The sequence below is a fragment of the Melanaphis sacchari genome, unplaced genomic scaffold (assembly GCF_002803265.2).
Source record: "Melanaphis sacchari strain LSU unplaced genomic scaffold, SCAv2.0 Contig28_pilon_pilon, whole genome shotgun sequence".
NCBI classification, from domain to species: domain Eukaryota; kingdom Metazoa; phylum Arthropoda; class Insecta; order Hemiptera; family Aphididae; genus Melanaphis; species Melanaphis sacchari.
The window spans coordinates 2,155,293-2,285,387 of NW_020271162.1; the positions used below are offsets into that span (position 1 = coordinate 2,155,293).

The window sequence follows — 130,095 nt, forward strand, 5'->3', positions numbered from 1 at the left end:
CTCTTGGTGATTCAATCCCATCATCAACAATAATTCTAAAAATAATTATTAATAACTAAATTTAGTATAGGATTATCTTAAACATTTTGGTTTTAACAATAATATAACAAACTTAAATTATAAAATAATAATAAATATTAAAATACCATATTGTCTGAAATTATAATATAAAATAATAAGATAGTAATTTATTATCCTTAAAATATATACAGTGTAATCTTGATTAACCATAATCTTTCTACCGTAAATTTAAAAATTCCCAAACAAGAAAATTTTGACTTTCATGGCATTATTACCTTAAGAAAAATAAGAAGTGAAGTAAGAAAAGTTATTACAAACCAACAAAAAAAAAAAAAAAACCAAGACAAATAACTTCATTTATCAAATCTTGATACATATATAAAATTATTTTATTTCTAATTTATTATATGTATATTGTAAAAAATTTCAAAAATGTATTATTAAAAAAAGTCCTGAACCATGGTTTCATTTGTCTGTGTTACTTCTCTACCCATATAATCGAAATTCTAATGTAATGTCCATTTATAATAATTATGTAAATAAAATAATTATAAAATGTGTTTGTGTACTAATACAAATTTTTAGAAAAAAATCTTAAATAGATATATGTTCATTAAAAAGTACAATAGAATCTTAAAATAAGCTCCCTATTATCAAAATGTTAATATACTTCAATTGATGTATCCTAAGCTCCTAACATATTGGCCAGTATACCAATTTTATTATTTTTGTCACTGTTTAATATTAAAAAAATATATATTGTAGTTAGTATATTACATAACACATTGCAAAATTAGACATATAATGTAAAAATAACGACATCTGCATGCAACTAGCATATTTACCATATTATTTATGAACATATATATTATATGTATCATACATCAACAATCTTTATTTTTCAATATATCTGGACAAAGTGTTTTCTATGCATTTTACTTTTCAGTAATTTTTTTTTATTTTCTACAGGATAAAAACTACATATGATAGAGGACATTAATTTAGCATGTTGTGTTATTTCTATTTTACAAACTCACAACATGAATAATTTTTTATATTTAACAATCCATTTAACTTTTTTTTTTTTTTTAATATAAAATATATTCATTTAAAGACTTAAGGTAAGTTAATAACATTGTAATAAAATGGATTATTCTGAACGTAATTTTGCTATTTTATGTATTAGATCGAGATGGAATATTGATATAAAATAAATTCTTGTTATTGCTGTTATAAATCTTCAATAGGAATTATTAGATTTATAGAATTATAAAAGAACTATTTGTTTTTAAAATAATTTATAAATAATACTCACTTTTCTTCAACTTTTTCTTCTGTATCTTCAGAATTAGAACTTTAAAAATAATAATTTAAACATTTTAATTTAAAAAAACCGAGTCAGTATAAAATCATATATAAAAATATACTAATATTTAAACTTAAATAAAGTACTTACTGCACTGATTCTTCAGAAATTTCAGAATTAGACCTAAAAAAAAAAAAAACAAAACAAAACAAAATCAATAAAATCATTGAACCTATAATAAATTTTTAATAGAACTCAAATCTTCAATTTTAACAAGAGAACCATACCTTAACATATTAATAAATATTGAATTATATTATTTGTAATTGTAATAGGGTCTTTAAATAAAAATGGAAATATTACACATAAAAATTATTGACCTATTTTAATTATTATTAAAATTACTTCAATTATTTATGATTTGACATTTAAAAAAAAAAAAAATTAATCGTACATAGGTGTACATAATCTATGCAGTTTTAAATTTTCAAATTAATAATTAATGATGCTGAAAATTATACTACTAAAACATTTCTGTTCATTTTTATAAGTCTTAGGACTTTCTGTCTTATCATATTCTGATTTCATAGACTGAAAAGTTTAATTAATTTTATTTTTTGGTGTATTCATTTGTTTGGAATGATATATAGATTATTTTCAGCCTGTTTTTTCAATAAGCTTCTCATAATTTATAAATGCTAATGAGATTATTTTATCTAAATATTAATCGTTGCAATATTCTGAACTATTAAATAAGTTGACAATTACAATTGTATAATGTAACCTACTTAAATGAAAGTTTCCATTTTTATTCATTACTCATAATTGCTAACTTTAAAACTAATCAATGTTATAAATTGTCCCTTTTTAGTGTTAAACATATAGTGTTCTTTGGTATTATTTTGAATTCAATGACTAAAATAAAATGTATATTATGAGATAGGGGTCAAAATTGTTATAAGACTTATCAATATCACTGAAAACTTTAATCAAAAATAGTGCAAGAAATATAGCTATAAAGATTAAAACCTGTCCTACACAACTCATGTTGATACACCTATTGAAAAGTTTAAGTGTACAAGTCCTCTTTCATGAGGTAAAGGCCTAATATAGTATTATAATGGTGTATAAATTAAAGCGACAGTCTGTATACTTAAAATTTGTTTTTACTACTCATCATTTTGTGCATTGAGTTGTTGTAAATTTTAGAAATATATCAATACGAGTGAGAACAAGTCTCCACCAATAAAATAAAAGGTTGTTTATAACTTACTCTTTATTTATAGCACTATTTACAATATTAGTGATAGCTCCATTTACTAATTTTTGTTCTGCATCTATATTATGTTCAAAAAAAGATTGACCATTATTTCTGTATAAAAAAAACATTAAATTATTAAAAAATACAAGAAATATTATTTTTAGAATAATTTTTTTTTTAAGTTTATCATGGAATTTTTTTTTAAATTTTAATCAGAAAAAATAATATTAGTCCTTATTTTAATTATAAACCATGTAAGCCAGATGACATCATGTATGAAATGTTCCCATAATAGGAATAAACACAAAGTGGGCAATTGAGTATCACTCTGCCAGACGCATATACAAAGGGGGGTTTTGGGGGATCAATCCCTAAACATTTGAACGTATTTAAAGAGTATCGAAACTTAAGTGGTTTCTGTCAATGAGGAAAATAAATAAAATGTTTCGTTATATTATTTGTATTAATATCATTATTGTAGTTTTTAATTCTATAGATTAAAATTTCTGCCATCTATTGAACGTTGGACAGTTAAAAAGTGCTCAAAAATATATTACAGGTGAAGTACCCTATACATTATATGTTTATTGCGCAGCGCATTCACTGAACTAACTACTTAGCTCTCGCCAAATTGGGTCTATAAGAAATTGTAACGGTACAGTGGCGTATTTCCCAATAAAGTAAGCACGTGTTTACAGCGGCAGTATCTTGAGGGGCGACAAATTTGCGTTGTGATGGTAGCTTTTCTTTTGGAGACATATTATACGAAATAAACCTTGCAAATTTTTAAATTGTCAGAACTTAGAACATAACAATTACCTATATAATAAGTTTTCAAAATAAAATTGTAGATAAAAATTACAAGAGCCTTTACAGTATCACCAACGTAGTTGCCGCTGGCTAGAATTATAGTATCTTTGTAATATTTAAACTAGATTTTTGTAATAAAGGTTAAGATAAATAATATATTTGAAACCATCTCCGCGGGAAACCACTTTGATTATTTTCTTAGTACCCATCTAATGAAATAATAATATTATTTTAAGTTATCTATCTTTTCTATATTAAAAAACGCATCAAGAATTATTTAAAACACTATTTAATTTCTAATAGATAGAAATCATTGAGTTTATTAACAATAAAGACAAAATTAATAAACATAATTAATTTTGATTATGTAGTTAACGATTTTACAGATAATAAATAACGCTGAAAACCATTGAGTATGTAGATTAAAAACAATTATTAATCTACATAATTAACATTCTTAAAAAAATGAATTATTCCACAGTATAGCTTTTACAAAATTATGGTGCCAGAGCTCTCAAAATAACATGCTAGCTAGTTCACCAGAACAATACCACAAACATACTATATTTTTGCCATTGTTTGGATCATTATATTAATCAACTAAATTAAAGGTTTTCTAAACATAATCATATAATGTCCACTTTCAATTATTAATTCCTAAGTATATTACTTAAGATACTATTTATTAAAAAAATTAAAGAATGTGCACTATTTTACAAACCTTTATTACCAAATTTCGATACATTTAACATTGAAATTAAAATCTGGCAAACACAATGAGAAAATGTATCTGATGATAATCACCCGGTGTTCATTAACTACTTTTAGTCAAATATCAAGTGATTTCTATCCAAGTACAAAACGTCTTTTAACAACATTAGCTACTCTTTCTATGATGACTGCAACTGAAGAGCGATATTTTTCAACATAATAGAGACTTCATACTTATTTAAGAAATAATATAAGACAAGCCGACTGACTGGATTAGCCCTTATGAATATTAATAGAAGTTATGACATTATTGTTGACGAAGTTATTAATATATTTGCAAGACTACCAGGAAAAATTAATTTTGTATTATAAAATATTAATTTTATTAATTTATAAATACTACGGTTCATTGTTATTTTTGATTTTCAGGAATTATATTCATTAATAAAATATTAGTGTAAATTGACGTAGGTAAAATTGAAAGTTTAAAAATATATATTGATGTTTTTAATAAAAATTAAATAACTCTACCATAAAAATTGTATTAACACTACTTATTATACAATTATAAAAGTGTATAACCTTAATCCCCCCCTGAAATATTAATTTGTGTACGTGCCTGCATTCTGCTATGAGGTAGATGGTGAATGGTTCATTTACAATGAATGTTTTAAATATGAATTTAATAGTATATAGTACATAAATGATGTATCTTAATGGATATAGTCTGTCAACCTAAGTCACTAGGTATATACATTTCATGGCATGTTTTTTGATATTACCTACTCTCAAAATTGTGGTAGGTTGATACAATTTTTTCCAAACATATTGTATTTATTATATAATTAGTATTTAACTATGATAAATATAAGATAAATAACAAATATAATTTATTATAAATTCTATACTATATTAAGGTTAATAACTTTTAAGTCAATATTACTTTACTGTAAAATTTTAAAATGGGCAATAACTTAAAATTAATCTATACATTTTGAAAATGTTAATAAGCAAAATAAAATTCATAATATACATAAAAGTTTTAAGCGCCAAAATAATATAATATTTTTGAATTAAAATAAAAAAATGAACATTAATATTAATCATTTAAACATGTAATTTAATCCAAATTTGAACTACAAATAAAATACTTGTATAAAAAAAATAATATATTTGTTTATTTTTTAGATTTTTTAGTTCCAGAATAATCTCTCAAGAAGAATATTATACATTGTTAACTACAAAATATTTGTAAATTATAATGATTTTGACAAATTTGATTTTTAAATGCATAAAAAAAATTGTGCCCAACTATTTTTAATATTTTTATACTATTTAGGATTTTAACTTAATGTAATATATTTTCAAGAATTTTGAACCAACAAATAATTTTTATTTAGAGTTGAGTATTATGAATGAAATAATGTGTATTAATTTATTTAAATATAACTTTATCATAGTAATTTTACTTTTTAAGGAAATTAAAATTGTATAGTTACTTAATAGTCACATTGTCAATTAATTCATTCATAACATCACCAATAATATTATTCACTTCTTTTCGTTCTTCATTTTTACCAATGTTGTTAGTATCAGAATTGGACCTTGAGGAAAAGACAAAATAAAATTATTTTATATAATCAACTTAAGTAACTTAAATTTTTAGAAAATTCAATAAAAAATATTTTATTGTTTTAAGCAATAATTCTATTGTCTAAAAAGTTGAAATATAATTAGTTGTTACTTACTCTTTGTCTATTAATTCATCAACAGTATTGATAATAATTTGTTTTTTCTCTTTTAGTTCTTCATCTTTGTCGGCATGATTAGAAAAACAATAAGTATCGCACCTTTAAGGAGATAAAAATATTGATATTAATTTACTACCTAAATAGTTAAATAATGAGACAAATCGTTTAAATCCCAGTATAAAAATCTGAACTGTTTAGATAGGTATTTTTAAGTAGGTAAAAAGAATTTTAGAAATTGAACTTATCTATTAAAAATAGTTTATCATAATATATTTAAAAATTAAATTTACTAGTACCTATCTTTAATAGTTTTCTCAGTTGTATCTTCTGCTTTTTCAATCATCTTAAGACCTTCAGATAAACTCTCAAATAATGAACTACACTTTCGCATCATATATGCCGCAATATACAACAAAATTCTTAGTACATTACAAATAATATACTTTACAATACTTAAATAAAAATTGATGGTTTTCCAGCGTTTTATTCCATCAGTTAATGTCCTAAATTTATAAAATAATCAATAAATAAATTAAAAATTAATGGTATTTAAAACATTTAAGACGCATAACATACTATATCATCTGTGAAACTAAGTTTACTTAAACAAAAAATTAAAAATTCACATAATATTTTGATTATATCTGTGTAAGACATATTATTATTAATAGAGGTCAGACTTTTATGATTTTACATATTTATCTCTAGTGTATGCAGTTAAATGGGAGTAAGATATCATTTCGATTCATAAAACATAGAATCGAGCATAGAATTCATATAAAAAAATTTATTTTATACGAAAAGCATATTTTAGGGGTTGGAGAATATTTAAGAATATTTTTATTTTCGTAATATCAGCATAATGAACATATTTCACATATATTGGCATTTTGCTAATATTGATTAATAAATGCAATATTCACTATACAAATTCTTTTAATATCCTCCTGGGTTCTAATTAAAACTAAAAATTAATTACCAGATATTTCTTATCTATGGCGGTAGTACATCGATTATTTTGTTAGCTATTACGACTATTATTGTCTGTTGCAATGTGTGTTAATATTTGAGTATGATATATATTATCGCTTATATTGTCTTTCCATTTGTATTACTACAACATACAAATATGCCAAAAACTTTTTTTTTTAAATATTGAAAGAATATTTTGGATTTTTAAGGACTTAAACATCATAATATATTTGGTATTTTAAAAGAATATTAAGAGAATATATTTCATATTTTAAATGATATGAAAAGATCATATTTTAAGATAATTTAAATTAAACTTTTATTTATTAGTATAAACAATTTTATCATTTATAAGATAATAAAAGAAGAATAATAAATTTCTAGATTGTTTTTACAGAATATTAGTATATTTCAATTTTTTTTAAATATAAAAATTCAAACACTAGTTTTCAATGTGAAACAAATTTTTACATGAGAAATCTGGAAACATTTAAAAATAATTAAGTTTTTATATGTATTAGTAATATGCTGTTATTTTTTTTAAATTAAAAATTTTCCATATTTAATAATAGTAAATCTATTATGTAGTAGTAAATTAATAAGTAGCTACGAAGAGTTTAATATCAATATATAAAATAGCTAAAATGTATTCAATTACATATTTCAATTTATTGGTAACATATAACTAATATTTGCACATAAAAAAAAATTGTAATTAGAGTAAAATTCTTCGTTGTTATATTTCATTAAATCTACCTTCTCAGTTTTTAGTTTGAAATATAGGTTTAAAAATTAAACTAATAGGTATTTAAATAATTTAATTACTCAGAATTCTTTTATTGCATTGTTTTCAATATTTTGTTCCTTGAATACCATCTGACATAAATCATACACAAATTATTCATAATTTTTACTAGCTACTGTAAAAAAAAAATTGAGCTGGTGCACTTTGATCTTGATCAGGGTTATTAGATTAAATTTTATGGAATCCAGTGCAAAAATTTAAAACTAGACTCAACTTTTATTTTAGCTTATCTTGCCATTGTAATATTGTATTAAATGCATAGGTATGTGATTCCTTTACTACTGAATAATTAAAGAACTATTGATAAGCATTTTAATTGATCAGAAATATAAAAAATCTATTGTAATCATGTCGTTTACCTCGTAGATGTCACAAAAATAAGTCGTGAGTTAAAAGCTGAAAATAGTCGAAAAATTTAATCCGACAACTAACTGCTGGTGGATCGTAAACGCGCCGAGGTTTTTCCAAAACCTCTTACGTCTCCCCACAACCACAGATTGACGATAAATTAGTCGGCCAACGGTAGTTACGTGCGCGTAAAATAACCACTTACTTGTGCGTCGCATCTGCCATCGTCAACGTGGATTCTCGTCACGACTCTGCCGCAATAACGTGGATTGAAATCGGATCGTTTCCGATCTCGGAAAAACGTAGCGAGTGAGGGACGAAAAACGACAATCGAAATATCTAGGAAGGCAAGAACGGACACACTCGAACGAAAAACAACGCGACACAAGGGTCTAGTAACTAGTTCGCTTACAACGACGCGGTAGAAAACGCTGGAACGCTGAAACGATATTTTTGTAGTGTGATCTGAGTATCTGACGACGTTCGGCGACTATAAAAATATTACGTCGCGAGATCAGTGCAACCACTATCTTAAACGTACATTAATAACATGTTACGTCATAATAATAAACAATATAAATATAATATTATGCCAGAAACGGCAGAGACAAATTATACCATATTTAGACATATAATATTTAAAGATGAGTGCGGTCAATTTCTGTTTTCGGATTTCGATATTAATTAATATGTTTTATAGATGTGTCTATATAGACATATAGTGCATACTGTATAGCAGTTAATGGTATTAATAGACTGCTGCACTGCATCAAAAATAATTGTGTATTTAAACGATAATATACCATTATACCAATAGGCAACAACACCTGGTATGGCTGTATCACGATTATTCGAAGTCATGACAATTTCCCTCCAAATATGACAGATGAGTTACAACTGATTATTTACCTAAAAAATATTAAAAAGACAAATCTAGACCATTTTTCTCTTTTATCAAAACGAAGAATCATCATTTTCTGTTCATGAATCTTGAGTGCTAATTCGGTATGCGCTCTACAGGTTTTGCCGTTCTACACTCGGTCTACGTTAAGTATGGGGATATTGGACAACTGTATAATATGAGTTATCTGCATCGTTTTTATAATATACAACATGTTGGATATTTATTTCGACTTTATTATCTAATCTTTGGTCATCTCTAATATTATCTTTACCTTGTATTAACTATTAAGTACTTACTACCTACTGTAGGTTTTATTACTATCAACTTTTCTGTTTTCAGTTACATAACGTTCACGGAAGTTGTTCATTACGAGTATTATATTTATTTATTTTTATATTTTTATACATCGCGTATTATTTATTAATTATGATGGCTGTGATGATGTTTCGTGAGTTTTATGTGTAGAATGCATACCGAATTAGCATCAAATTTTGTTCTATTTATTTTTATGAAAAGGTAAACAATTAAAATCAAACATAAAATATTAAATATCATTGTGATAAAATAGGTAAAGTAAAATTTTATTATTTTTTTTTTTATAATAATTTAAAATAAAAATAGAATCTATAAATTATAGTCAATATTTCAAGAATTTATATATATATATTAGAACTTAGGAGTGTTATACTGTTATATATTATTTATCTATTTCTGATTTTATACCTCAGAAATTTAAGTCTATGTTCATTTTCCAACTTTTCTGGAAAGCCAAACTTTATTAAAACTTATAAAAAATTTTTTCTTGGTAACTTTTGCGACATATTTTAAAAATTACATCCATATTTTTTTTATATATTATATAAATAAAAAAAAACAAAAAAAATATATCTTTTATTGTGAAAATTAAAATATGGATATAGTTTTTTTTGTCATAAAACATTTTTAAGGTTTGAAAATAATTTTAAAAACAATTTTAATTACGTCAAAAATAATTTTAATTATTGAAAAATTCAATAACTAAATAATTATTCCACACAATTAAAAACATAATAATCTTTTATTTCTTATAAATAATGTATTATTAACAGCGCCTTCAGGACATGTTGTAGATGTTAAAGAATGTGGTATAATATTTTTATATAACTGATAAATCTATAGATTTAAACTCATTTTTTTTTTTAAGTTACAATTTCTTTAGAAATTCTTTATCATAAAACCAGGTTTATGAAATGGTTCAGTAATTGTATTTTTTTTTTTTACGAATGGCGAAAAAAAACTTTTAAAAGGTTCATTAAAATTTTTTAAGTTTTTAACATTCATTTATTCTACTTTTGTAGTAAACTTATTAATTAAATTGAATAAGATTGAAGCACGAAATGGAGGCAACTTGAGAATGTGTGTAGTGTATGAAAATTGATAATTTAGTCAAGTTTTGCGCATTCGAGAAAAAGTATATTTTAAGTTTATCGACAAGGCACAACAACTGTGAAATACGATACGAATCGGTAATCGTTTGTCGTCATGACGTACACATTATTGTACATTACAAACATTTAAATATAATATGTATATAATTAAGATACTATAACTATAGTATGGACGTATGGCCTGTCGCCCGTCGATAACGATCTCAAATGGGAAAATCATTCGCATCGACGCAATTAGCGTATACAATATAAATATAATAATAAATAATAAATCAATATTAAAATCTAAAAGTTTAAAACTTCATAATAGTATTTCAATACTGCTACACTTTTATTGAATGTTTGGACTTCATGCTCTTATAAATTTTATTATTCTCAAACAAGTGATATTATATTAATAATTTTATAATTCATTTAGACTTCCATATTTCCATGTGCATGTATCATCTCAATTAATATTTATGATTTATTGTTTTGATATTGAGAAATTTTTGAATGAGCCAAAAATAAAATAAAATTTGTAAAATTCCTTTTTTGACAAAATTATCAGTCTAAATATTTATCTTTTTACTGAGCTTTTAGCAACTATTGGCATAGCGTTGTCAGCTCATTTCAGTATAGAAGAAATAACTTATTTGACATATCTCATGTTTTTAATAAATATAATATAGCATAATATTCTTAAAATATTATGACATCTTGATTTTAAAGTGAACATTGTGTATAAAAAAAATGCAATATCTTTAGTTTAATATATCTATTTAGAACATATAGACCATTGGTTCAAATATTTTAAATAATGTAACAATTACCAACTACTAAATAATTTATCATAAAACCACCAAAATAATGAAAAGTGGACATAATATAGACTTTTATGTTTCTGAGGCACAAACTTAAATAAGAGTAAATACAAATCAAATAATTATTTTTATGTCATAGTTTCATATATTATAGCCTATAGGTAATTAAAAAAAATAATTTTAATATTTAAAAATGACTAATGAGAAAAGTAGCTTAGCTTTACAGTAGGAGTTGCAGGAGGGTGGAAGGGTAAAGAGGTAGCTGCTCTGAGCGGTAAATTTTTTTGACGGTGTAAATATAAGTTTTAAAATTTTTAATTTATAGTTGAAAAATAGGAATAACAATTTTAACAAGTAATAATAGACATAAGTAATATTGTATTATATTAAATCGCAGAATTATTTCGTTAGTAAGGCGTTTAGTATATTAATGGTAAAACCATATTATTATTATTAGTTAGCGCTCGGATCCATGCATTTCTATTTTCTATTTTCGTTCGTAATATTTCCGAGTATAAATTGTATTTATAGTATTTATACAGACTACACACACTGATATAATATAATTGTGTTTGTTATATTTCTTATATGGCTTTATGTGTGTATTATAATAATTCATTATAACCATCAGATAATTAAATTTGGTATTAATAGTTTCAAATAATCTATGCGTACCTACACACTACACTACCAAGCAATTATTTTTAATGTTTTTGTTATACCTCTCGTTCGATTCACAATAGATTGAAAAACAAATGTGCTTAATGTTTTATTTTCAATCAATATGAGTAGAAAATTAATACAATTATGCGGTGCTGAATTCCATATACGAGCCAAGGAAAAAAAATTAAAAACATAAATTAATTATTTCTCAAACACCTAAAATTCAAAATTTTCTCAAAGAGGTAAAAACCAACATAACATAATATTTATTAAAATAACAAAATTAAAAGAATAAAATTAAGAGGACGCTCTACACAGGAATTCGTTGTCTACGTCTTACAATTTCCTAACATAGCTAATGAACACTAAGAAGATCAGGTTTGGCTTCGCTAGTTTAAAAATTAAAGTAAATCGACCTATAATAAAACTTGATAATAAGTACATTTGCTGTGTTTATATGTGGGTTTTTGCGAAAATTCAATTTTTTAAGTTTGTTATGAGCATTTTTAATTTATTATATTTTACGTACGTAAAATTCGTTAAAAAACTGAACTATCGTAAAACACCCATATACAAACACGGATAATCTTCTTGCCATCAAGTTTCATTATAGTTCTATTCACTCTAATTCACTCTTAACGAAGCTAAACCTAATTTGTTGAAAGTAAATTTGGGATGTTACGTACTTGTAAGACAGACAATAAATGTCTGTGAAGCGTCCTCTTAATAATTATATATATTATTTATATCGTATTATCAATAGTATTATTTAATAAACAATAACGAAAAATACAAAATATAAAGTCGTAATTCTTATTTATACTAAGATAGGTATTTAAAACTAATTGTAAATAACCTAATTTATAATAAATCAGACAATGATTTTATTCATTATATACACACACACACAAACATGAATCATTGTAAAATCTCACTCAGAATTTAAAATATAATAAATTTTTATAAATTATAATAAATTATAAAACATGTATAGCGCGTACCATGTATTTTTATGAGAATAATTTTGGTATAATAATATGAATTTATTGATGTCAGTATGTCACAATTTAAGTAAAACACCAATACATTATTCATTATTATACGAGAATTTTAAAATGAAATTTCATTCGAATGATGTATCAAATCGTTCAAGTTTTTCAAATATAATATACATTTTATTTATGTTCACCTGTTCACGTTTGCGTTTATTTTTCAACTACATATTATGATGTAACTATTTGTAACGTTTACATGTCGCTCGAAAAATATAAACTTAACTTGAACGTGATGAATGTGGCCATGTGCGTTTAAGAACAGGTTCTTTTCAAACACTAATATTTATATAATTATACATAATATACAGTATACAGTTAAACGCTATAAAAATAATATTTATATATTGTATATCAATAATAAGGTAATGACTAATGATTAACCGATTCCCTCACATACCTGCTTACGATTTATTATTTTTCGTTTGTAAACAATTATTGCAATGTGTTAATCATAAATTAAGATATTAAAAATAGATTTTATATCCAATAAATAATGATAAAATACTGAAATATGAAAAATTAATATTTGAAATACAATCAAGCATTTAAAATTTTTTACAAAAACGAATTATAAATAATACCACTAGGTATTTTAAATCAGTTTTAAAAACACCGTTAAAATACTCTTTAAAAAATTGTCATAGTTTAGCACCTTCACTTGAAGTCAAAGAATTCTTCGAAATAATTTTTCTCACAAAATAAACAATTTTGTAATTACACTGTAAACACATGTTGTGCAGTTAATTATCACATAAATAAATATATAGAACATAAAATTTTATATTTTATTTAACATTATTATGTAACGGATGCCATGAATACAATTTACAATTAGTATATTTACTATAAATAAAACATTTATTATAAATAAAAATTATTAAAACCTAACCTATTTTAAACTGAGGTAAGTTATTATTTTTTCCATATTAAATTTTAACTTAAATTTATAATTTTCTAACGGTTGACTTCTAACTTATCAATCTTGTGTTTTTTTGACTTAATTGAACTTGAATTATTTTCATTAACTTGCCCACTTTTAGACATAACTGACTAATGTATTTGGACTAAAAGAAAAAAATATGTTCATGCATAAAAATCTTAGTCCCAATCATATTTATTAATAAATTAAACTGTGGTTTAATTACATTAATCACAGTTTGATTAAATTTTAATTAAATTTAAAAAAGTCTGAGATTAAACTACTAAAAGGGCCAGTAGGTACTGGGTCGATTGTATGTGTACAATTACATTAGGTACATAAATATATGCAGTATGCACAGATTATTATTGAGATATTAATTAATAGTTAGAAAAACAAACAAAATAAGAAAATAAATAGATAATTGTACCTAGAAACCTAAAGTAACTAACACACTTATAACATTAGTTCAAATTTAAAAATCATTGTCTTTATCACTTTGTCAATGATTTGACATTTAAAGCTAATCGTTAGGTTAGACACTCGGTACAACTGAACATTACTAGGTAAATTAGTAATCGTCACATGATTGAAAACATGATTTTGAAAAAAAGCGCTTCAGCAAAATAACCCTGCAATACAATTACATAGCGAAAATATGTATAATTGGTTTTGAGGTCATTACACATTGTATTCGAATACACTGTGGCAGAATTAAGGGAAACTATATAGCATAATATTATAATATGATAGTGGCACGTAGCGCATTTATGGATGACGGGGTGCAGGTGGTGTGGCGTCCTGACAGCGGTCATTCTTTAGGTCATATCGCACAATTAAATCGTATATTATAATTTATAATAAACTATCATGCTATAAGAGCAGTTATTGCATGATTTTCGCCGCACAATAATTTTATTATAATAATAATTTCAAGTGTACATCATTAGTATCATATTGGGTAAGCTGCATAGAGCAGATTTTACATTTATCGTTCATTAAAAGTTACATTGTTTATTAGACATATACATATTATAATGGCCATACATGTTAGGTGTAAAGTATATATATGAAACATAGGTATTATAAAATATATTTTGCAACTCATACGAGATGCATACAAACAAATTCACGTACACGTGTGTACAAACAGGTAACTATATAATATACGTGTAATAAATGTATATTATAAACTTGCAGCTCCTTCGACTGCTGTATACAGGTGACTCGTATCTACAGGCCGCACCGCCGAGGCGGAGGTTCGTTGAACCGAACCCTGCGATTTGCGCGGAAGCGCTATCGTCATAGTAACAGCAAGGTCAACAAATACTGACCCGGTGAGTATGTTACCGTATAAACGCCTACCACTACTTATACCACTACCATTAATACCATTACCACTAATAGCACGGCTACTAATACGCTAACACAACAACGATTTAATATAATATTGTGTAGGTGGGTGTCTGGCGTGAAGAGTGTCGTCGTCGCGCGCGTGCAGTCAAGTCCATTGCAGATTGCCGGCGGTCTCCTACATGATATTGTCATAGTTTGCTGCAGTCGTTGCTTCAATCTATGGTTTTATATTTTTCTACACACGGTGTTTCCGTTGCATATCGCACCTTCGCGTACATTTGCAAACAATAATCTTCGTGTGTCGTTTATTGTTATCGTACAGATACTTCGCAGGGTAGATTTACCAAACAGTTTGGCTTTTCTCATCAAACATTACGTAACCAATATCATTCGTCCGCCCTTGGAGACGGAGAAAAAGTATTCAAAATTTCAATCAGGTAATGTAATACATCTATATTATGAATTAAAATTGTTGTTATAGTTTGAATGGATTTTTTTCTAAAGAATATCATGGTAATTTAATGAAAATAAGACACTACATGATACATGGTTATTTTGATGGAAATAAAATTTCTTAATGTAACATACACTGTTATCAAAATTAGTTTTTATAACCTTACAATGCCAATTGATTTAATATAAAAATAAATTTCAAAACCCGAGTAATACGAAAAAAATGTACAGTTCAATTGTATTTTAATATAACCGTTTTAAAATTTAGAAAAATAAGTCGCTTTTTCTAATGCTTTACGACTTTATGAGAGAGCAAGCGCAGCCACGATTCGACGGGTGATCAAATACAATTTTATTATTATAACTACAGTGTAGTGGTGTAACTCACTGGTCGCGCAATAATTGTTGCTATATGCACAATATATATATATAGTTTAAAGTTATGGAAGTTTATACTTAGTAGTTATTTTTCTAGTGGTTACAATTTTTTACTCACACATTTTGCCAGTTATAATTTGTAACATATAGTAGATATAATAACATACATTTTAGTATTTTACAATCATAAATATTTGTTATTATTTTAATTTACTACTTATTATGCATTTATGATCGAATATATTAGTTACTTATTAATTATGAGTAAATGCACTATCGCTTATGTATTTTTTGCTTTAATATTGTTCCAGCTACCATACAATTTTGAAAAATAGAGGTACTTTAGTACTTACCTATTAATTAAATAAATGCATTAATTTGTCACAATTTGTTTGTGATATTACATATGCATTATAATTTATTAGGGCCTAAACAATTCAAAAGTTTAGATTTTCATATATTAATTTTTTTTTAACTATGAATCAGTTATAAAAAATTATATTTTAGTATTTTCTTATAAGTATTGATAGGTACGTGGATCAAATAATCTACGTTGAAATATTTTAATATTTTGCTTCCTCGTAATTTCGCCAGCAACGAGCCAAACATGTTTAGTAGCCTAATCCAAAAATGTGTAATATAATTTAATAATGTATTATTTTCTAAGTGTAGTTTAAAAACAACGTTATTATATAGATATAGAACAATGTAATAGGCACCAACTACTTATAATTTTATAGATTTTATAATTATCAATAATAAGTTATCGCTATTGCCTGTAGGCTATTATGCACGAATATATTTGAATATTAAATTTCTTAGTAAATTATAATTATTTAATCAATCCAGATGCCTATCAATGCTGTAATACATTTTACATTGCACAGTTTAATCAATAGAATTTCTATTCTGATCAGTTATGAAATTGTGATAAATTTTTAGAGTATAGAATATAGTTGGGTAATATAATATATAATATATACATTTAATATTTATAGTTTTTATTTATTAATAATTTATATAATGTGATATGGATTATTTTATAATCCTACTATATATTATTATTGGATTCTATTATATGTCTTAGATTTTTATTGGAGAGAGAGAGAGAAACATAATATTTTATATATTTATCATTATTCATTTAATAAGTGGTAGATGTCAATATTTTTGGTAATCATAAAAATTTAAATGTAGATTGTATAACTAACTTAACTTTTATCAGTTTTAATTATATTTTATTTTATTTATGTTTTTAAAACTTTTAAGTAATGTTTTTTAATTAAATTTTAAATTTTAACAAAACGTTTAATTGAAAAAAACAGGACGTCAATCAACTTATTTACTATTTTAACATAAATATCTAAAACGTCAAATGACGTCTTAACTTTGAGAAAAATATCTGCAATATATTTAATAATTTAGTAAAATAGCATTAGCTCCAAATACATATATGAAAATTATATGTTAATAATATTAATAAAGTAGCTTAATAGCATGGATAAAAAAGCTAGGTATGTATTCGTAGATCTGTACCTACGTATATAAATGAAAAAATTTGTATTACCTTTGTCTAAGTTAAGAATTGTCACACTTAACTAAAATGCAATATCACTAAATAATAGTTTAAGACAAAGTATCTACTACCTACGTATAAAAATAATTTGTCAATTAAATTCTGATGTTAGGTACCTATTAAAAATGAATAGGAACTTTAAGACTTAAGTCAAAATATTTCTCTCATTAATTAATAATTGCGGCAATGGTCTGTTTAGTTGACGTATTGCATTCATATGTCATCTATTCATCTATATATTAGTATATAGATACGAGATAATAATATATTCAATTAGTAAATTTTGTCCCCACTAGGTTGATTCAAGAAAGATGATGTAGCTTTCATTTTTAGCTTTTAAGTAGGCAATTTATATATTCTCATAAATACTTATAAGTATGTGAATTTAATATAGATAAATAGGTAGGTAACTATAGCGTTGGAGATTGTTGTTAGTCGTTATATAAATATAATTTATAAGTTTATAACAATTATAACGAATATTCGTGTAGAATATAAATGAAGTATACCTATTTTATTACAGTTAGGTACTTGATTATTTTTAAACTTAAAATAAACTTAAACTGTATTTTCGTATTTAGACTATATTTAATTTTTATAATAATTATACATAGATATTAATCTGAATAATAATTATACTTATTTTATTTTATTTATGTGTGTATATAATGTATAATAGTTTAGTGTTAAAATACGTCTATAGTATACAAGTATTGAACACAGTAAGTAAAAAACATAAAAAATCATTGATGTGGAACTTAATATTTTAAAGTTCAATGGCCTTATAATGAATTAGTTTTATGCTTTGTATTTAACATTCATTGTAGAATTTTAAATACTAAGGTATTTAAATACTATACGATTTTACATATCAATATGTTTTATAATTAAACTATTTTTGGATTTTAAATGTTGCATTAAAAATTTTAAAATAATATCAATGGTTGATAGTAACTACATAATATGACTGCATCATTAACAAAGTATAAAGTGACATTTTTTTTTTTTGCTCGGGTTTTAGAATTTATGATTGAATTATTTAATTATTATAGTATGAGCCTGCCTAATTTATTTGTTACTTACTGCTAAGCATTATATAATTAGGTAAGAATATTTTATTTAAAGCATAATTCAATACGTATATAATATTTTAATTGTACCTATAATTAAAATACAAATTTACTATTAAATTATCTATAATCATGAACATCAAACATGTTTTATTGTTTGATTTCTAAAAGAATCTATAAAATTAAGTATATTTTTAATTTAAGTTTTTAATTTTTATATCAAAATTGGCACTTAATAGATATTTACTATATACTATATAGGTATAGTGTGGAAGTAATTTTTTTAAATGAGATTTGTGTTTAAAATGACATACTGGATTTGATAACCTAAAATTAAAAGTTCCGACAAAATTCCTATATTTTATAAGCTATTTTTTTAGGCCGATAATATAACTTTCTTATATAATACCATACGGATGTAATGAAGTTTATTTTTGTGAATTTAGAGAAATTGTTTATATATGATAACGATCACGTAATATGTAAATCATATTATTAACGATTTATGACAAGAATAAATATAAAAAAAGCGAAATATTAAACAGATGGCTATTTATAATATCAGGTATAAAACAGACGTAGAAAAAGTGAAAACAAAAATACAACAAAAAATGTTTCAAAAAACTATTTTAAAAATTGATCGTTTTTTAAATATATTTATTATCAATATTAATTTTATGTGATAAAAATACACTTAGCTTTTTTAATAATATGCATGATTAGAGCCATTATTTAGCAGCTTAAATATAATATATACTGTTTTGTAATAACTTTTTTTTTAAATTTTTTCTTTAGATATTATATTATGCTCTTAATTTCAATTTTAAAAATTAGTGATTTTGCAATTTTGTCTCTAACAAAAAAAAAAAAAATGTAAAAACACGTACGCTATATATAAATAAAAAATTATATAGATTTATTTATGAATAATACTAACAACAATTATTTATTAAAAAAAAATATATAATTCAATTTGTTTTAAAATGATAACTGATAAAATGTTTATCTTTTACTTAATTTTTGTTTGAAAATATTGGTTGATTCATTATACCTATATAAACATACTGTATGCTAAATTATAATTTTATTATTTTATACTGCATATAAAATATAAATCGTTGTCTTACTTCTTATCCATTGAATTTTATTTTAAATAAAATTTATATAATGATATATACATTTATTTTATAAATATTTGTGATTTACTATTTAGATAAAATCTAAAGAAATATTAATGTTTTACTTACATTAACTAGATATATATTTATAATACATAATTTTAAATAACTATTATAATAATTTTCTAGTATTATAAGTGTAGTGTGTACACATAAATAATGGTATGTCTGTATATATTTCATTGCACGCAAAGTTAATATTTTTAAAATGTCAAGACAAACCTTTTAACAAAGTAATGATTTTTCGTAAAACTATTTGAAAACCATGAAAAAAATAAATAGTTAAATTCCTACCTTATGCACATTGTATTTTATTATTACTATTATCTTATTTTTATATGGTTAGATGAATTTTATAATAAAATTTATATTATTTATATAAATTATAAATAATATCTGTATAAAAAAATTGTGTAAGAAGTTTATTTACTAATTTAAAATGAAAAAAATTAGTTTTACTCAGTTAAATGTAATTTAATCAAATAACTTTCACGCATAATAGTATCGCCGTACCTATAATATATTTTATTTTTAAAATATATATTGATTTATTTTAATATAAAAAATGTAAAAAAAAAATGTTTAAAAGTAAAATATTCTAGTATTGTTATTTTGTATCTACTTATCTCAGACTTATGCCACTTTTTATTTTATTTATAAAATAAAATTCCTTACCTAATTAAAAAGTACTGTGGCATTATTTTCATATACGTGAAAACTTAAATTTAAATATATAAATTGTTTTTATTCATGGTTTATCTTTTTAGAGTTTTATAGAATAAATCGCGTTGCATAAATATTAAATAATCGTCGTTCATTTATCGGTTTAAAAAAATTGTAAAACCTATGTGTAGAAATGAATGTTATGACTTGTAACCGTGCTATGGTCGTTAGTCTTTTATGAAACTATTATGTTACGTATGAGTGTATGACTGACAGTCATATATATTATAATATATAGGTTAGATATACGTATACCTATGTATAATATATTTAGTGTTAAAATAATAATTTATTAAATCTTTTAAGAAATGAAGCTAAATGCAATTTGTTGGCCTTGTATTATATATATTTGATAAATATATAAAAATAAGTTTGATTATATCTCTTAAATAATGGTAGGTACATCACAAAATGACAAGTAAAAAACGTAATTAATGATATTGCTAAGAAAGTAGGTCATACAATATTTATAAAAACTATGTTATTTTAACCAACTTGTATAGTTATATCGTTTATTATTGTAATCTCCATTAGTTGAAAGTTGTGTCAATTATAAAACAATTAGTGGCCGACGATGACCCAAACAATTTAACTCTTATAATATTAGTTAAAATTATACAATATATATTCAATACTTAAAAGTAATAAGTAAAAGTAAAAGTATAATTTTAGCCAGATACATCTTTAGAGCGTATAGGGTCATACATTACGTGAAATTACAAGATGGAAATCAAACAAAAATAATTTAGGAGACGACCAAGACAACAGTGGAACTTCTGAGAACGAGAATTGGAGAACAAACTGGCTAAAGACAATGAGGCCCAGAGAAGTGTTGTGGAATCAGCAATAATCTACATTTTATAAGACCCAAAATAAAAAAAAAAAAATAAAAAATACCTATAACTTTCATTAAATAATTAATAATACTATACAGACATTTAAATAAGCGGTATCCCAAACAAAAAGAAATAACATATTTTATATCTTTATAATATTATGATAAATACAAAAAGTTATAGTTAAATATTAAATTTATCGAAGAAGGTTGTTCCTCAACAATAAATTTCATAAGATAAGAAATTTAAAAATAGAAAATGAGTGAAAAACATAAAAATTAAATTTTTATTTAAACAGTTTTGTATAAATTAAAAATGTTTAAGATTGGAATATTTTATATACGTATTAAAGAAATAATAAATTGATCAATTAAAAAAAAATTTGTGTTAACCTAAAAGTTAAAAAAACATAATTTATTGATACATATAGGTCCCAGATTGTTTAGGTGTATTAGAAAATTTAGAAAAAATATATTTTGGTGAAGTCAAATCCTTAAATTAAAATTAATATTAAAGTTTCTAATAAAAACTTGTGATTTTTTATTAATCATATTTTTCATCGTGTTAAAATTAGTAAATACTCATAATATGCTGTTGATTTGTTTAAACAATTTTTTATTGCGTTTTAAACTATTAACAATAAATAAATCATGTTAAATTATTTTATACATGTTCATTGTTCATTTAAAAATCGTTATCTAACGTGCTAATAGTACTTATTTATACAGTTAGGTGTAAAATTAATACAAGTAAAACTATAATACAAAAAAATTATTCTCATTTAATTGTAATTTCAAGGACCACACTTCTAGGTTTTATTAAATTAAAAAAGTACACAAAGCAGTATTGTACATGTAATAAAATAAAACTTGTTTTGGCGGTTGCATCCTGAGTTCACAGAATTTTATTTCACGCTATTGACTTTTAGCTGAGTGGATTCGGTAATTATAGTCACTCATGGAACCTTGATCTTCACTGAACACTGGACAGTGTGAGTTTGACTAATTACTGGATACCTGTATTCGTTTTATAGAATAACTACCAATTTTGCTATCGCACTTGTGAGTTTTTGAATGCTATATAATCATGGAAATAAAATTACGGCCTTCGAATTCGACGTTGCAGACTTCGTGAGTATGTTTTAATAATAAACATTACACGATCCAAAATTATTCGCAAAAAAGGTCGAACAATTCTTTATTGCAAAATATTATGCTCAACTATACAGGTACATACAGTGGTTTCGATTTTAAAATGATTAAAAGAATTACGTGTCTATTATTGTTAAAAGTACTAAAAAAAGAGATGTAAACAAATGTATATGAAAACGAAAACATATTTATAATAAAACCGTGAACTATGTGATACGTATTTATAATGTAATCAAACGCACGTAATATAAATGATTTCACGGTTATCGAAAGCGTCGAGTAACGGTGAAAATTGTTCAGACACCTACCTACCAATGATCTAAATACGACTTATGTGTGAAAAGCGTATCAAAATTATACAGTAAAAAGTGAAAAATACAATTAAAAATTACATTTTTTTGAGATACAAAGACATGTTATGTATTATTATGTTATTAATTGTTTCGCTATAAAACTATAGTAAACCAATATAAAAATATTTTTAAATCTAAGATCGAATATCAACTGTGTAATAACTAATAAAAGAATTTGCCTACTGTACAGAGTTTTTCTTTATTAATTATATAGTAACTATTGTTATGTTCATTTAGAATTGTAGGTAAAAATAATGAATAGTTGATGAATCAATAAAACTAATATAACAATATTGACAATTATTTTTTTGGACAAGATTTAGTGTTCCATGAATGCATCATTCAATTATTTTAGTGAACAATTAATTTGATAAATTGTTATGATACTCATTAGAATAAGTGCATGTTATAATAAATTATTAAGCTTTTAAAATGTGTTGATAATAAAAATATAAATATTATTTGAGCAAGATGTATATTATTGAGCTAATTAATAAATATTAAAATAAAACAAAATTTAAGGGTAAATAATAAATAAAATAAGTAATATGAGCCAAGGGTACCTCGTTATCGAATAGGTCAATGTAATGAAAGTGTTAAATTTGAATTCAATGACAAATTATTAAATACAAAAAACGATACTGCATGAAGTCAGCCTATATTACATAGTATATTTTATTATATATTAATATTGTTATTATATTAATAGATTTAATTTTATAAATGGGCAATAGCTTAAAATGTATATAAATACTTCGAAAATGCCAAAAACATTATAAAATGCTTAAAATTAGTCAAAAAATGTTGATTAATAAAACAAATTGAATACCATTGAATTGTTTGAAGTTTTTACAAATAATACTATTTTAACTATTATAAAAAAAGAAAATAGTTTGATGAAAAATCGTGATTTTAAAATTAACTTTAGACGCTTCTAAAAGGTTAGGTTATATTAAACTAAACTAATTTTATTTGCTTTTTTGTGATACATTCAACTTTTATTTTAAAAATTTTTGATAGAAAAACTTAAATGGAACCTTGTATTCAATTTTTAAACCTTATACATGAATAAGTGTGTATTTAGTGGCGGACTCTGCAGGATTTAATTTGGGAGAGCATAGTCCAAAATGCAGTGACAATTTTAAGGAGTTATTTTCTTATTCATAGTTATAATTAGGGCTGGGATTTTAATGCCCTAAAAAATCTCTAAAATATCCTTAAAAAATGTAAAAATGACTTAAAAACTCATAAAAATGCATTTAAATTATATTTATTATAGCTTAAAAATTGAAAAAAAAATTTTAAATGATACTACAGTAGTGTATTTTTTTTTTTTTTTTTTATAGTATTATTTGTTGTTACTTGTTTATTTCTTTTGTACTTCTGTTTTCTTAATCATTCATTCCGAAATTGTAACTTAAAAAAAAAATTCATCGACGGTAATTTGTCGTGCTATGTAATTTATCATTCGTAACGTTGGCAGTTTACCGAAAGTCTCTTGTTAATTGCAACAATTTTTGTTTATTTTATGAACAAATTGTGAAAAATGTTCTAAAAACTAAGATAATGTAATAAAATTGTCAAAAAATACAAAAAAAATATTACTTTAAAATAATTAGTATTACCTAAAACACATTTTATATTTACGGACCAACGTTTTAAAACACCAGAAAAAAAGATGCCTTTGCTTCAAAATCCCAGCCCTAAATTATAATACTTGTTACTATTGAATTAATAAAACCTCACTAAGGTCAATGGGGGAGGGGAAGAGGAGAGGCTCCTCTTAAATCCACCACTGTATGTAGGTATTAGTATACAATATATACAATATAGTTTTGCAAATGTTCGTGGGTAGGTAGACGAATTTTATCAAAAGAACTCAATTTTTTTTTAAATAAATATTTATTTATTTTAAAGAAACTTTTGTTCAGTTTTCAAACTATATAGATTGTGAGAATAAAATTTTGATCGTGATTCATTTGATTTCAAATGCCTATATAAATAATAGCTCCAAGAAAATCAAAATATTTTAAGTCATATCGAATTATATAGTACAATTTTATCTATGAATTTTTGAATTAAATCAAATTAAGAAAATCAGTTTTGTCAAACATGATTTTGCGTAAAAATTAACGTTTTTCCATAATTTATTTTTATTGTTTCCAATTGTTAAGAAATTTATAGTCAGAAATATTTTACTTTTGAAACAATACATTTGATTTTAATTTTGTAATATATTATTTTTTAAATTAAATGAAAATAGCCAAGTTATTGTAATAGATACTTAAGTACATAAGTTGATCCAAAAATTAATTTTTTAAATAGATAATCTTTGCAAACTGTGTACTTGTATCAACTGAATTGTTCGAGATATTGTATAGAATTATCCATATATGGTTTTATTAACTGCACATGCCCGTACCTTATTATTTATAATTAAGACTTAATATTTATTAAATTCATACCTGACATAACTAATAACTATATTATTGTAATATTTAAAGAAAAAATAATAATTAAATTTAGTTTTTAATTGAAACTCGCTCTTATTTAATATCACGTTATGTTTTAATTACGCGTGTAGTAGTAGTATATAGTAAAGTTGATACATTAAGTAAAATAACAATATTTTCTGAACATCAAGAAAAGTAATAAACGACGGTGAGTAAGTTAAAATTTTGGCCAAAAGTAAAAGAATTTGAATATACCAAAATCATAAAGCTTATAATTTATAAATTTTTAATCATAAACAATGTAATATTATGTTATTTATTGAGTATGAATTTTATACAAAAATATAATACAAGTTTTTATACTTATGGTTTTAGGGAAACTAATTAAACGTTTAATTTATATAGTTTTTTATAAAAGGCTGTTTGATATAATTTTAGAAAAATATAAATAAAAATTAGGTCCAATATTGATGTTTAATTTTATAATTTATACTGATTTGAATAAATAAATAAATTTTATTCCAGGCAAAAATGAAATTATGGCTGATATTGTCAATGACAATTTATTCAATTCTAGAATGTTTACCTGGGTCTATAATAGAATTTTCCGACTTGGAAGTATCTGTAAGTATTTTTTAATTGCTTTGTTTTATTCTTTTAGCAATATTAAAAAGTAAAATGTATTTTCTAATGCCACATTATAATTTATTTTCCCAAAACTCAAAACAAAAGCACGATCATGACATAAGCAAATTAAACAATGCGCAGTAAAAATCATTGAAAATTAGTTACACTTTACGGTATACACTATACACTACACACATATGTTTTATTTTGGCAAAATATATTGGTATTTTTAACCAACAAGTAATATTATGTCATAATGAATACTGAAATTATTAATTCGTCATGTTAAATAAAATAAAATGAAGTCCTTACATATTATGATTTTTATTAGGAATTCATGTGTACAAAACTTTTACACGTATTATTTTTGTTTGTATTTAATCACAAAAAATATAAATGTACTTATATCTTTTATAGGTATCTATTTTTTAAAACAATAAAAACAAAACAAAATTTCTCTTGATTTTTAATTGTTTGAATTTGGTTGTTAAGTAAATATAGGAGCAAATCATAAATAATTTAAATAAAATATTATATAATAATTATACTTAGCCTTATACCTAGCCACCTAGATACATAAATAATAAAATACCTAAAAATAATAATTACAAATAATATTATGATTTATTATAATTTAATTTTAATTGTTTATGATGTGTTAAGTATCATTATTTTAAATATTTACAAATTATATTCTAATATAAGCTATTGGTAGTCACTGTAAAATATTCTTAAATTGTATACTTTTAAAATTATGAGAGTTCAATTAGACCTTAAATTTTTTAATCGGATTGAAGATTTACAATATTCTATGTTAATGCTGAGGGCAATGGTTTTTGGAACTATAAACATGTTATCTTTATTGGTTTTGAAATAAATATTTTATATTATTATTTATTTATATAATGTTCGATACACTTTTGTAGAAAAGTGAAATAAAGATATAATTTTTGATAAATTTGTAAATGTTTATTTAAATGAAGAGAAATATAAAATATATTAATGTATAAAATTAATATATTATTTATTGTAATTTCGTGATGATGTTTTTAGATCTGTTTTGGTAAAATTAATGACATAATTTAAATATTTTAAAAACCTTAAAAGTACTCAGTGTTCTCTGAATTACTATTATTTAATATGTTTACGATATAATGATATGAACTATATATCATAATATATAAGTAATTGTACATATATTTATTCTTAAAATAGATTTTTTTTTACAATCATTTTTGTGTATAAAGATAGTATTAGTAAAATAACTCATTTTTTTTTTTTTTGTAGATTCGGGAGAAAAGACAAGGAGCTGTAACAGGTAATATTACATTTTTAATTATTTATTTTCATAAATAATATAATACAAATTATTTAGTGATTAAAAATGAATACTTATAGATACCTGTGATTTTGGTGTTGATCCTGGATTATTGATATGTGACTGGAAAAATCGAAATGGATCTGCTTTAAAATGGGAACTTGGAGCTGGCACACTTTCAAATTGGTTAGGCGGGCCACCGTCAGATGCAGGACAAGGAGAAGATGCAGAAAAAGGTTAGTTAAGATAGTGTCACTTTAAATTGATATGTAAATCATTAAATATTTTGTTTTAGGAGGGTACATTTTTTTCGAAACATCTTTGTTAGCTGCACCAGTGGTGCGAGTTGATGAGATTACTATAAGAGAAGGTCAAAATGCTTTCATCGAAAGCCCAGTACTTGGAAGTACAGGAGCAGAAGGAAAATGCATTTCTTTTAGGTAAATATTTAATTAATTAATATATATAAATTATATTTAATTTTTATATATTTTTATTTAGCTTCAACATTGATGGATTGAGTGCAGCTGGACTTAGAGTTATTTTGCAACCTACAAACAAAGACGGTCGGCCAGATGGATTTTTTAGAGTATTATGGGGTACTAAAGATCCAACTAATAAAGTATGGATGAATTCAGAAGTACTTTATACATATAATAAAGAGCATCAAGTATAATTATTGATTAATCTTAATTTTAGACTTGTTTATATATACATGGTAATAAATGCTCTTATGTAATTATATAGGTGGTATTCGAAGGTGTTGCTAAAGACTTGCCAGACCCATTTAGAAAATTCCGTGGTTATGTCGCTATAGACAATATAGCAATAAAGCAGGGGCTAGATTGTAAGGGTCATTGTACATTTGAAGGTGGATTCTGTGGCTGGATTAATGACGAGGATGATGATTTCAACTGGTCATTGGTAAACAGTTTATTATATTAATATATTAGTTTATTAATAAATTCATCTAATTGGTAACCTATATACATATAAATAATCTTAATATAACTTTGCTAAGGTAGGTAAGGCAATATAATTAATTGTTCAATTAATTAATTAATATTAACAATATTAAACTGATTAATTTCTTTGTTTAGTCCATGTAATATAATATTGAAAAACTATAGATAATAAATTTAGAACAAATTGTAAAATAATTTTAAATAAAAACTAAGAAGTACATTCAGTACTTATACTTTTATTATGATTTAGGGGAGAGGAAGTAAAAATCCGTCTACTGGCCCGGCAACTGATCGATCAAGTTTTATTTATGGTGGAATGGAAGGAGGCTATGCATTTATTGATTCATCTTATCCGCGAAGGCCAGGTGATATGGCTCGTATGTCAAGCATGGAGTTTGATCCTACTGGTAAAAATATATGATGATTAACGCAGTGTTATAGTTATCACTATCTAATCAATAATAATCATTGAATGGGTTGCTTATTTTATAGGACCAGATACACCACTCTGTCTTCGATTTTGGACTCATATGTATGGCAATGGGATTGGAACTTTGACAATATCAATAAGTGATACTAGAGAAGGGGAAGATAGAGATATTTGGTCACTTACTGGTGAAGCTGGAAATTCTTGGTACCAAGCTGAAGTACCTGTGTCTTCAGCTAACCCGTTTAAAATAATTATTATTGCTAAAATCGGTAAAAATAATCTTGGAGATATTGCTGTAGACGATATTTCTTTGACACCTGGTAGTTGTCCTAGTATGTATATTTATAAAAATTTAATTATAAAATAATCTAATAAATCTACAACTATTTTCTATAATTTATTTTTAATCTAGCTGCTCCTCAAATTGCTGCAGCCACATCTGGTGATTGTACATTTGAAGTGGATGAATGCGGATGGAGTAATGTAGTATCCAGAGAACGTTTGGACGATATTGATTGGGAAAGAACTTCAGGGGCTGCACTGAGAAGTACAGCTCATGATCATACATTGGGCACAGAAAAGGGTAACAATTTTTTAATAAAACATTTTAGCTAAAATAATTTAAATGTACTATTAGCAAGATAGCTAGATGGGTAATCAATAATTAAAAGTTTAAAAAATGTAATTGGATTTTATTTATATTTAGGGTATGGATTTATATGTAAATGCATAATTTTATTAAAACAAGAAATTTAAGATTCGATAAGAAATTTTCACGATTTAAATAATTCTTATTAAAATTATGCCAATTTTATTTTACATATTTTTACATATTTCACTAATTTGTAAATATTTTTAAACGTATTTTATCATTTTCATCATTCATACGTTTTCAATCCATGTTGAAGTGAACAAAAACAGCCATTTATTGATATATTATCATATTATGTTGTCGAAAAAAAAATGCATGCTGTTTCAGAAAAAAATCCCGGTTATATGGATTTTAAAACAATCATTGACATAATGAGTTGCAGACACCCTTTTAAAAATTTGGAATTATCGCCTTCTGATATTATGCGTTTCAAATATACTTCAATTACATCGGTTGATGTAAAATGATCGTTTAGTCGTTTTAAAAATATTTTGAGATCTAATAGGTGACATTTAATATTTAACATTCAATAATTTAAAAGAAATTGTAATAATTCAATGTACCAAATTATTCTGATAATTTAATAATTATATTTAATGTATTTATTTTTTTTTTTGATTAATTTTTTCCCGCATATTCTGATGTTTTTAGCACATATTTTATAAATTATACTTCCATATTTATGTACATATTTCTGTATTTTTATTACATACGAGTATAAATCTGTTCCCTAATATGAATCATGTTAAATGTTTGAATCTAAAAATGTGCATAACTATATAAAAATATTTAATGTCCCAAAACATATTTACATAACTAATAAATCAATATACTTGGTTTATAAACAAAAGTTATTAAAAAAATAAAATATTAAATTACAGATACTTGTTCGTCTATTTAAAAAAAAATAATAATATTATTTTATTATAATTATTGTTTATATATCGAATGGTGTTAAATAATAATTAACATATAACTATTATAATTTATAAGTATGGATTATTTCGTAATTATGTAATAAATAATAATTTATAATGGTACTGCAGTCGACTGTTGTTCCGACATAGACATTTTTTAAACCTACTTCATAAATCTGTTAATTATAGTTTAGTTATTCAACTATAATTTTCCTTAATATGGTTTAATAATATAGTCTAGAACTAAATCAGATTTATTAAAAATCTACCACATGATGTATAACTAGCATGAAACATTAAATACATATATGAAATAATTAAAAACTTATTAAAAAAATGTTTTCAAAGTTCAACAAAAGATTTTTTTATTTTTTGAAATGTTAACTTTATTCATAATTTATATATTATATTATGTACAGGATATTTAATGACATTGGCACGTACAGCACTTCAACGTCCTGGAAGTCGTGCATGGTTTACATCAAGAGATTTTAAAACAACTTCTACTCCTCGTTGTTTATCATTCTGGTATGTTTAAGATACTAATTTAAATAATGATTTAAACTAAGTTATTAATATTTTTAAATAGTTTATCATTTAATAATGTTAATACTTCTGACACTTGGAAATTAATTAAAAATATAATTTAAAAATAGGTTTGTGATGAATGAACCTTTTATTGACACAACTGGCCCAAGTTTAGGTGCTTTGAGTATTTATCTGCGAAGTATTGATAACACTGGAGCTACTATAATGAAACCAATTTGGCGGTTGTATAATCACCAAGGTCCAGACTGGCAATATGCTCAAGCGCTCATTAAGGAGCCTAATGATGCTGTAAGTTTATTATCTATTTATAAATAAATAAAACAAGACAAATATTAATAGTTTAATTTCTTTCAGATTTTGATCGAAGGTAAGAATTAATATTAATAATATGTTTTGTTATACCTACATAATTTTAATGATAAGGTTTTTTGTATAATTAAGAAATATATCTAATTAAAAGTCTATCAAAATCTAAGTATAAACCTTATGCGAAGTACACAAATGTTTTTAAGGTATATGGGGTTCCAGTAGAGCAAATGGATTTATTGCATTCGATGATATAACGTTTTTCGGCGGTTCTTGTTCAAGTATGAGTATTACCTAATGTGATCGAATACATTTATTATATTGAATTGTTTTAATAATATGATATAATTGTAGTTATTCCGGCGGGTGCTAAAGTGCGACCAGGTGAATGTAGATTTGAACGTGATATGTGTGACTGGTCAAATGGAACAGACAAATCACCGGCTTCGTGGAGAATGGCTACGGTGAACAGAAGACCTTCCAATTTACCTGATAAGACTTTTGGGGCTCCAGGTTCGAAAGTATATTTTATTATGTGTTGTACCCATAAATAAACTCTAATTAACTTATTTGGAGAGGTCATGGGCATCCATTGTAGGGGGGAGCAAAATGAGGTACTTGCTCTCTAGAAAATAATAAAATGAGCTTATAATTTAATAAATATACTACCATGATATTATCTAATAATCTAGACAGCATAAGATAAAAATTATTTTCCTCAATCACCAAAACCTGAAAAAAGATAGTTTCTTTTAAAATGTCATTTATATGTTTGGAATGAAACACAGAAATTTATTATTTTAATTTTACGAAACTGAATAATAAATTTGAATATAATATTTGATTTTGATTTTTTTTTTTTATTAGTTCATGGAAAATGTATTGTACAAACATTTAACTTTTATTTAGCTAACACTTGAAAATTTTTTTATTTTGCTAAAATTTTACTTAGGTATAGGATGTTCATGGGAAGGACTAAATACTCGGTTTTATTTTTCATTATATAATATGAAAGGGAAATATAAAATTACTTACATCTATCTTAAAGTTAAGTTGAGAAAAATAATTTATATAATAAATCAACCGTGTAAAATTCTACTATTAGAACTGTATATTTTGCAGTAGTTGAATTTTTAATTATACACGGTAAAACTATAAAATTCATAGTGTAGGTACACTAGTAGTTATGGGGGGAGGTTTAGCCCCCCTCTCAGTTTATAAAATAGCCATCCCAATATTTAGACGAAGCCCTCTACGAATTGGTACATGTCTAGCCCTAAGAGGGCTACTATTCCTAACTTCCCTCCCTCCAAAAAAATTGACCACCCTACGTCTATGCTATAAACACAATAAGTGACTGTATAAATACAATGATAGGTACTAGAAGAGTTGATAACCTGGATTAGTGCGTCTTATTTTGTGTTTGGGAGGCCTAATGGACATTTAGAATCACCCTAGAATTAGATTTAAATTACAATCTTAATTAAAAATAAATAAATATTTGTGAACACTATACTTAGGTATAAACTAGTCACCTATGTTGACTTTCAAGTAAACTGTAGTATTTATTGTTGTATAATACTGTTATCTAGTCAAATATTTTCATTTCAGATGGTTATATATATTATGACTTATTTAATCAAATATTGGGATCAAATATGGTTCGGCTAATATCACCAGTCATACCAGTAACTGACGAGCCACAACTTTGCTTTTCATTTTGGTATGCTGCTTTTGGTGCTGGTGAGTCGGCATTATTGCAAATTATGAGACAAGACAATAGCTCAGGAGAAACACCAGCAGAAAAAGTAATATGTTACATTTTGTTGTTTGATTATCTAAAATGGTACAAATTGCTTAAATATTCATTTTTAGATTTGGAGTCTAGAAGCAAAGAATATGGATACCACAAGACCAGCATGGATGCCTGCACAAGTAACAGTTGAATCTAATAAACCTTTTCATATAATCATGGAAGGACAAGCAACAAACGGAGGATTTGCTGTAGATGATATAATATTTACTCCAGGATCTTGTCCAAGTAAAATATTAATACTATTGTTTAAATTCATAATTTTAACATTAGGTAGGAAGGTACTTTAAATATTTTGAGCTGCAACAATTTTCTTTGTAAAGCTATTAAATCCTAGCAAAAAGCAACTAAATTTTAATGGTAAAATGAATTAAAGCTTAAGAAATTTCATTACCTATATTATAACATACGAGTATCTTGCATAATTTATAAAATTTTAAAAACCATAACATTTATGATACAGAGTGGTGCATAATAGACTCCCACATTTCCGAAGTGAATTAAAAAAAAACAATGTAAGATAAAGAAAAAAAAATTTATTTTTAAAAACTATATTATATAAGGTTTTTTTAAAATTATTTTTTAAAAATTATATCGTCTAAATGATTATCTTAATGAGCAACGCACATATGGAGCCGTTCTCGAAAGTTTTCCATCACTTTCGCCAGCATATCGAGTGGAATCGCGGAGATTTCTTGACGGATGGCCTCTTTTAGTTCTTCAATAGTTCTTGGTCGATGTTTGAAAACTTCAGCTTTGAGGTATCCGCATAAGAAATAATCACATGGGCTCAAATCAGGGGAACGAGGAGGCCATGTAATGTTTTCCCTTAAGGAGATCAAGCGACCAGGAAACATTTTTTGCAATACAGCACGAGAACAACGGGCTGTATGAGCTGTGGCCCCATCCTGTTGAAACCAGAAAACATCATTATTTTCGTACTTTTCGATTTTCGGGCGTAAAAAGTTCTCTAACATTTCGCAGTACCGGTTGGAAGTCACAGTAAAATGTTTCCTGGTCGATTGATCTCCTTAAGGGAAAACATTACATGGCCTCCTCGTTCCCCTGATTTGAGCCCATGTGGTTATTTCTTATGCGGATACCTCAAAGCTGAAGTTTTCAAACATTGACCAATAACCATTGAAGAACTAAAAGAGGCCATCCGTCAAGAAATCTCCGCGATTCCACTCGATATGCTGGCGAAAGTGATGGAAAACTTTCGAGAACGGTTCCATATATGCGTTGCTCGTTAAGACTATCATTTAGACGATATAATTTTTAAAAAATAATTTTAAAAAAACCTTATATAATAATATAGTTTTTAAAAATAAAATTTTTTTTTTCTTTATCTTGCATTGTTTTTTTTTAATTCACTTCGAAAATGTGGGAGTCCATTATGCCGCACTCTGTATATATACTAATTAATATATAAATACATGTAGGAGGTAGGTATATTAGTATATTTAATATAATACCTAGGTAGGTACCTACTAGAGTACTAGCTGTTCAAGTAAGTATTCATAGTTAAATTTTCATTTATCAGAACTTTATCCAATATACATAAATATGTATCTATCTACCTACATAGCTGTATAGCTAATAGTAGATACTTATGTAACAATTATTTTAACTAGTATCTACATATTTTTAAATTTATTTATTTTTTTTAGATTTAAATACCTATTGTATTCAATCCAATATTTTAAATTTTAAATTTTTTGTATTCAATGATTTAGGCATTTAGTACAAAATTAAATTTTAACATAATATCTATTTATAGAGTAATATACTAAATTACAAGGTTTATCTATAGCTTACTATATAATAGTTTTTATATTATATTTGTAAGTGAAAATTATTATTCCTAGCAAAGTATGTAGATTCAAAAACTGATGAATCATTGAGCATGAGAATAAATACTGGGCTAGTTATAAGCCCATAATAAAATTTCCTATCAGTTTAAAGAACTATATCTATGCTGGATTAGGTAAATTAGGTTTACAAAACAAGGTATATTCATTTTTATTTTGTATTATTTTGTCTCTTAATACAAACATATAAAAACATTAATTGTTATTCTTATGTTAATTATGATTTTTAATACTACAGTGGAACCTCGATAACTCGAATCGGTTAGGGGCGAAAAAAAAATTCGAGTTATCAAAAGTTCGACTTACAGAGGTTACACATATTATGATATGTTATAAAGTAGGGGCCAAGTCATTCTTTCGGGTTATCGAAAATTCGAGTTATCAAGGTTCCACTATATTTACATAATTTTTTTTAATATCTTAGCTCAGGGCAATTATAATGTAGTCAATGTATTTCAAATCTTAAATAAAAATAAATATTATCAACATGAAAAAAATAATGCAAAAATTATCCAATATTTTGTAGACTTGGATATGTATAGTTTTGACTAAATATATTTTTTTTTATTAAATTGTAGGTATTTAATTTTTATAATTAGTTAAATATATTTTATTAATTATTAAAAAGTTCTTACAGTGTCATAAATATTCTTGTCTATTGTTGTAGCTCGTCCGGAAAAAGCTGCTCTGAAAAGTCAAAAACTGAAAGCAGCTTAATTGAAGCTAACATATTAACAGCATATGCCTGTGTTATTATTATCTAGTCAATTTAAAAATTAATACATTTTATTCATAATATGATCATGAACCTAGCATGTAATAATTATGTCATTACTTTTATAATTGCATGGACATGTGTTTTAATTTTTATTAGTTAAGTATAATATAATATATTTTTATCTGGAACTTAATCATGTAAATCAATAGAATAGTGTTTCTGTTTTTTTTTTTTTTTTTTTTTTGGTATATAAATATTTTTAACTATCTTCAACTAAAAACTAAAAAAACTGTCATAGGTTTTATGAAAATTGCCATAATGTGTTAATTTGTAATTTTAAAGACCGACAATAACAGTTGTAATATTGGTGGTATTAATTTAAATTTGCTTAAAATGTAAACATATTATACACACATATGTTTATTTATACCTGCCATTTGGCTCCAATATTATAACAGTATAGGTTGGAATTTTTATAAAACCTAGCTTATAATTATTTTTTACATAAATATTTCTATACATAATGCATGTGGGTACATAAGCAAAACTTCCATTTTAAACACATTTAATTAGTAATATAGGTAGGTATCATCATGATGGTTACTATCTAATTAATTAACTATTATTAATGAATGCAAATATTTTCTACTTACAAAAGTTTAATATTTTGTTACTTATGTTAATTTTGTGTAAAATAATTCCTATTATTTTAAATTCTTCCAGTTTAATTAATTTTTATTATGTAGAACAATAAAATAAAAACAATATTTATATTTTGATAATAGATTTATTGGAATTTATATTTAGTAATTTTTTATACTTTTTATACAAAACATTTATTTTTTTCACTATAACTTAAAGCAAATTATATATGCATACAATTTTTTAAACTAATTGATACTTACTGCTATGTGTGTTAAAATAATATTTATCTTTATAGTTAGTACAATTTTTTCATCTGATTCTATAGATTTAAAAAGTAGGTACTTAATGGCTAATATTAACAATTTATTTTACAAATATATATACAAAAAAAATAAATTTTATTTTGTAAAATATTAAAGCGAATAGTGTTAAATTTCTAACTAAAGAATTATTTAATTATTATAAAAATAAGTAAAATTATTGTATCCATGTTTTAAATAAAGTTAATTAGTATTTTTTCCTTCCATTACTTCTTTGTGTAATGACTTTTTATTTTGTATAATAATATGTACATTAGTTATCTATGTATATTATTCATAAGTTTATTGAAGTGATGAACTTCAATTATTCTTAATACATTTCTTAGTGATTAAATGCAATTAGCTATAAGATTGGAATTAGATCTATACTTTTTATATATTAAAATATGGCCATGACCATGACCATGGCTTGCCATTCGTTCCGGTTATAACAACATTTCCCGGTGTCCCAGCCGGTCATTAATTTTGTCCTGATTAATGGAAGCCGAGCTAAAATAACTTTAACATTATATTATTTAATACCAAAATATGGAATAATATTGTACATAATATCATTACATGATTACATGATTATCGTATTATGTTATCTTTTTATTATTCCCATATAATTATACTAACATACTAAAAAAAAACCTTACTTACCTAACCTATTTTAATATGATGTCCCGGTTTGATGATTTTAAAATCTGGCAAGCCTAACCAATGACTATACAAAATATGAAATCCCTACAAAATTGATACCTACTATGGGACGTATTATTAGGCCAAAAAAATACTAAATATTTGGTCATTGAATAATTGAGTAGGGAAAATATTAACTAAATACAAATAGAATTATATTTTTTCATACAATTACTCACACACTAACTAGAACCTAATTTTGATTATACCCAGCGGAAAATCTACATTTTTTAAAAATATCACATTAATATTTATTTTAAGTAAACAAATATTTTTTTTCAGATCAGCTTTAAGTAATGGGAACAATACATAAATATAAGCTTTTAGCTGTTGATTTTGTTGAGGTTAACGTACTTATATAATTTATCATCCTTATTATTGAATTAAGTAGATAGTGGTGAATTTATTTTATATATCATTGGAAACTACCAGTTCTCATTATAGCTTGATGATTAATGATATTAAGGATCTACAAGAAAAATAAATAAGTATTATCATATAAAATGTATTGTATTATTTATTTTAAACTAAGCTAGAAAATCTAGGATATTATCCTGAAACTTCTAAAACAAACTTAGCCTTTAACCTTCAGCACATTGTACCTATAACACCACTAAAGCCAATGCGTATGAAACATCTTCATAAATGAATGTATATTTTTTGCATGCTTAACATGTCCAGTGACATGACAAAAGGCCTCTGAATTATTTTAAAGCTGTTGGGAGGATAATAATAATGATAATATTTTAATATTATAATTAGTATTTTAGTATTTACTACAATATATAGTTGAAAACATGACAGTAAATGCCTTTATTAAGTTTTAGGTGGGTGAGATATTTAGAACAAAAATACCTACCTACTCTGAACAAGAACCTATCAAAGATTGAATTTAATATAATTTTAGTATAATATTAAAGATAATTTTCTAATTTTTATCATTAACCATCTTGTGGAAAACATTTTGTAAATCATTATTACCATTTAAATTGATAATCACTTTTTATATGATCATAGGTTTAATGATTTTTTTAGACGTTTGTTTTAAGATTTGGTGATTATAGTTAGTGAACAAAAATGATATGATAAATAATCAGATTTCAACTTCATCTAATCTCTGAGATTGGATTATTAAATCATAGAGTGAGCAAATACTTAACAGTAAATTATGCATAATATATTTTTTAGTCTAAATTATTGATGAAACCAATTCTGCTAGTACCTAGGTCATGAAACATGTTTTTACTACTTACATTACTTAATTTTGTGTATGAACTGTATCAAAGGAAAACATCAAACATCATGTTCTAAGTAAAAGTTTATTACAGCAATCAATAGACATTATTCATTGTGCTGTAATGACAATTTCCATTATTTAATTTAAATTAATAATAGTTAATAGTTTAATAAATTATGATATATCATATAAGATAGATAGATACTTACTTTTTGATAGAATCATATTTATTAAAAGTGTGATTTATATTAGATATATGATTTGTAATTAAGATAAGTCCATTAAATATTAACCAATAAAATTATATTGTGTTTTTACAGTTCAATTAATTCACAAATACTTTATATTCAAATAATTCTGAAATATCATTATAATGTTTCTAAGTTATACAACGTTTACATTGTTTATGCCACATTTAATGAATTTATGAAATTTCAGCATTATATATTTGTATGAAATTTAAATTTAATTGAAAATAAAGAACATTTATCGATTAAGTATTATCTAAAAAAAACCCAAAATTGTATAGAAACTTTTCTCCAATTTTAAAATTAACAACTTTTTGAGTTTCTGGTTCTTTGTAATGTAACAAAACAACTAATGGCTAAATTAAGTTTATGTTTTAAAAGTCTTAAAGAGTTCACATATATACGAGTAATTAGGGAATAAAAAGGATAAAATAATTAATAGCGTAAATCATAAGAATTAATAATAGTAACTTTAATTTAAATTAATATAGAAATTGTTGACGCTGAGTAATCTAAGCATTAAGTTTATGATTTTACAATGAAGTGGTTGTTCCTTTTTTTTAATGTGTTATTAAAAATTTCAGTATTGTTATTGGTGTAAATTTAAAACTTATTTGCATTTTTTTTTATCTAATCAGCAGTTTAAGAAATAAAAATAGATTAACATTTTATAAAAAGTAAAACTAAATTAGGTTAGGTAATAGGACAAAATGACAATTTAGCACACATCATAGTTGAACTTCTTGATTATTCCTATTAATATAATATTTACTTATTTTCTTCTTACATTAATTCATCTAAAAGTTGCAAGAACTAATCATTAAAGGTTTAACTATACTCTGTTTTACTTATATCTAAGTATTTAGTATTATACTTAAAATAACATGGAATATAAGGTTTTAAAATTTTAATAAATTAAAACATTAGTTATAAAAGCTTTATTTAAATACAAAATTATTTTTTAACTGAGATATAACAATTACATTTTGAATATAAATAATCTCTTTATTTATATTTTTTGTTTATACTTCAGAATAACTTATAACCTATATTTTATTTTTAATATATAAGTAATAAAATAAAAAGATTTTGGAGACAAACCATTACTTTTTAGTTTAACATTTTTATTTTATTTTTTTTTAAAGTAAAATACATTTAATATTACTTAGTTTTTCAAACACTATGGTATTACTTAAAATTAAATGCATAAATACACAAATAAGTATTTTTATTATGTTTTAGTATAATAAATGAATATAGTTATACTATTACATGATTTTATGCTGCAATAGAAAAATTATGAACACAAAATTGTTACATAAAATGGAATTGTACCTTAAAAATAAGAAAACATATTTTAATTATAAATAAATAAGAATAATCTACTATTATGAATACAAAAATTATTAAAATTAAAATAATCCTTGACAATAATTACATTGTTGAAGTCATAAAAAATAAAACAAAAATGTAGTTTAAACTCATTTTAACAAAAAATAATTAATAACTTAAAAGATATTAAACAATTACTGAGATTAAAAAAAAAAAAAATCAAATCATAATATTTGGTTTGATAAATTTTATTATACATTTTAAAGAAAATATCAAAATATATTGTTTAATATAGGAATTCACATAAACCTATATTATTAAATGAAATCACAAAATATGTTTTTTAAGATAACAATGATATTTTATGTTCAATATCTTGTTTAATTTCCTCATTTGGTATTTTAACATATCCTATACAACTATTTGTACTATTATGTACGTCTAGAACCAGTATTGACGCTGAAGTGAAAGTCATATAACCCAAGTCTAACAAGACATTAAAAAAATAATCTAGTGAACTTTTTGTAAAAGGGTTTTCAGATGTTTCAATAATTGGAGGGGGAGTCGGATGAGTTTTTGATTCAGTTGTATTGTATAACATAACTACAAAAGTTTCATTTACCAGTAATTTTTGCATTATTGTTTTAATACCTGGAATCGAAAAATTAAAAAAAAACTTTCCAAAATCTCGCCAATAGTTATCAAGCTTGTTACGTCTTAAAACATTTAAAATTGACCACATGCAATATATTTGCTTCTTTGTTTTTGTACTTAAATCGATTTTATTATACGCACCATAATAAGCTTTTACTTCTTCTATTGTTGTTGTTACAGATTTGAATTCTGGTTTTTTGAAAAGATATTCCAATTCATTTGTAGTAAATCCAAAGTAATCAGTAAACTCATGAAAGTTAGAAAATGGTAGTATTTGTATACATGATGGTACTATGCCATGAATAGAAGAAACAGATTTTCCAGTAATAAATGCTTGAAAAACGTATTTGTTATTTTTTAAAAATAATAAAAGTTGCTTCAAAAATATAAAGATGTTTTTATAATCTTGAACCAAATCATCTGTTATTGTTCCGGTTATTGTTAACGCGTCAAGTTCATCAATTAGTACAAAACATGGCTTATTATAATGTTTTGATAAGCATTTACACAATATTCTAAGACCAGTTGAAATTTCATCAAAAATAATCCTTTTATAACTAGAATCACTAGACCATAATTTACATAATTTTCTCTCTTCACTACTCAATTTTTTACTTTTTTGTAAATAATTATGTAATGAAAAGGAGTTATGAATTGATCCTTTACATTTTTCAGCAGCACTGCAATAAGAATTTGTAATATTTTCTGTTTTAAAATTTACATACAACACCGGATATTTTCCAAAATGCTCATTCATTATATTAACTTCCTTGCTTATCTTAAGGTTTTTAAATAGTTCGTAATTACTTGTATCTGTTATTGGTTTACCGGTGTTTGCCTTAGTAATTGGTTTTCCCAAAGAGTCTACCTGAATTTCTAAGAAGTATTTAAGCATACTTAAATTAGTTGATTTTCCATACTTGTGGGGAGCCGTGATTACTATTCCTTTGACTTCATTGTTTTGAAATACTTCTTTTATCATCAATGTTTTATCTACAAATGCTGTTGTTTGAAGAATTTTGGAAAAATCAGACGAGGACAAATTGAAAACTGCATCGTTTTTCTTTGAAATGATCTATAAACATAGAGATGTCATCAATTATTTATAATTTGTACTCAAATTTATATTTTCATGATTTATTTAATTGAAAACTTACCTCTATACTGCTAATAATACTCTTAATTGTTATACTGCAATTATTGCAGTTGGAACATTGGGATATTACCTGAAAATTAATAATTTTATATTATATGTACAATATTTACAATGGTTGTTAGATATTGAGTAAAAGTAGATCTTTAACTTAAAAATAATTTTTCTGAAATGTAATGTATGTACACTTAGTACAAAATCAAAACTATTTAACAAATCTTCAACATTTTAAAATTTTTTTTAAATTACATTATTAAACCAAATATAAATATATACATAAATATACTAAGAAATCATTTTTAAAAAGAAAGTTCATTTTGCAAATTATAAAAATAACCTCGTGAATACATTCTATTTAAAAAAATTTTTTTAATTGAAATTTGAGAAAATAATGTTGAAATATTTTTGTAGATCTTGTTTTTATGTTCGAGAACCTATTTAAGTTTTGATAGTATTAGTATTTAAATTAATTTCTTTGAAATTTTTATTCATACATAATTTTTAAAGCAAAGTAAAGCAATTTTTGATTAAAATAACTATAATATTTATTATTATTATTTATAATATATTTACTATTTATTATTTATTCATTAATGATGTATAAGTATTTTATTTCTACTTAAATAATTAAAGATACAATAAGTTTCAAACATTTAAACAATGAATTATCAAGACTAACATTGATATCTTATCCGTTAATATAATTTAGATGATTGAGCTTTCATGGCTAAATAATAACAAGAGACATAGCGGAAAGAAGGTATTTTTTTAGGAGTAAATATAATATTTTGTACAGTAAAAAGGATATTAATTTATGTTATGGTGCAGTGTTTTCTAAATTTTATCTTTGCCGAGCCTCTTAGAAATAGTAAAAATTATTGCGGACCCCCTTAATAAAAATAAAAATAAAAAACAAAAATACACAATATATTATAGTATTTCCTATTTACGTTCACAGACCCCTTTAAAAGTCCGTGGACCACAGTTTAGAAAACTCTGGTGTAGAGTGAAAGTTGGTGACCCCCTTAAAAACAATAATTACATATCAACATCATAAAGTAGAGGTATTAAAATTACATATACCTATTACCTACATATATATTAGATGATTGTTTTATTTATAATTAAAGCATTTTATACTTTAAAATGAACTTTTTGAGTCTTCATTTTAATATATAAAATTAATTTGTTAGTTTTTTTTTATGTCATGATATAAATACTGAGGGCTCTGTATGCTCTGGTTAAAATACAACACTGAACATAACTCATAAAGAAAGTTATGAAAGTAAAAATACTATGTGTATAAACATGAAAAGTTCAATAAGTAATAAAACAATATTGATTTAAATATTCAATAAGTACTTACGAAGTCATCTACTTCAACATCAAGAACTTCTGGTTCATGTTCACCTTCGACGTCGAACAGTAAATGAATATTATTCCACAAATCGTTGATCCGTTTGGTTAAAATTGAAATAACATTATTGATCACTTTACAGCATTGCATTTTATTCATTTTATCCTACATTTATAGAAAAATTTACATATTAATAAAGATGGTTTGGTTAGCAATAGGCACAAGCTTACTTCAATTCTCTTGAGTAAGGTATCAAATAAGTGCAATTCGTGTTTTAATTGATCCATAATTTCTCTTTTAGTTACTAATCCGACAGCAATTTTGCACTCAAGAGTTGTACGGTTTTCATTCATATCTCGTAAATGTCTAAAATTAATATTTACAATTATTATATTAATTAATGTTTAAAAGTAGCACCTATAATAGTATACTGAAACTTACAGTAGTGCAATAGAATTACAAGATTTAAAGGTCATCTTGAAGCATTCTTCAAAACCTTCAAATTTGCTCCCCATAATTGATGTTAATTATTCTATTTTATAAACAAATGGAATAGAATTTCAAAAGTTAAAATAAAATATATACAATATGTGAACCAACATAATATAGTTGTATACTTTATTATGTTGATTACATTTTTATTTTTTAATAATAAATCAGTGTGTATACTGTATAAGGTACCTAAGGTGTAGGCATGTTTATGGTGTTATTACACCAGCCACCAACTAATTCAATAGTTAGACCAATGTTAAATGTATGAACAACTTAAAGTACCTACAAAACGGTAGGTCGATTAAGATATCTACAATGTGTATGTGCATAAGTTTCAAAGCCCTTTTGCACACTGTACAACGGCTTTGTAACGCATATCTCAAACCAATTACGCATTGGATATTGTGCAACTGACTTAAAATTAAATTGAAAACAAATGCACGAGAACAGATTTCTAATCGGTCTTGTTTCAGTCGACATATGTGCGGCTACCAATTATTATACTGCCTATGCAAATTAACTAAATGATCGTTTGTACAACAACTAACAAATTTAAGATTATCGTTACAAAACAGTTGTACTGTGTGTATGTGTGTTCACTGTCAAGTGATAAGATAGCTGAACGTTTTAATAGAGGAATAGATAATATTATTATGTTACCTACTTAAAACCGTATAATATATAACATTAGTATAATACATAACATTCGTATAAAACCATTATCTCGATTATATCACATAAAATCTTTATCTGTTCATTGATAGAGATTGTACGTATCAAAATTATAATAATGGTAAACATAAATCCGAAATTCGAATTAACTTTATGAAAAATAAATAAATCATAAAATGTTATTACTATAAAAAAATTAGTATACAATAACTAATATTTCATTGAGTTAGAAATACATAATAATATTCAAAACAATCATGGAAATGAAAAGGAAAAAAATCATAAATTTAATGATATCTATGTTTTCTGTTATCTTTACATATTCCTACCATAAAAATCAAAGACAAAATAAAAACACACATGTGGTGCACCATTTACGCTACAGGTAGTTGATTTGGTCAACGATCATAAAATAAAAATAAATGCTGATAAAAACAGGTGTTCGCAAACTAAGTCTTAATTTTTTGATGAAATGCGTAATTATAAAAAAGATTTTCAATTTGGAAAAATTCATAAAAAATATTCCTCTATAATATTTAACATGGCCTACTTTACTACTATCTATAAAAATATCTATATTATATAGGTAGTATATAAAGTGTATTATTCAATATCTTTTAATGCCGAATGACATATTTTTGGAGTATTAGCTCTACTATCCAAAAAAAAGGGTCACAAATGAAATTGAAACGAGTAAATTTTTTAACATATTATCATGATTTGTGTTACGGATTAATTGTTCGAATTAATGTGGTTTTCAAAAATACCACGTGGTCAATCTAAATAATGGTGTTTAACACATTACGGTTATTGGATACAATTATGCGAATATTAAGCACTGAGGTTTATTAAGATCTATAATATTGTATTATATTTACAAAGATATACTTGTAACAGATTTATGACTTACCCTTGCGTTGAATGGTTAAGGAGAAACCGAGAAAATCAAACTATCACTACGGTGGTATTTGCGCCATCGTCAGTTCGATAAGAAGTTGTCGCCATAAATGAGGATATTGTCGCCAGTGAAGAATGGTGTCCTGTCTTGTGTGGCCAACAGAGCGCCTCTAACGGTGGAATTTCGAACAGTTTAATGTTAAGTAGGTACAGATATTTTCCCTGAAGACATTGGACGGTGGTCTGCAGGGGGTTATGGATAACATATTTTTTCGTGGAAACGGTGTAACATCTTTTGTCGAAGTGGCAATAGCAGGTAGTTGCAAACGCAAACGCACTGCAACTCCCTACGGCTACCACTCGCCGCTAGTCCATCCGCCATTATTTGGTTCTTTCGATGGGGTGGAATTCGGGCGGCTCCGTCTCAATACAAAAGATCGATTGTGCCCGAAAATAACCGGAATGCGAGTGCGAGTGTCCTTGATATATTGAAGTAATATGTAACTAAATGGCATTGTACCCCTGCACACTTGTACACTCATGGCAAAGGCAAACAAGCAGGTAAAATGAAACCAATATAATATTATGTTACCTCTAATATTACAAAATTATGTTATTCGAAAAAGTAATGTAGTATATGGTATAAAAATATTCGCTTTCACTTGTATAGTTACTGTATAGTATAGGTACTTACATTTTTTTTAGAGAGGGATTAATGTTCACGATGTTTCCTACACACCCTCTATGCAATGGTTAGGTTGAAATATTTTATATAATGCATCATATGTGTTAACGAGATATATCATGTGTATTATTTCATTCACATCTATGTAGTAAAATTTATCGATTTTTTGGCAATTCTTACATCTCTTTTTATTTATTGTTTTATCCATAAATAAATCATATTACTTTTATAATTATTACATATCGAATTATCTCCATTACCGGCGTTACCTATACATTAAATAGAAAAAATAATACCCAAAAATTAGAAACAGATTTCACAGATTAGTAGATCATTGAACTATAACTATTACTGTTATATTTTTATTTCATTTATTTAAATCTTTAAAATCAAAAATTTGAAAAAAAACTAGTATCAGTTAAAATGAAAAATGACCTAATCTAAACTAATTTTACAGCTCTTACTATTAGGTGTTAATCTTACAAATCATTAAAATACGCGAGTAATGACTAATGAATATACTAAATATTACAAGAGATTAAAATAAATATTTTTGGACAATTTTCATTTATTTATATAAATAATGATTTAATTTAACTAAGTGTGTATTATTATTATTATTTTTTTGTACTAAAAATTAAATTATATTCCATAGCTGTTATGCAGCATTATAATTATTAATTATAATAGGTTGTCTAATTCAGTTGCTTCCAAATAGTATGAAGCAATGGACATCTATCCTAAGTTCCTGGGACTCCTTTTTTTTGTATATCTTCCCGTTACCCGTGATATAATGCGTCAATTACATTGGATTTTGAAAAAATCGTTTTTAATAGTTCTGAGTGTTCTCGACTATTATAATAATTTAAAGGATTTTTTATGTTATATATTCCTTTGATAAAATTTAAACTTTTCATGTTAGATTTAGAAAATTAATTATGTAATTACGTTAGTGAAGTTGGCCCTCTTCCACTTAATCTCTTCTACCTAAAAATTTATCTCAAATTTTATCAAAAAAAAATTTACAATTAATTACCACACTGTCTCAACTTTTTTATTAAAAAGTTATTATCCTTTGATCTTTTTTATTCCGAAAACTCCTCCTAGACGCTTAAAGTGCAATTGGTGTTACGATCTTCAAAAATAACTAGAAATTAAAATAATTAAACTTAAAAGCTTATAAATAGAGAACGGATTTATATGTAAATGTATATTTTTATTACAACAAGATATTTAAGATTCAATAAGAAATGTTCACGATTTTAATAATTCTTATTAAAATTATGCTAATTTTATTTAACATATTTTTACATATTTTGGTATAATTATATATTTTTACATATTTCACTAATTTGTAAATATTTTTAAACATATTTTATCATTTCATCATTCATACGTTTTCAATCTATTTTGCAGTGAACAATAACAACCATTTATTGGTAAATTGTCATATTATATTGTTGAAAAATAAATTCACGTTGTATCAGAAAAAAATCCAGGCTATATTGATTTTAAGACAATCAATGACATAACGAGTGGCAGACACCTTTTTAAAAATTTGGAATTATTACTTTCTGATATTGTGCTTCAAATATGCTCCAATTACATCGGTTGATATGGAATAATCATTTGGCCGTTTTAAACATATTTTAAGACCTAATAGGCAACATTTAAAATTCAATAATTTAGAAGAAATTGTAATTATTCAACACAAAAAATCACCGACATCAAAAAAACAAATAAAAAACATATACGCAATAGAATGGGAACAATTATGGAAAAACAAAATCAAAAATTCAGTGAAATTAAAAGAACAACCCTCACACACCTATAGGAAAAACGAAACAGTATTAAACAGATTAGGAATAGGACACACAAAATTCACACACGGCTTCTTAATGGCCAAAGAAGAACCACCGATTTGTTCCACATACGGAACACGAATAACGGTAAAATACATATTAACTGAGTGTTTAAAATATAAAGAATCTAGGATAAAAACGATTTGCCCGAACAATTATCAGAAATCATAGGACCCAACAAAGAAACAAACTTAAAAGTAATAAACTTCCTAAAAATGTCTGAACTATTTAATTTAATTTAATTTACACAATAATATTTCAGTGAAAAAAAAAATTTAAAAATTTAAAATGTAATTTACACGCTAATAATCTTTATTGTTGAAGCGTTTTTTTTGTTTAATAATAAAAAAAAAATCATTTTGATATATTTAATGTATTTTTTTTAATTAATTTTTTTCTCGCATATTCTGATGTTTTTAGCACATATTTTATAAATTATGCTTCCATATAATGACGACAGGTATTGATATCATCCATATTACTTGAATAAATTTATAAATGTAACTAATTAGTTATTTTTACACAACTCTGGCTTGTCTACTAAGATGTAGGTACAGTTGTAGCGGTTGCATTTTATAAAATTTGTATGATATTGACGGCTATATTATACATAATTGTAATTTGTTTATTTTTACGTATATTATAATATAATATAATATATAATTTAAGTTGGAGCATTCATGCGTACCTTGCGAATAATTTGTTGAACGGAACGCTTTTTAACAACCATTAGAGGTAGGGGGACCTAGTCAATCTACGTTTTCCCATTTTAACCCCCGAGGTTAAGTTAGGAAATTTCGGGATAGGTTAATCTCTCAATTTACGGCTATACATCTATGAATGCATTACCAATATTTCCAATATTTTTCAGTCTAAGAATATTAATTTGACTGTAGCTATTAAAAGAGGTAAATGTAAAAAAAAAAAAAATAACTTCAAATAAGGGTAATTTTAATTACCATCTTATTTGAGAAATTTCGTGATTTTATTACGAATTTTGTCAACATTTGAATTTTTAATTGTTGTAAGAAAAAAAAACTTATAAGAAAATCTGTACCAAGTTTTCAAGGTTTTATTTTTTTTTATCCATAAACAAAAAATATGATGCGGAGACTATTCGCTAACAGCGAGGTCATGTTTGTGAATTGTGATGGATTTTCAGTATTCATAATCTATTCGTTGTTTGATAGATAAAAAATAAATGGTACGAATTTAGATGTATCATAACTCGTAATTAATAGGTAAAATCAAAAAAATTGAAAATATAGGAAAATCAATCTCAAGAAGACTTGACGCCAAATTTAAATCTGTTTTAAGAGTTCTTATCGTTTCATTATATCAATTGGTACTTTGGAAATATATAGAACACGTCTATAATTCTATATTGTGCGTGTATTAGACAAAAATAAAAATCACCGCTTCCAATTCCCTTAATTTAGAATTAAAATTGAAAAAAGCTGTTACCGACTTCTTCTTTGTGAAATTTAAAATCATTTTTTTTAGTTCTATCAGTAAATTTTTATTGGGATGTACTAAATTTTTGTTATTTGAGTTTTCGACACTTAGTTATTCCCTAAAGAAGATGATGATTTATGAACTGAAATACATTTATTAGGTACACTTCCAAAATGAAGTTTCCTTATTTAAGATATCCGACAACTCTTTAACTAATCCAAGAATACAGATATTATTCACTGATGATTTAAACAATTTTTAGTCTATTTTAAAACTCGTAAGTTGGCATTTAAATCTGATTTAAACATCATATCAAATATTGGTGTACTCTAAACTTTCTATCGTTAAATAATAATTGGAATTATATAATTATAGACGATGATGGTCAATGATTCATTAGCCTGCACTTGTGAATCTATCTCTTAACTAAATTAATTTTATTTAACTTGAAAATATAAAAAAGTTTAAATATTTATAGTTGTTATTTTCCATTATATAAGTCTAATTTTTAATATTTCTTTTATTAAAAGTAATGTGAACGTTAAGTTTTATTAGATATGCTTATAGCGAACTTAAAAACGCTGATGTTTTAGTTGATGCTTTTTTGTTTGATCAATTTTAGAATATTTTTAGTCTCCTCATCTTAAAGATTATAATATCTTGTTTGCAAGTGTACAAAATTTCTTCTCGTATTTTTTATGTAGTAAACGTGAAAGATAATCCCACTTTTATACGAACCATTCATTACATTGTTTTTTAAATCTTGTATCTTGTGAAAGACGAAATACTTATAAAATAATTATGAAGTAGAATTGAAAATTTATATCTAGTATTATATGAATATAATATGATTAGTTGATTTATACCGTTACTTTTAACTTAAAGTCTTATATCTAATTATTTTTAACTATTAATTTTCAGTATATTTATTTAGCTTTAAATAATTAACTTCTGCGAATTTGTATATAAAATATCGGACAGTTAAGGTGTTTATTTAAAAAATATTAACATTAAGATTAATCGTCGACAATATTATTTTGACATTTTTAGTGGTTGATTGAATCCGATTTCGATAACTATAAAAACACAAATTATAGTATTAAATAAGCTTAAGTTCAAAATAAAGTTTGACGAGTTTTAATAAAAACGTTTAAATAATATGAATTGATTTATATGTTACAATTTACAAATAACTTGTAGAGTTGTATAATGTATAATAGAATATTATAAATGGATTTAATACTAATTATGATATGAATAATTTATATTATACTATGTGTAGTAAGTACAGTGTATATTTTATATTTATATCCACTTAATGAAAATGAAACAGTTTTTAGCTAGGAGTCTGATTAAAATATAAAATTAAAATACTAAAATCATATAGATTGCACGAACGTACATTGTAGGTACGTATGTGTCACCTAATATTTATGTTTACCGTATCGTTTAATTGACCGGTATTCGTATTATCTTGGACCACCTGCATAAATGGTTTTTCTGGAATGATTGTTAAGAATTCACTTGCTCTATTAGAAACAACACATCCAAATTCGTATTCGTGTTGGTTAAGATAGTGATTCTTTTCTTCTACTTCATCTTTGGAAATAGACCAACACTTAACATAAAATTAATGTTAAATTTGTAATAATAAATAATTTGTAAACCATTAGATCTGTTACTTTATAACCTATTAATATAATTTTAAAAAGTTTTATCATGGTTTAGTTTTTATGCAGTCAAAAACTGACATAATTATTTATAAAAAGATAGAATAAAATAAACTTTTTAACCGTTCGTTGAATTAAATAAAGTAGGTAACCATTAATAAAATCACTTGTTTGGATGAATTGGAGGAAGTTCTTCTTGTGTTATTTGTATCTTTATTAATATGTCCGGAAAAACTTAATTCCGACAAAAAACAATCAGAATTGGACTGATCCAGTATACATGATTTCTGGAGTTGTTTCATGTGAGGAATTGATAAGTTAGAATCTGAGTAAGTTTCAGATCTGTCTCTGTTTTCATCTCTATCATAATTATTTTTATCGGAAGAATGGTCATCCATACATTCTATTTCTTCTTCTTTCATAAGTTTCTGTAAATAACTTTTTTTTGAGTCTTTGCGTTCAATTAATTTAGTTTTCTTGCTCTGAAATTATGTTTAATTTATAATTTAAAATGATTAGTTTTTTTTAAATTTTCTAAATTATATAGCCAAATACTAGTTAATAGGACATGGATATTAGTAATTCAAAGAGACTACTATAGACTACAGAATACTATTAATAATCGAGTTTTTTTTCTTTTCAATGGCTACAAAAAAAATGTATTTAAGAATAGAAATAATGTTAAATCAAGGTAAATAATAAGACAAAGCATAACGATTTTTTACTAAAATTAATATTGTAAATAACTTTTGAACGTACTTTTAACTTGTAAATATTTTAATTTTAAATGTCAAGTATCATGTTTTTTCATATACATACAATATATAGAACACATATTATAATATACATAATTTTAATAATTTCAGATATTTAAGTCTAATATTTTTAATAGGATAAAAAAGAAGATATTTTTCAAAATATAATTTATGTTACAATATAAAATTAGGTTTATTAAATTATTATAAGTATATCTCAGTAATTTAATTGTACTAAAAATAATGAAAGATGAATATCTGTGGAATCCATAAACATTAAAATATTTTAGAAATCTTATTTCCTAGGGCAGTTTTTTAACCTTTCGATAATTTAAATTTATATAATATGATAAGTATATTTTAGCATACGCTATATCTAATGCACTTCAGTACTTATACTACATATTATCAAAAGTAAAAATGTATACTCATTACTTCACTTTTAGATTTTAGTCGAATACAATTTATTACCTACAGTTTTTAAACCATTGTGTTAATACAGGGTACACCTACACAAATATATTATTACTGTTATTATTATTCCATAGATATAAGAGTACGATTACCTATACTTAACAAGCAAGGTGTCACACAAATATTCAATAAATTAAAACAAAATAATAATATAATAATTATCACACCATTTTAAATTATTGAATCAAAATGGAACTATCATTCGGTATATGAGTGAATATTAATTTAAATTTTACCTCCATAAACTTTAACACTATTTGCACTATGCTCCAAATTATGAAGATAGGTGAACTTATGACAATCATCATATTTAAATACTCCATGGTTTCTGAGAATATAACTACTGGCGTTTGAGGAAACATATTACATTTATTGGGAAATAGACAGCACATAATACTGTCATCCGCATACATTGTTTATTTATTGATATTACTTTATATTTATATTTGTATCTATTTAATTTAGCAATTACATACGTACTTTAAAAATGAAATATTTCATTTTGTTTACATAATAATGTCAACAAATTATACATATTACAACAAACTGATTTTTCTAGCCAGTTACCTACAATTATAATACTATGTATCGGAATATGAGATTCTTATTGTGATCATCTTAGGGGTCATGCTACTCATATTAAGCAATATTTATTGCCAAATCCAATATGATCAAATAATAAATTTGAAACATTTCCTTTTAAAGTATTTCAATATATTTAATGTTATTACTGCATAAACACTATAGTCTATGATAATTGCTGGTTAATTATTTATTGTTATAAAAATCAATGTTAGATTCTTACTAAATTAAAGCCTCGTATTAGTTATCTACGATGAGCCGACAGCGATAGTATGGTATAGACTATAGATATTAGATAAAAAATTATGTGTCAGATTAGGTAATTGCATATTAACATTAACATTTTAATTATACGTAATATAGTGTGACAACATGTAAGCTGTTTACGACGATATGGATAAAGAGTATTTTTAATTTTTAAATCGAATTTGTATTATATGGAAAAAGATTTGATCGTTTTAATAAGGATGATGAAACATTATAATATAATATTTATTTACGTATAGGTAATTTATAATTTATAAATAAATCAGTTCATCTATTGTATATTTTATCTTATACAATAGTACACGGGCTATAGTTAAATTAAATACTACTATTTTTAAATGACAAGTACAGCCTGTTTTGGTGTATACAAAACAGGATTAAATCATGGTAGATCGCTTATATCTTTCTACAAAATATTGTTGATTATTGTTATGCATACAGTTCAAGGAAATATCAGAAAATAAAACTAAAAATGTACTTAATATAATGAAAAATTACCAAATTTAACAATAAATTTATATTTTATAATAATATGATAATTTCAAATGCAATGTTTTTAGAAATGTTTTTATTTTATCTCCATTTTTATCATAAAAAATAATTTTTTTTACCTAGAAATAATAATAATAAAATAAACATTGTTTCCGCTCAGAATAGCTTTTCATATACAATGATGTTTAATTGAATTCAAATTTAACATATCCATCACAGTGGCCAACTAGAAATGTTACTATACAGTCGACTTTCTCACATTTTTTAACGTTGAATACCTAGAACTTGAAAATATGTTACAAAACTTCTTATAAGTTTTATTTAAGCAATTCGAAAGAATTAAAAATATATAGGATAATCACAGTTTTATTTTATAAAAGTTTGATTAAATATGATAGTTAGACAGAAAATATTGATTATTCCTCAAAAGATTTTAGTTAATTTTTTGCAATTCAAAAACTATAAATCAATATAATTATATGAATTACTATTTTCCATGCACATGAAATTTTTTTTAAATATGAGATAAACTTAATAGATAATTACAATACGGAAATTCAAAGGACAAAAAATAAAAAAAATAACAACGATAAGAGCTATAGTGATATTTAATTGGTAATTATTATTACTTGACAAAATACTTAAGTATATATTAATATTATCTGTATAACAAAATCATTTATAAATTTTATTTTTACTGTTCAAGCAATGTATATATTTAAATTATGTAAAATATTAAACTTTTAACTAATTTTAGTTTATACAATATAATTATGATTAACTGTTTAATAGATTTCTTAACTTTGATTGTTATAATAAATTGAGCATTTTAACAAGTGAAGTGTGTTCACTTGTTAAAAATACCTTAGTGTTTATACATGATTTTATGATAATTTAATGATAATCAAATACATAGCTGAATAAATATAAAAAGTATAACACGTAATATAAATTATAATAATGGTATTGTGAAAAAATTATTTTGTAAGCTTACGTTATAAAATACAGGAAATGCGTAAATTAACTAAAAAAAAAAAAAAAATTAACGATAAACATTTACTTTGTAAAGATAATTTTTTTTTTTTTTTGTTTTTAAAATTGAAATCCTGTACTCATAACTTATAAAATACATTTAATTATAAAAAAGAATGATTTTTAATATCTAATAATAATGATAGTATATAAAATATAATAATAATTCAAATAAAATAAAAAATAATTCGCATTGCAATAAGTATAGTAAATAAATAATACTCACAGTGTTCAAACACGTGAATAGCATATAATAATAATAGGTACAGAAGTGACGATAATTTAATTAATCTAGGCTACGGTTGTGGTTACAATAATTTGATTGGTAGAATAAAGCAAATATAGTAATAAGGTATAATGATAATAATAATTGTGTAAATTGGACGATGTATAAATAATATTATGATATAAGCTAAACAGTAATATAAATCAAATTTTAAATTTTTGGAAAAAACACATTATCAATAGACGTATAACATAATTTGAAAAAAAAATGTTGGTCCAAGTTAATAATTATTATTATTATTATCATCTGACACGGACGAGTAACGTTTACTAAGGGTCCATGGAAGATCGATTTTCAAAAACATCCGTTTAAAATATGACGATTGTGTTTGAAAATCAAAATCCCTCGGATTAACAGGTTGAAAGAGAACATTACTCGTACGCCAGTTATATAATATACAATTTTTTTTAAATATTAGTTGAATTGGAGTGTTTTGTGTTTAAAATAGGACGCGGAGGAGCACGACAAACAGCACCGTGCTCAAAAACGATTTCGAGTACGATATTATACTGTTGTCTATTTCTTTAATCTTCATCTCGTACTTGGACAACGGTTTTTCTGAGAATACTATTATACCTGCAAGTAAATATACGTATACATAAATTATGTTTTATTGTGAGTTATAACTAGGAATCCATAATTTAATGAATGTTATATAATGTTATAGCTAGCTGTTTTTGTTTTATGTCTATGGCTTGCAGCAGGGTACTTAATATACGAGGATTTTTTTAACTTTTTAATCTAAAGTTTACTGTTAATGTTTTAGGCTGGAAAATTCACGACGTTCTGAAACCTAATATTTGAAACTTAACGCAGATCTATAATTAAATAAGCTAAGTATGATGAAATTGATGGTAAATCATCTCTTTAAAAATCTAAAATTAATTTAAAAAAATATTTCGTGATAGCATTTTTAAGACATATCTTCTCTTGAGTGCTATATAGAAATTACACATTTGATTATTTAATTATTGTTTAACATATTTAATTAATTACAACGGTTCATATACATCCATACAATAATTAAAATGTTCAAATGTACAAATGATAGTATTCAAATTTATTGAACTGTGTTCCAATACTCAATCTTTGTGCTACGAAACCGCATCGCTGAACTATAATTTGTATAAAATAATCATTGAATTTAAAATGCTGAGGTATAATTGTGATGTACGTCATGTATGTAAAAGTAGTAACTAGTATGTTGGCAAGTTTCAGTTGAAGAGGTGTTAGATAGTGGTTCTTTATAACCAAATACTATATTACGCATTATAGATTAATAACTGACAAGCACGATGTTAGTAGTAGGAGAAATTGTGGTATAGTCTCCGAATAGCACTGAATGGACCAGAGCTCATAATACTTTATGCGTGTTTCTAAAATCGTTTTACAATATATTGTAATTTTTATTACGATTCATTGTCCATGGTAACTTTTATATTCATAAATAACTTACATAAAAAAGGTACATTCTTCGCAAATATAAAAAAAAACTATCTACATACAATAAATATGCATTATTGTCTACAGTTCTCAAAAGTGTCACGATATCAGAAAAAGAAAATAGTACTCAAACGTATTACGACCATGAGCCCATTAGCTTAGAATGATTATCAAAAAAATATTAATATGAGTTATACAAAAATAGTATGATAATTTATTGTTATCGTAATTTTTTTCTGTCGTTTAGACCACTACTCGGGCCGCAAAAACGAATTATGCGCAGGCACTTACTTCGATTGCTACAACCGCTGCATATTAATAACACAGAGAAAATGTACATATTATTTTTCTTACCCAAATTCGGTTGAACTGGACACTCTTCGTTGTCATTGAGCTGCGATCGCAGTGACGACGGCGGCGGGACAACTGTGATGACCATCGGCTTTGCGGCGTCAGCGGTCAAAGTCATCTGCAGTGGAAACTGTGTTAACAACGTGGGCGACGAAACGACTTCGCGGTAGCCCGCGCAGACTTCCACCGTCGCCGGGTGTTCGGCGTCCACTAGCTTCTCGGTGACGGCGAACGACGTCGTCGGTGGACTGGAGGCGGTCGACTCGCGGTCGCCTTCGACGATCTGTTGTGAGCGTTCGTCTGGCTGCTCGGCGACAGTGGACGGATTCGGTGGACGGGACGCGGACGAAACGTGGTCGCTTTCGTCCCGAAGCGCGTGTTCGATTGGCTCTTGTGCAGCAGTGGACGGAGTCGGTGGACGGGACGCGGACGAAACGCGGTCGCCTCCGTCCCGCAGCGCGTGTTTGATCGGCTGCTCGGCGTAAACGGTGGCCGGTTCTTTAATGTCTGTCGACGATCCGGAGTCGGCCGCGCACAGCATCAGTTGCTGCCGTTCCTGGTCGGCGACATCGACCGCTGCCCAGTTGCACTTCCACTTGTTTCTGTCACTGTTCTCGTCGCGGTCGTCGACGTCGACGTCGTCGTCGTTGTTGTTGTTGTTGCCCGTGACGTTTTTCTCGGCAGGCAGTTCCGAATTTACTGATTGGCTGCAGTTACACGGGCCGTTAGTCAACGGCGGTTCCGAAATCGTCTGCTCCATAACCTCCGCCGAACTGGATAGCTGTTCGTTGGCCGTTCGCTGCAGTTGTACTCCCGATCGGCGTTTGAGGGCCTTTGGCGAAGCCGGCGGCAGTGGTCGGGGCGGCGGAGACCGTGACGTCGTCGTCGCGGTCACAACGTTCTGCTTCTTTTTTTTGGTTGGCCTACGTGACTTGACCGGCCACGAGTTGAGGGTTCCTGTGAAACGATAACCGTAATAATTAAATAATGGTCATTATTTATCATAGTTTATAGGAATTGTATGCAGGTATTAACTCAGAAGAGGAGTATTTTAGCTCAATACGAATACAACATTTGATATTCTATATTATTATTATATTTAGAGTACTAAATTATGATAAGAACATTTATTTAGTATATTAAGTTAATGAGCAACTTACAAGTATTATAAAAGTTCTGAATGTTTAAGTAAAAAAAAAAAAAAAAAAATGACATCTAATTACATTCAAACATATTTTAAGACTAATTTTATTACGTATGTATTTATGGTAAATTTTACAAGAAAGATAGATATGCCTTATTATAAGAATGTAACTCTATGATTGAAATAAATCATAATCAGAATTCAGAACTTTCCTGTATACCAAAAACTTTTGATTATGTAGAGTATACAATTTAGTTTAAAAATTAGATTAAATTATTTAAATGAATTTCTTATTGTTGATTTACAAATGTGAATAACATTAAAAATTAATTACTTGTAAAATATTCGATGAAAATTATTCTTTATAGTTCAAAGTAATTCTTATTTAGTAAATAAAATTTTCAACATTTAATACAAATACACCATTTAGTTTTTACTAATTAGTAGCTAATGTTAAAATAAAGATGTTGAATTTTTTCTTAAATTTACTATCCAAAAAAATAACATTTTGAAGATAAAGTTATATTGAAACTCATTGTTGATGTGCTATCGTTGAAAAGCTCCTTCATCAAGCCCAAGTTTTATAAAATCAACAAACTATTTATATATCTTTTTAGCTTATTGTAACAAATAAATTATGTACAGATGTAACTGTACTGTAGGTACCTATAAAAATATAAATTGTAGTAAAAATTAAAGTAACGAAATAAGTTTTCAGAAGCAATAACATATAATTTAGAATTGGTTGCTTAAAATAGCAATTATTTGTCGTTATTGTACTATTGTGCACCAAATTGAAAAATATTCGTTTTTATAACAAAGAAATTTATACAAACGTAACTTCGAGTTTACAATAAGGTTTCGATCTTAGTTTCATAGTCGTTATATATATTTTATAATACAATGGAGTTATATTTACAGGGAACTGAAATTGAAATTAAATATAATTTGTACTCAACTACCAAATAATATTTACACAATAAGTTAATTATTGGCAACATGTAATGTCTTTAAGTAATTGGAAATTTATAAAAAATACTTTCACCTTTCAAAAAAGCCAGAAATAAAAATAACTTTTCTATTAATAACAAGGGAAATGTTTTCTTAGTTTCAAATTGAATTAAAAAAAAAGTATTCAATATCATTTAAAAATAAATATATTTTCATATTCAATTGAAAATTTTCAAATCAAATACTTATAAGTAGAGATATAATATTTTGAAGTTAGCATGTTTTTATTATTCTTTTTACAGTGATTTTAAAATATTTTGAATACGTTTATATTTATTAGTTACTGTGTATTGATACTAGAGCGCACTGCACTATTGTATTTTGTACGAATAAATACGACAAAATAATGCGCCGTGAACTGCTTACAAGCTCCAATCAATTACCAAGTTGTGAAAATAATTGGCAAATGCAACAAAACTGTAACGATGTTTTTATTTGCTAAAAATGTAGAATGAAAAAATTGTTGTAACCAATATATTCACGTATAAAAACTTTTTTAATAAACGTACTCAGTAGCTATATAATATGCAAAGTTCTGTAACTTGGCTCGGAGACAATTTATTCGAATATGCATTGTGTATATTCAGCTGTTATATTATATTGCAACAGTTTGTGAAACTATATTATGATTACTTAACTTTTTTTTCGGGTTTATTAATATTTACAGAGTATATAAATTATAATATCATAATAGTAAAATAATCAAGTAATTTGTTAACTATAAATTTTAAATATGCACATGTAATAAATACATTTATGTAAATAATAAAAAGAAGGTGGACAGTGGGTACGGTGTTTATTATTTGCGTCGATTTTTCTAGACTACCTTAAATATATACGTCTTTTGTGCCAGTGAATTTATCACCGTTCACCAGCTAATTAGGTACATATCGATTTCACTAGGGAAATATTACAACGAAAATATTAACTGTAATATTTTTAGATATTTTATTTTAATGAAGTGCATAAAAAAAAAAAAATAATAATAATAATATAATAAATAAAAAAATACAAATTCTTAAGTGAAAAATTTCTAAATTAAAGTAAATCGTTATTGGTTACAACTTATAAGTTATTACGTATGCGTTAACGTTAAGATTTTATATCAAAAGCGGTAGCATAACTTATTGAAACTTACACTTTATTAAAACTCAAAAATGATTAAATATACAAGGTGTTTTTGAAATAGATAAATCACTAGTACATGCGGACTCGCTGTGATGGTAACAAATCGATGTGTCACTTGACATTTTAGTTTTTTTTTTTAAATCTGCGATTTGAGCATGAAAAACGCGCGACAATTGCAAAAATGTTGCGACATCTTGATTCGTATGAGAATTTCGTAAAAAATATTATTAGATAGTTTATTTTTACATTTAAGATAATATTTTAAAATAAGTTTTAAAAAACCTAAATTTTGAAAATAGAAAAAAATTTTTAATTAGTCTTCATTGAGACATTACAGTCAGTACGTATATACTAGTGACCTCATCCATATCAGACACACTCTGTATAGATTAAATTATAGAAAAAAATTAAAATAGCATTTATAAAATAAATAATTTTTATAATTTAAAATAAAACTGCAATTTCTGGTACTATTAACGTATACTCTCAGTGGGTAGGTACCGTTCTGCTTTATAATAAGTGTCGAGTGGGTCTTCTTTGTGATGCATGTGTTAAAATTGAATTCAATGATAAATCATTGTATACGAAAAACGATTTTTAATGGAGATAGAGTATCAGTATATATTTTAAAGGGTATTTCATAATATATTTTTATTGAAATAAGTAATTTATTTCATAATAAGTATTACGACAAATGAATGAATAATGTTTTTAATTATTACAAAATAATGAACAAAGTAATTCATCGTTTAAATATGTAATTTTATCAAAATTAGAACTTAAAATGTATTTAAAAATTGTTTATGTATTTTTAATATTTTTATACATACCTATATAAAAATAACTCATATTGGATTCTCTATTAAATTTTCAAGAATTTTAATCTGGCAAATAATCTTTTATCGACATATTATAAAGGAAAAAAAATTAAAACATTCGAACATTTTTTGGCGTCGCGCCGAATCAACTTATTAGAGTTTTTAATTTTAATATAAACACTTTTAAAATATAGTTATATAAAATAAGTTTACTTAAATTATTTTATTATCAATATTAATAGTTATGAATTAATTACTAATAATTTATAATAATATAATAATACTCAGCCAGCCCGATTAAAATGTTTAACTTATTATCATTATTATCATTTTTATTACTACCTACGTATATGCCTATATAACATAATATGACAAACATGGAAATAAAAACAGAAATAGGTATTTATTTTTTGAAAAGTAAGTTTTTATACAAAATATAAAATAAAACTATGTAGAAAGTTATGAACAATAAAGTTTATACAATGAATAATGCACTAGAAAAAACACCGTAATTGTTATAATATAACAATGTATAATAACTGTATATTATACAGTAGTCACTCGATAATTCAAAATTCAGGGGACCGAGTTAAAAATTCGATTTATAGAGGTTTTCGATTTACCGAGTGTTTGAATAATTGAAGGAAAAAAAATTAACTCGAATTAAAGAGAGGTGAAAAATTATTGTATGTATGTACATATTACATTTATTTATTATACATACACACGTCACTCATATTATTATATTTTACAATTATTAATTTAAATTAATTTATTATATTATTATATTTTACATATTAAAGAAATCTGTTTTTTTTTTTTGTGATAAATTTCTGGTCACATTTTGGTTGTCTAACTTACTGATAGCATTAAAAATTGTACTGCATCTTTTTCCGTCCATTTTAGATTGCTCAAAAATTAACGTAATCCTGACAAAAGTTTAGATTAGGTAGTTAAGGTACAATAACGTTTATAGACTACGATAATATTTAACTACCGTCGTTATTAGTTTCATAACAAGTACTGGAGTACGTTAAATAGATTGTACATAATTTGTATGTGTTTGTACATTGTACATACGTATGAACTTACATATAAACGCGTTTAAGAAAATTCAAATTATAGAGTTCATGGAATAAAAATTCGAATTGTAGAGTGTGTTTTACCGACAGACATTTCGAATTATCGAGGGAACTGGAATACATGCATTTTCTTTTATATATAGAGCTTTTCTCGGGGGACTCAGCGTTTAGTTTTTTATTTATGGAGTTTTTCGAATTATCGAGATTCGAATTACGAGTGACTACTGTACTATTATAAGTTATTAGTAATTAATTCATAACTATTGATACTGATAATAAAATAATTTAGGTAAGAGATTGTTATATATTTATAAAATATATTACATTCGTTTTTAAAATGCTAATATTAAAACTACGAACTTTAAGTTGGTTCAACGCGACGCATGATTATACAACGATTTAGAACGAATTTAGATAGCTTAAAATGTCTCAAAATAAGTACCCCGATTGAGTCCAAACACACATTGGTTCACAAAATAAAATGTCAACGTATAAATAAAGTTAGTATAATAAACATAAAATTTCTTACAAATTAAATGTTATTTCATTTTTTTACACTTCATCACATGAGTATTAAATTTTAAATATAGTCAGTCCTAGTCTCTTATTATAATTCAGTTATAAAATATTATTCAAACTCAGTAAACTATCAATACAAGCATACAAATATATCATATTATTAATGATTACATGTAAAAAATTGAGATATATTTCATTTACATCTGTTTAGGTTTAATTAAACATTTTGTAGCATTATAAATATAATAGTACCTATTGTAGTGATATTGTAATAAAATAAAATTTATTTTTATTTTTGAAATGTAAACAGTTTACCTACTATTTATATATAATATAAATAGTAATAATATAATATATAATATAAATAGTAGGTATTATAATATATGTTTATTTAAATGATATATTATAGAGCTTTTATTCAATACTTTGTTATATATTAAGCTGATTGATTTATGTTAAATTTTTAATATTTATTATGAAATAATAAATAATAGCATTTTTTTACTGTATTAAATAGTTGTATTTTGAAAAGTATGAGGCTATAATAATATTATGTAAACGTAATTTATATTAAATTATTTTATTTTATCAATGTACGAATGAAGATAAGAATAATTTTAGATAAAAAAAAAAAAGTTTAGTTGGACTACGAATCTGTTTGACTATTAAAATAAATTTTTTTTTTTTTTTGACAAATCAAATGTTCTGTAAAATAAACGTAGAAGTAACTAGGGGTATATTTCAGCTCCATACTTTAAAGTTGGATAGCTTGCGGGAAGTCGAGCTTGTATACTTGGATTTGTATTAGCATAGATGAATAGAGTTAATCCAGTTTTGAAATTTAAATATAGGAAGGACTATCAAAAAAATGGAGCTCCAAATATGCCTAATATACTGATATGGTGTAATAATAAACTGCAATTTATCGTACTTGTGGTATCGTTGAACTGTGCTTCGACATCACTGCACGCTGAACTATCACACGAGACTTGTATTGTGTTAAGGTCTAAAAAATAATTAAAAGTGGGATTGAGTTTTTTCAGAAATTACTTAAAAGTTTACACGTGAATTAAGATAAAAGAGTCAGATGCTATTTATAATACATGACGTACCATATCGGTGGTGCGAATATCAGGAGAGGAGTTATACACCACTCTAACCCTACTTTATAAAAATTAAATAATTATGCGTTTTTTTTTTTATGAAACTAAAAATCATTATATTAGTTTTATTTTAAGACATTTAAGTGCAATAATATTATATAATGAAGATGTATATTAAGAACCCGGGGAACCTGAATTTTAATTAAATTTATTCAAACAAAAACATTATAAATAAAAAATAAAATAAAAAATAAATTAATAAATAAATATATAATATTTATATTAGAAATACTTTATTAATAGATTATTTAAGATAATTATAATATGTCGTATAAAATTTGCAGATTGTATATTTATATAAATAAATGGTACATGTTCATATATACATTAAAAAATATACTTGATAATAAGTAAATACTTAATACCTGGAATAAAATAAGGGGCTAAATTTTTTTTTTTATCAGATATTTATAGGTCACATTTATTATAGGATTGATTTTATAAGGTTAATAGTGTATTATATTAAATACTAAGTACCCAAGTTAGAAATTCATTAATAAAGAGAGCGAAATAATATCGAATATGAATAGAGCTCGTATGAGTGGCTTCATTCGAATACCGGGCTGACGATTGAGAGTGACAATGAAAAATTCAAAAATATTGAATTTCAGTAAAAATAAACGAGGATGTAGCAACTACATATTGTGCTGAATCCACCTTAGAAACGTACAACATACTAAATTTGCAAAATTAATTTTGTGTTTTAGTAGCATTATTAGTATTATTTATAGTAATATTATTTAAATTAACTTACTGTAAAAATTATTGGTTATATTATATATTTGATTTGGATTTGCACAAGGGAATTTTTTATGATACTTAAGTTTTTAAGAGAATTATGACTGTTATGAGTATGTATAATATTGCAATTTAAAAATGATAAGCTGGCTTAAAGGTTGAAATATTCTAATAAACTGATGTACACACACTGAATATGTTTCCTCTAAGTTTTATAACAGGTTAATTCACTCGTATTAAGCTTGTTACGCAGAATTGGGTCTGTTCAACTAAATGTGCTATGATACGTTTGTGAAACGAAGATAACATTACGTCTTCTTAAATATACGTTTATAAAACACAATAATTTACTATTGTTTTTAGAGTGTATATTTAAAATAAATAATAAAAACTGTTGCTCAATATTTATGTAAGAGATATATAGTAGATTTTGACTATGATAAGCTAAAATCGTTCATGGTTTTTTGACCTTCTATCAGCCACTATTTAAATCATGGAATTCAATTTTTAAATTTAACAGTACCTAAGTATTATTGTTATTATTAATACTGGAGTAAGAGTGATGATTTTTCTAAGATACTACGATAAAATTTTATTTCCTTTTTTATTATACCAAAACGAAGATTTGGAGATACGATTAAATCTTTAAATTTAGTAGGCGGCAGATAGATTAGAATATACTCGTAATATATATTAATATATTTTATAATATAATAAACAAACTAAAAAATCATAATCGATTTTTTTTATTAAAATTTGATGTTGACACTATGTACATATTACATAATATGTATTTGTACATGATATATAATTTATATAATCCGACATTTTTTATCGCAAGGGCCTAGGGATGAAAATATTTGGTCAATATGAGACACTTTATATTCTTTAGACACAACCACTGTAGTATCTATCAGTCTTTATTTTTAATACACCGAAACAAACAAATACTTTCAGAAATAAAAATAGAATTTTAAGATATTTTATAAAAAAATAAAAAACATAAACCAGGCATAATTATTTTGTCAAATTTTCAGATTTAATCTGTAAAAAACTTTACTAAATTCCATTTCCTAAGCATTTATTTATATAAAATAAACTAAGCGAGTTTGTTATTATATTTCATAAACTAATTTGTGTAACTTATAGAATTTAATTTGAATCCCTTATTCAGTTTATACATTTACTATATATTATTACCAAAAGACGTTACTTCCGTCATAATAAATAATTTATTTTTATTTAATGTCAGTATTAATACAAATATGAAATATTAGGTATAAATATAACGTTTTGAATCTTTTTTGTATAATATTTTTGTATTTTTTGAATAATATGTTTTATAATATAAATATGTGCCTTGGTATATAATAATACCTACAGCTTATAAACATATTTTGGCAATTTTAATTGCGTATTTTATGGATTTTTAGTATAATTAAAAATGTTTAACTAACCTAATCGTACCCTATACTTAAAGTTAATTACTAATGTGGGTTCGCATGTCAATTGCCAATAGCCAAGATAGGTATTTATAAAATGTATTCAAAAATAAAAACATCAAAATATTGATTGAATATAAATATTGAATATTGTATACCGTTATAATAATTAATAATAATCAATATATATATATGTGGTAAATTTATAGGATGGATGCTTATGAATATAATAAACATTTTCGAATTCTATTTTAAATTCAATTTTTTTTATGATTTCAAAATTGATTATCATATATTTTCTATAGTAAAATAAAATATTAATATTCATTATATTTTATTCATATATTTTTAACAAATTTATTTTATATTTAAATTTTAAATTTATCTTATGTAGACGGTTCTCACTTTACAGCTAGCATCTTATATATAACACAGATTTTTAAGTACATTGTTATCTTAGGACGTGATTTTATTTAAAAAATAAATAATAGTATTTTATGACCCGATGCAAATTTGAAAATACTCGGAAACTTCTAAAAAATTGCCTTTAAAATATTTCCAACATAATAAAATACAATACTAACATTAATATAATAATATTAAATAATACCCAGTTAATGGAAATTTGGAAAAGTGGCGAGGCTGGCTATAAAACTTAATCCTAAAATTCCCCTGAATGTAATTTTGTCAGCTTGTTATTTTTGATCATTTCTGAACGAAACAAAATACAATTCACTTGTATATCTAATATGTTGCGTTGTTCTTTAACTATATAATTATGATTCATGGTCAATAAAAAAGAAAAAAAAGGATAATATTTTTTAAGTAATTTAAGGTAAATATTCCTAAATACCTCGAGTACAAGTTAACTTCGTTATATATTATATTGCCAGATTAGTGTATAAATATATTATAAGCAATCAATATAATATATTTTTAGGTAAAAACAACATTTTTCAGAGAAATGTTACACATACTATGCGCATGATTATTTAAAAATTGCTTTGGAAAAGTTTTTTTATTATTAAGTTATTAAATATTTATTACTAAAATAATTAATTAAATTATTAATTTATGATTAATTTTTATAAATATAAAAAATATAAATATTTTATTTTTTGACATAGATATATTATTATTATTTCCATATAATGCTGCAGTTAATCAAATTTAACAAAACAATTTATAAGTATTTAAAGTCTTTAGAAGACCTACCTTTATAAATTTTATGTTTATAACAATATAAAATATAAATCAATTACAAAGACATCTAAAGATTATATAATCCAAAACTATATATTTTTATTACTGTGTTATAAAAATAAATACACAATTTTTATTCTTACAAAATAAAAAATACTGTTAAAAGTTTAAAAGGTTTTAGCAATAATAATTATTGATCTAGGTACATTTTTGATATATATTAAAATAATTTAGTTATGATTATGGTGAAATTACTAGTTTAATAATAGAAGATCATTACATATTGTTTACTAATACGATACACTAATAATTTTCATCTTAAACTTCTGTATTATGATTATCAATGTTATAGAAGAAAATGCATTATTCCTAAAATAATACCTCGTTATATTTAAAATCGAGTTTAATTAAATGATACATTAAATATAAATTTTCTTAATATTTATACACTGCATATGAGAATATAATTGAAAAAACGATATTAATAGGTACCTATACTGTGTTATAATGTTTAAATGTTATTTTCTATGCAAAAATAATTAAATAAATTTATAATTTTATTTTGTATTTTGTTTTCATAAAATGTTAAGTTAAATATTAGTAAATAAGTAATAATTTAAAATATTAATATTATTTATGTAATAATTTGGTTCAAAAATTTAAATTCTTAGCTTTTTTACTTTAATTTATAATTTATACAATTAATAATTTGACTTAATATACACTTTTGAGAAAAATTGGATCTAAAAATTGTTATTTTATTTTTAAAAAGTTTTGGAAAGAAGACAAATAATAAAAATAAAAATAAAATTGTAAAAACTAAAAATTGGAACAAAAAAATCAAAAATGTATCTATTTATAAAATATAATAATTATACGATAACAATTTTGCTGTGAAAAAATTACTTGTACAAAAGACAACTGATGAGACATAATAATATAGTCGAGGGATACCACTTCAAATATAAAAATATTATTTAAAATAAATATAAATATTTTTATTAGCAGAAAAATATACAATATATAAAACTTTTATGAAAAAAAAAAATCATTAAAATGGAATTAAATATTGTTTCCCTCAAATTCTCGTAATTAGAACGTAAGCTTTAATTAAAAATGGTATCTTATATTCCAGAATTAATATTATATTATATTGTTTGTATAGCTTAAAAACACATTTTGGCTAAGCTGACTTTTCTGTTAAGGGTGATCCTCTAGGGGTGTTTACCGTTCATAAAAAATAACATTTTAAATTATCTTTTAGTAAAACCACCTCACTGTTAATTATTATAATTTTCTAATGAAAAGTAATTTAATAGTAACGTATTCATGTAAACAAAAAAATAGCTCATGATATATAATGTTTTTACTTAAGTTATTTAAAGTTCCAAATGAGTGCTTGATGGACTTAAAGTTGAAAGAATACATTTATTCTGATTATTAGCATTATAAAATGTGTGTTGTTATTGTATATCATAGTGTATATTGTAATGCATCTAAAATTATAAGTTAATTGGTATTTTACAATTATTTTAGATTTAACTAAAGCTAAAAATTACTTAAACAACTTTTAATTAATATTTGTTCGAAATTCAGTTAAGTAGCTTTAAAATTGATATTTTTTTACAGCCATTTATATTGTATATTTATTTCGTATAAAACCATTTAAAATTAATTTTATATTAATATAAATAAATCATTTAATAAACCTAAGAAAATAAATCGCAGTTTGAGTGAGTTATTCCATCAATTTAAACATTTCAGATGTACATATTTTTTTAGTATTTAAATTTATTTAATGTTTCTCAAATTTATTTTATTAAAGTCAGTATTTATTGTTTATGAGTTAAACATGAATATATTATATAAGTTATGCATATTAATCAACACTGACTAAAATCTGATAAAAGCTACTGAGAGATCTCTTTACGTACCAACAATAACTTTAAGAATAAATTAAGCATTATCTAAAAATCTTAAATCTAACCGAATATTTTAAACAAATAACGTTTAAAAATATATATGCACATGTTATAACTAAAATTACAAATGTATAAACTTTTTATGGATAATATGATTAAATAATATATACTTATAAACATAAACACATACATAGAAACCGACACTATTATTATAACTTAATAATAGGAAGTACGAAACCCGAAGTAGTAAGGCTCGATGTAATGATCGACATATTTATCTTAGGTTAAAACATGTAGGTATTGATAATATATATATTTATTATATAACAAAAATATAAAAGCAGCTAAATTATTTTTTTTATAAAACTGACGAAACTGACAGTTATTTTGTTTTCTTTCCAAACTATAATTTTACTGAGTACTGTTTTGGTGAAAACATAAATAATAATATGTTATTTAAAGTATTTAGATGATTAAAAAATACAACGTTTTAAGAAAATTGAATATATTTTGATACAAAAAAAAAAAAATGTTTAATATTCCTACATTTTACTATATTATTTTTTTTTATTATTAAAAGTGAAAATATAGTTTTATAAATATTATATTGATTGCTAACATTTTTATGTTTACTATATTCTTTGCTGTTTTATGTTTTTTCTTTTAAAGAGCCTAAAAGCACCTAAAGTAATTTAAGTATTGTAAAATTATAATAATAAGAATTTGTTAATAAGTTATAAATTATTAAAATGTTTAGATTGAAACCTGTGAAGATATATGTGATCATATTTTTATATAGTAGGTGAAATTATCTACAATACCCATAATATTGCAGAAACCTACTGCAGGTCGTTAAATTCATTTTTGTATAATTATATTTTTTGAAAACCAAATACTATCTAAAAATTATACTAATTAAGAAATAATAATATATAGACAAAATTATTGGTAAAGAGATATAGAAAATTTTAAATAATATAATTTTGCACTTAATAAGTGTATAAAAAATAATAATTATAATAATTAAATAAATAGAATTTTTATTTTTTTTAAACATTTTTTATGTAATTAAATATGATTTACAAAATTTGTTACGTCAAACGACATTTATATCATTGCTAAAATCAATTTTTTTGAATTTGTACAATGTTGAAATTAGCAAACGGGTTATTTTATTATGTCTTATGAATTATGAGTAATGAAATTAATTATTTCATATAATGTAATGTATAAATTATAACCAAACTATCATGATTTTCAGTAATGCTATTTTCTATAAATAAAAAATTAAGTAATTTCATGGTTGAAAAATAGGACGTCACTAAGACACTGACGACAAATTATTTAAATGCATACTACTATAATATTATGATATTATATTAATCGTGTTTTAACTCAATATCCATATTGAATCATACCTACATAAATATACATATTATTTAGATTATTTCGGAATTCGTTGATTCGGTAAAATAATATCGCATTTTGAACATTATATTATATTACGTTCATAATTTAAGTCAACGTACTTTGGTCGAAAGTCTAATCATGATAACAAAACGTCGTGCACATGTTGTTCAGATATTATTATATTGTACATACGTGCGCAATAAATTTAGTAGCTGTAAAGTGGATGGTTAAAACAATGTTTTTTTCAAAACGCCAACTCCATGGATGTAATATAGTATGACAGTTATAATATTTTACCTTGCTGTTTCGAAAAACGAGTCCATGAACTCGTCAACGCGGCCCAACACGCATCACTGCCGTCTGGACCGAAGTTGTATATCATTGCTTTATTCTCCATAGTATTTTCACAATAATTATAGCCGATTAGGTATTTCGTTAATACCTGAAAAACAAAAATATATTTATCGCGGTTAGCCAGGATTTTATGATGCAATTAGGTGTTTCGTTACGAATGCGTAGACGCGGTGTTGTTAAATGGTAATTTTAGAACGATACTGTGTATTGAGCAAAATTTTGACATAAAAACGCAAAATTACTAGAAAAAATTAAGCTAAAACGTCAGCTGAGTTTGACCGAGAGGTCAGACTATTGCTTTACTGCAGGTACATACACGACGGATGAATCGAACGTGTAGCACTATAATATTATCAAGAAAAAAAATATTTATATAAGTATTATTATAAATTTATAACATAATAACTACGTAAGATAAAACTTAGGCTGAAAACTGTTTTCACAATGACAACCACGGTTGTATTAAAACGCTCAATGTGTCTGGATTATTAAGTTAAATAACGTTATCTCACTGAAATAATGTACGCCTTATAACTTTCCAATACCAAATTTAATATTATATTCTAGTTTATTTTTATGTTTTGATGACGCGTATATTAAGTGTGTTATCTCGTCTTATTTACGTACAACATAGCAATTTAGCGTCCATTTAATGTTGTTAGCTTTAATATTAGAGTCGATTTACTTCAAAAAAATATAAAGGTAAAAGTATTGTTTGGAGGATTTTATTATTATAATATTTTAAACCACATTATGAGAATCTTAAAGTGGTAATATTTTACATAGGTATAATTTACTTTAAAAAGAAAAAATATCAATAAAGCTTATAAGGAGATGTTCTAGATAATATTATTTTAATCTTACCTAAGTTTGATAATAAGTGAATCGATTCTAATATTAAAGCTTACAATATAAAATGTATTTTGCTGAACGCTAATATACCATGATGTATGTTAGTAAAATGGAAATGACACATATGGGTGAGGCGTCCTTTTAAATCTTATTGGACATATTTTAGGAAGTTTGCTTTCTTTGCGGCTGTGATACGATTTCTAATTGCTTATAAATACTGTCCTATAACTTTAACAATCACAAATCATAAAATATAATTAATATACAGAGTAATTTACTAGGCATGTTCATCCCAATTTTTTTAAAACTAATATTAAATTTATTCAAGTTCTGGTTTTTGTAGTTTTTAAGTATAATTAAAGATCTTATTTGCAAATTATTCAGATTGTTTAAACTATTTAAGGAGTGTCTTTGACGATAAAAACTTCTGTTTTTCAAAAAAGAACTCCCTTTGTTATTGTAAATTATTCAGTTAAGAATGTTTTGAATTTTTCAATGTACTGAATTTGAAATTTGAAGAAGTAGGTAGTTTTTTTTTTATTAAAATGTTTATAATAAGGATAATATCCTTAAAAAAGGTTTAACAAAAATAAAATTATAAAATATTTCGTTGTAGATTAATATTAATAACTTAAATTTTCTTGTCATCATATTTTTAGAATACATTGTTAAATATAGCTTAAAAACTTCTTGTTCAAATTTTAATTTTAGTAGGTATGTCAACATTAAAAATAAAAATAAATACCCACTAAATAATTTATAGTACAGTGTTTTTCATTTGAATATATGGTCTTTAAGTATATTTTCAAATTCCAATATTCATATTTTAATTTACTGCATTATTAAATTATTAAAAAGGGGCGAGTGTGCTCAGTGAATCACTTGCTATATAGGTACACTTTTATAGGTTATGAACCGTATAATACATCTTATACAAATCTGGCATTCAGCCGATCCAGACATAAACACATTAGTTAATGTATTATGCAATATGATATTAATTTTGGGGATATTCACTCGCATTTGCGAAAAGTTAATATCGTTGAACTTTGACAAAATACTTAATGGTCTGCCCTCAATATTCCGTTGTTGTCTCGGTCAAATGGCATTGGAGGTAAATAATGATATTGTATCACATATTTATGTCGTATACGACCTGTAACTTTGTGTAGCGACAAAATGATAATAATAATTTCATATTATTATTATAAATCACCATGGTGGCAGTGCGCTCATTATTGCCGTTGTACTGATTCGTACGACGTAGTGATCATTATAATGGTCTCATACGCGATAATAGAACGTGCAAACAGATGTCAAAACGTATGCGTTATTAATACAGCGTGAGCTGTGGGTATATCAATATAATTATATGTAGAGCTTATGTGTTTGTCATAGGGTAGGTGGCAGTGCAATTGGTACGTTGGTGTTGAAACCTCGTTAATGTATTATGTAGATATATTTATATATACGCCGTTGCCTAAATAATATGAGCGGCAACCATAAATCGTTATTTTTAATGAACGAAATAATTTTTTCTAAAAAAAATAAAAATAAGTAACTCGCGGAATGGATAGGTTTGAATAGTAATATATTATATGTGTATTACGGTATATTTGATTTTAATTATAAACAAAAATGATCTGATAACGACCAGGAGGCAGGAACGTTTTATAGCATGGTGTTCAAATGTTACAACTTACAATGGCTGGTAGCAAACACGATAATTATAATTTAATTTCGATTCGATTCGTCAACGGATGTCAGACGACTGATACGATCTGTACATAGGAATAAATAACAAAACGGCCAACTTTTGCAAAACTATACTGCGTCTTATCGTGTCATTATAAAATATAAATAATTGTATAATTAAAATTAATAACAAAACGTTTCCATACCTGCAGCGTGGTGGATTTGACACGTCCGTTGGTGGTTTCTGAATCGAAAGATGATTATTTACACCGTGTGTAGGTACTTACATTTATCACAATAATATTGTAAAAATTATTCCATATTTGTTTCGAAATCGACGGCAAAGATAATATTATGAAGCTCAGGCGAAGCAAAAACAAAAACCGCGGTTAACGTCTCGACTCTCGCGAGAGACGTTTTCGATGCGACATAACAGTATATTAAATATTAATATTATTATTGACGCTATAAAATCGCGTGTTGTGTAACAACGCCGTTTTAAATTTATTTTATTTTCGGTAATTACAATATAATAATTATTACCTATTTTTGGATAATAATTTTATCGGGAGATTGTTTTTGAAAACGTGTCTCGTGCGACGCGACCGGCGCAGTTATTAGTATAAAGAGACGTCCGCAGGCCACATTGAATTTGATAACACGGGTATCTATGTGTCACGCAACGATTAAATGATAGAGATACCGAACGATTTCTTAGTGTGTGGAATAGAGAGATAGCTGATAGTGATAGATATTAGATAATGAAAGAGAGAAAAAACCCTGAGCATAATACATATTATGGTATATTAATATATCTTATCGTTATATAAAATAATAATAAGAAATAAAAACGCGTTTGCTGTTCGTTTATCTTTCCTCACGATATAATTGGTATAATATTATTGTTGTAATATTTTCATTCGCCGCGTGAGCAATTCATAGTCCAAAGTAATTACTAATTAGTAATGATCTAATAGTAATATTACCAAGCAGATAATATAATTCATAATATGAATATATTATGAACAATATATCTATTACACGAATTATCAACTCCGTCAGTCGCTCTCTCTGCAATGGAAAAAATATAATAATTATTATACTGCTAGACTGCTATGTACGTATACTAAGGTTGTACACAGAATTTTATAATGGGAGAAAAGGGGAAGGGTTTGAAAAAGATTGTATAAAATAAATACATCAATAATTAATAAATACCTAGTACCTATCATGTAATATTTATATTTATTATTGATTTTATAATAATTAGTACCTATGTTAAAAATGTTTTTTTATCCAATACTATGAAATACAAATCATTGTTGTAATAAATTTACCCGAGGAGGGGAAAAAAAAATTCATTAAATATTTGATTGATAGTATTATATACACATTTTTGATACACATTTTTATACCACGATGTATGTTCAATGATGTCAGTCTATTTAAGTAATCTCCCATTGTTGTTTGTGGGTAAGTTTTTAGGTAACGTAACGTTGAAAATGAACATTCATTAGTTGTAGTCTGAGGCAAAACTGACAGTACGCGTAATATTTTATAAATTCTTGGAAACACATCTGCATTCTGCATTATAAATATCGAGGATATCAAGGATTTTTAAAATATTTTTACTAACTAATGGTTTTCGCCAAATTTCTGTCTAACTTATCAACATTTCAAGGGAATCGTCATGTAAAATTGTTTTGTAGATTTCAAATAATTTTGATTAAGTAAGTATGTTTAAAGATTTCGTTTCTGTAGGAAAAAGATACAAGAAGTGGGATAAAATACGTTTATTACGATGTTTGAGGAAACGATCTTGAAGATGAGCGATAAATTTATCAAATTAATGACAATGACGAAAGTTGATAAATGACAAATATGATGATAACTTTATAATAATGGTGTATACTTAATAATTATGTTATGCATTATTACAATGATTCTAAAATATTGAATATAGGTAATTGATCAAATATGAAAAACACAATTTAAATATTTACTGCAATGGGAACTAGACCTTCCTTTTTGCGCATGGGTCTGACACAAAAAAAAAAATGTGATCGATGAACTCTTTTTACCGGTATTTTGCACTGTTGTACTCAAGAAACGTTTATTGCACTTTATGATTTTCTGTTTAATGTTATTATTAAATTTAATTTTAATTATCGATGAATTCAAATTTTGAGAAATTAGAAATAACATTCCTATGTTTTATTAATAGAATGGCGTCCAGACTCTAGATAATTTTTTTTTAAAGAAATGTATTAATAATTAAACGATTTTCTTAAAATAAAGTATTTATTTAATATAATGTGTAAATTTATATATATTTATAAAATTTTTATAATTATCTATAATTATTTTTATTTATTTTTATATATATTTTTTAATGTGTAATGCAGTAAACATCGAAATAATTATGGTGCGGTAACTTGTACTTATATCAGTTATAAGTTTATAAAGATACTAAGTATAATCATAATGTGACATATTGAATTATTTGAGAAAAATGTGAGGACCTAGTTGTATAAATATTATAGAGGTTGCAAAAAAAAAAAAAAAAAATCATCAGATCATAAGCATTTGGATTTTTTTTCGATGGTGAGACAGTATATTTAATTAAATTAATTTATCATTTTATAGTCATTTACCTATTAATTGAAAATAATTTACTGTTCTAGTATGTACAGGATACGCTCGAAATGGCTCTGACTAATAATAATGTGCACTTATCGTTTACGTTTAATATTTAGAATTGAATATCAAATCATATTTAGAGACGAAAATAAGGCCCGCAGTTAGTCTATCGACGTTTTTTCTTCCCGTGTTTTCATTTTGAAAATAAATTATGATATGGATTTTACATTTGTTTTTTAAAATTACGTTATACACAGTTCCAGAAATTTAATTTAAAAATATCGATAAAATAACGACCGCAGAATAATAATTTTTCTGTCGTATCATCTGACGTTAGGAGTAATCGACATTTACACAAGTCCACAACAATCATTTCGTTTGCCGTGTTCAAGAATATAATATCATTACAATTATGTTGTTTTGAGAGCAAAAATGAGTGTATAGTGGCGTTTTACCAATTTAGTATTATGCAGTCGTGGAAAGAATCATCGAAAAATTAAAATTACAGCGTACCTATAGCTTGAAGAAGTGAATTTTAAATCATTCGTATTTCGTTTATTATATTTGTAAATATATTATTATATATTTATGGGTTATTAAACTATCTACAGTGAATAAAAGACACATTATATTATATTAGCTTACACATTACATTCATAATACATGCTATTATAACTTAACTAATAGTTTTACTACATCATTGATGAAATAATCAATTGAATAAACGGAGCTTTAGAGTTCATTGTAAAGAAACACTTTATAAAACAATCGATATAGCGTAAAGTTTTAAAGTTGAACGACTATTCATGTATAATATTATACTATGTTACTACTTATATATTTGTGAACGAGATAATAACTACCTATTGTATTCACGTTATTAGGTTCATATATTTTATAGCTACGGTAACTTTGCGAGATTTCAAAATCGTACTGTACACTTAAGAACAATATAACGTTTATAACTTATAATAACACAACAAAGTATAACAACAAGTATTATGCATGTTGTATGAGTTGATTAAAGTACTTTTATTATTAAAATAATTATGATAATGTATAAAGTTATAGTATTAATAATGAAAATATAAAATATTTAATAATCTATTTACTTTTTGCATTGATTTTGTGAACCCATAACATTTATAGCACCATATTTATTATCCAAGTATTTTTTTTTTCGTCGATTAGGGCCTTCGTTCATATGTATCATGGATTTTTTGTATCTAATATCATCACTCATTTCGCAAAAATAATTAGTTAATTAAAAATATTAACTTTTTTTTACTTTACTTTTAAGTTAAAGTTATTAAAATTTTAAGACACAAACAGTTACAACACTTTAAATTCTAGAGTATAGAGTAATTTTATTTTGAAGTACAGAAACAACACATAATTAATACAACTAAATAAAAAATTAATTCTTCTATTTGGTCATGCATTCAATTTCCCAAATTAGTTTATACGTTTTAACCTTAACATTAAACATTTTTATGATTAACATAGCATTCCAATATAATACGTTTTTGATTTTATTTCTTCATAATGATACTTATTTGGAAGTTTTAGTAAATTTTCATTGAGAGCATATTAGTAAATTATTTATAAGATTCTTTAATGGAACTCGAAACGTTAGGCGTGGGTAGTAATTTTTATGATAATCATTAAGCTGCTATACTGTCTAACTAGTCTGTCATTTGTCATGGTGATGTACTGATGTATAACTTACACGTATAATACGTATATTATATAATATGTGTAATATTTATGTTATATGTATACAATGTATACTATACATATAGACGACATATATATATATAAATAATATATGATACATATATAATATAGATATGTAGGTATATAAAGATTGACAGTCAAAACCAGATGGAAGGTTTACATATTTGATCAATGCCAAAAAGCTTTTCCGTGTATATAACTCAAAGTCGGAATGCCATTACGCTCTCAACTATAACAACCATCGATCGACACTGTACAACTGTCAAACACAATTATTTTTTTTATTTTTTTTCATAGCGCAGGTGTGTAATAAAATAATTATACATATAACATTATTGTTTAATACATAAAACGTAGGCAGGTACAGGTAGGTCGTAAGTACTATCTACGTTAAACATAATATAGAATTAATATTATTTAATAAGTAATAACAAATATTATTTATATAAGGTTTACAATGAGTGAAGTATGATAGTCGATAGAGAAATATATTATGATTGATGGTTTATTGAAAATTCCATTTGTAGATTTAAATCTTAAGGTGGCGAAGAGTTGAATATTTATTTAATTAATAATTCGCTACACTGCACCAATTGCATTTTTAATTTCTTATATAGAATTTAAAACTGATTTTATTCGAACAGATTTGTACTTATATAGTTTTATATAATGTATATACCAGCATCTTTGTATTAAAGTGTGCATTTTAACTGTCGCAATAACTTTTTGTGTAGGTATCTGTTTCGTCTGATAAAGCCCAGTCGGAGCTTAAAAGCACTGTGAACACTATATATACATATACTCGTGGCGCATACATTCAAGAAAAAAGTTTATACGTTTACTCGTTTCCTTTTTATTTCTGGTATGTATGTAATATAAAGATATATATATATAAGGTTATATAAAATCCAGAGTCAATTAAAGTTGATAGTATTACAACGTAATTGCATAATATACATTAAAATTGCTAATGGTATTATTATTATGATGATCTATAACAAAAATTTATACCTATAAAGTGTTGTTACAAAGTTTTAATACAAATAGAAATAACATAACAGGTAGTGCCATTTATGGGATAGAAGATCGTTGCCTGTAGTTGTAGACAGTGCACTAACAATTAATAATTCTCTATATGTATAATGGCTTACATTATTTTATAGTATAGGTGCACGTACAATGAAACCGTGTCATGTTGAATTTGTAATAATAATCTGACATTGAAAAAATAAAACATTAATTTACATTTTCACAAACAGAAATAAAATCATCTTGAAAGAGCGTAGGTATGTTATTACTTACATTATGCTAATTAAGTTCGAAGTTTTTGACTGGGTGAGAATTATTATATTATGTACACAAATATTATGATAAATGACAAAAAAAATTATGAAAATAATTGAAACTCAGAAATTTAGAGCGTTTATTATTTTTAAACGTTTTCAATAATTAGGTATAGTGTAATAAACTCATTAAACAACAAATTAATGATTATTATTATAGAAGCGAATAATTAAATATTGTATTATTGTAAAAATAATTTATTACATTTGGTGTATATTTTATTGTGTTACTTTTTAGCAATAAATTATAACCACGATTAAAAACTACACTGTTGTTAAATATTAGCAAGATACATGGGCGTTCTTAGACATTTTTCTAGGGGGCGGGGGAAATTTAATTAAAAAAAAAAAATGAAGATTTTTCTATACATTTATTTATTCATAGTAGATTATCATGTTTTGTCATTATTACATTTAGGTATTATTATTATATATTTTATATATAGAAAATTATTATGTTTGTCATCATTACATTAAATTATTATAATTAGGTAAAAAATTAAAAATTATAGGGGGGCAAATGCCTCGTCTTGCTTCCTCTTGGGGACGCCCATGACAAGATATATGTTATTGTATGACGCCTAAGAGGAAGTCATCGTCATACATACATGAACTGTCTTTGTTTTAGAACTTATAACGTGGTATATTTTATGCTTAAAATAATATATTTAACCCTGTTCTTTTAAATTTTTTTTAGATTGCATGTTTATAATATCAAGTTTAAAGACGAGAATAATATTTAGTTCCCAAAATGTAGAAATATTTCAAAAATAATATCAAAGCAATATTTATTAAAATCTATTTATTTATTTTTTTGAAAGATTCTAAGGAATGTATTAAAACAATGGCAAAAAATTCGTTAAGCATTTTACTCATTTTTACCATAAGTTATGCACAGGGCTTGTATTTGAAAAAAAAATTTCATTATACGTTATTACAATTAAAACGCGTTATACAAATTTTGCGTTTATCGCTATTCAGAAATAAATTTTTTACAATATTGTGTATGTAAATGACATTTACCTACACAGGAATTTATATTTTAGATTGACTATTTTGACATACTTTGGCTGCATTTATTTATACCTTACTATAACTGACAAAATAATCAGCATGTATAATTTCTGTTGTTATAATATAATATATTGGAAATATAAAAGTATTTAGATAGCTAATATACTATATATAGAGTATAGAGATATTGAGGTATAGAATGAATAATTTATACCTATTATAATATTACTGTTATTAAATAGTACATAATACATTCACAAATAACAAAATAAATACCTATGTCTAATATATGTCTAATACGTAATATATTCATGAATACACTTTTAAAAAAAAAATATACATTTTATATGTTATTTATTATTCCCTCAACAATATATCTTCTAATAAATCATTAGAATTAGAATTTCTCAAGTAGGACAATAAAAATTTTAAGCCAGAAAAATTACGTTCGACACTAACCTAAAAGACAAAAAATAAAAATACTCTAGCCAAAAAAAGATAATTATAAATAATAATTTAAAATAAAATTTTTTTTTCGTGCTCTAATATAAATAAATTGTAAATTATAAAATTTGCTTAACACAGACACCTCAACAATTCTGAGCAAACTGAACACAATAGTTGGGTAGTTTAAATTTCGACCGTAGTACAGTATTTAATATTGTCAGAGCATCACTAATTGTTATTATTATAAGTAATCGACAATAAAATTATCCTATTTATATTAAAATTACATCATCTAATGCAGTAATAATCCGAATACGGAATAAAATATTAGTTCTTGGTTGAATAAAAATAAATCACGTAAAATGAATGTTTTCACAAAACCAGTATTATATTTTATATTTATAACTATTAAATAATTAAATAATAATTATTTCGTTTAATGATATTCTATATATAATATTTTTCGTTATGTTTTGTTTAATGATATATAATATATTTTTTTATTTATTATATTTAAAATGTGTCAACATATTACATGTTATTACAAGTTTATTAATAATATATTTTATTAACCGTTATAATAATATATTGATTTATGTTATTTAATTATTAATGTTTATGGTTTTCCGTTATAATTATGTTAACAAATTTCAATCGTTTTTTGTCAAATATAACGTTATTATAACGTTTTTATGCACCATATCCTTTATTTAAAGGTCATGATTTATACATTTTTATTTTGATATTGTTATTATTGGATTTTTATTATAATCTGTATATGAACGATTAAATTATGATCTTATCATCAATTTTTTTTTGTATATATTATATATTCGTTGTACAGGGGCGTGTCTAAAATTTATTTTTGGAGGTTCAATGTTTTTACTAACACGTTTTTCAAGTGTATTTATTTTACTAGATATTAATTTGGCATTTATACAATATTCATAGGTCTGATCGTGATGTCATATTATTTTATAGTAATATTAGAAAAATAATAATAATTTATGATACTTTATAATACATTTTGAATAATTTGTCGTTATATTATTAGATATTAGAAAACATAAAAAAAATGTATAGAACGATTCCTTGTCTTCAAGGTATTAAAGCAAACCTTCTCACCACTTTATTAGGATCAACGTTAATTGGTAAATATATTTATGGGTATACTCACTACTAAAATGCGTATATTCAACTTAAAATGTTTTTCTCGCTAGTCATTACGCTACAAAAAAATAATCCCTTAGACTATGGTTATAACTATTAACTTCTAATGTATTACAATAAAATTGAACGACTGATAATGTTAAGTATCAATGTCCACTCATTTGTCAAACATTGTTATCTTATATTACATATTTTTGTTTCAACATTATGTCATCACAATATTTCCAATTCAAAACAATAAACGATTTTAAAATTAAATTTTTTTGAGTATTATGACTATTCATAGTTTTGTAATAAATAAATAAATAAATAAGAAAACCTCAACCTATATCCATTATTACAGTAACAAACATTTATAAATAAAAATTCATAAGTAGGGCTGGGATCTTTTTGCATTTTTTGACAATTTTAGTGCATTTTCTTAGGTTCTTAGGTTTTAGAACATTTTTCACAATTTGTTCATAAAATGAACGAAAATTGTTATGATGAAGAGACTTTCGACAAACTACCGATCGCAACGGTAGGAATAATAAATTATGTAGCACGATAAATTATCATCAATGGCAAATATTTTATCATAGCTAGGTCTTCTTGCTAATGATTCAGAAAAAATAGAAAAACATTATAATATTATAATTAAATTATAATGAATAAATTTAAATGTATTTTTATAATGCATTTTTTAAGTTTTTAAGTCATTTTTTGAGATTTTTTAGTGCATTAAAATCCCAGCCCTATTAATAAGCAATTAAATTGGCTTGTGACTGATAAACACTTAATAGCGTTTATGGTTACAAAAACACAACACTGCAATAAATTCATATGCCGCGTGACTCATATTTCATATTATGTATTTTAATAACATATATTTTTCAAAATGTTATTTAATAAATTTATTTTAAAATACATTAAATACAGCGTATACTGATAAATAAGATAAACAATTAATTAAAACATCGTAACACATTTTTTCTATGAACTATAAAATAAGTTTTATTTGGTTTTCGAGTTATTTTAGGAGCGTATACCCGTAAAATGATATTTTACGTTGGGTATACGCCGAAAATCGAAAATCTGCTGACGTATACCCGCGTATCCATACCAATATACCACTAGAGCTAACCCAATTAACCGATCTTCGCTAGTTGATGTGTTGCGTAAATATGTTGTGAGACGCTGTAAAGTAGAAAATGTCCTTTCTGTAGTTGCCGCAGATACGGGTAAAGTTGCTAATATTTCTAATAATTTTCTTATATTTGGGAAAAATCTTTCATTACCTTTTAATAAAAACTCTACTGCATTAAATAAACATTTCCGATTTCACGGACCATTGTCGACGATCAATCTTATCTATTCTATAGTATTAGATAGATCGATAATGAATTATATAAATAATTCTGGTCTCTAGTAAATGTTTTTAATATAAAATTTAAATTTAATTGTATACAAATATTAAGTAATACTTTTTTACTAAATTAGTTGAAATTTCGTGGTTGGGTGGAGGGGTGAACACCTCCCCAGACACGCCTCTGTCGTCATATATTATAATATGCTATATTAATATGTTATTTGTGTTCTGTAAATGTGAGGTCTGATGAATATATTTAGTCACGTATAACGTCGTTTCATGACAAAAAATATGTATTCATTTTCTTACTATACATCATTATTTATAAGCATCATACACGAGCCTAGCCAAAAGTCAGTCAATTTTATGTTTTTTGCGTTTGAACCTATATTAAAAATTCTTAAATCCGACTTCATAACGAAGAAGTAATAGTATAATAATATAATATTTGTATATATTAAGAAGTCTGTAAATAGACAGTTTTTTTTTTTACAAAGTTTAATACAATGAAAATCAGAAAATGAAAGGCTGAGCTAGTTAACTATTTCATTTTAATTCGTTAATTTAAGTTTATTTTGAAAAATATAAGCTCAGATAATAAAAAGATACTTTTTTAAACAATGTTTTTTTATGTTAAGTATTAAATAGACAAAAAAGTAAATTAACTTAGTTAAAAATCAGTTTGCCTTTTTATTTTTTAACTGAATATTTACAATCCATATCAAAGCATATTAAGAAAAAAGTATATATACACAAAAACAGAATGATAGAAAAAAATAAACATATATATGTTATAGTAATTGAAAGAAAACAAATACAATAAAGGAGGTATTCTAACAAAATCCCATTATTTTGTTCAAAAAAAAAAAATAAAATAAATTTCATTTCAGTCATTAAGGTCTGTTATAACGTTTATTAAATTCATAGGTGTATTATTATTTTGATCATTTAACTATTTAAATTATAAAATGTTTATGAAATGGTATGTACATTAGAGTAATAACAATAATAATCACCAAAAATATAACCAAGTAAATATAATCTGTTACTAATAGAAACTATTTAAACAAAGAAAAAAATACTTAATATTTGATAGTGGAGATTAAATTCACGTATGAATTATCTTATAGCAACTTATAAGGGTTAGAAAAAATAAATTAAAAACACTCTTCAAGACTCTGAATCTCGAAGAATTTATTGATATAACTGACATATTCTTATGCTTGCAATATTATTTTATTGGTATGTCATATATTGTGTGTGGAAGTTAAGTGGTATGATAAGTATTATTTACTATGCGAAAAATATAAAAAATTTGTGCAACATTGTTCGTAAGCAACAATCTCTATACATTGCCAATATTAAACTTTTTAAAATAAGTTTGAAGAGTCGTGTTCAACCTTTTTTCATTGGTTTATCATATTATTATGTTAATTCTTGATGTATAATGTTTCAGTTGACATTTTCTTAATGGTTTTTTTTTTTTAGTATAAAAATTAGTCATATTTTAAAAACCGAAACAATTAGTGAAACGAAAGAATTTTTCGGGACTCGGTAACCGACTTTTAAAATACGGAACTTTTCCGTATAAAACAGGACGTCTAAACGTCCTTTATATTTCATACACTCGTAAAATCTGGTTTTATTATAGTATTATATTGAATATAAGAATACATGTTATTATAATACACATAGTCAAGAGACATTATTTTTAATATCATATTTTTTTAAATGCATAAAACATTATTATTTTTAATACAAAAAATGTCTTGAATAATAATAGAGAATTAATTATTGTACAAAAACTAGTATGATTAGATAATTTTCAATACCACCAGTACCTAATAAATTTATATATTCATATTATTATAATAACTTTCAATAATTGTACATGTATAATGTATGTTTATTAAAATATATTTAACTAATGAAAAAAAAAAAAATGCAAATTTATAAAATGAGTATTTATAACTACATATAATTTATACCATATTTAATTGAACTTATTTAACATAGTTAATGGTTCATAATTACTAAATTATATAACTATTGGGTTTGTATATTATAATATTCATAAATAATTTTTATTTTTGTTTGATAGTTGAGATTGGAGAACTCTAGTTCTTGATTTAACTAAATCCCAGTCCAAATAACCACCAATTAATAATCTAGAGCCTTGATATCCTTTTCTTCCGTGTAATATTCGATGGTTGTCAAAAGTTAAAATGTCCCCTTGAAATAAATTAAAACGTTTTAAATATATAATAAATGTAAGAAAGGTAATCATTTTAAAGTTAAACATTTTTTAAATATAATCAACATTAAATATATACTTTTTTTATTATTGTTTTAATTTTTAAATTTTATTGATTAAATGACAGCTTGCATATTTTTATCTCATCCTATAAAATATTTTTCTGAGAACTTTCATGAATAAAAATATAAGTTCAAACAAGCAGTCAATTAGTTATAACTTAGTATATATTTAAACTTTTAATGATCGAAGGGAAGTATATAGAGGTACCTCATAAAATTTTTATCCACTAAACTTTAAATATAGTTTAAGTTGAATATAATTCTCAGAAAATTATTCTATTTCAGAGTATGCAACTTAAAATGTATTCTTTCTTTCAAAAAAATAAAAATTTAAGTTATCATAGTTCTTAATACAAATATAATTATTATTAAAAACTATGTGTTGTCATTGTTTAAATTTAAGAGTTGCATTCTGTATAGTATAAATAGATATTGTACATTTTTTATTTACGTCATTAATGAAGTAAAAGTCAGTTAAATATCAAAACAACAAATATCTTAACAATCAAACAAGGATTATTGAAAGCTTGTTGCAAAAACCAGGTAAGTCAAAAATGCACTTTTTCATGGAATAAAATAAATAGAAAAACTCCCTAGAAGTGAGTGCATCAACCATATTAGTTCGTTTTGTATAATTAAATTTTTTTTATTTTTGCTGCTAATATTAGTCAAACTTTAACATAATAAGTAAATGTAAGTAAAATCACTAAGTATATATTGTTTTATTTAAAATATTATAGTAAAACAACTTTAATTATGTGATAAGATATATGAGTAAGTCCTTATCAGGTTAAGTTCATTAAATTTTTATAAAATGTACATCGAGTATAGATGAATCAACAGTACAGATACAGTTTTAGTATTTTTCATATAATTCAGAGTTTTAAAAAAGTATAATTTTCAAAAACAATTTCAAACCATGCATTTTTTTGATAACCTTGAACATTTTTAAAATGTCTGGTTTTTGCAGAAAGCCTTTCAATTTTATAAACATATTTTAATATTTGTGATATTTCACACAAATTGTGACAATATGTCAATATTATGCGTTGGTTAAATAAAACACACAGATATTATTAAAGTTATATACCAGGTTTCATTTTAAAAGTGCAGATGATTTTTTCGTTGTACGCAATCTTTACGAATTTTTCGAATGCTTCATACCAAATATGTACTTTATCTATTGATACAGGAAATTTTGAATCTCTGTGATGATCACTAAAATGAATTCTCTTGATATTCTTATAATTGTCTTCGCTATATAAAAGTAAACATAAAATAAATGATTAATTAATATCTATTGTAACCAAAATATTCAGAACACTCAAAATAGGTACCTAAATAATAAACATATACAGTTATTTACAATAAATATTAAATTATGTAATGTACATCATGGAGTTAGTATGTGTGTTTCAATTATTATTATTAAAAGTGCTGAACGCTGTTAATAAATTTAAGGAGTATTGTTTAAGTAATGTTAGTTACGGGATGTGTATATTTGTTTTGATTAAACATCAAGTATACATTCTATCACACTGAATAATTTTGTTATGTAATTGAGAACAGAAAAAAAGACGGTTAAGTATAATTTTTAAAATTAAGATCATTGAAACGCAGTGACGTATACTGTTTAATGAGAAAAAATATAAGCTTACAAGTTGGCTATATAAATAGTTATTAATATAAACTGGGAAATGACTCCACAGTGTAATTGTACGTTTTAAGTGAATTTCTTTCTTGAGTAGGTCATTGTAATGGATTTATAAAATTTAACTTCAATCATAAACAAAATGATACGTCAACATACTGTAGAACGTTGAGAATATATTTGTGTATAAATAAATTATTATAAATCTAAATATTTCTAAACAATTTCACCGTGCCTAATAAATTATAATACATTAAAATACACATAATTTTTAAAAGTTTCAAGACCATACAAATAATATTTTTAAATTTCAAAGAAAAAACTAAAATTAATTTAAGTATCAAATTTTATTTGTGTAACTTTAAATGTGTATAATAAATTGTGCATGATATGTATTTAAATATTTTTGATTTACTAATATACATTCAAATGCTTATAAACAATTTATATACAATGTACTGAAATATTTGATAATTGTTATTATGTCTAGGCACTACTAATATGTTAATATGAATATTTTTTTTTAAATTCTAAGTCTATACGGTGATTTATTTTTTATTTATAACAAAATAACAAAATTAATCCTATTAAAATTGTTTTTAATAAAAAATATGTTTTCCTTGATTATTTTGAAATGAATTTAACATTTTTTACTTTTGATTTCTTAGAAAAAATCCAATTTTATAACCATACACTACTTTTCTAAGTCAGTGATTTTTAACATAAGTATTCGGTGACTTGATCTTAGATATGCTTCAAAATTCTTAAAAATATAAATTATTCATTCATGCATTGTAGGGTGTCCTAGAATTTTTATAAAACATTTTCAAGTGTCGTGAACAAAAAAAGTTCGAAAACCATATTGCAGTTTAAGTTGAAGATTGAAGCATTTTTAGTGTTTATTATCCAATTCTTAAGTCAACGAGAGGTACGAAAAAAAAAAAAAAAAAAAAAAAAATCACACAATTAATTTTAAAATTAATGCCTTCATAGCTCAGAATATAATATTATAAATAAAATATGTATTTAATTAAATTATATAAAATTATCAGCTATATATATAATGTTATTATAAATTCAAAATTTATTTATAACATTGAATGTTAATATGTAACTATCACATCAACATTAAATTTCAAAACAATGACTAGGAAAAAAGTTATTGATGCTAACAAACTCGGTAGAACCACGCGATAATTTTATATGAATCATATATCATCATAACTTAAATCAATATTAAATTCCATAAGTTTCATGTGATATAATATAATATAATATTATTTTACTAAAGTCTACGGTGGAAGCGATAACGACCATAGTTTTAACCGTTTCGACGCGGTACTAACCAAATTACGGGCGCGACGTTAATGTTATGAAAGCTGTAGCCACCGTCGTGGCCGCGGTCAATCCAATTCACCGGCACCGTGGACAGCGTCTCATAGGAGTTCACGTCCATTTCTTTCAGACGGTCGCACACCGTTAATCCGTCAGCCACTTCGGATTCACCGCCACTGGATTCTGGTTGAACGATGCAGTGCAGCAAAATCACCTTCAATCACAACACAACGATCTATTAATAGTCATAAATTCTAATTTTTTTGAAAACCATGACGAGTAATATCGTTTTATTAGTTTATTTATATTTTTTATAATATTGTGTTACATTTTAAGAAGATCTTGTACGTTTAATATACTTTAACGAGATGCTTGTGTTAGGTAGAGCATAGAATGTCAGTGTTCGAAAAAGTGAAATTTGAAACGGCAATCATGTAGGAACGATAATATTTCAAAAACATAATATATTAATAAAAAGTTATATCTTGGAAAAACCCAAAATAGATAAATTTATGATATTCGAGAAGTATATGAGTAGGTATGCGAAAGTCACAATTCGGAACGGCACAGATTAAAGAAACTAAATTCCCCTATACTACAATTAATGATCATTTACTTTCACTAAAGAACAATTTTTAGTACAAATTCATATCTACATGTATAAGTTGGTTTCCGCTGAACATTTTTAATATTAATATTTAAGGTTTAAAAATTTAATAGAAGTTTTTATAAAAGTTTTGTTTCTGGAATTATTAAAAAAAATTGAGTGTAATCGCACAAATCCACAAATACATTTTACGAGCGTCTGAAGTTTAAATTTTGACTTACTTTGATATTCATGCGTAAAATTACGATTTTAGTTTTTTTAAATGTAATTTGAAGAGTATCAATCATAGAAACTTAAAAGACACCTCTGTTAATTAAATTATCAATGAAAGTCAAAAATATAAAAATAATTTTTAGCTATTTATAGGTAGGTTTTTTTTTTAATAAATTGATAAAAATGATTTCGTTTGGTCAAAAAGTTTATAAATTTTATATATGGTTAAGTTTTTATAAATTATTATTAAAACTATTTTAGTTAGATATTTAAAAATATTAAAAATAAATAAGTGTGTTTTCTTATAAATGTTTGAAGATCAAATTTTAGCAAAAGTCGTTAAAATCATGAAAATTTGCAAATTATTTTTTAGTAAAAACTATAGAATATTCAAATTTTGTAGTTATAGCTTTAAATAAAAAGTATATGAGCATGGTTTTTTATAAAATATAAAAACTTGTTTAAAAACAAATAATAATTTATTTCTAGTATCACTTACTCATTTCATAAAATATGGCAATATTATTTTCAAAATATTTTGAGTTTTGAAATAAATATACGAAGTTAAAAGTATAATATTTTAATTATTTTAATATATTGAAACCAAATTTGTACTATTTATTATATTTTTATTATTACTAATTAATAACTTCATCTTCAAAAACTCAAAAACAAACATTTAATATGCTATTCTGTATTCAATTTCGTTCGTGTTATAAAATATTACAAAAAAAAAAGAAATAATAAATTGTTGTTTTTATTACAAATGTATATGAAACTAAAACAGTATGTTGAAAAAATAAAAAATAAATTTGTTTGGTTTTATTAATTTTAAGCGAAATAAACACATAAAATAGTAAGTTATTGTTAATATCTTCTTTGAATTTTTTTTATAACCGCATTTTTACGATATGTGTGTTTTTATGTTTTTATATTTTTATTATTTTTTAGTTGTCATTAATTATTATTCTTCAAGATTAAGTTGAAGTTAACTTTAAATTGGTAATTTTAGATTTTGAGTAGATCGAATAATGTTTCAGATTTTTGTTCATGCTGTTATTTTTTCTAGTTACAATCTGTAGCTCTTAATTAGGATTATAGTTGTTATAGGTATAGTTCATAGTTAAATTTCAAACTCTAAGTTGCATGTTAATATGACTAAAGCACAATATTTAATATTATTTTTTTTATATACAAATATTTATTATACACCATTAAATTAAAAGCATTAACCAAAAGCATTATTAATTTAATAGATTTTCAATATTGATCAATTTTAGAAAATTGAGTTTTATTCGTATAATTTTATAGGACATAAATATACGAGTATATATATATATATATATATATATATATATATATATTGAAATTGTACATTGAATTTTTATTTAGTATTTTAAAAAAAAAAATATTATATAAATAATCAAATAAAAATTACCCCGGGTGTGTATTCATAATATGGCAAGTCCGTATGTAGTTGTAAGTATGTCGATCTATACGCTAAATTAGTCGCATCAGAGTTCACTTCAACTTTAAACGTTTCCCTGGAAAAAGCACAGAAATCCAAAACAATGTATTAGTTTTCTTAGAATTCGTTTATTTATTTTTTTCTCCTTAAATTGTATAGAAACTTAATAGAATTTCATCACGACGTGCGCGCACACTGTTCGCCAATAATGTTTATTCTGACGTATATATAGCTATACTTAGTAGTATCATGACATTTCTGTAATTTATGCATTCTTATTAACTACACTTCATAGTTATCGTCCAATAACGCGATGTCACCGTTTTTCAAATATACGTTTGTATACGAAACACGGAATAACGTAGGTATCGTATAATATTTAACATATTATTCGTATTATTATTACGGTTATACTGCGTTTAGTTCGCTAGTTCGCAGTAGAATGACTCAATCATATCTAAGTTACATTAAAAATATATTATAATACCTTATAATATGTACACTGTCATTATTTAAAATTATGTCATTCATTGTAAAATGTTATATTATATATTTGATTTATGCTGTTGAAGTTACATCTGCCCCATTAAAAGTCATAAAGTTTGTAAGAGAGTTAAAAAATATGATGAAATAAACAAAAATATATCAGAGGTAGCCATTAATACATTTACTAACTATTCTTACTATATTTATCCAAAGAGTGTGCTGCATTTGCTTTATTCGATGAAAGTATAAATGTTAACACATATAAGTAATGATGGCAAAGAATACGAATGAGAAAATTAATATCGATGAGTTTGAAATTCATGCAAAAAAATTGAACTTAAAAATTTGTGAAATAGCAACATTTTTAAGCAAATCAGATAAATAAATTTTAATGTCACTATTAAGTCAAAAATCGACAAATATATTTCAGCATTTTAAAATTGAAAACTTTTTACATATTCATCCGATAGAATGGTTGAACTCGAGTGCTTATCAGAAAGGAAAAACTATCATTGAACAACTAAATGTTGTTAAAGATTCAGCTGAAAGAGGAGTAAAACTTGTAGATGATTTTAACAATAGTATTACGACAGACGAAACTCAAAAACAATTTTTATTACAAGTGAGTAATATTTAAATTTTTCAAAAATATAATACTGTACTTCAAAATTAACCAAGTTTTTGTTTTTTTTTTTCAAACGGTCAAGAACTATAGATTTAAATATATTGAAACAATAAAAAAGCTTTAAACACTTTTTGAATATTTAAATACAAAGCCAAAAATATTTATATCAATTTTTTTTTGTTCTTAAAAATGAACTTTTCTTCTGTAATAAGACTATTAGTATACTTCTTTTTCATATTATTAAATTTTTTTTTTTTACAGTATAATTAATTATTTTTATATGTTTATTCAATTTATCCAAAAAGAGTTATCTAAACGAAACATTTTATAGACTATAGTTACATATTTTTTAGTAAATATAAATAATATAAACTTTAGTAATTATTTACGATTTTGTTGTACCTTTAATATTTAAAGAGATAATTGCAAAAGCCATAAAAATAGGGATTTTTCACAAAAAGTTACTTTCATCCGGGTTTTTTAGTTTCTACAAGAAAATATTGACTGTGTGAAAAATTTATAAAAATATTTTATTTAGTAAATAATAATAAGTTCTATAAAAAAGTTTTCGATGTATTTTCAAAAAAATCAAAACTCTCGTGATAAAAAACTACAAATGTTGACATTTTCTTAAAACTTTGAGCTTTGAGAGCGCCCTGTTTATCATGTTATATAAAGCTCAAATTTTGTAGATCTTATTTTTAGACCCATAGAAAAAAACTCTCAGATGGACTTATCAAATTTTGATGAAAAAAAAATCGTTTATATATAAATAATGGGCACTCTAATGTACAGTGTCACCCACCTACCCAACCAACGTTTACGATTTCCCGGTATGTAGGTACCTATACGACTCGGTTTGTGTACATAAAATAATACGTATTTTACAAATAATCTTATACACGATGTTATAGGTGTATTTTCCGTAATATTGGTTGTATCATAGTTATTAATTGGCATACAGTGCGTATTATAATTTATAATAGTATATACGCGTGAATGCGTGATTGGATTGCCGCAGTATCAAAGTAGAAACTTTTCACTCGTGGCGTCCATTTAAAGCGTATTGTGTACACCGCGGTCTTGTTATTTACCGTCGCGATGTGATGCATCCTTTACTAGCTCTTTGAAAACAACGGTATAAATATGTCAATTGTTTCGCAATAACAATAACCGACACGCGCACACCATAATTAATACACGCTATTTACCTACGTTCCGGATCCGACGATTTATTTGCAGCAGACGCCACTCAACACCTTACTGTCTGCGTTGTGTCTAGTGTACGCGACTTTGATGAGTTGATAAATAACATGATTTAGAAACCAAGAGCTTAAATAATCGTGCGTTGTTTAACTGTATGTTATCCGATTGAGATTTCAATAAACAAACTAAAAATGTTTTATTTTGTTATAATAATTATAAAAATACTTATTTACCAATGTTTTTCCGGTTATACCTTTATTTTTGGAGATTCTACCTAAACCATAAAACGATTTTTTCATTTTCTATTTTTTGAAATTCAACTTGAAAAACTTGAAAAATTAGATTTTTAAATCTCGAATGTTCAGAACTTTAAAACGTTTATTATTTTGTAGTAAAAAAATCAACTAAAAATATAAAGTACATTTCATAAGGAAATAATGATAAAAAAATATTGTACTGCATAAGTGGGCTAATTAATATAATATAAAAAAAAAAATTGATATTTTACGCAAAAAAACAAAATACACGTGTAGTTGACATGTATGTGTGTGTCCGTGGGTGAGTGCTAGGTTTTTACACTATTACCATACACACACACTCATATATATATATACTATTTTACATTAATGATCGCTTACTACGGTCATACACGTATAATATACGACATGCTCTAATGCACTCACTTAAAAAGGCACACAATTGCCCATATTAAACTCTTTGAAAACGATCAATATGATCCCTATTTTGTAATGCAAACATACTAATCGCAGGTTTTTAAATTTAAACCAGACTCCTGCAAGTATTTAAACCAATATTAATCTTTTATTAATTATATTCCGTTGTATGTATTTATTTATTTTAAATTTATGTCACCGTACAATATCATATTAGTGAATATTAGAACGTATTTTTTAATTTAATGATGTGTTATATTAATTGAGTTCTATACCAGAATGGGTTGATGTTAATAATAATAATAATATACTAATTGAGTGTGCACTTGATAAATGAAAAATACGAATATCAACTGTATATATAATACCTGTGGTACTTTATTATCGTTTTCATGAAATTCGTCGCTAACAATTAAAATATAAGATATCTTATAAAAATTAAACAATGAATACATTTATTATATTCAAGACAAATAACAAGATTTTAACATCATATACAAAGTTTATCACATAAGTTTGAACCATGCATGATGACCTTCATATCCTTACAAAAGCTGCATGCAGCTACTGCATATTGTTTACGTCAATACTCCAAAATGGAATACCATTCGAAAACTTTCATCGCTTAACTTAATTCCATTGCATTTCTAGGTAATTCAACCAGACGCGTGAAACACAAATGGTCTAGAGACTTTCTCAATGCATATCATATTTAACATGTTTATTATTATTTCTTCTTAAAATTATCATTCATATTCAAGCGTTTCTAATGTGAAACTTTATATAAATGTTTTATATTTTCACCGCCTAATGCTGTATTTAACACATTATTTTACTGTATTTATTTGTATAAATTGTTAATTCTTAAAAAAAAATTTTAATTATACTTTTTTTTTTTATTAAAAGAATATTTACAATATGTATACATCATTACAATAAAAAAATTATGAAGGGCTTAAAAATAAAATAAAATACATGTAGACTTGATAGAAGTAGGCGTCCAGTGACACCACTTCAAAATTAATTATACTTTTAGAATTTTTTATTACTAAATGGAATCAACAAATATTATATTTAAATTTTACGGGATTTAATGTGTATTTAAGATAACTCGGGAGTCAATTTTTCTTCTTTTTTACATGTTTTATTGGGACTTACTTCATACATAATAATTATTATTGTATATTATTTAAGCTGCTATCATCCATAATGAACTGTAATATACCTGATACTTTTATATTTGTTTACGATTATATACTTCGATCTTAGATTTAAAAAAGATTTCTGGTATTAAAATAATTTTAGTGGGTAATTTATCATTTTGTTTTTGATAGAAAGAGAGTTTAAAAGTAAAGATTTCTATGCATTTTCAAAAACAATAAGCAAATAGAAAAAAACCAAGGGAAAAATAAAAATTAAAAAGAAAACCAATTTTTTTTTTTTATTAAATTAATTATGTTACCTAATCCACTAAGTAATTTTACAATATTAATTATAAATTATAAAATTTTTGTTTTTTATTTGTTGTAATTTAAAAACGAACAACTATATAACTATGTAGATAAATTTTGTGACGAAAATATTCATATTAGTATGAAATAGATAAAAAATTATAATTTATAAAATATTTTGTTTTGTTTTTGTTCTATTTGTAAATAACTTAATTTTTTTTCAGTTTTTATTTTTTGGATTTATAAGCTATACAAATTTTATTTGTCAGTAAAAAAACATTAAAATATTATATAAGATTTTTCCATGATTTTTTTTTCTGGACATTTAAAAAAAAGTTTGGGAAAAATCCTTATTAATGTTTTATTAAAAATTCAAATTTAAATTTTGATGACATTGAATATTAAAACTCTGTTTTGTTATTATTTAAAAATTATTGATCGTAAAAACTTGAAAGTTTCAATACTACAAATATCGGCTTGACTAATTTCACAATAATAAAATAAAATTGCATACTTCTTTATTGTTGCTAACTCCATTTCATTATTTAATTTATTATACCATCTTGACTATTATCATAATTTACGGCACCTGCAGAGTTTTCGAATTTATCAATTTGTTTTCAAACTTAAGTTTTGCGTTTATTAGATTGACATTTTATTCCATAAAACCTAGAATCTAACGCATTACTTTTTAAACAACTAGACTGGAAATCAAATAACAGTCAAACGATGCCGAAATCGATTATCAAATGTTTGCTGAAATATCATCATAGTTTGTGAATTTTGTTCATTTAAATATATTTTTGTTACCTTTGAAAAAATCTTTAAAATATAATTTATTTATGTTCACCAATGAAACTTATATAGATGACATAATAAATACAAATAATTAAATAAGTACTTATATTATAATTTAAATGTTCATACTTCATGAGTTATGCACAATGTATATTATTCATATATTACTCATAAACATTATTATAGTTTATGTACCCGTTATCATTTAATTGACCTACATCTTATATTCTCAGAACAACGAATACCTTAGGTATGTATAATATGTATATTATATAAGTTATCAGTAAGTAAAAAAAAAAACACCAAGCATTTCAGCTCGTTTGGAATTAACAAACAACGAAGTATATACTGTAGATATGCACACTACTGTAATTCGATATAATCGATTTAAGGTGACTAGATTTAAAGTGGAATACGTTTTTATTATTAAAATATATGCTTCTACCTCAGTGACATTTTTCATTATTCGTTATTCATTTTGAATTTTGCACTTCTTTATTTAATTAAATATGTTTAAACAATTCATATGCGTATAATGAATCTGTTTTTCGCTCGACTGCGTCTGAGGTTATTTCTCCTTTTTATTGCTTACTGCGATGAATGTATAGCTATCTTCTACTGCTACTACTATAATTACTATGATGCATTGCAAATTAATTTATTGGTCTGTAACATATAAGTACTACGAAATTTAAAACAAACGAATAAACCAAAACATGACATATTTGTTTGTTTGGATCATTCTACTGGAAATTTATGGACTAAGATATACGTATGAAACATTATTATATTACTTTGCAAGTTATAATCGCATTATATCGTCTACATCAATGCAATTTTGATTTATAATTCATTTGAAAATTTAACTATTGTTTTTGGATTTGTCATTTAATCAATTAAATTGCATTTAGCTTTAAATTATTCAATTTTAAATTTTTGTAAGTTTTTAAGTATAAAAGATATTTAGAGGGCATTAAAAATTAAATGACACTGGCATCATGATATCTAACAAATTGTGATTCCTCGATTTATTAAATTAAATTTGTATTTTAAGAACCAAGTTATAGTTATATCAAATTTTTATCATTTTACTTAATAAATTTAATCATTTTACTAAACAATTAATGACAGAAAGTACATTTAGATTGTATAAAATATATTTTATTATATTTATAGCTAACTTCCAAATTACTATAAGTGTATGTTATATTGTGTGTTACCAAAATACTAATAATATTTTGTGCAAATCTGTACCTTTTTGTTTGTATTTATTTCGTTCAAAGATATATGCGCGTTATAGTTTATTTTAAATAGAAATTATTTTTAAAATAATTTAAATGTTAAGGCTAGGTTATTTTAAAATATACACGATAGCTTATGGTATTTTACTTACCTTCAACTTAAGAAATGTATTTTTTTCATAGATACAAGATAAAATATATAAGAAACAAACTTAAAAAAATATTAATAAGATTCCTACTAATAAATATTTAATTTTTACGCATTATAGTTATGTCATACTTTGACGTTTTAGGTATCATGGTAATAAATATAATGAAATGTATCATCATTAAATAAATAGTTAATACTTTTAGACTATAAGTCTGAAGACAATATATAGGTAGTACTAGAAATATTGTTATTTTAATTTTATTCTTTAGTTTTTAACTTTACCCACATTTTTACAAAATCGTCCTACTGTTTGTAAAATAGATATTTAATAATAATATACATGTAATTAATCATCTTATATCTATTATAGTTTTAATAAAAGCTTTAATTATAATAATATTTAAGTAGGTATAATATTCTAATGTTAAAAAAGTCTCAATATATTAGTATACTAAATTTATGATTGGTTTAAAGCGTAAAATAATTGATTGAAAAAAATATATAAAATAATAAAGTAAAAAAAAAACGGCCATGTTTCAAAAAGTATTACCATTGAATCAATTTAACTGTTTTCTTACAATGAACATTGTATTAAAGGTATTCAAAATCTTCAAGCTCTCAAATAAATTCTTCGAAATGGTTGCTGTTTATTTTTTGTTTGAAAATCTAACGAGAATTTTATTTTTATCGAATTATGTGTTCCAGAAGAATACATTCCAATCTACTTAATTATATCAAAATAAAAGACTAAATAATTTCGACCGATTAGCTATTGAAACATGAAATACAGGAACAAAATAGTGATGGTATTTACCCACTAATAAATCATATTATTAATTATTCAATAAAAAATATTGTTGATTATCGTTCTATTAGAAAAAAAATTTACATATTAAAAACTAGATAATAAAAATCAATATTTATAAGTATGGCCATAGTAAATTGACTTTTATCATCGTTATGGTTGTAATAGTGATGTTTTGTATTGATGTATACAAAAATGATATAATATTAAATGCATTATTTTTTGATAAATAAATGGTTTATTTTAATCTGTGCATTTTTGGGTTATTAATAAATGTTATTATAAATAAAATATGAATCTATCTAACGTCATTGATTACACAATGTTGGTGTTTTTTTTTGGTATTAATATTTGATTATTGGAGCTGTAAAAATATCCATTATGCGTTGGTGGTTCAACCAACTTATTAAATACAAAACTGAGGTATTCTGAAAATTTTATGGCAAAACTTTAGCTATTATTTCAAAGTTTAATTGATTCAATATATCTAAGTATGTTTTCCTAATTATATCATCTGCAGGTTTTCCGCGAATGTTGTTTATTGCGATCAAGTAATTCCCAATGTTTTACAATGAGTTTTACATTACTACAATGATATTATAGGTATTAGGTGAAATCTTATAATTTTACTATGTTTTTATTTCAGCTTATTTATTTTGATTTTAGATTCACTCTATTCAAACTATTTTAATATTAACTGTATTATAATTTACATTCTGTTATAGTATTTCAATAATTAATAAACAGTTGTATTTTTTTTTATTGTTTATGACAATAAATTATATCGAACAGTTAACGTATTAATTATGATTTTTTGTTATATATTGTTGGAATATTAACTATCTGTACATTCTACGAAATGAATAAAATTGTAAGTATGAGGTATAATTTTTCAGTTTCGAAGAAAATATTATCTTCCAATTATTTACTTTTAAATAATACCAAACACCAAACATTATTGTTCAATTTATAATTTTGAATAGGTATCATTATAAATAATCACAGCATTAAAAATCATGAAATTAATGAATACAACACGTTATATATTGCTTAAAATAAAAAAAGTCTTAAAAGACTAACATTTTGATCATATGGATCGCACTCTCAAAATGTTATCATCTCTATGTACCAATAAACATTGAATCATTTACAAGTATGTCAATAATAATCATTTTGGTAAAAAACTACGTAGCGTAATAATATATTGATATCATAGTGCACGTTGTGTTTTATCTCAATATGTAGTAAGTTCAATTAAAAAAATTGATTTTTGTGTTGGTCTAGAACTTTTTTTGTGTTTTGGAATGATATGATTCTTACCATTTCCAAATGTTCAATATAAATACTGCGTTAATAACAAATAAATTAGTTTATGTGCTCAAAATACAGACACTTTGAGTTATTTTGTACGTTTTATTTTTTTTTCCTTGGATTTCTACACATGTTGGGAACTACTCTACGTGGTTTTTCGTTCACTTTTATTTTTAATAAAACAAATATACCTTTACTGTTCAGCTATGAAAAAAAATACCCAAACACATATTAGTTCTCGTGGGAATATATTTGTCATCTTTGAGAAAAAATAAATTAGAAAAATGCTATTAAGGCAATATTTTGTTTTTACTTTAAAGTACCTGCAATACATAACTAAAAATGTGTATTAAATGTAGGTATTTATATATATATATATACATTTTTTTTGGTAATAATACATATAAATGAGAGAAAAAATTACCTCTACAGCCTACCCAACTATTTATTTTAAAATATAGCTTTAAGTTCTTAAATTAGAACTTTAAATTGTTTCAAACAAATTTCTTATACTTATAATAAATTATTCATTATAATTAGTTTTTTATTCACATTGACAACATTTATTGTTGTGAAAAATAAAATAATAAAAAGAAACTACACTTAAGTTTAAAACCTATTAATTTATATATAATTACAATAGTTTTTTTTTTTTTGTAAATCCATGAAGTTAAAAATGTATTGAAAAAATTATATTTTGAAATTTTACTTTATTTTCAAATATATATAGGTACTATAGGAATCACCGACTCTAAAATATATGATACAACACAAATATTTTTCAAAACAGCATTAGAACATGATTTGACATAAGTAATATTAATATGAACGTAAAAAAGATCATATTTTTATATTATAAATGTTTAATTTTAAGCAGTTCTAGAAGTTTTTATTTAAGAAATTAAAACATTTAAAATTATTTAAATAATTTGGCACAAAACTATACATTCTAAAGGTATTGAAAAATAATAACAGTAGGCTTACAGAGAAAATGTAGTATCAACAGTTAAATACTAAAATAAATAAAATTAGCATGTTTTATTAATAATAAACTATATTTTTGAAAACATTGAGGTGCATACGCCTGATCAGGGCAATAGGGTCTGAATTAAAACAGAGCTTCTTGATTTTTGGTTGTGCTTCATAACAGTCAACCGTTTCTCGCTATTTAATGAGTCACTGTACATAATAGTAAAAAATGTATTTAACTCAATAAAACAACTTTAAGTAGAGTTTTAGTGTTAAATTATACATTTAGTATTATTTATAAATGTGTAAAATTCTTGATTTGTAAAATATCTATCAAAAGCCAAAATAGCAAAAAATAAAAAATAAAAATAAAAATATTGAACATTTTAATACCGTAAAATAATTCATGTACTAAATAATTTTATACTCAGTATAGTAGTGTACATTTCAAAATGTTAGAATCATTAATTTTCAGAATGGTAAAGCAATCAAAGCTGGAATTAGAAAAAAATGTTTTCCAATGCTTTTATCGTTTTATCGTATTTTTCGACAATTTTTATTTGTGTAATTTTAGATCGATAGAAAATTGTGTTTTTATTGTTAAATAAAATGTTTATGCAACAAATATTTTAAATAATTTTCCCATTAAAATATTTAATGTAAAAATAAAAATAAATATATCTTTAGATGTAAAAGATTAAAATCTAGGAAATCTGTTAATAATATTAAAACGTTGGCTGATTTACAGTAATTTTTTATAGTAATATATACCTAGTTATAGGTACCTACCGTTAAAATTTTATGTTTAGGTAGTGTACTTTTAGATATATAGTTAACGGTGTGTGTACATGAACAAAACGTATTTGTCAATAGTACAATAAAAAAACGTTTTATAAACAAATAAAAAATATAATAATAATTCAATTGTAAATGTTTACAACGTGGTGATTATCGTGAGCTATACGGTAATAAATAAAGAAACGTTTTAAAAATGTTAAACTTTAAGATACTTGTAGGTTTGATTTATTATACTCAGAAAAAAATCAATTCAACAGACTGGTAAAAAGTAATGGTAGGCTATATTTATAGTATTTATAAATCGGTAATCCCTGACATGTTCTAAAACAACGATGATATGCTTTATAAAGGTTCGTTATTGATTTATTATTTTAATTTTTATATACATTACCCATATTGTGTCTTCTTCAAAAAAGCAACTCGTGCTGCAAGTTCTTTTACCCGATCTTGATCCAGTCCGCATTTTTTTATCATCGAAATACCATAAACTGCCAAAGTTTCTAACCATTGTAGCAAAGTTTCGTCACTGTTAACAAATTATTATTAAACTTTCACTATGGATCAACATAGGTAATAAATAATAATACATAGTTTGAAGGAAAAACATATTTGATCACTAATATTTCAGTTATGCGTAAGAAAATAATGTATATGACTGTACAAATATACTCTTACAGAAACTATTTCGTACGAATTTGTAAATTTACATAAATCTGTATAACTAAAATGTGTTGATAGATAAATAGTTAATATTAGTAGAATGTTATTTTGTTGTTGAAATATGTGAGTTATATGTTATAACAATTAAAGCTTTTTAGCATTTAATACATGTTTTATATCTAAAATACTCCTTTTATTAAATAAACTATGAAAAGTTACAGGGTTTATCAATAAATAAATAATAATATAATATTGTCCATTATCAAGAATAAAAATTATATTAAATATTAATAAATAAATATTGGTTCAACGATAAAAAGGTATTATTTACCTATTACATTTCTTTTATTTGTTTATAAGTAATGATGAACTATTTACTTTAGTTTAATTTAAAATTTCATTATAAATTCAAAGTATAAAACAAAATTATTTATGAGAGCTTTACTGTAATTTCTATTTTTATCTTTGATTTAAAAATTGTAATTATTGAAATAATGTTAAAGAAATAAAAGTTTTTCGTGATAAATAAGAAAAACAACAACTATGTAATAACTGTACAGTTTATAGGGTAATAATTTTACATTATTTTCATTTTTAAACTTAATGAGAATTAATGTTAAACAAATGCTATTATTAGATAATTTTTTTTTAACTTATTGAATACAAAAAAGTCGAAAAATTCAACTTATATATTTAAATTTAAATAATAGGTATTAGATGTGAGATATTAAAAAAATCGTTAAATTAAAAAAATAATTGGAAATTGCCCTGATAAGATTAAAATAAAAATTCAAATAGATGTTGACTCAAGTTGTTGTCTAATTGATTTATAACTAGTTATTCGACGAAGAATTTTATAAGGTATCATGTTAAACTATATTCTTATTTTTCGTTTAAAAATAATAAAAAATGTATGCTAATCAAATAATAAGCGAGTAGTCTAGGTGGAGTGCACTTTATAATAGGCTGAAACGATAAACGGTACACCGAAATGAGCTGTCTCTGGATACCAAGTCATATCGTTTAACTCAATAAAACTATACGCATACAGAAATCCGTTAGTCAGCGAAAACCATAGCATTATAATACGACGGTCCACATAAATGTGATGATTTTCAAGATTTTACTATTTGTTTAGAAATCAAGAAAAGATCTCGAGAGTATAAAACTTTGAATGAGAATAAATCTTAACATTGCGGTATATGCAATATATTAAAATAATTGTGTTGTTTGATTTTATGTAGATAATTATCCTGCTAACGAAATATTGGTAAAATGTATTTTTTTCTATGGATTGTATATATGATAACTATAGATAAGTTAATAATAAGAAAAATATTTTTCTGTTAGTTCAGATTCAATTGAATGCTAATATATATTTGCAAATATAATTGAACGTTCAGTTTAAGCCTCGTATGGATTTGTATAAAATGTTGTATGTACAATGTATTTATATCAATAAAAATAACTTTTGTGTCGTAATATAACAAAAATACAGTAGTTTAGTAATTAAACAAAATTTATTGTATTATTTAAATTAAAGGTTTATTTATTATTTGTAACTATAATTATATATATATATATATATAATAATCTGAAAAAAGAAATGTATTGACTAAGTTTAATAATTTGTTTAAGAAAATTTAAATTGTTTTAAACACTTTTTCTATTGCATATATAATGTAAATCGATAATCTCATCATATTATTAAAAATAAAATAATACTATGAATATGATAAATGGTTATTGATTTTGTTCAATCAAGAATTGCTTAGGTGTAATAACAAAAACAGCAAAAATTCAATAATATATTCAGTCTAAAAAAATTATAATCAAACATAATAGCTGAATAACTTACTGTACTATACACTGATAAAACTAAAGAAAATAAGTGTCCTTAATAATAGAGTAATATAAAAATAGTGTTGTATTTTAAATATTAGTTTTTATTATTTAATTATTTATTTTCTATAATTCTAGCACATTTTTTAATTTTAATTTTTGAATTTAGTAATTGAAATATCAAAAATTGAATTCTATACAAGCACAGATTAACTTTTCTTTTATTATATTGATAATAAGTGTTTTTATTTTGAAACTACTCAATAAGCCATGTTATTGGAAATACAAAAATTGTTATTGGATTTTTTCAGACTATTGATATCCTTTAATTCGAAAATGCCGACATCTGTTAGTGACAGGTAGATAGCCAATAAAATTAGTGCCTTAAGCGATTTCAAATTTACTTTTTAATTTTTGAAGTATGCAACTATTTCTTTTTATGTTCTAAACTATGATTTTGATATAATTTAATGTTTTGATTGCATTTTTTGTTATTTAGAAAATATGAATATAAGTATGTATATTGCAATTATATTTTTAGCAATTAATACGAACAGAACATATTAGCTTGATTTAGATTATGTTTAACTTTATAAATCCTTTTATAATGTAAATATGATTTAAATTATTTATATTATGATAATAAATTGAATTTAGATTAGTACTAACAGTTACTGTTGACATTTAAAATATGGCTTATAAGATATTGTAACAAACAAATCTATTTATAATTTGTAAATTTAATTGTATGTACAATATTTTTATTGTGATTTAGGAGTACATTATTATTTTTCTTATTAAGTAAAAATAGTTCGAGGGTCTTCGTAACCGTACATTTTCAAACAGAGGTTTTTGTTAAAACCTTATATTACACTTTTATTCATTAATTCCTTATAATTGTCTTAAAATCTAACCGTTCAATATCACTCACACTGGTATGTATTAATAATGCACATATTTACCTAAAATCAAATGATTGTTTCAAAAGTCGCACCAGTTACCATATTTAATCTAAATTACATATTCCTAAGTATTTAAATTAATTAAATAAAATATTTAAAACGCTGAATGTTTATTTATTCCAATCTAAACATTATCATCTACTATGTATAATTTCTTCTATCTTATTACATATTAGATTATTTTTTGATGATTTGTTTTATAACAATAAATGTTTAATTTTTAACCGTCATTTAAATAAGTGCGGTTTTGAACTATCTACCTTCCAAATTTTTCTAATAATAATAGAAAAAATTGCGTGGTATTGAACGATCTAAAAAGTATTATAATGAATTTGTAGGTGTGCGGTTTTCAACGAAATCTTATTGTTTAATTGACAATAAACTTAATTACAATAATGTAATGCAATAATCATTGTTCTGCGTTTATCTAACACTAATTGATTACCTATTTAAACTATTGAGATAACTTTGATACCTGCAATTTATTCTTCGTTCTCACATTGTGATTTTAAATTGTTGGTAATAAAATAAATTTCTAAATAAATTTTGATTTGAGATATTTTTAAATCTACATTTTAATTTTAGTTTATTTAATAATTATTTTTGATGATAAATGATATAGTAGTCTTAAATAGGTAAATAAATAATACAAGTGATAGATATAACCTTTTGATTACGTCCTCATATTCAAATGACCGAAATATAGCTGAAAACGATTCCGCAGTCCATTTGACTTGCTGATTGTTGTGGTGTTCTTGACCCTCATTAAAATTTCTCTCTAGTAGCCATTGTAAGTCGTAAGTACTCTCGTGGCTGTCATCCCATTTCACATAAAGCTTATCATTGCTTATAATCTGAAAAGAGAAATAGTGTACATATTATTTATATTTTACGCTGTACCAAATGAGGACAACTGAATTACTATTCATTTAGTATTTACTGTAATATTATGTATCTAATTTATACATATAAATGTCAGTGGTATAAACGTATATAACCATAACATAGGTATAATAAAAATATAAGCAAAACACATTATAGTATAATGTGTACTTTTAAGTATTTTCACTTGAAAAACAAAGTTACTTTTTAACGTACTTATCTGTTTAACGTTATGCAATTATCTATTTAGTTATAGTCCAGTTAGATCATGCGTATGTTAGATTAAGTTTTATATAAATTATTTTATTTCTTCGTGTCTGCAACGTTAAGAGTAGATATCGTTGAGTATTGCAAAAGCAACTGAATATATTATACATTGTACTTGTGACGTTTTAATTGAAAAAGACTTCGCAATGAGAAAACCTTTCAGATAAAAATTTACTTCCTTTCGTTATTTAATTATTGATTATATAAAATGTTTTTTTTTTACGAATATTTTAAGTTTAAATGTTTTTGAAATTGTTTATTTTACATAAAATTAGTTATTTTGTTGTAAATAAAAAAAATATTATTAGTTTGCACTTGATTTTTTCGTTTATATTTAAATTAATTTTTACTATTTTTAATGCTATTTAAAAGTGATATTTAGATGAACTTTGTGTGTATAAATTTTAAGATTTCCAATTTTTTAGATTTTATATGATTTTCTTATATTATACACTCCTGTATCTATACATTATATCATTGTACTTTGTTGGATGTTTAATGAAAGCTCATTATAATCTTAAGTTACGGCCATTATAAGTTAAAGATAATAGTATCATTAAATTACTTTTTGTTTCTTCTGTAATTGAAAATATTAATTATATTATGTTATACTGTTCATTCCTATATTTTATAATTGCCTAGTTTATTTAGAAATGTATAGAGACTTTCCATTGTTTTTAGATTTAAATATTATTACCGAACTACTAGAATAAATTAACTTGAAAAATCAACGAAATCAAATTACGTATTTTTTGGTAATAAAAATTGAACCATTAATTATTACCTACTGAAATATTTCGACTTTTTTTTTTGCTAACAATAAGTATTTTTAACAGTATTTGTGCAATTCAAATATCATAATTTTTTGAAACAAACTAATATCATCCATCCATATACATTAGAATACAAATTAATGTTTAATTCTGATTTATATAAACATATTTAAGAGAAACCAAACAACAAATATCACGGTTTATCATGAAATATAGGTAGGCGTCTGAATTTAACACTGAATTATGTTTATTAGTAATTAGAAGGAATGTTAATTATATCCCAGATGAGCAAATGTAAGTTATGATCTATGTATATTTTTTAATTATAATTTATTGGTATTCTAATCAACTGTAAATTGTAATAGATAAATAATAAAGATATTTTACAATTATTTTCTATTTATGTAGGCACTTTATTATGCAATGTAGATTAATTATGTGTTATTTTAAAATAAAAAATTTCAATTAATTTCCTAAAACAGTTTTATTTTAATATAGTAGATATGTGTTATTTAATGGCGTCAAAATGGTTTTAAATTCATGGATATATTAATTTAGTATTATAAATAGTAAATACAATTACTTAAACTATCAGTAAGAAAGTGAGCATCCTTAGTATTTTAAGTAATTTTAATGTCCTTAGATAAACGTGATTATATTTTTAGTGACTTGTTATTGCTGTAATGAAACTGACAATTTTTAATATTGTTTAAGCCAATTAATAATGAAAAATATTACTTCTTTTGTACAAGTATATAATAATAATATACTACATATAAATTTGCTATTTATTTAAAAACGCGTTTTAAAAATGCTATTATTCAAGAGTAAATTACAAAGAAGACAAAATTAAAAGAAAAGAAATTTATGATAAACCAATTTATTTCTCACTTTGTACAAAATAGTGTTATTATCAATATTATAGATTTATAGTTAGTTTGCTGTTTCGTGAGCATAGATGAATGATATTTGTGTTGAATTATATTTGAATACAAATTTTATTATGTACATTATTTCTTGGTGTAATATAAGCAATATAAAAATAAATAAATAAAATATGAAATTTATGTAAATAATAAATAGCCTTAACATAAATTAAAAATATAATATTTTATCTTCAATTTCGAAAGATTTAATGTAAAAGTGAGAATAAAAATATATCAATATAGATAAATAAATAATTTATTTATAATATTATAATACATACGCAATATAATATAACCATTGTATATTCTATATTTCTAAATAATATAAATATATTTAACAACATTTTCGCCTTTAGTTGATATATATAATTATTATTTTACTCCTTAATTAAAAAATAATTATCTACGTATTTAAAAAAACCAATAAGCCAGTGTTTAATTTCTCTCTTACTCAGAATGCATTTTTAAAATTTCATATTATATTTTATTTTTTTCAAAACCTTTTGAAATATACATAATTTGTTAAATTTAATATATTGTCATTATTATAACTTCCGCTATCTTTTAATATAATAGGTATCTCGTGTATATATTTTTTTCTCATTTTTAATACATTTTTTAACAACAATCAATTGAGTTCTTAAAATATATCATTTTTTTTTTTAATTGATGTCAATCACATATTAAAATGTTATTTTTACAATATTTTTTTCCTACAGTACTGTCGTAGGTTCCTTAAAAATGACAATAATTTACTATTACGTGATTTAAAATGCTGTTCACTATTAGAATCGTACAAAAATTGGTCAGTACTAACAATATTTAATAAGACCATACAAATGTATATTTATACAAACATCTTGGTATGTGGTGTGTGCCTTAAATGACTTCACTTAATTTGACTCAAATGTTCTTTGTTTTAGATGATAGAAATTAATTAGATGTTAAGATATTTTAGTGAATATATTGAGGGAAATAAAGCATTATAATGATATGAAAATCTAAATCCATGGTTGTTTGTAGATTTACAATTTACTAGTAAATATAAACAACTTTTTGTAGTATGAAATTAGCTATTAAAAATATTCGTTTTAAGTCTCATAATTTTATAGAAATATCTCAAATAAATAAATGATATGTTATAACTACACAAAATGCGTGCAATTATTTTTTTTTCCTACCACCAAGCTTGAAAATAAAAAAAATTGTATAAAGTATTTATCAAATATTCATTTAGGTAAGTTCAAATCTAATTGAGGTTTGGAAAGATATATGTATTTTCATTTGTCAATACATTTATATGAAATTAAGTCAGTCATTGGTCTTTCATATATGGTTGGAGTAAAAATGTCTGCAATGATTAGAAATATATTTTCGTAGAATTCGTTTTATTTAGTCACTGCATATCAGTAACTTTTATCTCAAGAAGATCGAAAAAATATAAACATTTTGGATTCAGTTAGCGGCATTTTCGATAGATTTATTGATGGTACTAAAAATTATTGTAGTTTAAATGCAAAACCAATTATTAATGAAATTTAAGATAATGTTTGTGTATATTATGATTATCAACAGTGTATGCCAAACAAACCTGCTATATATGGTATTAAAATACATTAATTAGTTGATTCTAAAATATGACGCACAATATAAGTTCATTTCAAATTTAATACGAAATAATAAAATTTATACCCACCTTAAGATAGTTTAATCCAATATAGGTCATTCCAATAATAATAAATATTGAGATTTTATAAGATTAATTGAATTATAAATCTAATATTTATAATCAAAAGTATAATTTTGTTAAGTAGAACTATGATAAACTATAATTTTATAAGTTTAATTTAATAAGTACGATTTATAAAAACCTCAAATTATTATTACACTTCAAATTTAAGTATTCGAAAATTTATTCACTTTGGCCTTTAACGTTACATGAATTTTTATTATTTATTTGTAATTATAAAAAAATAAATAAAATATTATTACTTACTTGAAAAAATTCATAGTAATTTTAAAAATAATGTGAAATAATTAAAAATAAAATTTACGATGAACTAGAATATTTATGCAACGTTTTTCTTTCGACAAATTAGATTTTGTTATTTTATCTTCATTAAAAAAGAAGAATAATAAAAATATATACTTGGAATTTTCACCTAATCACTATTGACTTATAAGTAAATAATAATATTATATGATATAAAAGTAAGTACTATAAAAATTGACAATCTCAATTTATCATAATCCAAAAATAAAAAAATAAAATTACTAATAGTAATTTAAATAACTTTTAAATTATTCTTAGAAATATAATGTCGACTTCGCTTCCGTCTGAATTTATTGAATTAAAATTGAACTCATTAATTTCATTGATATACTTAATGACGATATCAACTAGAAACCAACTATACAGAAGAGCGAATATTTCGGTTTTTAAAATTTAAAATTAGATATTAAATTCATATGACGTTATATATCATGTATATATAGTATGTGTGTATCGTTTGTACAAACATTGGTCGTGATAGATATAATATTATTATTATGATTATTATAGAGGTGCATAATTATGTTTTTGGATATTACATAACGCTATGGTTTTATTTTCGAGACTCGGAGCATATATTGTATGGTGTTATGTTTGGTGAAAAATACATTATATACGTATTTATTGTAACGCGCATTGCACAATATTATGGCGCTTAAGGCTGCTGGTATTTGAGTACACAATCGCTAGACTGCACTCGCGTCAACATTATTATTACAGCGAAAACCGCTATGATGTTATTTTATTAAAATGGTGATAAAATAATAACCGTTATTGAGTTGCCACGTATATAGTTTTGTATGTTCGAAAATCTGTGGTAAACTGTAATGAAATATAACAATTGTATTATCGCATCACAGTTTTATTGAGATTTTTCTGATGAGAAAAATTGTATTTATTTTTAAAAAAAATGTTGGTGAACTGATAAGGAAATCCCGTTTATTTTCCATTCTTTGCATGTGGTACATCGTACATAATAACTATGTACAACCTTAATCTTTTTTTCGGTTCCAGGTTTATGTTGGTTTCGATTCTTAAAATTATAGAACTAAAATATTACTAGTTACGTCAATTAGTCGTATAAAATTGTTTGTAATAAAATTGGTCGTTTGGTAAATTGGCCGTTTGATAAATTGGTCGAAGTATATTTTCGTCGCAAAACATGGATATTGGTGTAAGAACGTTATATATTGGTATAAATTAATAATAATCATTATTATACATTTTGCGGTAATAAGTTGAATAACAACGTGTAAAAATTTATACTATCTGGCTAAACCGTTTGAAAATGATTCAATATTGTACCGGAGCCGAAATCCCTAAAAAATGGAAGAAATATAATGACACCGCTGAGAAGATAAATACAATATGTAAAACAATTGATAATAGAACATTATTTGATGAATCAGGGATAGCTCATTACTTAAAATACTTTTTACACATATTATTTTTTATAACTTATATTTCCACACATATTATTAAAAATTCTTTTAAGAAATATTACGAAAAAATATTATTTTTATTACTAATATGTACTAATTATATACTTATATACTAATTTTCTAAATGACCAATTTCGGACGACTAATTTTACCACCACCAAATTCAAACGATCAATGACTGTACCCCTAATATTTCGGTTGTGCGAGTTAATGTGTAAAGTAGAAGATATTATGAAAATAAGTAACGAAAGTTGAATTTAAGTATACATAGTCATCATAGGAGCACAAAATAAATTATATACAAAAAAAAAATAAATATGTAATTAAAAAAATAAAATACTATATTGTTATTTCTTCAAAGAAATAAAAGTAAAAATATAAAAATAAAATTTGAATTTATAAACATTTACAGAGTCTATACCATTTAAGACATAGATATTAGTATTAATTTCAAGTGTACTTGTAGATTTTATAAACTTACGGGTATTTGATTTTAGGATCAAATTTATAGTATTTATATATATTATTTGAAATAAAAACCATACATAAGTACATTTATTATGCATAATTTACACAAAAAAATATTGTATATCGTTGATATAATAGTAATAATAAACTTATAATTATATTTTCAACTATGATAAGATTAAGTTAGGTTGTAAGTTAAAATAACTATAACTATAGTTGAGAAGATGTCATTATGATTTATACGCTTTATCAGAATTTAACGTCAAATTTACCATCATAATCTTCACTAGGAGAATTAAAATTTTATTCATTCAAACAATAAAAATGTTAGTTTGAAATACTGAATGTGTCATGTAATTAATTTTGTCCTAACTATTGGAAGTAAAATGCGTTTTATATTATAATCAAATTTAATTTTTACTTAAATCTTAGTAATTTAAATAAAAATCAATAAAATTAAATTAATTAAAAATAATATTAGTGAAGTGGACATTGCATATCAAAAACTAAAGGTATGGAAAATTTCCAATAAAACAAGATAACATTTTTTTTTTTTACTGTTAATTTTTGTGTCTAGAAAAGTATTATTCCTTTTTTTTTACACATTTACAATCTTGTAACTTTGCTTAATTAATTTAGGCACATGTAGAAATACTTCATTTATAATATTTTTAAACTTTTTTTTTTAGATTTATCAATATTAACAACTAACAATATTCTAAAAATTAAATATTAAAAATAACTATTGATAATGTGTTTAAAGTGAAACAAAATATAATATTTAACATTGTTATGTTTGTTATACACTATTTATTTATTCATTATACAATAAACACATTCTTTAATTATAATTGACAAATACAAAATAAACGCACTAAACACTTGTCGACACGTTCGAATTATAACTTAATATATTAAAATGAAGCACGGCAGGCAGTTCAACAATAACTGTTAACGAGATCGAACTCACCGAAACACTTATTAATAGCTATTTTTCAAAACAGTTAAGTATTATTTAAAAAATAATAATTACTATAGATTTATAAACTAAATGTATTTTATTATTGATAAAAACCGCATACATAGTACTCTAATCCAAAGCTACAGAAAAGTTATCCATTATAAATAAAAAACCTGCTTTGGATAACTTAAAATGTAACGAGGTTCCCTTAATAATGTCGCAACATGTTAAGTTATGTGCCACATTTTAGGATTTGTAACTGCTAATATTTATTTTCTTTAAATCGAGTTTTTATTTAATGTCATTATAACTAAAAAATTCAATTATTCATATATATTTATTTTTATTGAATTTATAACTGAAATTAAATTTTATTGTTGAATATTTTGTTTGTATTATTTTAATTCATTTTTTTGTTCTACGAATAAATAATAAAATAATATGGAGTAACATACATTTAGAATATGACTTGTATTTTTATATAAGTTTATTTATTATTTTATAATAACACTAATATTTTGACTATTATATGATTAAAAAAAAATACGATGGCTTATATATATATATTATATTAGATTTTGAGTGAAGCGATGATTGTATTGATTTTATTTTGATATCAAGTGTGTGTTGTATTTTTTATTTTTATGTGTCATCAACTTTTAAAACAAAAAAATGTTTTAATTTTTAACTTCAGTATTCAAATTTAGTATGTAATATTATCTTGTAAAAATGTAAATCTGGTTGGTACCTCTTGGAAGTTCAAAAGTAAAAATTTCACAATATTTTTCGAAAGTGTTTGAAAAAACAAAATAAGAACTGCAATTCATTTTTACACTGAACCATTTTTTGACCAATTTGATTTGGTTATCTGGCGTTGCTTAAAAATGAATAACTGAGCATAAACTTAACGAAAATTTTCGAAATATCTAGAATAGTTTTAAGCTATTTGTACTAACAAATTAAAAACGTATATACGCTGTTCATACGTCTATTGCAGATTTATAAGTTATAATTTATAATTTATAATAATAATAATATATTATAACATATTATAATTAATACTTAACAATACACATATAATATAAATAATTTATTTAATTTGTCATATAAACATTTTTATTAATATTTTATTATAATTTAATATTTCTTAGGCTGAAACTCATAATTTATTATGCAATTTTGATGTATAGTTATTAACACGTACGACGTACATTATAGTGATATACTCAACACCTAATGTATATAAAACAGTTTAGTACTCTACACTTGGAAGCCTTTTTTAATTTTAAGTTATTAAAGTTACGAATTATTGTAAAAAATAATAATAATTGATTATGTTTTATCAAAATATTATTTTATGAAATTTCGTTACTACAATTCGAATAACACTTCCGAAAATATGAAATGATAATAGTAATAATAACGAAAATAATAATAATAATAAATTATGCAATTATCGTTTAAATTAAATGCTTAATTATTATTTAATTAACTGTTTTAGATTTAAATATATACAGTACACGTAATCCTAACGTTAACCAAAATTAGTTTTATATAAAGTCGTTAAACTTCACCATACATTTTAATTTGTTCCTAAATTTACAATTTCATATAGTAAAGTTATTTTCCACATGATTTTTTAATTAAAATTCTTGTATTTAAACTTCTAAAAATAATTGTTTTACTTAATAGTGTACTCATAATAGCTATAATATATCAATGACCCGTTGCATTATTGTAGTTTGTAAGACATGGATATATTAAATTTATATAATATAGATATTAATAAATCTAGGTCGTAAGAACAACAAATGTGATAAATGATAATTATTGGAAAATGTTAACTAAATAATATTACTTTAAAACCTTATTGATAATTATGCGAAAATCTCCACTTAAAAATTATAAAATTAGGATATCAAGTTAACAAAAATATCAATCAATCTTTTTAAAACTCTTGGCTATCTCTTGATCATTGATAATATTATAAAAATTATTAGCTATAACATTTTAATGAAAAATAATTGATGTAACGTTTTAATTTTAGTATAACATTTTTTCAAGTTATGTATTTTTGTTATCTCACTTGTAGGTCGTTATTGAATTTTGTAAATATGTTATTTCAATAAATCTAATAAGGTATTTTAGAAGTATATATAAAAAATAAAAATAAATTCAAAGACAGAAAAATAATTTTTTTTTTAATATTATGTAATAGGCAATTCAAATATTGGATTTTTATTAAGTTTCTAAAAGTATTGATTTAAGTAATATTTTGTTGAATTGTTTATAAATGCATATGTTGAAATATTTATAGGTACTACCTATAAATATTAATATATTACTAAATAATTAATTAATTTTAATTTATTTATGCTATTTAATTATTTTAAATTGTTATCCGTTAAAATAATAAACTATAAAAATATGTTATTGATCATATAATATTAAGACATTTTATATTTTCATTCAATTGACATAAGAATACTCGTACCTCATAAATTGACAATTGTTATTTATATTTTTAAATAAGTCAGAATTTTTACATTTACAGTTACCCTGTAACTTATTAGTATTTAAAACAAAAATATCAAAAATAAGTTGTCGTTTATTAAGTTACTTCAATAAAAAATACAAATTAGATAATAACTAAATTGATGTTTAATAAAATATACTGCCATATTAACAGTACATGTTTTTTCAAGAGGAATTTCGTGAAGTAATACGGAAGTGGTCTACTTTCGATTATACAGTTCAGAGTACAAAAAAAGGGTTACCCTTAAATCAACACTTCCTATTGTTATAAAATTTGACGCTTGAAAATTATTTATGATTATATCTAAGTCAAATGAAAAGAATTATACAACATTAAAAATAAACAACAAATGATTAAAAAAATCCAATACTCCCATTAAAATAATTAGATTACCTATTGAGTATCTAAACGGAGTGAATGGCAACTTAACACCATGCCATTAATTTATAATGAATACCTAACATGGAATAGGAGTTTGATAATTTAGTATCAACTAATAATGTTACCAATAATTATAACATGTAATTGATTTAAGCACGAAGAAATAAAATTTTATAAATCGGTCACTTGAACTAATTTAATTATAGTTGTATATAATATTTACTGACTGAATAAACGTATTACATTTATTTAGTTGACTTTGTGTTCATTAAAAAATTAAAGTTTTTTGAATTATATATTTAAGAGCTAATTTCTTGAATAAAAAAAACTGAGGAGGTAATTCTGCTATAAGTTTAAATTTCCCAACTTATGATCGTTGAGTAAGATACTACAATATGTCTAATTTAAATTTAAAGGTTTTAAAGATAAAAAATTTACGTGGACTTGAAATTTGTTAAAATATTATTTTTATATTTTAGAAAAGATCAACGACATTAGATTTTAAAAATATTTAGAGTGCTTAATAAATATGTATAACATAAATTTATATGAAAGCAATGTATGAAAATATACTTATTAATATTATAGGTTAGATCGTTTCAGCTCAGGTTGTTCAAATTAATCTCAATAATTCGACGATATTAAAATATTAAGTTAATTCGTACCTAAGCCTTTAATTTTAACATTTTAATGACTAATAGAAGTCATCAAATTATCATTATTATTTGTATTTTTTTTTTTAAATGACTATATATTATGGCGACCAAGCGATAGGAAATGTATTGCAAAATAGCGAAAATAATTCAGCTGTTGAATTAGGGGTAGAATAAGGGGTGTTCAGTGACGTTGTAAAATATTATTTAGTTTTTTCTCATTTATTCCAAAGGATGTCCAAATTAAGTATTGTTATATATCATTGACTATTATAAAATTAGCGTGGTGCAATAATATATTTAAAGGTATATGGAACACATGAATATAGCGGATTTACTTGGATTCGGGTCGGCGTCGAGCTGAATTGAAAATCGCGAATCACTTGATTCCGGAAACGGGATTCGGCGGACGCACACGACGGACACTGGCAGTTGTTCCTGAGCCAAACGTGAGGGTATCGGTTTTGGACGCCATAGCCGTTGTCCAGCAGGATTTCGGGTCGTCTGTCGCTGCCAAACGAATCGATCACGGACCACTGTTGAACACCGCTGCCGTTCATGTTTGTTGTCTGATTTCCGTTCGATGGTTATGGATAGGGTGTACGCGCGGTGCACTTTTTGCCGGCGAAACGACAAAAGCCGACAATCGAAAATCACACACGTATTCGCGATTTACGGCAAACACAATAACTGGTAATTGTTTTGAGAATTTTTTGTCAAAAAAATGTTCACCGGACATGCGAAAGATAGGACCCGCGACTGCGTGTATCGACTATGCTGTCGCGGACGGAATCAGACATCGTGGTCTTTGTTGTGTGCGGCATAATATGATGGGGAGTGGGGGCAACCGAATCGGTGTCAGCTGCATAGTATGGCTTGGCGTCCGATCCGGTTGATGTTTATTTATTATGGCGGTGTGGCGGTGACGAATTCAAAATTATTTTTATCGGTTACTGTAATAATACGACGGTGTATACTTGGACGAACCGTAGCTCCGCATTCTAAAAATTGTTTGAAATATCGAAAACATTGGAGCTTCACATTTTAACCTGTTAAGATATCGGCTATATCGGTGTAAAACCATGTTTAAATTAAACTATTATATCTGCAAAGTCATATCTAATCATTATCGTGTACCCGATTAATTGTCTACAGAAAATGTCTACATGTGTTCTATGAATGTCGTACTACTCGTATTTTGTGACTCGACGAATCAATAAGAATCATTGTCAAACTGATCAAGCGAAAGTTTATTTAATTAATTTAAATCAATTAAATTATTTTTATTTAATTATGGCATGTGAGATAAGTGTTGTATACAGTAAACGAAAAAATGTGCTGTTAGTAAAAAATAATTATAAATATTCCAAGTATACAGAATTAAATTCTGTGAAAATAGGATGAAAATGCATTCAAAAAACGTGTAAAGCAAAATTATACACAATTGGCGTTGATGATAATTTTTTGCGAGAATCAGATATAGATGAACATAATAATATCGACACCAATATAATTGTTCAATAAACGATTAGTAATGGAATAAAACGAAAAGGACTTGATTATCCTTCTAAGTTAATAAAACTAGAAATAGCTAATAATGTAGTAGCAGCGTCAAATTTAACAAATAAAGATACACAAATAATTAGAGATAGCATTTAGCCGATTTAAGCCGATAACAGTTAAATATGAATATTTTATTATAACAAATGACCCATTAGATCATATAATTATATTTTCATGTGATTAAAATTTAAATTTCATGTGTTATTCTCAGACCTTATATGTCGACGGTACATTTAAATACAAAACGAATTTTTTCACCAGTTTTTTAGTATTCACACTTATCGTAGTGGAGTAATTGTGCCAGTTGTGTTCTGTTTGCTTCCGAATAAAAATAAAAATACATAGGTATACAACTGTTTGGGAAGTACTTCATGAAAAATTTAGATTATTAAACAAATATTTGCAGCCAAGAACAATGGTGATTGATTTTGAAACCTCAGTTCATTCAATTGTGAAAGATAAATTTCCTAATATAAATATAATTGGATGTCGTTTTTATCTTAGTCAATCATGGTATATATTATAGATAATATATTTGTAGGTATAACTTATTAGTTATTATCATTATCATTATCATTATTTTTAATTTGTTAATATGTTGAGACGAATACAAACGGTTGGTCTTGTCCAAGAATATAAAAACAAAGAATCCAATATAAGAAAATTGCTTAGACAATTATTTGAGCTTAAGTTTCTTGATCCTAATGAAGTTGAACTATGTTTTGAAAATTACTTTAAAAATAATCAATCCAATGATGCACAAATTAAAAAAAATGATCACTTATTTAGAAAAATTATACATGAAAAATGATGTAATATTTTCACCTAGTATTTGGGCCAAAAGAGAAGCAACACTAGAAAGAACTACAAGCAATCGTGAGTCTTTTCATTTTAAATTTTGTAATTTATTTACTTCAGCACATCAAAATATTGTAGTTTTCATTAAAAAATTATTAGCTATGCAGACAGATTCTTATATACGAATGAATTCTGCCAATAATAATGAAAGTAGGATAATTAGAACTCAACAACAAATTAATATGGAATTTATAAATAAAAAAATAGAATTATATAATGATAACCAATGTATAATATTGTAAAAAGTTTAGCTTCATTTAATAATATTTAATTTTATACTGACGACGACGAAGTTTTTTTTTTTTGTAAATTGTAATATATATTGTATACATATAGTCTTTATTATTATTATTTTTATTAGATAATAATTAGTTTTTAGTTATCATAATTTAAATTTAAAAAATTAAAAATTAAATTAATTTAATTGATATAAATGTTTTTTTTTCAATAAAATATTTACATATTATATTGTATTTAAACAAAAAAAAAAAGAAAGAAATCTAAAAAATATGTGCAAAAATACAGTATTAAAAAACTTATGTGCGGAGTTAAGATGTAAAAAAAAACTTTGTATGCGGAGTTAAGGTGATATATTATAAAATGGCCACAATGCATGCGCAGTTACGGTGCATCGGTGTACTTTCAACGTGCGATTGAAGGGTCAGTTTTGGGTATCGATTTGGGTCCCTTAGCTATAGTGTTTGCGCTTTGAGACGGTATACCCATACGGCTAGTATAATAATTATAATTTATATTATATTCGATGCATACTAATTGAGTGCTTACTTTCCACAAAGTGAGATAATTTGAAATGACAATGAGCTTAGGTACATTAAAACCATTATACAGCAATTTTATTGTATTATTTTTTAATTTAATATTTTATAAAATGTACGGAATAGATAGGTACATTGTAGTATGATAATATTGTATTATGTAAATATTGTTACCGAATCATGTATATTATTATGCATGTGAGTTGTTATATTATACCAAGCGTGTTCGTTCAAAACAAGGTCACATTACAGTGTCATATATTAATGTATTACTATAATATTGATATTATCTACAATCTTTGATGTATGTATTTGCGTGAGAAAGATTTGAGAGGAGAGAAATTTCTCTCCCTCTCTAAATACAGAAATAAATTTTCAATCATTTTCTAGATAAGGTAAAATTAATTTAATAATAATTAAGTACCAAACGAGTGTATTAATTATATTGGTTATATTATATTCATATTTAAAAAATATTTCTATACTTAAATGTAAATTGAATAAAACGTGGTACCTAAATGTATATAATAATAAAAAAAATATTTGCATGATAAAGTTTTAAATTAATGATTAAACGTGGATCTGTTAAATAGTAGCGTATGATGCCTACTCTTGATTTTCACTGTCATGTTGGTTTGTATGTAGAAAAGGTTTCCGGGGACACGTCGGCCCCAATGACATTGTATTGTTATAACAAGCGTGACGCGTTTTGTGCTCAAAGATAAGCCGTACATGCCACTCAGATAGATCAATTCGTTACAAATGAACTTGTTAACAGTATATTGATCTGTTAATCAAAAATCGAACGATAAAAATTAAATTGAGCTTTTTATTACATAGTCCACTAAAATAGTCTATAAAAGTACAACAAAAGTTTTGATTAAAATTTAAATTATACAGTAGGAAATAGAAAAATTACTCATTGCTACGTTCTATAACTTTATACTTAGTACGTTGTTATTAAAAAATTGTTATTTTTTTTTTTAGAAATATAAAAAAATAGTATGAAAAATGTATTTATATTGGAGTACTACTAAATTGGTAGTTTTAATGATGTGTAATAACATTAAAAATAATTTATGCAATAAAAACAAGATTTGTCTAAAAAAGTATGTAATTTGTTATATGATAATGATAATAGTATATTCTCTAATGCTTTTTTTTATTAATTTTTTACCTATAGAAAAAAAAACACTTTGAAATTTGAGCTAATGGCCTAAATTTAAAGAAAAACTTGTATTAAACTAGGCTTTTTCAAATAGTTTTGGTCTATCGACATGACGGTGATGATTATATATATATATATATATCTCATATATATATAATATATATGAGATATCTAAGGATTATGTAAAAAGTAAATTTACAATTTTACACATAATATAGGTATACTATATTAAATGTATTATGATAAATAAATAAAATAAAATTATATGAATGAAAACGAAACTCCATATTAAGAATGCCTCTATGTTTTACGCGTTACGTATAACTTGATAAATTGTGTTTTATACCTTTAGTTACTTGTAAGTCAAATTTATATAATTCTGCATAGGAACTAAATTGTTAAATATTGAGCATTAAATTTTTAATAAATGAAAGATTTTTTTTTTTATGAGTAGTTAAAATTGTTATGAGTTCTTTACAATTAAAATTCTAAAAAAATTATCTTGACTTATTTTTGTACAAAAATGAGAATATTTAAAACATTACTGACAAGATATAACACATATTATTTCTTACATGATAAATAGATTTTAACCTTACCTATTTATAATGTATTAAATACAATTATGATTTAAAAGGTAAGGGAGGATTTTTATGCAAATACATAATTTTATTGTACACAGATTTGTTAATTTTGATTAAAACTACCACGTGTCATAAATAATAAAGTTAACCGTATTCATATTTAAGTATTTTCACATATTTTGAAATTAATAAATTTTATTAAATATTTTATAACTATTGCCATAGTTATAAGTAATATAAAATGTTTCTATAATATCAATAGCATTAAGCATGGAAAGTATTAAAATTGCATACATAGCTCTGTCGTTGGAGGAGGGATCATTGTGACTTTGTCATTTATGATATTGCACTGCCCCGAAATTGTTATTTGTAATGATGTGGAAAACTATTGCTTATAGGTATCATTACAGAAATCGATATCGCATTTCAGTATCGCATTCGCGTGTCAACAATACCTGACAAATATTATAATGTAATCATCGACCAAAACACAAAATTTCCGAGACAAATGTCACACGTGTTCTGACGTTTGGCTCTTTCGTAGAATATATTACTTACACGACAGCGAGGTTTACCCCAGCCACCGTATCGTCTTTGCAAGACCCAGGGTAAGTCGGAGAGAATAAGAGGGATGGCATTTTGTTAAGCCTTCCCCTCACACCTCTTTCTATATTATATCTGCAATTATGCGTCGTACACCTATAATAATAAATATTATTATTATCATTATTGTCGTCTACACGATATTATATATACCGCTTTACTAGGGTTGGTCTCCGTTCGTACGAGATAAACACTTAACGACTTAATGCTCCCTCTGTGGCCTGGCGACTAAGAGGACTGATTACCCGTAGCATAGTATATATATATTATATGCCTTACGCTAGTGGTTTTAGTTACATTCCAACGGCAAAAGCGTACTTTATCACTTTACGTTATTTTACAAGCCAAAAACTTTTTGGAAGGTAGTGTAGCTGTGTAATCATCGAATATAGAATTTTACAAACGTTACCTAGCTACTTATACATTAAAAAATTAATGGTACATGCAAAAACGAATTTTATTAATTTTTATTTCATTTTATGTTATAAAACAGCAAGTATTGTTGTACATGTACATGTGCTAATCATTATCATATAATTTATTGTACTCACAAGAGAGAAAAAATTAAAGTCTCGATTTTAATCATTTATGTTGTAATTTATTTAAAGCTCATTCAGTGTTTAAACTTTACGGAACTTATTTTTATGCGTTTTTCTGCATACTCGAACATAGTTTTGCACACGTGTCCGTGTATATATATTGTATGTTAATGGAAATAATAAAAAAAAAATACACCTTGTAAGCAAAATATTCGATTTGACATTTTTTAAATATTCAAGTGTTTTTAATGAATATTAAAATATAATGTTATTAAATGTGTTTTTAAGAACCTTATAAATTTAATATATTATTAGATATGTGTAAAACACATTTCAGACTTACTAATCACACAAAGAATTACAATTGTTTTTCCATAACCTAAAAGTTCTAATTTTTAAGTAACTACATTCGTTATATATTGATATTTATTTACACTTATAGATTTAGAGTATTTTAACGACTGTGTTATGAAATAAAAAGTAATAGAATGCTACATAAAAAATAAACTAGTTTATCACTAATGAAAAAAATAACACAAATCACTTATGAATGTCATAACTAACTAGTATCCTTGAACTTTTTTCAACTGCAATAAATATTTACCAATTATTTAGAGCGTATTCATTGTATGAATATATGTAAACTCGAAGGGAAGCATTTTTAGTAAAATAACTTACTAGGTACTTATTTAATATTTGCCAAAGGAAAAAAATCAAGATTCTTTTGAAGAATACGCAATTAATTTTGGTTTAAATTTCTTTTATCGATTTTCATTTAAAAATAACGGTGTCTATTTTTCTTAAGTTAATAACATTAACTACAATTTATTAGTTATTGAATATTTTACAGTTATACAAAGTCAAGATATAAGAAATTATATACTTCAGAAGAAATATTAATAAATATAATATTATATTATAATTAATAAATATATCTAAAAAGTTTGTTATGCACTATCTTATGTAGTTATAATATATTTCAACAAATTTGGTTACGCACATAATAAAAATATTTTGTCATTATATATGTACACATTTAATTTGAAAATATTGGTATTTTTGTTTAGATTACTATATTAATGGTAATTAATTACTAAAGAAATACTCAAATTAATATATATTGTGAGTTTGTGACACTCCATATTCTTTTTTTATTTGTTTGTAACATAATGCTACTGAATTACTTATAATTTTACAAGGAGAACACTTTGCTGCTTGCAGTGAAAAAGGAAACGTGTAGTAAACTCCTTGTGTAAGAACGAATCTATAGCTGATTCAGCAAGTAAGTCTATGCATTATTTTTTCTACTTATCATGCCATGCCATTATATTATGCGTCATATTATTAGCAAACGTTATACCAGACAAAAAATGTATCGCTCACACTACCAGTATAGCTTTACCATGTAGTATATTTTCGAAAATTTCGAAAAGTTAGATACCTATTTTAAGGAGTATATAATATTATATATTATGATTTATGACTATAATCTTAAAACGAAATCCACAGAAAATCCAAGTCATATATAGACACGAAGACCCAAATATACCGTTGAAGGTGATTTAAATATGATTTGAATAATTTGAGTAAAAACGCAAACATAAAAAAAAAATAAAATGTGCAAAGAATATTATGAATACTACTGTCATGCGGCCAATCGTTGGCGCGGGTTCACCGGCACTCACCGAAATCGACCTACACCATATGATATGTTAAATAGTAGGGTCAAGGGTAGATATAAATTATGTATGTATATATTATATTGTATACCTACTGTTACATGATATGATAATCACATAATATGAGCGATCGTTTCATGGACATGTCAAAAAAATAATGTCAATAGTTTTTTCATTTATTTTTTGTTATTATTATTTATTATAATTTGTATTCACCCGTTGACTAGAGATTTCTACTTTGATAAACGTAAATATAAACTATGTTTTTTTAAATTTAATTTCATGCAGTTTTTTCACGACCTGAGTGAATGACGGTTATTGTTTGCGATTTGCGGTGGTCTATTACCAATTATTGATATTACGTTGAAATAAAATACATGTAAGTTAATAGTAGTAATAGTAATAATAAAAGTAGTGTATCATGCATATTTTACCTATAAAAAGGTTAATAATTAGTCAGATAAAAATTAGATGATTGTTTTATTAAAAGTTCAACAGGATGAAAATTCAGTTTTTCCATCTCGGTAAAAAAATTATGGACTTCGATCAGCGTGAGAGAAGGGTTGGAATATCCTTATATTTGCCCTATAAAAATGACAATACGTAAAAATTGTCACCCCTTTATATTATATTTATTTCCCAAGGTGTCCGTGAATAACTAACTCGATTTAATATAGGTAATTATACAGAAAGCGTTGTGAGAATGGTAGAGCTCCATGCCCGTTTGTCACGCAGTAGCTCACTATTATGCGGACGATTTATAAAATATACTGTGATTAACCACTTGTTCGTAATGAAATTATCCAAAGACGAACGGACACGGCTAACCAACTTGTTCCCAGAAAATTTGTGTGTACCTATTATAGTGATGTTGTTTGCGCCGGCGGCAACCTTATTAAAGTCAGTGGTGCACGCCTTGTTATTCGTGTTTGTGCTTTGCCATTTGTCCGAATTTATTGATTGTATACAATTATGAAATATGTAGATATTGTTACGTGTTCCGATGTCCTATATAACACAAAACAGGTACGTTGACGAAGACTTACATATTCCAGTACATAATAAGGGAAGAAAGGTACAATAATATTATACATAACTTATAGGGTAGACCTGGTAAGTCCTATGCTCATAAATACACATCACAATATTATATAAGTCGACAACAATGTATGTCGTAACTCGTAACTCATTATTTTTAATATTATAAAATAGTTTTATATGGAAAAAATGCAATGCGTCAGGTGCGTGGAACTAGGTGGTAGTCTTAACCAGACAAATGCAGCTATGCGTAATTTTATCTAAAGGATTTAGGTGTGGAATATATTTCATACGCCATAAAATAGTATGTAGGATCATCAAACGTAAGCATGAACCTTAGGATGTGTGGACTGTGGAAATACGGCGGTGCGCATCGCTTAACCAAAAGGGATATGATCAGAATACATTTTTTATTAGTGCGCCGTAAATATACTGTAATATATCTTATAACATTTTATTTATAAAATGTACAGTTTTCAATTATTATATATACGTTATTTTTATAGAATAGATTTTGGCACCAAATTGTGTATCCACTATTATACATTTATAACTATTAGACATTTTTAGAGATTCTATCCCAACAACTATGACATAATGACTAAATAGTAAATAGTAAATATAACTATTTTATATTATTATGTATACCAATATACTCATTAGTTATTACCCATAGCGCGTTTATCATCAAAATTAATGTCATAATTTAGTATCTGATTAGATTAAATATAGTTAGAACATTAAAACCACATGTCATTGTCTCCATTTTATTACAACATAACAAATTGTTTTCTATTTATATATTTTGTAAAATGGTTTTGAACACTTTTAAATATTTATCATCTATCGGCTGAAATGATATAATAATATGTAGTTATAGTAAATATTATAAAGCTTGTTGCAAAAGTATGTTACTTCCCTATTAATTAATCATTTATAAATTTGCCTAAACAACAGGTTATTTTCTCACTCTAATTATATAATATGCTCTACTTAGGTAAATTTTGGGTCATTCGCCCAAATAAATGACACTCTTAGAGCAAGCATCTTTACATTAACTTAGTTTAAAATTGTGTTTTAGGGGACTTTGTAATATTTTGAATAAAAAAACACTTATAATTTGAGACTTAATTTATTTATACCGTAAACTACTGCACTCCATACACGGATTTTTATACATTGACCACCAATACATAATATTAATTTTTAAATAATATTTATAAACATTTGTTAACACTTGATAGTTATATAAAATATAAATACTTTAACAGTTGAGTTTCAACATTTAGCATTATAAATTGTAGTATCTATTAACTATTAGGCATATGTTATACTACTTATGCAATTATATAAAATACAAAATAAAATAAATTTACCTAATTATTTTAAATTATGTATAGAGATATACAAAATAATTATTTGATGCCGATTTGATAACGCCGATTTTATAATTAAAATTCAAATAATTCATATAGATTACATATTATAATAGTTTCATGTCAATAAACAAATTATGTTTTCATGTGGTTATAATTTATAATAAAACGAATTCTTAGGAATGTACCTTAAAAAAACATTTTACTTGACTTGATGTTTTTTGGTAACAGATTATATGTATATGACCTTTATGTCGTATTTAAAAATCCATATTTACCTTCCAGTGTTAAATATGTGGCTATGCCGCTAGTCATTATTTTAATGCGTCTAATTTGGAAACATACATGCCAGTTACCAAACTATCATTATCATTTAATCAACGTTAAAGGTAAATGGTTTGTTCGGAGTTGAATAAAATATCACAGCGACAAAGTTAATTAAAAACGAATCCTAGGTGAAAAGAAAATGTTTATGATAATTAATGACGTTATGCATTATACATTATGCCCTTAAAGATCTAATAGCATAATAATTATCATATTATTTGCATTCTACTATTATTTATGTATGCCCGGAAACGAGATCAAAACTTCAATGTTTCTTTTTTTCATAAATTTTTAATATAGTAAAACTCTTTAAGTATTAAGTATTAACGGATCAAGTTTTACCACAAATAGCACAATGTTTTAACCGTTTTATTTTTTAATTTCCATATCTAAACACCAACGTGGTGTAAAGATTTAGATACATACATAGTATTACATTATTTTATGCCTGGACGCCTATTATTGTATTATTATGAGTTGTAGCATAGATTAATTTATGGTTGTAGATATTACGAAAATCATTTTTATTGTTATGTTTACTTACGTAATATTGACATATTTAAAACTGTTATTTTTTTGTAATATTTAACATAATAAACAGTTTATTTCATAAAAATAATAATTAAAATAATATAAATAATTACCTATTGAATTTTTTGTATGAATCTTATAATAATAATGATAAAAAATCGGTAGTTGTTTTGTAATTTTTAAAGTACATATTATAATATTCATACATATACAAATATCATGGTTTAAATTAAATTAATAACTATATATTTTCCATTTTTGCAGTAACTATATATTAATTTATAACCTTTTAGTATTCAAATTGCATGCACGGTTTGAAGAAATTATTTATAAAACTATGACAGTCATTTTTCCTAAAAAATTCTTTGAATTTTGATGTAGTGAAGTTTTGTAAAAAAGTTTATTCTAAAAAAATTCTTTGAGATTTAAGTAAATTTTAAATAAATGTATCAGAGTTCTTTTTACAGTTATTTTAACAATAAGATGAGTATTATTTATATACATTTTATTTGTTTAGATATGTATAGTTTTTATGAATAAAAATAAAAATACTATAACGTACTCAATTATTCAGTTATAGTAGATAGCTATTTTTATTATGTGTATTTGATATTTAATAATATTTGATATATTTCAGTCAAGAACTAAATTTCAACCAAAACTAAAAATGTCTTCTAATCTGTGACATGCATACTATTTATTTATCTTGCCTTTTTCACCGCTATCACCGATATAGTCACTATCAATATGAAAATAATATATAATTAATTGTTTCAAGTAACAACACAGAAGTAACCCATCTTTTTTCTTCTTTTTAGGCTTATTCAGGGCCATTTAAACGACCTTGTTTACTATTTAATCTTTTGCTCTCCATATATTTTCTGCCTAGCTTATCTTTTAACTTTTTAAAACGCTTGCTGTATTGGTTTTATCAAGCAGTTTTTTTTTAGTTTTGCATTTTTTCATTGTCGGCATTCATTGTTTTCAGTATTATTATTATTATTATTTTTTTTTTTGATTCAAAGATTCTCCTCAATATTTTCCTCTTAAAAACCATTAGTTTCTTCTCATTTGCCATTATTGACGCTTATGCTTTACATGCATATAATTGAATTGGTCTGACAAGGGTTTTGTATTAAAATATTTTTTCTCCTTTTTGACTTTAATTGCAGTATCACGGAGAAAAAGTATTTACTCCTTGTGATTATTCTAATAAATGGCCTAAAAGAACTACTAAAATACGGGGTGTACACGAATTCGATTTTTAAATAAAAAAAATTTACTGTAAATTGAAAAATATTCTCCGACTATTTTAAGCTTTAACCAGCACAAGTGTGAGAAATACGTCTGGTATTTAAAGTTAATAAATAGTTTATTTTTAGTATAAGTTTTGCTTAGCAATTTAATTATTGATTAACTGAATACCTTTCACTTAATCTAATTAAAATAACAAGTTAATTTTTTTATTTACTTATTTAAAAGTTTTCACTTTTGAAGTAGTAGTTCATGTAGTTTCTTATAATAAACCAACATCAAAGTTATTGATAATTGTTCATTTAGAGCGTTCAGTTTATTCAAAAGTGAAATATTTGTTTAGTGAAGTATTTAATAAGCACAAATAAATCAGTTAAAGTTAACAGTTTCACTTACACGGGTGTATTTTGTTTTAAAAAAATATAATTTTGATTTTGCGGTAGTATTAGACGAATGATTAGTAATGCCTAAATATTTTTATATCTAATATGATTTAATTATTCGTTCAAGAATAAAATTTATTGCATAATATAACAGTGAATAACAAATAAAAATTAATTTCTGCTCATATAAAACATATTTAATAACGTATAATGTTTACATACATTTTAATATTATGAAAGTTTTAGATAAGCAAAATTGATGATTTAAAAAATTTTATACTTATAATTATAGTGCGGATTTATATGCATTTTCATATTTATTCTTATTGATCGTATGATATGCTAAGTGAGCACAAAATTTGTTCCATGGCATAACGATTTAAAAAACAAATTTTTTTTAGTGCATATTTTGATGTTTTTTAGACATTTTTTAAATATATACTATTTCAGTCTATTATAATATGAGAAAAAAAAAATTAAATTTTAGTGTCGACAAATATCAAAATAAATTAATAGGTATAAGGCTTTAATACGATTGCGCCTAGCTTACCTTTTACCATTCAAAAAACGCAACACGATTGTGCCCAACCAATTAGCACGATCGAGTTTGTTTTACCTTTTTATCTGTACAAAACGCAACACGATTGCGCTCCAATATATAAATGTATCCCTTATATTATATATATAACATACACATATATTTTAACAAATTTTCAATACACTATTTAAAAATTAGACTTGATTTTCCTTAGATTTGTTTTCTCAATAAGTATAACCATGTATTTTAGTACGCACATTTGAGTAATCAAGATAATATTTTATTGTTAACTTATATAACTTTTTAAATCATTTGTATATTTATTAGTTTTTTTTTAATAATATTTTTCATATTATTTTATTTTATTGCTATACGCAATTATTTGTATATTTAAATTTTTTTTTTGATCTACTTTATAATACGCTGGAAAGTTTTGAAATTTAAGTTTATTTTGATAATATTTAACAATTTTTTATATGAATAACAATGTATAAAATTAAAACTAATAACAAAAACATGCATTAAAATTTAATAAATTGTATTCATCCTAAATAATGACACTCGTGCGCAATTCGGAAACACCGGTATATATATGAGAGACATATATATATATATTGGAGCACAATCTTGTTGCGTTTTGTGCAGATAAAAAGGTAAAACAGGCTGGATCGTGCTAATTGGTTGGGCGCAATTGTGTTGCGTTTTTTAAACGGAAAAAGGTAAGTCAGGCGCAATCGTGTTGCACCGAGGATTAAACAGTTTTTCCAAATATGACCTTAGATCAATAATTAAAGAAATAAAATATTTAGAATAATCTTATCAAGATAAGAAAATATCGATTATGGCCATGATTAAACACTGACATTATTTTTTCACCACTGTTCAAAAAATAATTTTTTATACATATTTATTTTTTATTTTTCGCGCATATTGTAACATTTTAGTGCATATATTTATGCATATTTAAGATTTTTTAGCGCATATTTGGCTGGTTTTTAATACATATATAAATTCGTATATTCGTATTATTATAATAATTATAAGTTAGTATTACGATTGTATTTATAACAACTATTAGATTGCGTGATGGTGGTTAAACGATGGATTTACCCATTGATAATACCACTCAATACATACTTTTTACAATAATTACATTTTGTATATGAGATATACTTAAAAATTTTACCCAAATGTCATTTCAGCCACCTTGTAACGAGACAAAAATGCATCGCACAATAATACCAGTACTACAGTCACACTCCCGCCCCTAGTGATGAACAGCGACACTACTATCCG

General features: G+C 24.4%; 5 protein-coding genes across 9 annotated transcripts in view; 1 reads left to right on the top strand and 4 right to left on the bottom strand.

Moving 5' to 3' along the window:
- Window positions 1-8,888, bottom strand: part of LOC112595618 — an 18,922-nt gene extending 10,034 nt beyond the window's left edge. For 2 of the 4 annotated variants that reach the window (XM_025340893.1, XM_025340891.1), the window contains exons 1-8: window positions 8,191-8,888; window positions 6,157-6,363; window positions 5,858-5,959; window positions 5,609-5,713; window positions 2,601-2,699; window positions 1,478-1,510; window positions 1,337-1,375; window positions 1-35 (exon numbers count right to left, since the gene is read on the bottom strand). The exon at window positions 1-35 is cut by the window's left edge and continues 115 nt beyond it. In XM_025340893.1, coding sequence (XP_025196678.1) covers window positions 1-35; window positions 1,337-1,375; window positions 1,478-1,510; window positions 2,601-2,699; window positions 5,609-5,713; window positions 5,858-5,959; window positions 6,157-6,363; window positions 8,191-8,210 — 640 coding nt within the window. In that variant the 5' untranslated portion in view covers window positions 8,211-8,888. The remainder of the gene's footprint in view (window positions 36-1,336; window positions 1,376-1,477; window positions 1,511-2,600; window positions 2,700-5,608; window positions 5,714-5,857; window positions 5,960-6,156; window positions 6,364-8,190) is intronic. The other 2 variants (XM_025340892.1, XM_025340894.1) reach the window with 2 other exon arrangements.
- Window positions 8,889-15,228: 6,340 nt separating this feature from the next.
- LOC112595617 (MAM and LDL-receptor class A domain-containing protein 1-like) lies at window positions 15,229-35,540 on the top strand. The gene is made up of 18 exons (XM_025340889.1): window positions 15,229-15,549; window positions 25,809-25,907; window positions 27,198-27,228; window positions 27,309-27,464; window positions 27,524-27,668; window positions 27,730-27,898; window positions 27,976-28,152; window positions 28,444-28,600; window positions 28,686-28,955; window positions 29,036-29,206; window positions 30,612-30,720; window positions 30,849-31,029; window positions 31,096-31,108; window positions 31,254-31,328; window positions 31,402-31,560; window positions 32,659-32,855; window positions 32,923-33,088; window positions 35,399-35,540. The coding sequence occupies exons 2-18, from the start codon at window positions 25,815-25,817 to the stop codon at window positions 35,446-35,448; spliced, it is 2,319 nt and encodes a 772-aa protein (XP_025196674.1). The 5' UTR covers window positions 15,229-15,549; window positions 25,809-25,814; the 3' UTR covers window positions 35,449-35,540.
- Window positions 35,541-40,255: 4,715 nt separating this feature from the next.
- LOC112595640 lies at window positions 40,256-45,234 on the bottom strand. Its single transcript, XM_025340922.1, has 6 exons — window positions 45,151-45,234; window positions 43,518-43,608; window positions 43,307-43,442; window positions 43,086-43,241; window positions 41,724-41,792; window positions 40,256-41,641 (listed from the first exon to the last, which is right to left on the bottom strand). The coding sequence occupies exons 2-6, from the start codon at window positions 43,589-43,591 to the stop codon at window positions 40,256-40,258; spliced, it is 1,821 nt and encodes a 606-aa protein (XP_025196707.1). The 5' UTR covers window positions 43,592-43,608; window positions 45,151-45,234.
- Window positions 45,235-54,871: 9,637 nt separating this feature from the next.
- LOC112595628 lies at window positions 54,872-73,618 on the bottom strand. 2 transcript variants are annotated; one of them, XM_025340905.1, is made up of 5 exons: window positions 73,179-73,618; window positions 70,369-70,513; window positions 63,125-63,199; window positions 56,495-57,448; window positions 54,872-55,273 (listed from the first exon to the last, which is right to left on the bottom strand). In XM_025340905.1, the coding sequence occupies exons 2-5, from the start codon at window positions 70,466-70,468 to the stop codon at window positions 55,137-55,139; spliced, it is 1,266 nt and encodes a 421-aa protein (XP_025196690.1). In that variant the 5' UTR covers window positions 70,469-70,513; window positions 73,179-73,618; the 3' UTR covers window positions 54,872-55,136. The 2 variants fall into 2 exon arrangements, with proteins under 2 accessions (XP_025196690.1, XP_025196691.1); XM_025340906.1 differs by lacking the exon at window positions 63,125-63,199.
- Window positions 73,619-84,630: 11,012 nt separating this feature from the next.
- Window positions 84,631-116,397, bottom strand: LOC112595667 (gamma-butyrobetaine dioxygenase-like). The gene is made up of 7 exons (XM_025340951.1): window positions 115,921-116,397; window positions 104,907-105,094; window positions 101,168-101,302; window positions 90,232-90,337; window positions 87,985-88,187; window positions 86,078-86,244; window positions 84,631-84,903 (listed from the first exon to the last, which is right to left on the bottom strand). The coding sequence occupies exons 1-7, from the start codon at window positions 116,140-116,142 to the stop codon at window positions 84,743-84,745; spliced, it is 1,182 nt and encodes a 393-aa protein (XP_025196736.1). The 5' UTR covers window positions 116,143-116,397; the 3' UTR covers window positions 84,631-84,742.
- Window positions 116,398-130,095: the final 13,698 nt, after the last annotated feature.

What these genes read in the sequence shown, in the direction of transcription:
- LOC112595617 (XM_025340889.1), top strand. Translation starts at nt 25,815, where the DNA reads ATGAAATTATGGCTGATATTGTCAATGACAATTTATTCAATTCTAGAA. An exon ending in CCTCGTTGTTTATCATTCTG is followed by an intron (nt 30,721 to 30,848) that starts GTATGTTTAAGA and finishes ATTTAAAAATAG; the next exon opens with GTTTGTGATGAATGAACCTT. An exon ending in TAAGACTTTTGGGGCTCCAG is followed by an intron (nt 31,561 to 32,658) that starts GTTCGAAAGTAT and finishes TTTTCATTTCAG; the next exon opens with ATGGTTATATATATTATGAC.
- LOC112595640 (XM_025340922.1), bottom strand. Translation starts at nt 43,591, where the DNA reads ATGGGGAGCAAATTTGAAGGTTTTGAAGAATGCTTCAAGATGACCTTT. An exon ending in TGTAATTCTATTGCACTACT is followed by an intron (nt 43,443 to 43,517) that starts GTAAGTTTCAGT and finishes TATTAATTTTAG; the next exon opens with ACATTTACGAGATATGAATG. An exon ending in GTATTATTAGCAGTATAGAG is followed by an intron (nt 41,642 to 41,723) that starts GTAAGTTTTCAA and finishes CTATGTTTATAG; the next exon opens with ATCATTTCAAAGAAAAACGA.
- LOC112595628 (XM_025340905.1), bottom strand. Translation starts at nt 70,468, where the DNA reads ATGGAGAATAAAGCAATGATATACAACTTCGGTCCAGACGGCAGTGAT. An exon ending in TCGTTTTTCGAAACAGCAAG is followed by an intron (nt 63,200 to 70,368) that starts GTAAAATATTAT and finishes ATTATTTTTTAG; the next exon opens with ACCTTAACACAATACAAGTC. An exon ending in TCCAGTTCAACCGAATTTGG is followed by an intron (nt 55,274 to 56,494) that starts GTAAGAAAAATA and finishes ATTTACTTGCAG; the next exon opens with GTATAATAGTATTCTCAGAA.
- LOC112595667 (XM_025340951.1), bottom strand. Translation starts at nt 116,142, where the DNA reads ATGAACGGCAGCGGTGTTCAACAGTGGTCCGTGATCGATTCGTTTGGC. An exon ending in ATTATGAATACACACCCGGG is followed by an intron (nt 88,188 to 90,231) that starts GTAATTTTTATT and finishes TTGTGATTGAAG; the next exon opens with GTGATTTTGCTGCACTGCAT. An exon ending in CACTTTTAAAATGAAACCTG is followed by an intron (nt 84,904 to 86,077) that starts GTATATAACTTT and finishes ATTTATTTCAAG; the next exon opens with GGGACATTTTAACTTTTGAC.